This window comes from Lepisma saccharinum, chromosome 11 (assembly GCF_977018435.1).
Source record: "Lepisma saccharinum chromosome 11, izLepSacc3.1, whole genome shotgun sequence".
NCBI classification, from domain to species: Eukaryota; Metazoa; Arthropoda; class Insecta; order Zygentoma; family Lepismatidae; genus Lepisma; species Lepisma saccharinum.
In genome coordinates, this window is record NC_139239.1 from 67,852,470 (window position 1) to 67,996,648 (window position 144,179).

The window sequence follows — 144,179 nt, forward strand, 5'->3', positions numbered from 1 at the left end:
TTTGCTGAGTTCTTGTTCATAGAATCTGCCTTTGAGAATTTCTCCTCGATGATCTTTTATTATATATGTGTTAAGGGTCCCGGGTTTAACTTGAACTACTGTAAATAATTCTGTGCTCCAGTTTCTTGTAAAGCCTCTTTTGAATAAGTGCTTATATTTGCTGATTCTTACTTGATCACCCACCCTGTATTTGGCCCTTCTAGTTGTTGGCTGGTATCTAGGATAATAAACAGTCCTGATCAATTTTTGCTCATCAGATGAAGTTACTTCAGAGGGTTTCATGTTGATTGTGGAATGGACCGAGTTGTTATATTTATGTAGAAGTTCTGGAAGAATATTAATCCATTTATAATTACCTTGAAGTGTAAATTGTTTATACATAAGATTTTTTAAGGTTCTGTTGAATCTCTCTACAATTGAGGCCTTGAGATCACTGTAACTCGAGTAATGTTTTATTGCCTGGCTTTTAATAAATTGTTGAAACACTGAATTATAAAATTCTTTGCCATTATCTGTTTGCAAATAGCGCGGTGATCTTCCTGAATGATTGATGATTGTCCTGATGGCTTCTGTAACACATTTTCCAGTCTTGGATTTGAGTGGCACAGCCCAGGCAAATTTTGAAAATGTGTCTATTACAGTGAGTAGATACTTGTAGCCCTTGTTGATTTTGTCTAAGTTTTTCAACTTTCCACTTGACAACTCAATCAAGTCGCTCTGCCATAAATCATCTATGCCCTTTGTGACTACTGGGAGTCTCTTAAAATTATGTCGGGCTTGTCTGTGTAATTCATCAACAATAATTTCTCTAGACATAATATGCAAACAAGAATATTGCAACTATGGGGTGTTCAGCAGCTGATACTGCAGGATTTTCTAAATACAGTTTGTCTCCTATTTGTATATTAAATTCCAGAGATCCATCATCTTCAGTATAGGCTGTTTCTAATGTATTGGGGTCTGTAAAATCCTCTAACTCTACACTGGTGATTTTCACTTTGTTCTCAGCATTTGTTATTGATAAGGTAGGGTAGTGGTGTGCCTGTGGCTGATGCCAATATTTGATCTTGATTGGTCTAAGTGTGCCCCCAACAAAAAATTGGTAATAAAATTGTGCAGGGGACAGCATATATATTTTGCCACCTGGTGTAAATGGAGAATCATATTCTTTGTTGGGGATGCTGTACAATTCAAGAATTACTGTATGTTTTGGATTCTCGATTATGCCTGTTATTTCCTTTTCTGCTGTGAGCAATCTGCTTGTTACAGATTCAAGGTGCTCATTGATGGTCCTAACAACATCATCATAGCCTGGCTTGATTTTTATGTCCACAATAAGTTTCTTGTATTGTTGCACAATCTCTTGAAGCTGGGTGGCAAAAACAGACAGGGCATTTGCTTGATTGGATTCCATGGTCCCTAGCTGTTGCTTGATATTAGCTACAATTTGTTGCAAATTTTCAACAACTGCCAATTTTGAATTTTGAGCAGTAAGATCATGGACCTGTCTTCTGATATCCTCAAACAGGGCATGCAATTCATTAATATGTTGATTGGTTGGTAGAGTGGCCACTGTCTGAGTGAGATGTTTGATCTCTGCTTGGATATTCTTGATATCTTCTGATTTCAATATCCTATTCACTGCCCTCTTAATATTTTTAAGTTCCTGTGATGTGGGAAGATTTGATACTGTATTTTGCAAAGATTCAAGTGCCAATTTTACATTATTTAATTCAGAAGCATCAGCCACATTTTGCATAGCATTTTGGAGCAGGGCTATATCTGCCTGAGAGGGTGTGGATTGTTGTAAAATTTCAAGTTTTGTTTGAATATCATCGATCAAATGATGAAAATGAGATAGTTCAGATTCAGTGTTGAGATTTTCAAGCTTTGTGATCTGTTGCTGGACACTAACAAGGGTATCTACAATCCCAGGCAGGCGGGATTCTTGTACATTTGCCAAATCACTTTGCACTGCTGCTATTGTACCTTCAAGATGGGTTATGGTACTTTGAATTTTTCCAAAATCTTCATATGTTTCAAGTTGCAGCTTAATATTTGCTACACTCCGAGTTATTGCACTCAAAGCATCAGAAGATGGCAAGTTGTTCATAAAATTTTCAAGTGTCTCAATTTTTTCTTTAACCTCGGCTATGGCATTGTGCAGAGGATCCAGATTAGGTATCTGGAGTGATTGAATCTGTTCTTTTAGAGTGGAAATGACTAGATCAAAATCTTCTTGTGATTTTATGCTTTTGACAATTGTTTGGAGCTGTGCCTGGACATTATTTATCTGCTCTTCCAATTGTTGTTTCAATTGCTCGGAGTTGGTGGCCTGGGTCTTAAATTTGGCTTGAAGAGCTGCTACAGCTTCTTCCAAACTTTGAAAATTATCTAATGTTGCCAGATCAGTATATTTCTGAAGCAGCAGTTTGAGTTCGGAATCAATTTTAAGAAGAGGGTCCATGCATTGTGATTGTAAATTTGTAATTTCTAATTGAAGACTGGCATTGAGTGTGGTTTGTAAAGCTTGTAAATCACTTCTTAATTTCTTGACTCTGACATCAAGCATAAGAATCTCATCACTGTGATCTTCATGTCTTGTATGGCCAAATATATCATTAGGCATTTTGTTTTAGTGGTTATTTATTATAGAGTATCTGATTCTTAATTCTATAAAAAAGGGTATAAGCTTGTCATAGGATCCAGGGACCTCAATATATAAGCAGTCACCAGCAGAAACAGTATAAACAGTGCCAGAAACCATGTTTGAGTGCTTAATTCTATAAATATTTCTCCCTACTGAAATCTTGACATCACCCTCAGGGGTTGTAATAAATTGCAATTGCCCACCTACAGGTAATTGGTAGTGATTTAAATTATTGTTAAATATGTACAATGTTTTGCCTGTTTCATCATCAACATCTGTAAGTATGCTGTTCAGATGAATAATTAACAAGCCACTCAGTTTAGATATCATATCAGGAGAGGGTTGTGGTGTCGGCAGCTCCATAATAGCCTGTTTTTTGAACCCAAATAAGTTCATAGGCATGTTTATTTATTTCAAATCATGCTCTGTAATTGGGCATTGTTTGCCACTTCTCAAATCACAATGACCCCATGGTAAAGTATGTATGCCACATGATAAAATGCATCTCTTATCATCATGTGGGTCCAGAGCCACTTTTCTTACAATATTGCTGGTCAACAAGTGATCCTCACTCTGAATTCTATTTTCTGATGTTTTGATTGAATTCTGGGATTTGATGCAATTTTTATAATCTTCAAATTCAAGATCTTTGTCAACAGTTACTTTGCCAACGCCCTTAGCCTTTTTGGCAGCAACACCACTACATGTTTTAAAAGTATACACCTTGGCACTTAACCCAGCAAATTCCACAATAACATCACCAAGTGTCTCATCTTTTAACTTGCCAGGCACCTTTTTGTTGTGGGGTTGAATTCTTGTATGTTCACTGGTATCAAAGTATTGAAACAATTCAGACTGTGCAATATCTTGATAAACATCTTCTGTTTGAATATCAAGAATAAAACTATCCGTATCCATGTACATCAGTTTTACACGATCACCATAAAAAGGTTTCAACACATCATAATACAATGTTAACATATGTAATTTGGACAATTCCAATATCACAGCCCCTACATAAATAGGTTTATCAAACTTGATCTTTGTTTTCTTCATGTTGAAAAGTGCCATGTGCTCATCATAAATTCTTCTGTAATTGAAATTAGGCTTTGCAACCAATTTTTTGCTCCGGCTGGGGTCAGTAATTATTTTAACATCGGTATGTTTTCTGACATTTTCTATAGTTTTGCCATAAACAGAATTCACCATCAATTTAAACAAGGTCTTATCAAATTGGCTCATTGCAGATGTTCGAAGCTCTGTGTTTGTATCAATGTATGGTTTCAACCATTCTGAGTGCCTGAACCTCAAAACTTTGCCAACTTTGGTTACTTGGACACCATGTTTCATCAGGAACTGGAGTTTTTTGTAATATGTGACATAGCCTTGTTTCGGCTCCAGAGTCATCATGAGCTTCTTCTGTTTAGAGCCAGGTGAGCACTGAACCTCGGGAATTGGGGGCAGATCAGAAAATTTGTTGTGTACATTATCAGGAAATATCAGATCAACCTCTAAGAAGAGGCCATGTTCACGGTCATCAAAATTCTGAAGATCTTCAATGTTGAAATCTTCAACCCATTCAAGCCCTGCATATGGCAGTTTTTGCATCATGGCATGACCATAGAGGCTGTTTGCATCCACATACAGTATATAATTTGATGGCCGTGCTGGATCATAATCAGGCAGCATAATATGCTTGTTATTTGCTCTGGCATATCTCTGGGAACATTGCACCATCCCTCCTCTTATACATTGCTCCATAAACAGATACATATCTTGATCGTGGATCAGATCCAATTGCTTTTTGGTGTTGAAAAACATTGCAGACCATGCTAGACCCGGGGCACTGTAAAAATATACTGGGTCCAGTCTATAATTTTGCATGGAAGATTTTCTGAATGCCTGCAGTATATCAGCTAAGAGGGTGACATCAAGTTTCAAATATGCCATGTGATAATCACCAAATGTCTTGCATTTTAAATTGTTCCACATCAACTGAGCATGGTAATAATCATCATCAGTGATTCCAGATCCTCTGATTTTGCTGTAAAACTCTTCTTGTGGTGGCAGGGAACACTCATCAAATTTAGAAAAATCTGTAACATAGTCATATGGATATACACCCTTCCGCCTAATTAATTTCAGGTCCTGATTTGGAAACATAGCACGTGTGATTTTGAATTGATCATCAGATAATTGAGTGGCCAGTGTAGCCAGGCTAGCAGATAAAAATCTGTAAGAATCAAGAAATCTTATGTGAATAGGAACACCATCAACTTTAATTATCTTGCTAATAGATATATATTTCTCATCATTTTCAGCTAAAATATTTAAATTCTGCTTGTCAAACCCCTCGTACCTGATCAGATGATGGAAATCATAATTGGATGCTCCATGGCAAAATATGGGGACAAATCTTGGTCTCTTGATCTGAATATTGCAGCTATTACACAGGGCCATTAAGAATTTACCATCTGTATGAGAATGGTGTTTCACCTTGATATTTGTATCTGAAAATTCAGAATCACATACCGGGCATTTTTCTGCATTGTTGAAATCTTCAATCTCTTCCTCTGTTAAAGGCAACATGGGCTTTGATTTTAATAAGATGTTAGATGCTATGTCACGGCACTCATTTTCTATTCTAAGTGCAAATTCTTTGATGGCATCTGGTCCCATGTATAAGCACGGCTCACTAGCTACACCATCCCGTATAACTGTATAACAAAAACTGGAAGGTTCATGTTGTTGGTATGGTGTACTTGAAGATTCTTCAGGATCTGGATTGCAGAATTCAAGAGGTTTGACGTTCGATTCGAAATCACAGACAATATATACTGGGTGTTCCAACGAGGCTTCATACTTTTTGAATTTGCAATTTTCACTTGGATTGGGCATCACCATATGAACAGGTTTATGGTTGCCACAGTATTTCAGATGCTCAATTAACTTGTTTTTAGCAATTTCTGCATTCACTTCCCGAACCCCATTTATTATTTTTTTACCATCAAATTCAGTTAAACATCTTCTGCACAACTTGAATATTGTATTGGATTTGCCTTGTTGTTTTCTCACTAAAGCTTCAAGACTGTGTATCAGAGTATAATGATATGTGCTATCCCCTTCAATTAAGAGCAGATCAATCGGAACAGCAGATTCATCATCAAGTGTACTGATTCTGAGAGGTGCTATCAAGCAATTGCCAGTGGAACAAATAAATACATTAATAGATAATTGCTTGCCATTGATGTGCCTGGCCCTTTTTTCAAATTTATCAATATTCTGAATAGACATTGGATATTCTAAACCCTCCATTGCATCGTCAAAATCGTGCTCATGCTGTTTGTAATAACTTATTCTCTGAGGATCCCTTGAAACTGGATACAGAGCAGCTAATATACACCACAAAAAGCATTTCTGGTCGGTATTTTCTATATTGACCACGGCTCTTTTGTTTTTGATATTAGCAGGTAATGGCAGATATGTAGAACCTTTTAATGGGCTGAATTCAGAAATATTAATATATAACTTGTGTGATGAACCGCATAGGCTCCATCCGGACTCTTTTGCCGCAAATTCAGAGTGTTTGATTTTCAATTGATCCATCAAACTGCTTATTATTTTGTCCGAATTTGCATTTGAATATACCGGTACAGTTTCTGTTATGTGGGGCTGTATAAATTTTGTGCCATTTGCCTTCTTATATTGTACAAACAATTTAAGGGAGAGCTTATAAGAGCCATTTTGTGCATTAAGAATTGCCTGCACATCAGGATTTACACTGTTCAAAAAATTATTAATTCCACATCTTGGCTCTGATACAAACCGATAATCTCTTAATTGGGCATTAAAACTGCTACGGATAGGTTCATAGCGTGGCTGCTTTGCTGCTCTGGCATTAAGAGGTGCTTCGTGCCTTCTTTTCAGACCAGAAGTAGATGGTTGTGTTGATGATTGTGCAGAGCAAGTATCTTTATGTTTATATGTGAAATATTCCATGTTATATTCTCTATGGCATTTGTGGCAAGTTATTGTGGGAGTTCTGTATTTATCTGGGTTACAAATCTTTTGGTGCTTGGCCCAATTGGAGCTGGATATATTTTTATTGCACTGATTACAATGTTTTTGATTCGGCATTTTTGTTGTTGTTTATTATATACAATTTCCTGGGTTTCAATTCAAAACTTTATACTGAATAAAAAATATCAGTTGGGTTCAGCTGTGTGCTTTGTATGTGTGTATATGTGTGTAGGTATGTATACACTTAATATTTTTGGCTTTGGTATTTATATACAATTTCTTGGGGTTCAAATCAAAACTCTATGCTTAATCAGTTGGGTTCAGTACTGTGCTTTGTGTGTGTGTGTGTGTATGTGTATTAATATTTTTGGCTTTGGTATTTATATACAATTTCTTGGGGTTCAAATCAAAACTCTATCCTGGATCAGTTGAGTTCAGTGCAGACAAAAAAACTGCATAGCTCTATGTCAATTAGTTCTTGAGTTTTGTATTTAGGAACCACTTTGGCCCCCCTGCCAAAAATTGGCTTTTATTGTATCAGTGTATATTGTCTCTATGACCTTACTTGGGTTATTCCGCCAAATTATATGCTTCAAGTCTCCTATACTTTGGTGGAGCCTGTTCAGGTTCTGCCCCCCACTTGTGGGTTCCACTGCTGATCCAGCAATGGTGAAGAATCTGCACTGTGCCCTGGCTTATATAGATTTACAGAGCCAATAGAAACACTGCTTATTTAAACCAATCAGAATATAACACATAATCACATTATGTCATAACCATTTAATCAATTAATGCAATAGAAGTGGACCGGGAAGTAAATATGTATGGATGTGGGTGGGTAGGTGTGTTGGGGTGGGTTGGGGGTGCATTCAGAAACATGAGCTATTCTCTAACATTTTTGCCGAAGTACTTTCTTCTGAATGCACATCCCGTTTTTCTGCTGAGCGTACATGCAATCCATACCGCAGCGCCATGCCTCAGCGCCGGGGAAGCGGAATTGTCTGGAACTAATCGATCAGAATAAAACTGCCGGAGCTCTAATAAGACTCAATGCAGGCAAATAGGACTGTGCACCGTGCAATAGAACTGTGCACCGTGCGGAAAGTATCGATCCCACCGCTTTGGGGCCGTCATGCGCATATATTGTTCAAGTATTGATCTTATACCCTCTCGGTGCTTGATTTTATATATGAACAGATTACAACAAATAAACTGAATGTAACAAATGCAAAATATCCCAGTTTCAATTCAATCCATTTATCTGAATCGAAGAAACCAACAATTCACATATCCCCATATCATTGTATGCTTGTCCTATTATTTCACTAATAGGCAATGTTCTTGAAGAGTCCTAATAGGCAATGTTCTTGAAGAGGCCTAATAGAACAAGATACAGCGGTATGAGAAATATGTGAATTAAAGATATTTTAGTAATATACGACGTCTTAAGAAAGGAATATTCAGCTCCAAAGTACTTTGTCTAATGCTTGCTACCATTTCCCTATTACTGGCAAAAGAAGTTAAAAATATTGACATAATGAAAAAAATTGACTTGTTCCCAAGTGTTCACCGAGTTCAGGCATTTGCACATAGATGGCTCTGTTGTTGTTGCTTATTTTTTTGGAATATCTCTAAAACAGGCAAATTTTGTTTACTGTTTTCTACAATTGGCAGTACTGACATGTATTAGACACCATTTGTAGTGTCATTCTCATAGGAGAAAAATCATATGTTTATGATGTAAGAAATGAGAGAGTTACGGAGCAATTCTAGAAGAATTACATTGTTTTAATATTAGTGAAGCTGGTATCCAATTAAACTTAAACCAGAAGTAAATATGTGTGTGTATGTGTGTGTGTAGGTAGGTGTGTAGCCTAGTTTTAAGTGTAGCCCCAAGAGGGGCATATTTTTGACAAGTTTATGGACAACAATCTCTCAGAAGTGCCTTTTGTAAGTATATGCACTTCAATCTGAGGGGGTTCGTACTTTCTCATGGAATCCATGAGGGCATTTTTACAAAAATCTTGAATTAGACAAGATTCCACACTTGAGCAAAAAGCTCATATGGGCATGTTGAGCAAGTTTTAAGTGTAGCAAATCTGCTTGAGGGGGGCTCGTACTTTCTCGCGTTTATAATACCACAAATACTACTACTATTTTAGGAGCGGGATGGAAGAAAGTTCATTGTTTACTTAATTTTTGTTAAAGCTGGCTTCCGTGACGTAGTGGTTGGCACTCGTGCTACAGGGATCCCGAGTTCGAATGCCGGTCGACCCATGAGTGTTTGTGAGTGTCCCTTCATCAATTTCATCGTATCACCGTAGAATTCTATGCAGTGGCGTAGCGTTATAGTACGCCCGTACGCCCGGCGTTCACAGATTTAATTTTAAAAATGCGTAAATGCTGTAAATATAAAGTAAAACTTGACTAATTTCATATATGTTTGACCTTCATGGCATTAAAATAGCTATTTCTCGCGATCCGCTTGCAACGCTCCACTAACAACACTCGTTCTAGCATTCTTTCCAATGCCTTTCCTGGCCGGACGCCGGGCAGGTTCGGCGTAAAGGACTCTATATTCCTTGATGTCTATCTGGAGGGAAAGCTTGGATCTCTACAGCACGGGCGCAAATGCTCTCTCGTACGCCAACGTACGGAGCAGAGGGCTACGGTGATTGGTTCATGTGACCTTTCCTGCCTTCTGAAGCAGACGACAGCGGTAGAATTCCTACCCGGTTCTTCGCGCTCATGCCACTCGTGCTATGTAATGCTACAATACGCAATATTGACTGACGTAACTTTACTAAACTCAAATATACCACTTCATAATGGCCAGCACTGCATTGTATAATTTATCGCACGAACAACGATGTACATTAAAAAATAAAGATCAACACAGTTTTTGTCAAATAAGTTGGTGAAGTCCTCGTGGTAGAAGTTCAGCCTGTGGCTGCTCTACCACTTAACAACGCAAAACTATTCTTTATTATTATTATTATTTCGTTAGTATCTGTCAATGGAAATGTTTAGCATTCATTTGAAAACTCTTAACATCGAATGATCTCGGGACAAAATTATTTTAAAATGTTTATCAACATTATCAAGATGTAATAAACAGTGGTCTGAATTACTAATCGGCACTGTTATGTCAGTTGAGTGTACTATAGTTGGTTGAATCATCCACCCACCTCCGTGTCAGAGTGTTTTGCACAGCGCGCCAAGATGACAGAGGCCCCTGATTCGAATCCCGGGGTGAGCACGGGTGTTCTTTGTGAGTGTCCCTTCATCAACTTCATAAATATCATCTCTCACATTCATATTCGCGATTAACCAAACGTGGTAGAAAAGCGAAGTAAAATAAACCAAATCAATCAGTAGTTGGAGCATCCACAGCAATGACGTCTACTGTTGTGCAGAGGCGCTTGTGATTCAGGTAGGTAGGTTAAGGACAGTGGCGTGGCGTGGATTTTTAAGTGTTACCGGTTATCAGTAGGACATTTAAGGGAGACTTGGGCGCCTCCCCACCTCACCCCCCCCCCCCCCCAATGTCTTCCAAGTAGTTCATATAATATTAATCTGGTACGTATACAATTCAATACTAGATTTTGGTAAAGTTATTAATCAGGAAAAAAAAATGTTGACATAAGGACTAAAGTGAAATCGCAAACATTGGTTGTTGACACAATAATACGTAATTTGATACTTACAGAAACATCGAAGGCTACTTATAGAGCAGATCAATCCGACTTTGAAAATAGTTATATGATGCTGGGATCCCGGGTTCGAAACCTAGCTTGGGCATGGGCGTTTGTGATGTCTATTCATCAATTTAATCATATCATCACTCATCCCCATCTTCGCAAATTAGCCAAAAGTGGCACAAGCGGAGCAAAATCAATCAAATCAAATCAAAAAACTTCTATGATGCTGTCATAAAGAGAAGTTTTTCATTTGAATTTGAATTTTTGGGTGCGTCATGGTCATGGTCCATGTTATCCACATCTGAATTCGACACGTTTTTTTTTTTTCACCCGAAAATAGAGTATATGGCCAACAAAAGAGATTCGACAACTGCACACATCCACATAACCACGGATAGTCGTTATACCACGAAACATTGAAATGTCGGTCATATCCAGCAGACGACTTGGTTTTTAAATCGTTCAAAATAGGCTTTGGCCTCCCTTTCGCCACAATTTCGATTTTTTTGCAAAATAACGAACCGAAAGATTGCTTCAAAATATCTTCTATCGCACGATTACACACACTGTTCAGATAGGATGAACCCGCCACCTCGGAACTCGGAGCAAGCTCCATTAATTAATTGACAATGCCCGAAAACAACATAAAGACGAAAGACACCACTCACAAAACTCCCACTGCACAGTCCCTCCCACAAACCGTTGTTTACTTTTGTAACACGTCAAGCACCCGCCTTGCCCCCTCCAAGGGCGCCGACTTTCCAAAATTTCTGTGGGTGCATATCAATGGCGGTTAGATCTGTAATTATCAAGTATTGTATACTTTAAACAACTTACATGCACAATGATTGCAAGAGGCAATGATATTATCAACACGTTACTAAAAGAAAATACCACATTCATACAAATTAAAATGAAAAAAACTGCATAAATGCAAATAATTTTAATTGTATTGCAGATAGAACTATGCAAGGATTTTTTTGTGAACAGAAACTACAAAATGACTAACTTTATGTACGAAATAATAATAATAATAATAATCATGTCATGTTAACTTTCAATATAAAACACATTCCTTCTTACGTCATTTGCACTTCTGAATATGTTTGCAATTTTGGTAATGTCAATATTTTTAGTAATTTCTTTATGAACATGCAAAATTGTCAAATCATTCAATATTTTTTGGGTCATTGTTGACCGCAAAATCGTTTTCAATCGTCTAAGTGCTGAAAATGACCGCTCAGAGGTACAAGAAGTAACAGGTATAGTTAAAATCACCCGTACAAACTTCACAAATTCTGTGAGCATTTCACGCATGGGACCACTGTTTTCTCTACTTAAAATATTTGTAATGTCTGACAAGTTGGCCACTTTTTCTTTGTTCGTTCTGCACATATCTAGAAACATGTCCCTGTGCAATGTTAGCTTGTCTTTACCAAAGTCTGTCCCATCTCAATGTTTTAATTGCTTATTATTTTTTGATAATGGCAAGTGAGAAATATTTATTTTATTTTGTTTTTATCAAACCAAAAATCTTGTGGGTGCGGAGCACCCACAAGATTATTTATGTGGGTGCTCGAGCCCCGCAGCACCCACGTAGTCGGCGCCCATGGCCCCCTCCCCTCTCAGCATCGGCCCTTCCCCAATATTTCCTTCGGAACCTGCAAGAAGTCTAGTTCTACTACTGTTGCCATCTTAGTTCTTTTGAAACCAGATTTGCCCAAATCGCGAAACTTTTCGTTTCAAATAAGACGTATGTAGAGTAGATGTAGTCTTCATCTGTTTCCTAACTACTCCCACTCCCATGTTTCGCTAAATCCACAGACATCTCATTTCTGACACCACTATTATTTCGTATATTTTACATCCCTTGCTACCTTTAAGGCTTTCGCTTTATAATCGTGACGATGAGGATGCATGGTGAATTATTGAAATAAAATTATTATTTCTTTGTGTATTTAATTATTATTTTTTATAATTATGTAAGTAAAATAATAACAACGAACATTGAAATAACCATTTCTTGCTGAGGATTCGAACCTGCGACACCTGACACTTCAGAGCGTGCTAAGATAACAATCGGGAAATTATGCTTGTAAGTATTGTTTTCACCCAAAAACAGTTCTACCACCTCAAAAACATTGCTTCAATCCGAAATTATTGCATTCCTGCGACAACGTATGTCAATCTCAATCAGTTATTATCAACAATTAGCACAAATTCCTGTAACCGAAATAATATTATATGTGTGAAATATAGAATTTTAGGTTGACATGTTTAGAAGGACAGCGGACCCCTTGACTATACCCATCCCTCTCCTCTCCTTCTCGCCCATGACGTCGAAGAAGGACAAAGAGGACTTTCATAATCGCTGATATTTAGTGTAAATACAAAATATCACTTGGTAGTTTGCTTTTGCCCCAGTGTGATTTGATTTTTTAAAATTTTGATTTGGCGATTTAAGTCCACTTCATGAACAGTAATGATAATCGGGACAGTTTAAAGTTGGATCCGAACCACTTGTGCCTCCACCGGGTATCGAACCCGGAATCCCTTGATTATAAGGCGGCGACGCTACCACTGCGCCATCGTTCCCCAGTGTGACTGGACACCTTCAGAGTAAGATCGACCCGATTAGGCGACTTAGCTCTTTTCTGTCAATTGAATATGGCAACACTGGTATGTTTCCGGTAAGGATCACCGGCAACTGCGCCGGCTAAACACGCATGCCAAAAACCCGCCTCCTTCTCCCGTGGTCAGTCTTTGCCGCAAGGCGAAGTCTTCCTTGCGTGGGCACAGGGCCTTTTCCTCATGTTGCCTGTGGAGGGTACCGGATCAGTCCTCCTCTTCGCTTTTGCCGGTGTCAGAAAAAATGTCAGTCTGCAATGTTTACTTTACGATAATATTACCAGTTTATGTACGTAATAATATTTTAAGACGGGTTCTTCAATTCTTTATATTTTGGTGTTACCTGCGGTAACAGCGGCTACATGCACGCCACGCCTCTTGTTAAGGACTTGCGTCATGCAGAAAGGTATAACAAAAAGGTATGAAACACCAGAGTTCAAAACATTTGTGGCATAGTGAGGCATCTAATTTTCTAGCCAAAACATGCATAGATGATGTTTTATTGAAAACCCAGCTGACTTCAGGCAAATAATACCTGTGGCGATTAATACCATAAGTAAATTATTAAGCAAGAAAGGGCCGACCCTTCCTTCGGACTTGGCGTTCCCACCCGAAATGCCCATGCTACGCCACTGGTTCAATGATATCACGAGAGAGAGAGAGAGAGAGAGAGAGAGAGAGAGAGAGAGAGAGAGAGCAGGAGCTCATTACGCGCCGTTGCAGCGCCTAGAATAACGTAGTGTGGAAAACGGCATGCTTCTGCGCTCTCAGGCTGGTTCCACTCGAAAATGATCCGTTAGAGGCGCTGGTGTTGACCCCGGTGCTTGGTGTTCGACTGCTTATAATGGAAGTAAATGGAGTTTTCGCTGCAACGTCTGATTCTTTTACATGAAGCATTTCTATGAATGTGATAATTGCTATGATATTTGGTACAGTGGTCGCGAAGATATTAACGAACATTCTAGACAGTCGACCACGTCCTGTTATCGTCATACTTTCGTTAATAATACGGGAGAAAAAATACGCGTGGAATGCTCTTGGCAACTAAATTTTTGTGTATGAATTAGGTTCATTATTATTATCATCATCATCATTTCTTTTAAAGATATACACACTGAAGCATTTGTATTTTGGATATTTACTGTCTCTTTTCTTCCGCTTTAAACTAATCGCGGCGATGATGATAATGATGATTGCATGAAACTACAAGGGGAACCCCACAAAACTTTCTTAGTGCCATCGACATGAGTGTAAGGAAACTTTCAAACCAATGGGACAAGCGACACGGGATGTTCACACTGTCACACTAGTGACACACACTTCCAGACTGTAAAATAGCATTCATTGCACATGAGCGTCCAAACAGCAAACGACACGTTCATACGGCGTGTTCGCGTGCTACTTGTTACTTCGGTCGGAAAGCTCCTTAAAGGAAGGGTGCTGAGACCGAAGCGACGCGCTACAGGGGGAGTTCCCAACTAAGTGACAAGCGACATGGTGCCTTCAGTCTATTAACAAGCGTTGCTTGCGAACAACAGATAGGCGACACGATAAACCACACATTACAACAACAGATCTAGGCGACACGATAAGCCACACGTGTCGCTTTGTCGCTTCTGCGTCGCTCAAGCTGGGCCATTTCCTCAATAGCTTGCAACATGTTGCCGTGGTTTGTTGTTCGTGCATATGCGATGCAATGAGTGTCTTGCTTTAGTGAGATTGCGCACCAAAGCGACAAGCTGCACGCGACACTTATCGCTTGAGGATTTCACCAACCGAACGCTGGCCTGTGCTTCCCGTCATGCTGCTACGATGTGAAATGTTGCTCTTGATTGGCTCCTTTCCAAGAAACATGTGTCACTTCGGTATGAAAGTTGCCTTGGACCGAATGACCCGTGTCGCTTTGGTGTGAAATCCTCGTATCGTTTGTCGCGTGTCGCTTTGGTGTAAAATCTCCTTGAGGAAACGGTGCAGTCAGAGCTTTTGTCCCTACGGTTCGAAATGCTGCATTGATTTCCGGCTGCTCGCTTTCAAGCGACATTTGTGGTTTGTCGCCTCGGTATGAAATATCTCTCAGGATACTATTTATATTCTAATAACATAGAAAAATAAATTCTAATACACAGTCCAAGACCTGACGTCCGGAATGACATTGCGATGTTTCTTCTTGCGTTACGCATGCTATTTATTAATTAATTTTATTTTACTTTTCTTTCCAAATTAATGCCATTTCGTGACTGCAAATCACTCCACAAATATAACTGTTTCCATCAATTCACTTACCGCCTTTCTAGAGAAACAAATCTACACAATATATTCCAAAAACTAACTAAGCCACATTACTTTCATAACAAAATTAGCACCTGGGTCGATCGCACTGCCATCTACTTGTCATCGTCTCGGGGAACCAGTTTCTTGGATCGTTTTCCGGCGCTGTAGCGCCGTCGACCCTAGTTTCGCCATCTTGAATCACGTGCTCTTTCGTTGAGTCTTGTACACGCCCACATTTTGTTCCGCATCTTATGATTGGCCTGACCTCTTCTTCTTCTTTTGAGATTTTAGCAGAAAAAGAACGTGACAGCAGACATGCAGACATTGGGAATTTCAATTGAATGATAGAAGTGACACATAGCGATCTATCTTTATTGTGTGCTATACTTCATAGAAGTTTGAACGAAAGTTTTATGTTACATTACAAAAAATTATGAAGGCTGTTATTTTATTTCTTATAATTGTTTGTGTTAACTGTATTTCAAAGTACCCTGTTGTCATAATAGTATCGTTCGATGGATTTCGTTTTGATTACTTGAAAAGCGTTCCTATACCGAACTTACAAAGCCTTATGAAGAATGGAACCCACAGTCCGTACATGAAAAACGTGTTTATTACAAAAACATTTCCGAATCATCATTCAATTGCAACGGGATTATATCCTGAAGTTCATGGTGTCGTCGACAATGTTGTGTATGATCCAAACACTAACCGCACTTTGAACAATAGTCAGGAGCTCTGGAACTTCAGTGACAGCGTAACACCAATTTGGGTAAGCAAATTTCGGTAACAGTTTCATACATCGGAGACACATTTCTTCAATTTTACACAAGACCATGCGAAACACAAAATATCCGATTTTTATGTGTCTCCGATCTATGAAACTGTTACCCAAATTTCAGTAACCGCCAAATGTCTGAAATTCCTTTATTTTCTTCTTTTTCACATTGGTACTTACGTATTCTGCATTGCTAAGGATTCTTGAAGGTGGCATTTCGTTTTTTCACAACAATAATTTCAATTTTCAACATATCGAGTAATTATTGTTCGTTCATTTTTGGGTTGCTTTACACACAATATGGCGGGCAAATCTTGACTAGCGTTGTCTATGATCAGTGGCTGTGCAGTGTTTCCAACCTTCTTAACTGAAAAATACATGATTTTGTGTTTTTTCCGGGTTTGAATACACCACGAACCATGCATGGCAAGGTTAGGTTAGGTTAGGCAAACATAGTTAAAATTCTTATTTAACATTAGAAAAATTCAAGATAATTCATTTCACAGTTGCAAAACTGCATGGTTGGAAACACTGACCAGTTGTTACATCATCAAACACAGGCAACATTTGGTTCACATAGTAGGACATCAAGGGAACAGCTTTCGTACACTGGAGAGACACTAATGTTGAAAAATACATGATTTACCGGCAAAATAAATTAAGCAAGCGGAAAAAACACTTCCGAGACCTTCGTTTGGTTTGGTTTGAGTTGGTGTTTTAAGTCCACTTTATGCACAGTAAGGCTAATCGGGACTGGACCTACAGTTTAAAGTGGGATCCGAACCACTTGTGCCTCCATCGGGTATCGAACCCGGGACCCCTTGATTACAAGGCAATGACGCTACCACTGCGCCATGGGGGAGGCCCCCGAGACCTTCGTAAAGTATACAGAAACTCATTTCGGTAAGTACTTTCTCCTGTAAAATTGAAGAAATACGTTTGACGGTTATGAAAATTTTACCTCGCCTTTTGTGCCACTTTTGGCTAATTTGCGAAGATGGGGATGAGTGATGAAATTGATGAATGGACACACACGAACATCCAGGCCAGGATACGAACCCGGGACCCCTGGTGCAAGGGCGGAGTTTTAGCTTTTGCTTTTGGAGGGCCAGACTCTGGGAGAAGCATATGATGTACCTGAGGGTTGTTGAATATGCCTAGCTTATAAGAAGTCCGGAGACCTTCCCCCGGAAATTAAAAAACAACAACTTAAAAACACTGAGTTCTAGGCCTTTTAGATTTGAAAATGTTAAATTTCCTCGCTTAAGTAAACAAATATTAATTAGTATATTGGTTGTCATTTTGAAAAGAAGCAAAACAGTACGATTATTGCATTTCATTATTTTTTTAGCGGTACAATACTCGTATTACTTTAAAAAAGTAACGGTACAATAGTAAGCTTAAGAAATTTTAGAAAAATTAAGTTGAAAAGTTCCTTTGATGCCTCAGCAGTAACTGTTGACTCAACACAAAGTCATTTTTCTTTCTTCAAACTGTACACATCAATCAAATCGTCTAAGACCCGCTATTGCGGTGCAATTACCACACATGCCATCATGCCAAATGTCAAGATTTGCGGTATGGCTTCATAAAAATGTAGTAACTGAACTTATTCATGTGTTATTTTTTTTTAGTTTTTTTTAAGTTGGGGGGGGGGGCTGGTCCCTTCAGAACTCCGCCTATATCCTGGCATTGTAGCCCGATGTGCTAACCACTCCTCCACGGAGGCCAGCCAACAAATGAGAATGAACATGTGAATTGGGCTATAATGCTATTGAGTTTTCGTAATATTTACAAACTTTATGGGGCGATTTTACAATACCGGACACTTCCCCAATTTCTTTCATATTTCGCATACTCAATAATTTAGGGCTCGTAATCATGAATCCCCAGTTAAAATTTGGCACCCATGTGTAGAACTTGCAAAATAAGCTGGTTCGTGATCGCAACCGACACCCTCGATTTCTTAAGAAAACCAATGTTTATCGCAAGATTTTGTGTTTCGAATACTTAAAGAACGAAATATATATACGTGATATTACTACGAACCTGAAATTTTAACTATGTTAGCCTAACCTAACCTAACCGTACATGGTTCGTGGGGCGTAAGACAGACACGTATCTAGAAATATGTTTCGGTGGGGGGGGGGGATGGTCCAAACCAAGTGTGTCAGAAATAATAATTATATAATAATAATAAAATATGATAATGTTTATATTAAAGAAATTGTATTAAATCAAATTAATACTAATTACAATACATAAATTAAAATTATATTATCACATGATTAGGTCAAAAGACTGTATAAGAATAGAGATATAACCGTGCATATTCATTACGTAGCTTACCTGTACTTAAGATCGGAATAACTTACATAAAAACAAGTGCCCTGGCAATGAAATTAATGTCAAATAGATGAATAATTGAATATTTTTCGAATAACAAAAATAATGTTACATGTAGTTGGAGAAAAGTACGTTTCTGATTTAAATTTTATGCATATTGAGTAATAGTGTACATAAATCATCTATGTAATGTCATTCAAAGCCGTATGGTCCTAGGTTCGATACCCGGTGGAGGCACATAGTGGTTCGGATCCCACTTTAAACTGTAGGTCCAGTCCCGATTAGCCTTACTGTGCATAAAGTGGACTAAAAACACCAAATCAATCAAATCAAAGCCGTATGATCCCAATATAATCCTTGCCTTCTAAAAAGTTCAGAGGAAATTAATAACCATCGATTATGCAACAAATGCTAATATTTTCATTATTTAATTTTAGTACTTGTTAAGTCTTTCGGGGAGTCCGGACCCCTGGACCCCCCCCCCCCTAAGTATATGTCTTTCCTGTCCTTCAAAACCGTATGATCCCAATATAATCCTTGTTTTCCAATAAATTCAAAGGAAATTATACAACAAATGTTAAATGAGTATATTTTCATTATTTAATTTTCGTACTTAATAAGTCTTTCGGGTGTTTGTGTGTGTTTGTTTGGGGGGGGGGGTCCGGACCCCCCAAATACATCCTTCGTGTCCTTCAAAACCCAATATAATTCTTGTCTTCCAATAAGTGGAAATTATACAGCAAATGCTAAACGAGTATATTTTCATTATTTAATTTCCGTGCTTAATAAATCTACCATATGATCCCAATATAATCCTTGTCTTACAAAAAGTTCAGAGGAATTTATGTAACAATGGCTAAACGAATACATTTTTCATTATATAATTTTAGTACTTGATAAATCTTTTTTTTGAGGGGGGGTCCAAGGGGTCTAAATACGTCCTTGGTGTAAGGTTAATTGCGACCACAGACCGTCAAAAAAATTCAGTTTCGTAGCACTTGAGCGACAAACTTTGCGATAAACATTGGTTTTCTTGAGAAATCGAGGGTGTCGGTTGCGATCACGGACCCGCTTATTTTGCAAGTTCTACACTTAAGCGCTAAATTTTAACTGCAGATTCATGATTACGAGGCCTAGATTATTGAGTATGCGGAATATGAAAGAAATTGGGGAAGTGCCCGGTATTGTAAAATCATACCACACTTTATAATCAAGTGCAAGGGGCTCTGATCTTGGTGAGTAAAGTGAAATTTAATACCACTTCACTTGTCCTGACCAATTCTGTAACAGCCCCCAGTTCCCATTGTATAATGCTGTAATATGCAGGGTAGATTAGGAGGATGTGGTTGCTATTTATTCACACTTGATAGGAAATTTATAAATGTTTGATCTATATAATCTCCCAATGCTTCAAAAGTAGGTATTGGAATTTCACCCCTCCCCTTCTTTTACTGGAGTGAGTAGGTTGGGCAGGTCAGGTTTAGTGCTGTTAGCAATGTAATTGAACTCAAACATAGGGTGAGTCGGGGCAATTTTCACCACTTTTTTTAAAAAAACATATACCTTTGAGACCGATAGCTAATAGTAACATTTCTCAGTTCTATTTATACATTGGAATGTCAGAGAGTACATTCTGACTTTTTTATTGAAAAGTCCCATAGTAAATGTTCTGTACACTGTTTTTCCCTGCCCCAAATTACCCCAGGGTTGGGGGAATATGAGGCACTTCTCATTTTTTGTACTTTTCACCTGTAGTTCAGTCCCTGCACAAAATTACCCCATCTTGAGTGTATTGTGGGCAAAAGACAGTAAAAGACATGAATTCATATTATTCGATATAATTTATGTGCTTACGGTGAGACAATAAAAAGTATTTACGTAACAAGGGTTGCTTCCATGAGTTTTTTATGACAAAGAAATGAAATTATTGAGAAGTGTCTAATAACCTAATCTATGAAATAGTAATTTCAGCCTTTTAACAACATTGTGGTGTAAATAGCTTACAAACTAGACATCAAACATATTTCTAAATGCTAGGAAAGGACGTTGCCTACTAGCAATTCATGAACTGATAAACATGTAGGTACTAAGCCTATATGAAAAAGGAATGTCGCACGTTTTATAGCTCTATTTGTTAATTAAACTTCAAATTTAAGTACAAAAAAACAATCAAATTTACACTTCTAAATTTAGAAAACCAAATTAAGCACAAGAGTTCATGTTTTTTCCAAGCAGTTTCCACTTTACAATGCCCCAAATTAACCCAGTTTTTAACTTTTCTTCACTGCACAATATGTAATGGGCCTAGCACAGGGAAAGAAACACTATCTTGAAGGTTAACCCTCAAATGTAAAAAGTGTGCAAGTTAAACTGTTCTGGGTGTTGTGTTGTCTGTATGGTTGTGAGCACAGTTAAACATTGACCCTTGAAACTGCACTGTCCAGTTTTACCTGAAAAACATTTTTTTTTGGGGGGGTTCGATGGGTTAGCCTAGAAAATAGTTTACAAGTAAGGGTCTTCAAAATATTAGAACCAACAAACTGTAAAAATGTTGGCATGAGTTTACAATACCGGACCACTCTCCAATTTCTATAAAATTTTGCCTAATTACTAATTTCGGTGTCCTGATGACGTATCTGTAGTTCATATTTGGCGGTCACTTGTTAAAATTGTACATTTACGTGTAGAACTTGTAAAATAACCTTGCGGTTTACCACGTTGATTGTCCATACACAGCAATTCGGAACCATCTTTCTTTTGCAATTCGTTAATGGTCTTCCTTTACGCACAACAATCTTGCAACCTTGAATATTGACGTCAGACAAGGAATGCCTACGAGGTTAGGTTAGGTTCCATTAGCATAAATACAAAGAAAAATTAATATTTTGGCTAAGAGAACTATACCTTGCCTTGCCTAACATCAAAAAGCTCTCTCCCGTGACGTCAGAACACAATGGCTGCGTTCGGAGGACTGAGCCGATGCGGAGCGGCTCACTTGTGAGCGATCACCGGAAAACTGGAATTTCTTCGAACGCTTCAGCTCAGTGATCGCATTCCAAGGCCGATTTTCGTCTGCTGCAGACAAATGAGCAACATTGCCGTCGTCCTGGACAGCAAGCTTGGCTGCGCTGTTGTCAAAAGTTTGCAATGTATGACCATATATTTAGGACCCTTTTATAGTTTTTTTTAACAGGTTTTAGATATGTTTTAAGCCCCCTTTATGCACAAAGCTAATCGGTACTGGAATTACAGTTTTAAAGTGGAATCCGCCTCTATCGCGTAATGGTACCAGTGCTTAAAGTGATGCGGAAGCACCAAAACTGCGTTCTGTCAAATCAGTTTGGTACCGGATTTCAGTTCCTGCCACAACATTGGAAGTCCATTTTATTTATATAATTTCTTGTTACATTAATTCTTGCAAATAAGAGATGAAGAGGAAAAGGGAAAGTTCTTGTACTAAAATTATCTCCCATTGGCGGGCAGTCAGTAGGTGCCAGACACTTCACGGTGACAAGACAGGTTTCGTTTATCGCATTTTTCTCTTGGTAGATGATAATCGCAAAGCTTCAGAAGAGCGATGGATTTCCCAGAAGCGGAATATAAGCTTCTAGGAGGAGAATTATTTCTTATTGCTGTCACTTATGTGCTATGAAATGCCTCTTTTTCTGTAGTTGGTTCATCTGCGGCCTTATAATTTTCCCCTTTGTGTAATATACCAGAGTCCGATAATTTTCTTTTCTTTGTTAAAATAGCAGATTAAAATGAAAAGGAACATTCTGCGATAATTCAGTTCTCTTACAAAGGAACACAACTGTACTGTATTGTGAACGAAACTGAAGAAGACGAGAGCAACAGAAGTGACACATCTTGTGTTTATATATTTACTTTGGATGCAATAATAATAAGAAGAACAACAACAATAATAACAACAATTGGTCGAATTGGTTTATAAAGCGAAGTAAAATGAATGAAATCAAACTATTGTTATTTTAATATTTATTATTAGTAGTAGTAGTAGTGGTAGTCGTGTGCATTCTGTTGTGACATTAGTGCTATTAAATGAAACAACTTTAAGCACTGCCCGAGACCCAGGCCCGTACCCAGGGAAGGGGCCATCCCATCCTCGAACTATGAAATATTTAAATGTTAAGATTTCTCCGACTGCGGGATGGCATGGGTTCGAGTCTGCCTGGGTTTTCTGCCTGTGGAACCGGTGGTAATCCACCACCGTAAGGAAATTGGGGAGCTACGAATGAGTAGCGTAACCTGGTCATATAAATCTCCTATAACGGGGGGGGGGTTAGACATTGTGACCCCACGTCACCCCATTACTGGTTGAAGATCTCCACACCTCTAGGTAGGATTGTGGGAGGGAGACTGGCAGTCGGGATATAGGCCAGGGCTGTCGAGCCACGGTTTATTACTATTGTTATTTTATAACCTATAAAAAAAATATGAAAATAACATTGAAAAATTATGTAACACATGCCTAAATACATATAATATTTCAAAATAAAACCATAAATTGGAGGGTAGAAAGTTGGGAGGGGGTGGCAGGGTGGAAAGTAAAGGGCGCAAGAAATCAACCTTGCCAGAGTAAAAATTTTATCTTGAGCCATGCCCGATAATCATTGCTAACATTCCTCAGAGGAAGAACTAAACTAAAATGATGAAATATACTACACACAGAAAGATTACATACACATAGCAGGGTCACTAGCCACACAACAACAAATCAAGTTGACAGTCCTTATCAGGAAGATTTCTCCAAAGGAATTAAACATATCACCTCCTGACAGTTTTTGACTAATGGATCTACTACACTGACAGGTGATTGACAGGTCAAGATTAGCAAGAGTCTAGAACCACCTGCCTTCTTTTTCATCTCAATATCCAAGAAATTTAACCTTCCTTCCTGTGGCTACATGGTATCAAAAGAAGTGTTCAGCAGGAGTGTTTTGCCACAAAAGAAGTGATGTGGGTGATGGAACTAAACGTAATTTTATAAGAAACATGAAAGACGGAATAAAGAAGATATGCACAGAGAAAGGGGAAGAAGAAACCAAGATTAATAGCCTGTGGGAACAACTAGAAGAGAATGGCTATGGAAAGAAAGACAGACACAACATCGGCAGAAGAAGGAAAGAGAGAGGACTGGAAGAGAAGGAAGAAAAGGAAAAAGAGAGATGGTTTGGTATAAGAAGTATGGGCGATGCCACAGAGAAGATATGCAAAGTGCTGAGGAAAGTGGGTATAAGAACTTACAGGAAGGGAGGATGCACTATTTTAAGTATAGCCAGCAAGAAGAAGGAAGAGAATAGAGAGGAAGAAGAGGAAGGGGTTATCTACGAGCTGAAGTGCAGAGGATGTGAAAGTGTATATATAGGGGAAACGAAGAAGAGACTTAAAGACAGGTTAAAGCAACACATGGATGATGTGAGATTGAAGAGAGACAGGAATGCCATATTCAAACACACTAGAGAAACAGGACATGAAGTTGAATGGGATTCGGCTAGGCGAATAGGAAAAGAGAAGAGAGAACTAGTGAGAAAATGGAAGGAGGCCAAAGAAATAGAAAAGAAAGGAGAAGACATCATGAATTGGAATGGAGGACTCAAGATAAAAAAGGAATGGAAGAGTGTGTTAGAGAAAGTTGAAAGGATGAAGAAAAGGAATGAGGGAAAAAGAAGTAAGAACCTGGAAGAAAGAAGAAGACCAGAGGAGGAGGTATTCATCCATAACCAAAAAGGCAGGAGGGGTGGGGGAGTGGTAAGCAGGTGGTTCTAGACTCTTGCTAATCTTGACCTGTCAATCACCTGTCAGTGTAGTAGACCCATTAGTCAAAAACTGTCAGGAGGTGATATGTTTAATTCCTTTGGAGAAATCTTCCTGATAAGGACTGTCAGTTGTTGTGTGGCTAGTGACCCTGCTATGTGTATGTAATCTTTCTGTGTGTAGTATATTTCATCATTTTAGTTTAGTTCTTCCTCTGAGGAAGACCCTGATACAGGGTTGAAACGTTACCTGTTAAGTGTTTTTTATCTTAATAAACTGCCTTGGTCAGCAACTTCCGTGTTTTTAATATGGAAACAAGGCTTAATTATATTACAAGATGTTACTAGCTACATAACGTCGGTCCAATGACATAACGACGTATCTCATTTTTTTGCGAAATTGAGTTATTAACATCGTTGTGATCATACCGGTGCCCTGCACCACCTGGCAAATCGGCGTAACTCAAATCCAATTAATAAGGAAGTTATGAATATTTTTTTATTTTGCGTATCTCAATTTGTTAAAAAATTTGGTATGACATAGCGGCGTATCTTGACTTCCGTCGTTATGTCAGATAAAGTAAATCCTAAACTGTTTCGCAAGTTGGCGTATCTCTTTTTGCTTACAGCAGAAAAATGCAACAATCGGGGCCAATACACTCACAAAAAGGAAAAAAAGCAATGCAGAAATGTATATTTCAGTATTTACAAATCAGCGGTCACAATCTTAACAATAGCGAAATGGTCTAACAGAGGATAGCTCAACTACAGGGAAGGTTGTTAGGAAAAGAAGATTGCTGAAACCCCCCTGCACAGGCTGCACCCACAAAGGAAGAAAATGTTATGTACTGAAGAACAATGAGAAATCACGAATAGTTATTTTAAATTGATTTTTCGATCTTGGAAACTTCCAACGTCAAAGGGAGTACGTAGCACGACACGTTGATGTAGAAGATACGAGACAAAAAACCACAAAACAAGCATCGAGACGTACAAAAACACAATTTTACTATCTTTCCCTGGATGGAAGAAGGCTGAAGGTTTGCAAGAAGATGTTTTTCAATACTCTTGGAATTAGCGAACTATTTATACGTACGACAGTGAACAACATTCAATAAACAGACATATTACTAACTGATAAACGAGGTGGAAGATACAAATATTTGAAAGAAAATAACGAGAGGAAACTGAGTATAGTAGAAGATCACATAAATCGCTTTCCACGAATGGAGTCTCACTATTGTAGAAAATATTCAACAAAGGAGTATCTGCATTCTGATTTAACTGTAAAGAAGATATATGAGATGTAGAAGGAAGAGATCGACACAACATGTCAAGCATCTTTGCAAACATACACAAATGTTTTCAAGGGTATGAATCTTGCATTTCATCAACCCAAAAATCATCAGTGTGGATTATGCATTACGTACAATGCGGGATCTGATGAAGATAAAATGAAGCTAGAAGACAAATTTAAGCAGCACGTTGCAGAGAAAAGTAAAGTGAGAGAATTGAAAGCAATAAGTAAGACTACGGCAACCTGTTCTGCTGTTTTTGATCTGCAACTAGTTATTCACTTGCCTATGTCGAACCACTCATCGTGTTCTACAACAGACGTCTGGCTAACTACAACTTCACTGTCTATGAACTGAACACGAACAATTGTCATTGTTTCTTGTGGCATGAAGGAATCCGCAAGCGTGGATCATGTGAAATAGCAACATGTCTTTACCAGTATCTAATGAAAGTGGACCGAGAAAAGAAGAATACAGTTCACTTATATGCTGACAGTTGTGTTGGCCAAAACAAGAATAGGATTGTGGTGGCTGCGCTTATGCATGTAATACTAAAAACAGAGAATATAAAAGAAATTGTGCTCAGATTTTTTGAGCCTCATTATGGGCAAATCGAGGGAGACTCTGCGCACAGTGCAATCTCCAGATCGTTACGGAAAGTTGGAGAGATATTTGTCCCCTCTCAGCTTGTACCCATCATAAAACTAGCATGAAGAAACCATCCTTACATCGTGCACACAATGCAGATGGAAGATTTTCTGAATTATAAGGCAATTGCTGAAGACCTGAGGCTTTTTCAGCTTAAGAAGACCGATGATGGTATTAAGTTCAGTTAGAAAGATGTTCGTGAACTACGATTGCAGAGCCAGATACTATCTACATAAAAACAAGTTTACTGCAAGAGAATCCCGAAACAATCGTAGTAAAGAGATGTAATTCTAAAGATATAGCTACGAGAATGTCACCTCCATTGAACAAAGAATCTGTGAAAATAGCGCTAGAGAAATATGCAGATTTACTGTCAATGTGTGAAGTTCCTTTTCCCGTTGTTCTAGACAGTGACCGCAAAAACTTTTATGCAAATTTGAATCACTGAATCTGTTCTCCACTCTATTCCACAAAAAAATTTTATTGATGTGTATGTAATGTAGCCAAATTATAGCTACATATACGCATGTATAGCTTTTTCATTGTACTTGTAGTGAAGAGTTTTGTAATTTGTACACGTACTTAAAGCATGTAAATCTAAAGAACTTCAAAATAAAAATAACCATTCACTTTGAAAAAAAAGCGTCATGAACAATAAAATCATAAATATTATATAGTTTTGCTCACATTTTGACTAAAAAAGAAGATTTCTCAAATCATGAAGCTGTAACTTGATACTAATTTGCATGGCGTATCTCAAAGATATTTCTGTGTGTGTAATTATTTTGATCTGACATACCGACGTATGTCAAGAAATTATGAAATTTCAAGCACGTAACTCAACACATGTAACATTCAACCACACTATGTTACAGCAGAAACATAATACAATTTAATGACAAAACAAAATTTGTTATGGCGTAAATAGGTTTCTCACAAACATCTACGAAAGTGTGTGCGAAAACGTTTTTTGCTTCTCCTGAAAAGTTGGAAAAAATGAGATAGGTCGTTATGTCATTGGACCGACGATAAGTTTTGAGTGGGTTAGGATTGTCAGATTTAATTACTTTATTATTTCCATGAGAAAATCTAACACTCGACAGTTGAGCATCCTACATTTTATGACCTATTTTTTCAAAATAATTGTTTTCTGCCACTTTAATAAAAGGTACAAATTAGTTCCTCCACATGTAGGTGAATTCTCCTCCACCATTTTCTTCCAATCTGTTTTCCACAATATGATGATTATGAATTGAAATAAAAACTTCAATAAGCAGTGGACAACATCTGATTCACATGAACAGAATTTCATTCTTTAAAACAACACAAGGTGCAGAATAGAAAAAGCATTGGACAATTTGCCTACTATTATCTTTGCACTTGGCTGTACATGTATATCCATTGTGACTAATGTATTCATAAAATGTTATTTTTAAACTAGCCATTAATACAATTGCATATAGGGCTAATTTCAGTTGTAATTTTTTGTCATTTAAAATTATGCCTTTTGGTTTTCTTAGAACATATACTTCTGTGCACAGTCTTAGGTCCATTAAGGTGTTCTTCACCTCAGCTTTAATCAAATAAAGGGTTGAGAAGAATATCTCCGAGTGGTGATAGAAAGAGTTACAGAAGTCCATAAACATGTGGCCAAAAAGTTATTTAAGTTGTTTGTTGCACTGAACAAGATTTTGCATCATATTACTTGGTTACTTCCATTATGGTGTTTTGGCAGTTGTTGTTTCCTTTCATGTGAAAAATGTTATGATCATACACATTTAAGTGCAAATATCAACCATTGCAATGGTCAATACTTCTAGATAACTTTACAAGATTTCGGGAGATGCCCGTGCCCAGTGAGCCATTGTCTGGCTTTGCCTGTGGGTGATGAAGAAATAACTTTAGAAGAAGGAGCAATCTGACTAGCTTGGTAACGGCAGGGGTTTGAGTCCCTGTATTTACCGCTAGAGAACATAACTCTCATGGCTGGGGAATGAGCTGTAAGAGAATACACTTCGTTATTTAGGTAGAGCCTTAACCCATTAATTGTGGTGGAGCTTTATATAGACTCTCTAAAACTGGGCATTTTTTTGTGAAGAGTCTGTATATAGATGGTATTTCAAAATTAATGGTTCTTGTATTGCGGCAAGTCATATTTATAGACACCACTTTTCCATGCTATTATTAGTGTATGTGGGCTATTGGCCATCAAACAATACATTGTTGATTTGATTTGGTGTTTTAAGTCTACTTTATGCACAGTGAGGCTAATCGGGACTTGACCTACAGTTTAAACCACTTGTGCCACCACCGGGTATCGAACATGGGACCTCTTGATTACAAGGAGATGACTACGATTGTTGATACTTTGTCAGTTCCTGATAAATAATTTTTTTTTTTTTTTTTTTTTTTTTTTTTTTTTTTTTTTTTTTTTTTTTTTTTTTTTTTTGCAATATGGAATTAGTTGGTAGGGTGTCTGGCTGCCATGCGGGAGACCCGGGCTTGATTCCTGGGGTGGGTGTTCTAAGGTTGGAATGTTATCGGCCTAGTCCCTGCATAAAGTGGCTTTGGGGCTCACCCAGCCTCAAATCAATCTGTGCCCGGGGGCAACCCTGGAGGCAGTCAGATTGTGGTTCTGATCTCATCACCTCCAAAATGGCTGAGATCGAGAATATTTAGTGGGGTCCTACCCCCACATCCCCTAAATGCACCTTCAAGACATGGTTCTGTATGCCAGGGTAACCTTACCTTTGAAGTTGCCTAATATCTAATATGGAATGTTTATTTGCAGCAGAGTGTGTATCTAGATTATTTTCCTTATCTTCATTTTGCGGCAGGTCTTTTTATAGTTAGTTTTTGGCATTATTTACGATGATACAAATTTGCGGTTGCATTTTCTTTTTGGTCGTACTTCCCTTCAACGTTACCTCAGGGAAGGGGTTAATGCTAAGTGGGAAGACCTGTAGGGTGCAGACACAATTAAGCACATAGATAAAAATAACAATGTTTATTATAAGAGAGTAGTTGCTGTTGATATATAAAGATCTCAACTTAAGAGAGTTAGGGGCAATTGAGCTGCTTGAAAGGAAGGTAGAATAGTGATACTTAGGGACTAGGGGGGATCGAAAAAAGCAAATTTTTTATGATGCTTTTGGGGTAGAGCGGAAAAGTTGCCTCTATACATAAGTAACTTCTGTTCAAAATTTCACCACCCTAGGATAATGTCTTCTGTTCTGGCAAGGGACGTGAAATTTCAAAAAATTAGTAAAATCGGCAATTTTTTTTTTTATTTTTGAATTTTTTTTCAAATTTCACAGCACTTTGCGGTAGTGTACAAAAGTTGCACCTATGTATGGTTAATTACAGTGCAAAATTTGGCGCCCCACGGACAATATGTTCTGTTCTGGCAAGGAGCCTGAAATTACCCAAAAATCGACAAATACACTGTTTTTTCATTATTTAACTAACATTTATTAAACATAAACCAGAATTGTCATACACTCGCATACTATTAGATATAAGAATTAAGAAATAAGTATTCAAAATTAAAAGTACGAAAATGTGTGTTTTGTAGGTAATAATAATGTAAAATATGTGTCTTTAGGTTTTGTACTGTCTCTTGCACCTAAATTCAGGCATGGCCTTTCTCGATTTCAGAGTGAGAGTTCGGACATTGACAATGATCATTTAACAGGTCTTTACTTCGATGGCCGACGTGACAAAACATTGTCAACAGAAAAGGAGGATGATAAATACTACCAAAGAACAATTGTAGAGGAACACTATTCCTTGGTGAAACAACCAGGATCTAGCTACGTTGGTCATGTTACACCAGCTTCAGGATCAAGTCTGGCCATTGCTGAAAGTATTTACGACTATATCACAGCAGAAGTGCCCGGAGGTTTAAACCATATTCTTGTTCTAGGGTGTGATGGAACGGTCGTAAATACTGGAGTTCACAATGGGGTACTGCGTCGTCTTGAACTGAAGATCGGGATAGCTGTGCAATGGGCTGTTTGTCAACTCCATTTCAACGAATTGCCTCTCCGCCACTTGTTCGAGTCCCTCGATGGTCCCACCTCCGGACACCATTCCTACACTGGTTGCATTGGAAAATCTTTGAAGGCGTGTGAGCTGCTTCCAGTGGTAACATTTGAGCCAGTTAACTGCACCTTGCCATCAGATGATATATCCACTTTGAGTAAGGACCAGAAGTATCTGAGGGATATTGCTCTCGCCGTTAGCTCAGGCATGTGTCCTCCAGGTCTTGCTAAGCGCGATCCAGGTCCCCTAAACATGTCCCGTGGTTGACAACAGCCAACAGGATATTAAGACTGTATGTTTCCACCACGGAACCATCAGACAACTTACGTACCATAGTAAAGTTCGTTATCAGGGTGTATGTGCCATCTTGGTTCCGCATCAAAATCCATCATTCAATTAAGGATGGAGCTCGGCATCTTTACCATTTCATTCAGTCATCCAGATACTTGGATCAAGTTAACCGCAACGTCATCGACCCAGTGATTTCTCGGAATGCTTACTTCGCATCTCCAGAAAACATTCTGTTCGCGATGCTGACTGATAAGAGAACACATATCAGAGCCCTTGGCATTCGAAGAGTCATAAAAGCACGAGAATCATGTGAGACGGTTGGACACGTTGGGATTAGAAAGTTCGATATTCCAAAAATAAACTTCGAAGCAAACGACTATATCGAACTAATTGACTGGTCATCCAGCGAAGTAACTCCACCACCAATACTCGATAATGTGACTACAGAAGATTTGAAAAGTATGCTGAAAGAACCAATACCAATTGACTGGACTTTTACAAAGTTCCCATGCCACACACAAGCTGTGGAAAGAACAATAAAATTGGTTACGGAGGCCTCAAAGAAAGTGTGTGGTCATAAAAAACGGGATGAATTTATTCGCTGCACTCTGAAATCGAGAATCTGAATTTAGGTGCAAGAGACAGTACAAAACCTAAAGACACATATTTTACATTATTATTACCTACAAAACACACTTTTTCGTACTTTTAATTTTGAATACTTATTTCTTAATTCTTATATCTAATAGTATGCGAGTGTATGACAATTCTGGTTTATGTTTAATAAATGTTAGTTAAATAATGAAAAAACAGTGTATTTGTCGATTTTTGGGTAATTTCAGGCCCCTTGCCAGAACAGAACATATTGTCCGTGGGGCGCCAAATTTTGCACTGTAATTAACCATACATAGGTGCAACTTTTGCACACTACCGCAAAGTGCTGTAAAATTTGAAAAAAAAATCAAAAATAAAAAAAAAATTGCCGATTTTACTAAATTTTTGAAATTTCACGTCCCTTGCCAGAACAGAAGACATTATCCTAGTGTGGTGAAATTTTGAACAGAAGTTACTTATGTATAGAGGCAACTTTTCAGCTCTACCGCAAAAGCATCATAAAAAATTTGCTTTTTTCGATACCCCCTATTAGGGACCTGCTGATGATGATGACTATCCATCTTCTAAGTGCCTGGAGACAGCCTGGACTTGGCTGAAGGATAGCCATCTTGGGTCAGAGACTGGACAGTGCTTCCGGCCACACATCAGATCTGCTGGTCTACTTCCACACCTCTGTTTCTGTGACTAGGGTTTATATACTTAGGGTGTGGCCATAGCAACCACAGATAGGGTTATTTATGTTGCCTCGTCTTGTTCTCAGGAAGTCTAGAAGGCCAGGGATATGTGGACTGAAATTTGATTGTATCTGGTGTTTTCGTTATAGAGTCATCAGGGTCATTTGCATGTGGTGTCCTTACATGTAGGGTAGCTCTAATGTGAGGTAAGCTGATTGCAACAGTTTTCCTATTGTTTTTGACCTTACTTCTCTGAAGGATAGAAAGGGCGCATGGGCAGTGATGACTGACGAAGATAAAATTCACAGCACCTTGAGTGCATTCTGTTGTGAACCACACCCAAAACAAAGTGTGTGGAAAAAGTTATAAACGTGCGAAAACTTGCACATTAGAGCTTGTTCCTAGGTCAGATTCGGGGGGGGGGGGGGGTGCAACCACAACATCTGAGAGGAGACATTTGACTCAGGGTAACTAGTCTATAAAATAAAATAATTACCACAATTTTTTTTCTTGGGTCTTCGTGATGGGCATATAGGTAATGCAGTCACCTTGTCATCAAAGGGTCCGATGCATTTCCTCATTTAGTATGGACTCTAGCCAACAGACAGTGCAGATACTCTTTCTGTTTCTTGGCAGGCCATGTGTTTTGATGTGAACAGATGATTGTGTATTGTATTCTCACTGTAGTGCTAGTAGGAAAATTGCAGAGAGAAGGCATGTAAGTAAATTTTAAACCAAAATAAACATTAATTATTTTATGTAACCTAAAATAGATAATAAAATCATCAGGTGAGTTCATATTTGTGTTTTCGTCTTAAAACTGTATTCAGACTCTGTACCAAGTACAAATGTAACCAGGTACACAACAGGATGATATATATATATATATAAAATCAAATAAGGTAAAAGGAAACACTCACCGGACAGTAGAAAAATTCAAAATTTTCGCTAATTTATAGCATCATCTGTGTGAGAAGAAGACGTCTTCTGTTTCTTCTCACACCGATGATGCTATAAATTAGCGAAAATTTTGAATTTTTCTACTGTCTGGTGAGTGTATCCTTTTACCTTATTTGATTTTTACTTAGCCCTTTTGGCCCTCCTTGCTTTTATCCATATATATATATATATATATATATATATATATATATACACACACACACACATACATACATACATACAAAAATACTCCCCTCCAGACTATTAGAAAGTAGTTCTGGAACAATATAGCAGGTGGCTTTCCCTTGTCAACTGTACTTTCACCTGAAAGAGAATGTCGCTGGACTCTTTATCTCATGCTCTATTTCCTTCATTCTTCTTCCTTCTCTCCTCTTTCTCTCTTGTCCTTTCCACTCTTTCTAACACCTTCTTTCATTCTTTCTTTAACTTCAGTCACCCATTCCTGTTCATTGTGTCTTCTTCACCTTTCTTCTCTATTTCCTTGGACTCCTTCCATTTTCTCACTAGTATTCTCTTCTCCCTTCCTATCTGCTTAGCCTCATCCCACTGTATGTCATGTCCTGTTTCTCTCATGTGTTTAAATATCGCATTTCTCTCTCTCTCTTAAGTCGTACATCATCCCTATGTTGTTTCAACCTGTCTTGCAGCCTCTTTTTCGTTTCTCCTATGTACACACACTGACATTCTTTACATTTCACTTCATAGATAATCCCTTCCTCTTCCTCTTCTCGGTTTTCCTTTTTCTTGTTTGCATTATTCGCTATTCTTAAGATGCTTCTTCCTCCCTTCCTGTAAGTTTTAATGCCCGCTTTCCTAAGCACTTTGCATATCTTTTCTGTGGTCTTCCCCATACTCCTAATTCCAAACCTCCTTTTTTTTCTCTCTCTCTTCCAGTTCTCCCCTGCCACTTTTCTTCCTTCTTCTGTTTATGTCCAGTCTATCCTCCTTCTCATAACGATTCTTTTCCAGCTGTTTCCATAAGCTATTTATTTTGCTTTCTTTTTCACATTCTTTTGTACATATTTTCTTGATTCTGTCCTTCATATTCTTTATAAAATTTCTTTTTGTCACCTCACTTACATCACTTCTTTTGTGGCAGAATTCCAATGCTGCACACTTTTTCTGATGCCAAGCGGTTTCAATTTCATGTCCTCTATTGTTCCAGAACTACTTTCTAATAGTCTGGAGGGGAGTATTTTTGTGTATATATATATATCGTCCTGTTGTGTACCTGGTTACATTTGTACTTGGTGCAGAGTTTGAAGAAGACCTTGCTAGAAGGTTGAAACGTTACGTTTAGTTTATGTTTTATAATAAAATAAATTTCTGCCTTGGTCAGCATATTGAGTTTTTATATCATGGAAGCAAGGCTTAAAGGTTAATTACATGTAATCCACCAACCTCTAAAATAAATAAGAGCTGGGGAGTATTACTGATGGCAGAAAAATTGCATAGAAAGGGTTAAACTCTTGGTCTGTTGCCAATTAGCCTATGACTTTGACCAAAATTGTTCTTTCTTTCAGATTTTAAATGAAGACTGTGCTTCAGATAGATATAGCGGAGTAATGATGTGGCCAGGGGGTGAATTCAAGTATCATAATAGGCAGCCATCATATTACGTACCATGGAATGAGACAGTACAGTGGGAAAACAGAATTGATGAAGTTATAAAGTGGATCGAGGATCCTTTAAAACCTGCAAATTTGATCATGCTCTACTTTGAGGAACCAGATGAAGTTGGCCATGCTTTTGGACCACAGTCTCCTCAGATTTCGGACATGATTAAAAGAGTTGACAATGCTACTGGCTACTTGCGGAAGCAGCTGGTTGATCACCATTTAGCAGATTCAGTTAATGTGTTTCTCGTAAGTGATCACGGGATGGAAAGTGTAACAGTGAACTCGGTCATTAATATTACCGACATGATTAGTGATAAGAAGATTGTGTATGCAGGATCTTCGCCTGTGTTGAATTTGTGGACTGAGGAAGGTAAGCTAATGTTAACACAGTACTAATAATTCAGTTATTATTTGTATATGTAATCATTGAAACCACGGTGATCTAGTTGGTAGGTCAGCTTCTGCCACAGGGGGAGACTTGTTCGATACCTGGGGTGACAGTTATAAGGTCGAAATTTTTCCGGACTCGTCCCTGCATAATACGACTCCTGAGCTCATCCAGCCTCAAGTCAATGGGTACCTGTGGGGTAAAGGTGGCTGGAGCATGGTGCTGATCACATCACCTCCAAAAATTGCTGAGATCGAGAATGTGCGGGGCCTTACCCCACGTCCCCTAAATGTGCCTCCATGGCACAATGCTGTATGCACAGGCAACTTTACATTTACCTTACAACTGTACATTAAAACAGGTCCCTTTGTGGTAGGCTTTGGTTATTTATTCATCATTTCAAGTTACTATATAACGAAATTTTCCTCAGGACTCATATGTGTTACTTAAACATATAGCATAAATAGTAGGCTTACCTATTTTTACCCATTTTCGTCTCAGCTTTGATAGTGAAGATGAAAAATCCTTGAAACATTGAATATTTAGTGTGTTTGCCTTGTCTGCTGTTTTTAATATCCTCACAGAATGTCCTCTGTTGGCTCAGTGTGGTTCTATTTTACTTCCTGTTTCGTAGTACCTTACAGTGGGATGACATTGGCCCACTAGAAATTTTAATAGAACTATCTGCTTCAGACTCTTTTTATTTAAAAATAAATATGGAAACAGATTAAGAATAGGTGGACCATTTCACATAATTGTCATATTCTGATTTTCAATTTTGTTCCAATGTAAATATTATAGGTGCCAAAGACATCCATTCAAAACTTAGTGAAACAAATGCTTAAGCCAAGCTGGTGTCAATGTCAGTCTATCAGGAAATTTGGCCAGACAGTATTCATGATAAATTTTCAGTATGGAGTGACTTGACTTCTCGTCAAGGCAAACTAATGCAATTTTCCCTCAAACCTGGACAAAATTGCTTCAGAAGTTTTTTGAAGAGTTTCTAACTCTGAAATCATTGCTGAATAACATATACCAAATCGGACAAGGAGAAAATCTCCCCAAAGGGATTTCAAAATGGCAGACTGGCTATTGTGAATTTACCAACATTTTATGTTATTTTGTGTACTATTATAATTTGTGTTTTCTTGGGGTGTTGAATTATATATTGTCTTTTAAGAATGAAAATCTCTAAATTGTGCTATATTTGTGAGAAAAATTTGACAACGGACAAGCGGTAGTTAAAATATGATCACCACGAATGTTCAGCATTGCATGTAACTTGATAAATTCTGATAGAACTGACTCGTCGACGATTTGCAGTTGCGAGCTGTGCCAAAGATTCTCTCCATCATTGCAGCAGCCAAACATCACAATTACCTGAGGCCTCTGTACTGTACTTGCAGAAAACTTTGTTTGTCATCTGAAAATCCTACCATGCAGAAAATGTTCCTGGGAGGTAAATTTGTGACAAGATGAAATGACTGATTATGGACCGGACTCAGGTTGAGTTTTAAGCTTTTGTTTTAAGTCCATTTTATGCACAGAAAGGTTAATTGGAGCTGGACCTATAGTTTAAAGTTGGATCCGAACGACTGTGTTTATCCACTGGGTATCGAATACGGGACCCCTGGGTCGAACTCTGATAAGATCTCTTAATAGAACAAGTATTAATGCATTCCCTGCAAAGCAGGGGAGAATTGACACAAGGAAAGGGTTTTTACAGAAATCCAGAAGGCAACATGGCTGTTTTCCATACACCTGGGTTTCACATACAACTTAGCAATGTAAGAATATCCCAAGGGGTCCCGGGTTCGATACCTGGTGGAGGCACAAGTGGTTCGGATCCCACTTTAACCTGTAGGTCCAGTCCCGATTAGCCTTACTGTGCATAAAGTGGACTTAAAACAACATATCAATCAATCAATCAATAAGAATATCCCACAGTTTTGTTGAAGAATAGTGAACAACACAATGAAATGCGAGAAAGTAGACAAACTGGGGGACCTTAATGATATTAAAAAAAAGCAATCTAATGACTGAAATCCTAATTCCCATTCTATTTTGACTCAAGTCTGTCAAGTTTTCTAGCTGCAGAAACATGGTCACTAAGTAGATGACTTCTCTTGCTTTGCCCATGCTCCTCCTAAATCGTGCATTAGGTTTCGATAATTTTATTGTGAATTTAGAGTGCAAGTAATGTCATAATGCTTCTCAAAGTTTTATGCACAAGCTCGAAGTTGTAGTCTCTAAAAAGGTTTGAAAATGTCAAAAATGGCCAAAATATGAAAGTATACGTATGTATTGTATTTACTTGGGTACCCCACACACACTATATTTAAGATAAAATGAAATTGTGGTAGATTATAAGAGTGCTCGACTTCTTGGGCATAGAGCTCCTAACCACAAATAACATTTATCCTACATGGGCAAGCAACCCATTACGTTCAATCAATGCACTGAACTGGAGGAAGGGCAGGGCCACTGTCTCACTGGAAGGCATTGGAAAGATAACAGAACATTTGCACACATATTACATTTGGAGAAATGAAATGAATCATTTGAAAAGTGTTTGGTTTAATTATACCAGAATTAACTTTATTCTACTTTCACAACATTTCAATAATATGTACTCAATTCTTCTTTGTAATGTTTTATTCATGGAAAAAAAATTATTGTCAAAGTTGATTGTCACAGGTGAAACTATGTGGCTTGCGTACATACGGAAGTGACTGATATCTAAAGTGCTACCACATTTCAAAATTAAAACATTGAACGAACAAAGCTTATATCTAAATATTTCAGACCTTTTGATTTTTTTTGTTTCTTGGATGCAAGTTTGTATTATTTCTGTGAAAAGTCCATTTCTAGCATGATTTGAGAAAAATATCCTGAAAAAAACCAGTGACTTGTTCTATATTATTTATTTTGAGTATTATAAGCTTGGCTAAGCTTTTATTTTACAAGCTTTCTCAAAATGTTGACAATTCTAGAACCTTACAATTATTTAAAGCAATAATTTACAACATTTTCTGAAAAAAAACAACACATTTTTAGTGGGTTTTTGATGGTTTTTTCAAGGTGGGTTTTTCTGTGAGGAAAACTGGGCTGGGCCAACCCTGGTGCACTACAATGCAAGGGATCCCAGGTTCAAATCCATTTCTGGGCATAGATGTTCTTTGTCCCTTCATCATATGATCACTCATCCTCATCTTTGAAATTAGCTAAAAGTGGCAGAAATGCAAAGTAAAATAAACCAAATCATTCAAATTTCACTGTTATTCTATGAACTGCGATAAATTCTGGAAATTTGTAATATCAAAGTGGATCGGATCAGACTTTACACTGTAGGTCCAGTCTCGATTAGCCTATTGATAAAGTGGACTTAATTAAAACAACAATTTTATAATTCAAATTATCATTAGCAGATGCCTTCTGAAATAAAATCTAAAAACCAAACGCTGAGTTTGAATTTTGGTTTTAAGTCAACTTTATGCACAGGAAGGCTAATTGGGACTGGGCCTACAGTTTAAAGTAGGATCTTGTAGGATAAGGCAAAATACCAGTAGAAATTACCAACATACCATTTTCCACTGGCTTAAACACTGGATTCATTGTCCAAAGATATCACAGCTATGACTGATGTATTTTTCTGGTAAAACTTGTGAACATGCAAACATAATTAAAGACAACAATATTTTGCCTTTGTGTTTGATCCCTAGTAGAAATTTCAGTGTTGTCCCAGCATCATGAGGATGAATTCGAAGCTATTTGAAAGCAATAGAAGTGTACTCAAGTCTCTAAAGCAAGAAACAGCAGCAATAGGACTTGATACACTGACCGCTGGTAGAGCTTGGCCCTTAAAGGGCTGTTGTACCACAGGGTTTAGTTTTTTTGTATACCGGTACTGACTGGAAATATCCATATATTGATAGTCTCTTGGCAGTGGCGTATACTGAGTCCAAGATATGGGCTATGTCACGTGGTCCTAGGAGGCTATGAATAGAAATAAGTTTGCCAACTCATAGGAAATCAGGTTGCCAACTCCAGAATCACCATCATCTCCTCACTGATAAGAATAATTTTATTTACAATTTCTGATCGATTTTCCTCCTGTATTTTATTCTCTAGACTTCAGGCTTCGCATATAGGCTAGTTAGCCTGGAATATATGCTCCTGGTCTCTTGTATCTCTAATATACTTTTGAATTTTGTTGCAGTAAATGAGAGGGACGTCTATGAGATCCTAAAAAATGGTTCTAGTCATAGGAATTATTCTGTGTACTATAAAAAGGATATTCTGGACAGATGGCACTATAAGAATAACAGAAGAGTGGCTCCTATTCTTGTTGTGGCTGACGAAGGATATGCATTTGATGACATATATAAAAAAATGGACTATTTTAATAAAAAGTTTAATATTACACGTAAGTAAATGCTCTTGTTTAATTTTAAAATACAAGATAGTATTGACTATTCGTAGTAGTGGAAATGCAGTATAAAGCAAAGTCATATTTGAATTTCAGCTTTAATGTATTTTCTTGTATATAATTTGAATTGGAATTATTTTACAATTAGGTTGTGGGTAATTTGTAAAGCATTGTGGGTGATTTCAGGTGGAAATTTTGACAGCAATGCCCCTGCATGGAGTGGCTCTGAGGTTCACTCAGTCTCTAATAAATGGTGCTTATCACATCACCTCCATACCTTCACAGCATGGGTTAATATGCCTGTAGCTTTACCTTTTACACCTTGGAAATTAAGTAAATTTTCTCTGGAATTTGCACTTGTTGTGTAGTCATTGCAACAAAATTAAAGTAGTATTTAAGAAATTATCATATTTGAACTTTTGATCATTCAATTAACAAGAAGTAATGTGTATTAATATTGGTTAACTCGCATATTTAGTAAGAATTTTTAAATTCAAAATGAGCAACAAAAATTGGGTAATTTATCACCAAGTGATAAAAGGAGTCGGTTGGAATATTTAAGATAAAACAGGTCAAAAGTTGGAAAGAAAAAGAGAAAATGCAATAAAGATGTACTACAATAGCACCGTTACAACCAGGGATTTATCCAGAAAGTTGCAACTGGTGGATGTAAGTGCAAATTTAGAGCAAAAATGACCATAAATTGGCCTGTGTAAAGAAATATTAGGGGGGGGTGTTTGAGCAGAAGCGTGCGGTAAGGAAAGGGGGGGCAAGCGCCGCTTGCGTTGTTTTTTATTAAAACACTTTTGATATCTTAAGTACGTGTTTTTCAATGCCTTTATACACCTTAGAATGGAATTTATTTACTATAAGATATTTACATTATAGAATTTTCATTTTCCCTATTTCCTGTTCTATTGGCTTGAAACATAAACCGGCTGCACCCTTGACGACGCTGGGCGATGCGGCAAGATTGACCGCGTTAGAGGAAGAGGACTGCTCGCCTTTCTGCCCGCTTTTCGAGTGACTTATGCAGTTCTTGCATCGTCACTGTCGATCCCCGTTCATGAAGAAAAAAGACCGAGGGCAAGCAACCCCAAGACCGCATCTGTCTTTGACAAGGGTGTTGGAAAGAATTCATCCACACTGGCCACAAGGTTGCTAACTTCCAGAATTTTCTGTTCGTCCGTGGCACCACCTCACGCGGTACGATTTTCATATTTGAAACTCTATAGTAATTAACAAATTACATTATGAAGTTAACCAGTGATCACCAGTCGTATGCTATTTATAAGAAATGAAATCACAGCCGGTACTTGAACATAACCGTCATGTAGTCAGTTACTCGGAAATATGGAGGGTATGTAACACTGCAACTGCAGGTAGGGTGAAACGGAAGAAGCGTGGGTGCTGTGGATGCGTGTTGTTTTTTACTGTGATATTGTGCTGTGTTTTTCTGTTCTTTGTGTAATGTTTTTGTACCTGATGTAAAAGTATGATTCTACATTGAAAATTTCGCCATGGTTGACATACCAGACGAGCCATCGATTTGCAGTGTTGCAGGTAAGGACTTGATTATTAGGGGCCTTCTTTCAAAACCATTCAGTTCGAGAACATAACATGAAAGGTTGGAGCTTGTGAACCATGAGCGACCGTGTCCTGAATTGTTCATAACCAAACCAACTAAGAACGATGGGAAAGTTTTCATTAGGCAGTTTAAAACATCTCGGTACAACAATATTATGTGGTTATGTGGCAGCAATGATCTTAATAAATTATTTTGTTGGCCATGCATTTTATTCAATACAAATTTAGGACCATGGAACTCAGTGGCGTGCCCAAGGGGGGGTTGATGTGGGTTATAACCCCCCTTTCGCCAAGTATTCCTAAAAAAGAACGTCAAAGGTAGGAAAATATGACAAAATGAGGGCTGACTCAAGAAAAAGTATACATAACCCCTCCCTTTCGAAAATCCTGAGCACGCCACTGATGGAACTATACAGGCTACGGTGAGTGACTTGAGCAATTTTTATAATGCAGTGCAAAGACATGAACGTTCACAGAATCACATCTGCGCTTGCATCCAACTGAAGGCAAGTCATGATTCATAATTCTAGCCAAGTAAGAAACCGAAACCCGTCCGTTTATTTAAGATCGAAACTTTATGCTAATAGGGTGTTTCTTATTTTCAGGGTTAAAGAAGAACGTAATTTAATTTACAGTTGCCCTCAAATATCAGGTAAATCATAATTTCATTCATGGTTGGAATTGAAAAGTTATTTCGAAAGGCTGTTTTCCTTCTTTAAAAACCGTGCAGCGAAGATTTGATTTTACACACTCACACACTCAAGCCCGATACGTCACCATTATGCACATTATTGTAAGTAGGGATGTGTGTAGGCCTATATTATATTTGAAATTGTTATAATTAACCGAAACGAAAAATTCACTCATCGCTTGCCTATCACGAAAGGTCACGGCACGCCCCTGTGTTTGAGGAAATTTGAAGGAGGGTTTGTGGGGGGTGTGTGTGAATAAATTGACGGATGCATCTTTTTGAGAATCATCATCCTAAAGGCATAAACTAATGTTCATGTTATTTTATATTATTGCTCAATAATCCATATCTGGCATGCATAGAGTTGTAAAAAAGCCAGCTTTTTTGAATGGATGTTTTTTTTATTTTGATAAAAAGCTGGTTTTTTTTTTAAACTGAAGTTTTGGCTTTTTTTACCAATTGAGGGGCTTAGTGAAAAAATGGCATATCCCACATTAGCATGTTTTCAAGAAAAAGAAGGTTTTGCATTTCAAGGCACCAACACTTTAATATGCAAGAGGGTTACACACTTTCGTCAATTTCTTTGTGAGGAAGTGCATATGATTGTATCACTCTATGTCACTGCCGTCAATATCTTCGATGACACCACATACTTGACTTGCTTCTCTTGTGTTCCACTTCAGAGTTGTGTAAAACTGGTGGTAAATGGATGGAATGTACTGCAACATTGTCATGATATCATATTTATCCTTCTGGATAGCCCTTCCTTCCGGATACTTGCATTTCAACACCACTTGCCCTAAGGATGGCAGCTGTCCTCTTCCTCGTTGGAAATCACATTACTCCACGGCTCACATTCGTGTATCGCACTTGGATGATGTGGTTGCCTTTGAAACACATGCACATTGCTTGAAGATTTGTCCATCTTCTGTTCTTTTTCGTACTAGCTGATGCCTGGCATTTTATGGGTATTTATTTATCCCAATCTTCTATTAGACAGGAATATAATGAATTCTAACTATAGTGTAAAATGAACGGGGTTGGGAGTGTCACTATTCATGTTAGCAACCCGATAACACTAATATCTCTCGTTTTACATGTCACCCCCTTCCCACCCCCACACCTAGGTGTGTCTTGGAGTTGAACGGCATTGGGAGTGTCACTATTCGTTTTAGGGACCCCAACAACTATGGATTCCACACTAATATCGGTTGTTTTCGATTATTTTTACATGTCACCCCCTTCCCACCCCCACCCCTAGGGGTGCCAGGGGTGTCTTACCCCCACAATATTTCTTTTCAGATTGTAAGTCGTATGTGTACCAAGTTTGGTCATCGTGAATGTCACCAATTAGCTTAGAGACTCCGAAAACTATGGATTCGACACTAATGTAGGTCATTTTTTACATTTTATTTTTCACCCCCTCTCACCCTTCATCCCGATAGGTGATGAACTTTGAGTTGAACGGCATTGGGAGTGTCACTATTCATCTTAGCGACCCCAAAAACTATAAATTCCATACTGATATCAGTCGTTTTTATTATTTTTACATGTCACCCCTTCCCACCTCCACCCCTAGGGGTGCCATGGGTGTCTTACCCCCACACTATTTCTTTCGAGATTGCAAGTGATACGTGTACCAAGTTTGGTTGAAATCGCCGGAACAAACACACATACACATACGCATACATCCAATTTTATATAGATAGATTGTCAGAAATGACCGTAAGTTTGACATTGCCTTCATGCTCATTTCCATTACTGTAAAGGGATTCTTTTTCCTTGCTGTCCTTATAACGTTATCCATTTCGAGGGTGTATAAACAGACTGTGTTTTCCTCTTCGACCTCTCAATGATGCCGAAATTTGCTGCAATTTGCTGCACATGGTAGGAAAGTGTGGCCTGGGACCAAAAACCTTTGCTCTATTGTTTTGAGAACGGTAATGTCCAGCAAGTACATCCACAGGGCCATTATTACTGAGTTCTTGTTTTGTCCAACGCAAGAATCACTATATACTATTACATTACACCTGCTGAAATATCTTCCGGTAGGTTTGTTATCATTCGGAGGATACAGCTTCCAATTTCTTCACTACTACGAGATGCGACAGATTCTGGCCAGATGCACATAACCCCAGAATCGTTATGACAGAAATGGATTCCAAAGCAGTATGTCCACAACTGCCGCAGGTAGAACACAGTCTTCAAGCTGATCATGGGTGTATGTTGGAAATGCTTGTTCGAGATCCATGGCGATAACTATTGTGTTGCTGTCAACGTCTTGGCACTTCTTTTTTGCATTCCTCAAAGACTGATATGCAGCTTCAGCTTTACGAAGATGCAACTTGTATTCGGGTGGCTTAAGTTCTACATGCTGCATCGAATCACATGTTTTGCATGTATCAATGCATGGCATTTTAAATGCAATGTTGAACTCATGGTTGATTACATGTTGATATGTGTGTGTAACTTCACTGGAGTAATAGCCTTTTGTTTGCACTCTTCCACATACAAATAATACATATGCTGCAGGGACTGCACTGCAACTACATTCGAGTGTTCTGGGTTTGAAGCCCTACTGTAGTGCGAACGGTATCTTGGGAAAGACATGATGTGTTTCCTGACAATACTCAATTCTTCCTGTGCAGTAGCATGTGGCCTGTTGTAATGTCTACCTCTACCATCTTCTGGTGGTGAATGCAATTTGTTTCCAGACGAATCTTTCTTCTTTGCTTCTGTTTCGCCACGAGTGGTATGCAATCTACGCACAATGCAAAATGCTCATTTACATACATTGACTTCCTTTCCTCAGGGCAGATGCAGAACGTTATGGAAAGTATTAGCAGGTCGGGAAACATTTGGAATTTTCCTGTCTGTCCGGTAAACGCATTCACATGCTGACCTGCGGATCAGACCAAAAAGATAGACATTTTGTTTATTAAAGTTGCCCATGTTATAAAAGGAAAGGAAAATGTGATCTTTTGACTCAGAGTCTATGTCCATGTACCGGCACCATTCACTTTTGCAACACACCACATCACTACGTGCTTTGGTTGGTACCTCTTTGCCTGTACGTCTAACGTATGTTTTACCTGTGTTCCTCTTTCCAATTTTCTTCGTTTCTCTGTCGTTTCCGTGGTTTTACAGGTGAGCACACGAGACTGGAACAACTTGCACCTTCTCGCACAGCTGCCATGTTTACTTTCAACAGTAAAATACAAGAGTGACCACGATTGGATGATTACCTGGCTAGTAGCCAATGGCAGACCGCAACACATTTTACATGCTTCATTGTGATAATAAGCAAAGGGGATAGGTCATTTTTCCACTCAACTTGTCGGAAAAACAATTGTGTTGTTTCATTAATGTGGGTGTACAGTCACTGACACTGCTGGGTTGTAAACATTCCACTCAAAGTCAATGTATTCATTACAACCCGGCAGTGTCCGTGACTGTACAACCCATGTGGCATGCAAATGAACTGTGAAAGTTTGTCAGGAGATGGATTAATGGTGCACAAATCCAAATTTGTTGTTATCTTGATTTTGAAAATTTTGCAGAATACGCTGTTTTCCCACTAAGCCCCTCAATTACAGCTGCTAACCTATTTCACTTGAAGTTACTGTTATGAGTTTACAGGTTTGTAATGACATATTTTACAACTAGCTGAAAAACATTTACATGATGTTGCAACCAAGAGACAGATATTGGCCAATTCCAGTGGACACATATTGCATAAGGCCTCTCCGAGGGCGTCGTAGCAAGGGGTCCCGGGTTCGATATCCGGTGAAGGCACATAGTGGTTCGGTTTCCACTTTAATCTGTAGGTCCAGTCCCAATTAGCCTTACTGTGCACAAAGTGGAGTTAAAACCTCAACTCAAACCAAACCAAACATATTGCATAATGATGGTTCAGATACAGTTTTAACCCTACCTTATCGAAAGGGGGCTTGCAGGCCCAACACCTCTATTTTTTTAGATTTTTCAAGTGTTTGAAAATAAATTGCATTGTTCCGTAGGATGTTCCCAATATTTCTGTATTACTTTTGTTCATAAAAACATAAATGTAATGTAATTAAGAGGTAAAATGCACTTGATGAGCATATAAGGCACTATCTTTGAATGCATCTCATTCGAGACACTCATGCCAGTGACAGTGTACAGTTGGTTGGTAATGATAGTAATTATTGTAATTATTATACAGTATTTAATAAACAACTGCACTTCTACAAACAAAAAGCATTAATAAAAATTTATTATGGATTTTGTTTGTTTTAGTGAATGATAAAATATATGAGACTCACTCATGCAATAATTCGTTTTTATTTTTTATCAATGATAATAATTTTTGTAATTATTATAATTAATAAATAAATAACTGCACTGATCAGCAAAGGAAGCAGTGATTCAATAATAAAATGGTTTCTATAATTTTAGTAATAAAAAGAAGTGTGTGCCTCTGAGCTGCCCCCCAGTATGTAAGTTTCTTGTGTGGCACGGGTAAGCTAGGGTTAAAAACTAAATGTGTAGTCCTGATGAGCACATCTGACCATGAAATGGTCTTGAAACAAGCTTTTACATGTTTGTGTATCAATTTAAATGTTGATGTCATAAAATATGAAACAAATGTCAATGTCAAAATATTCAATGTTTTGGGACAATTAAAAATGTTTACTATTCACAATACATGTGCAGATGTATTCGTATTACATGAATGTGTGTATACATCATTTTTTAATGAAGCTTTCAGACGGTAGCGACACGTTGCTCTTGGAAACCAACCCTTAGAAATAAATGCAACCTTTCAAACAGAAGCAACATAAGCTACAAGTGTTGCTTGTCACTGGGCCTATACCGTTTTCTCAAGGAACTTTCAGACTGAAGCAACAAATGACATGTGTCACTTGGAAACATACCTTTTGAACCGAAGTGGGACAACGAGCTAAACATGTCACTTGCATGTTGCTCAGACTAGACTGTTTTCTCAATGGCATGCATCTTGCCACTTTGGTCTGTTGTTCTTGCATGCACAGTGAATGTTTTGCTTTACACTGTGTCGCTTGTCATCTGTGACTTCAGTCTGAAATCTCCTTCAATAGTGCTTATCATGTCGCCTCAGTCTTGTTTGTGCATGCATTGTGAATGCTTGCTTATTGACTGAAGGGGCCTATGTCCAGTGGCGTGGCGTGACTTTTTCAAAAGTGTTACCGGTCATCAGAAGTTATCGTCTCCACCCTGACCTCCCCCACTAAAAAAAACATGCCTTTGATCTGGATATTTGTTCATTTCTTTACATTTTTCTGTTACCTGTGGTAACACCGGTTACATGCACGCCACCGCCACGCCTCTGCCTATGTCACTTCAACATGACACCCCCCACTGCCATGTGTTGCATCGGTCTGAATGTTCTCTATACTCAACAAGATTGTTAGCTACTTCATCAGAGATTAAGATTTTATTTAGCCTGTAAATCACAGAGAACAAATTGCAAGTAATTCTGTTGGAAAAAGGCCAGCTTTTTTATAATCATGAATGGGCCTCTGAAGTGGCATAAAGTAATGCTGTTTCCTTGTAATAAGAAGGTGTCTGAGATTCAAACCCCAGTGGAGGCAGAGTGCTTTGGATCTAATTTCCAACTGTAGGTCCAGTCCAGATTTCTTTAATGGCTTTTCTTTTGCCATTTGCAACCAGTCTTATTTGCTTCTGCTTCACTTCTAGTGCCAGCATTTCTCAACCTCCGGACCACAAAAGGTCCGTTGCACCCAGGGGTTGACAACTAATTTAAATCTTAATTTTGGGCCTCCCTGATTGCGCAGTTGTAGCGTCGCCGCCTTGTAATCAAGGGGTCCCGGGTTCGATACCCGGTGGAGGCACAAGTGGTTCGGATCCCACTTTAAACTGTAGGTCCAGTCCTGATTAGCCTTACTGTGCATAAAGTGGACTTAAAACACCAACTCAAGATAAATCTTAATTTTTTATTTGACAGCAAGTCTATACATAATTGAACTATGATTGTGCCATAATTGATATATTAATATTAATCAATGATTGATTGATTTGCTTTATTTTACTTCGCTTCTTGTGCCACTTTTGGCTAATTTGCAAAGATGGGGATGAGTGATGATGTAATTGATGAATGGACACAAACAAACATCCATGTCCAGGCCAGGATTCGAACCCGGGATCCCTGACATCGTATCGTGATGTGCTAACCACTCTGCCACAGGGGCTGGCTAGTATTAATTAAGGGTGCATATTAATTTTCATATAAACTTTAAAGATCAGAAATTTATTTATGAATGAAGTTGTTGGATTCAGTGTGTCGACTTGTAAGAAATAAATTTACTGGGCTGTGGTCTCTCAAAGGTTGATAACCACTGCAACAAGCAGCCAAAATACATCACAAGTTGTTCCGTGAACAGGCTTAGTGGCCTTTTATCCAACTTATACATAATGTACTGGAGAGTCAGAATACAAATATATTTTACTGAACACAAAATTTAATGTAAAGAGATTTGATACTAGATTTTCGAATGGTAGAGCAGTATTTTCTTTTTTGCTTCATGTACGAGTTCGTATAACAAATTTAAACATTAAAAATCATATCATATACTATTAAGTTCCATTAAAATCACTTACAAAACTACTCTAGTTATGGGAATATGGCCTACTAAAATATGAAGATAACATCCAGAAAGAACCACCCATACAAAAAAAACAGCTTTTTTGAAAACACTGTTTATGTCTAGCTACGAATTTCATATACTACATTGTATTTTATATTTAGAAATGAGTGTAGGGAGATAATCGAAAACCATGGAACAGGAAAAATACTGCCAACTCATGTATTTTCATTGATTTGAGACACTTTTGTGTAAAAAGCCAAGAAAAAAACTATTTTTTTCAAAAAAAAAAGCCATTTTTTTCACGACCACTTCCAACTCTAGGCATGCAACATAACTTTGTTTTATCTTTCAAACACAATGATACGTTTATTCCTTAACAAGGGTCATACCTTATGGGCTAAGAAGTTCTATCTACTTGGATAAAAATTAACTTTGAGAATCTTTCGTTTATGTGCTCTGAGACATGAACTGTAGAAAATATATGACCTATTTAATCGTGAATCTGCCATTAGACAAAATCGTGCATCATTGTGTGATTGTCAGAAAGAAATGTATTTATCCCTGTTTTCTCTCCACTTTCCAGCATCACCTTCCAATGTTTATGGAGTCCATGGATACGACAATGAACAAACAAACATGCACCCTTTCTTTATTGCTGTGGGACCACAGATTAAGAAAGATTATGCGGTTGAACCATTCGACACGGTGGATTTATATCCACTCTTTTGCAAAGTTTTGGGCTTGAAAGTTCCACCTGTCAACGGATCATTGGACAAGGTTAAAAGCATGCTGAAGCAATCTGGAAGCTATAATCCATTCGTAGTCATAGGTGAGTTCCTTTCCTTCTTTCCATATTCACCATTAACTGTTAACTTAATTCATGTTCAGCTGGAACTTGTGTTTTGGTTATATTTGTTACAAACAGGGTGTCCCAAAATATACTTAGTGTGATGAAATCTTTATTGCCAGGAATTTACGTGACAGCATGATAAATAGCAATGCCCTCTACCAGGTGGCACTGCACAACCACATGTCGAGACTGAAGAAGTGCAGTAGTAGACAGATATAGGTTGTTCGGATTCAGAAAAATGTCAGTTCTGTTTGTTCACTAAGACAATGGTATCAGCTTGGTGGCCAAACTCTTTGGGTACTGGACCCACGATCTCACCACCAAAGATTTTTTTTTTTTTTTTTAAATTTTAAAGGACCTGTTCATCTTTGTATCCTTATCGAACATTGCTAGTGCCAAAAGTGGCAGAAAAGCGACACTCAATAAGAAGAAATACAAATACAGAAAACGAAAGAGGTGGAAAGAAGATTCTTACCCTAAAAACATTAAGACCTGGATTGAAGTTATGTGTGTCAGTTATAATAGCCCGTGAGGACCAGTGCCTACCTACCAACTGCCAGCCTCACTCCCAGCCAACCAGTTACGGGGTGACATGTAATCAGGACAAACTCCCAGTGGAGTAGTTTTTTTTTTACCACCACCACCACCACCACCACCACCACCACCACCACCAGGTTGCACTACTCATTCGTACCTCCCCAATTTCCTCACGATGGTGGGTGGCCACCGGTTCCAAACACAGGCTGAAATCTCAGGAAAAGTTGTTAGGCTTCCACCAGGAGACTCGAACATGGGTGTGTCCTGTAACCAGAGCCCAAAGCGTGGACCTTAGACCGCACAGCCACGGTGCGGGAATCATGTGTCAGCTATGGTGTTCATTATCTCCACATTAAAATTTTGTTAGATTCTGTGCACTCATGGCATTAAACTTTGTGCATATATTTTGGGGCACCGTCTGCATTACAGCATCCAAAGATATTTCCCTAGGCAGCTGTTCCCGAGTTATCTCTTGCACCTGAACCAAATCTGTCTGTTCAGAATTCAGAGCATTTTTCATATGTTCAGATTTCAGAGCATTTTTCATACTGTATACAGTTGGAGTTTATTTTCTTGTGCTGTTATGTTTTTACTGTATAGCAGGGGGACAGATTAATCTTTCATTATTTTTGTTATCTGCCGATAACAGTTTTGAAAATGTCAAAATAAGACAAAACCAGTTACCTGCTGACATACATTAAGTAAATAGGTTAGTGAACCATTCATGAAACATTTGCAGCTTTATATCAGATGGTGTCGGCAAATTTTATATTATGTTATGTACCCAATAGGACCAAGTATTGTAAATAGTTTGCCAAAGAGGAATAGAGATGGCAGCACCAGGCGTGCAAGATTAAGAATTGGCATAATATATGTGAATAACTTTATAAATAAGAACAAAGCAAATTGGAAAGATGAAAAACAATAGAATATATTATAAGAAGACAAAGAATAAATATAAAAGAAATAAATCAATATATATATATATATATATATATATTCGATAAATCAAATCAGTGATCATATGTAAGTTAATATGAAAATTAAATAAGTCAAAGCACTGATACGAGTTTGTGTCTTTGATTCTGTGAACAGATATTGCATCTGTCTGATTGATTTACCATTTCCATAGTGGAAATTTTGTTTACATCAGTAGCGGCACGTTCCAATCGACGCCCCACAGCACTTTTGGTTGCGCATTTCAACTGTAGCACCTACTTGGATGTGCGTGTCAATCATTTGCACCAAGTATACACTCTGTTGTACCCAGTTCGTGTTGGCATGTTCCAATCGCAGTTGCAAGGGAGGATATTAGTATATTTCCCAAAGCTTAAGGGAAAAATTTGGAAAAAGGATATATGAATTCATAAATCGTCTAAAAGCTAAAATAGAAGGAAGTCCAGATCCAGATCTGTCCATTAAGAAGGAAGTCCAGATCCAGACCGTCCATTAAGAAGGAAGTCTAGATCTGTCCATTAAGAAGGAAGCTCACGTAGGAAATCCAGAAGGAAGTCCAGACCGTCCATTAAGAAGGAAGTCCAGATCTGTCCATTTAGAAGCAACAGTGACGTGCACTGAGGAGTAGCTAGTCTAGCAGAGATAGATCAATCAATCTCACGTCTATAATTATTTTCAAATCACAATATTTATTGTCTTGAAGCCTCAGTTCTTGTCCCTCGATGTGATCAGCTGGCAAGGCTCAATACCCTAGCTGGCTCTTTCTCCGCCTTACCAGATCCAGGTATAGACAATGCCCGAAGGGAAAGGGAAGATTTCTGCTTGTACCTCCCTTGCCCCCTCGCCCCCTGCTCCAATGGTTGAAAGCCCGTGGTTTCAGGTCCTCCAGTCTATCTCGTATAGGACAGATAGGGGATTGGTTTCCCTTCGATTCCTTTGTAAATCCTCTAAAGAACTCCGGGGAAAATTTTCTGCAATACTTTTGTTCTCTGTATTTACACAACCTTTTAAAAGTTGAACAATATGTATGTATAATATGGGATGTAGTTTTATTTGTATATGAATGGAAACTTACTTGTGTCATGTGCAGACAAAAATTTTATGGTTTCTTTTCTCTTTTTTTCAAATATGGGATATATAATGATTAAATAACAAATATTTGCTCACGCTCTCTCTCACTCTCGTTTTAGTAGTGTTTTATTTAAATATACTAATAATTTGGCCTCCAATAAGAATATGGGTAAGCTAAACAGTCATAAATACGGATGTATTAATTTGGGCAAGATAACGCGCGTTCCAATTGTTGTTGTTGGTTTGGTTTATTTTACTTCACTTTTCTGCCACATTTGGTTATTGCGAAAATGAGGATGAGTGATGATATAACGAAATTGATGAGGGGACCTCACAATGAACAATTCAGGCCGGGATTCGAACCCATGACGAGCGTGCATTCTTGTTCCTGTCTTGTACTCTGCAGTGAATAATGAAATAATTTGGAATGAAAAATGTATCCCAGAACTCAAAAAGCCAAATGAATATCATTCAAGAAAGTAGAAAAAAGTTACCTGTTTATCTCCTCTAATATATTGAATTATTGCCACCTCCCATCGCTTTTTCTTGCTGTATAGATTTAATCGCGATAAGTAGCTAATGAGCTTATGGAAGTCACGAGGGACAATCATAAACAGAGAACTCTGGACTCCTGATTTCACAGTGCCCTGCAGATGCACTGGGAGGATATTATTTCTATTTTTTCCTCCTTTCTTTAGCGTTGCTTTTCCATCACTTTACCTAAATTCTGCCATGACGATGAACGTTGATTAAATTAAACGGATGAAGAGTGGTTACAAAGGAACACTCATGAACAGGCCAGGGCTCAAGCCCGGATCCTTCAGTAACGAGATCGTGAGATGGGGAAATTAGGGAAATCAAGCAATGCAAATTTTTTGAAAAAACGTTAATCATACATAAAAATGGTATTTCAAAAATTCAATTGAAAATTACTACTCAGGAAAAATGCAGTTTGCTTTACCGATACCCACGTATCTAAATAGTTAGAGCTTTCCACTCATCTTTGTTGTCGGCTGACCTCCGTAGATGAGTGCAAGTGGCCCTGGATCGGTACCCAGTGAAGGCACATAGTGGTTCAGATCCCACTTTAAACTGTAGGTCCAGTCCCGATTAGCTTTTATGTACATAAAGTGGACTTAAACACCAAATCAACCAACTGCGGGGGAGTGGTTATCACTGACCCTATGACACCAAGAGTTCTGGGTTCGAACCCCAACCTCAGCATGGGTATTATTTGTGTTTGTCTCTTCATTAATTGTATTGTATCATCTTTGCGATTAACCAAATGTGTCAGCGACGCTAAGTAGCATAAATCAAATCATTGATTGATTGTCTGATTTGGTTTGTTTTACTTCGTTTTCCCTCCAATTTTGGCTAATCGTCAAGATGATACGATAAAATTGATGAAGGGACAAACACAAATAACACCTATGCCCAGGTCGGGGTTCGAACCCGGGATCTCTGGCTTAAAAGTCAAATCAACATGTTTTGGATTTTCGAAAGTGGGTGGGATTTCAGTAGTCCTTCCTCATTTTGCAACCCTTTCCTTTCTTTGACGTTCTATTTTTAGGAATACTGGGCCCTAAAGGGGGGAGGGGGGATTATGACCCACACCAACCTCCCTTGGGCACGCCACTCTTTGCTACCCCTAGTGTCGACATCACCGCACGTCACTGAGAAGGAAGCTCACGTAGGAAATCCAGAAGGAAGTCCAGACCTGTCCATTAAGAAGGAAGTCCAGATAGAAGAATATACAAATTGAAGAAAAGACATAATAAAAAAAAAACATATTGAGATAAAACTTGACTGTAGATGAAAATTATAGAGAAAAGTAGCTCATCATGTAAATATTCTATTTCCATGTATCCTTGTTTATATAATATATTCGTTTAAACATCTCCATTGGAAGGTATCCTGTCTCATTTCGTTGTCTACAAAGAACCCTACCCTGTAGATATTCTAGCTGAGGTTTAAGATTAAGATCCATGCACCTTGCACCAAATAGAGGTAGCAATTAGTACGTTATGTATACCAGTTGTATATTTATTATATATCTGTCCATGCTGTTAAGTGTGGAAATATGCTTGAATTGTATTACATCATAATTGATTATCAACATTCATTTGTTTGTAAAGCTGTTTATACATGAAAAATGAAGTTCATCATCTTTTAAGTACAGATGCAAGTTATGTATTGAATCTTGGTTGCTGTGAATTCTTGCAATGATATTTGTTCCAAGAAGAACCTGTGTGTGCCTAAATTAACTCCTGTTTACATACACAACACATCCTTAATGCAGAGACTTTCAGTTAGACAGATGAAGTTGTCACTTTATTTGTGTTTTGACATGTTTTATCACACAACATTTGCCAGCATTGATCTTTTCATATAGGACTTCTCTGTGTGTTGTGTATTACACCAGTGCTGACATACTGATATGCACATAGTATTGAATCAGTAAATCTTAAATGTTTCTTTGATTCTAGAAATGAGGTGGTAATGTTATTGTTTCTGCATCAATCACTCCTATGGTTATATTCAAATTTAGTCACCAAAACTGGCTGATGTTCTAACTTTTCTTGGAAACTATTTTCTATCCTGTTTGTATGTAACTGTTCACAGATTCACTGATAATTATAATTTCCATAAAAAAGCTGCAATTTTTTAGTATGTTACGTACGCTCTGTAACCAATAGAGAAAAAAGTTGGGATAGGGGTGGTGCCCTCTAGGATATAATACCTCTGGGCAAGACATGAAATAGGATATTCTGCAGATGTATGGATGGTGATGCATGATTTAAGGGTAAGGGGTTCAACCCTTACAACTTCTTTGCTGGTATGATAATGTTTGACAGAAAAAATAAATGACAGTAATAACCATAATCTCTGCCATGTCTGCATACATACAGGGGGAAAAAATGCTGATTTCCAATTGCTTGTTACTTTGAAACGAGGCATCAATGAACAAAACGTTGCTAAGAAAATTTGTTTGCCTTGATGATGTCCTCTCCATTCTGTGAAAGTTTGTTGATATTGTAAAACAACACCCCGTACATCATGCTGAAAATAGCTGAAGCCTAAGTTCAAATATGTATGTGCAAATTACCAGCAGATATCATTCTTTATTAACCCCTTAAGTGGGTGTTTCGATTTTATAAATTGAGTTACAAGCAGGTTACCTGAGCTGTGTTCGGGGTTGCAATGTGTAACGTTAAGCAGGTTGCCCGAGCTAGGTTCGGGCAGGAAAGTTTGTTCCAATTTCAGATCGGGTAATGTGAATTGTTCTCGGGTATTGTTGTACACTATGCGGAATCCGATGCACAGTTGTTTTTGTAGATGGCAGCACGGTATTATTAACTGAGCGGGAATAGCTTGCGTTTGTTTCATGTGAGAGAATGGCTGAGCAAATGCAAAGCGCGGACCAAATTCGAATTGTTCATGAGCATTCCAGTTGTGATGAAAGTTCGGAATTTGAAATTAGTGATTCCGAAGGAGATATGAACTATGATATTTCATCAGAGGAGAGTGGAAGTGAAGAAGTTGAAGGTGAACAACAAGAAGAAGAATATGAAGCTTGGACCATTGTGCCTCAGTGTCAAAGATTGGAGATTCCTTTCACAGGTGACTCTGGAATAAAGGTAAACTTTACAAATCCTTCTGATCCATTGAATTTTTTCGCATTTTTTGTAAATGATGAACTGCTGTCTATAATAGAATGAGACACAAATAGATATGCAGAACAGTTCATTGCAGTGAATAAAGAAAAGTTGAAAAAATGCTCTCGTGTGAACATGTGGAAACCAACAAACAAAGACGAACTCATGGTTTTGTTTGGATTGTTGTATGCTCAGGGGTTGGTAGTGAAGCCAGATCAGAAAATGTATTGTGCAAGACATGACATAGTAGATACACAGTTTTTCTATAAGACAATGAGTGAATATAGATTTTCTTTGCTGTTAAAATTTTTACACTTTACCGACAACACTCAATACAGTGCAGATAGTGGTAGCGAAACTGTACAAACTGAAACCAGTGTTTGATCACTTTCTTACAGTTTCAAGAGGCTTATATTACAGAGACATTTCAGTTGATGAGTCTCTTCTTTTGTGAAAGGGAAGGCTTTCAACCAAACAGTACATTCCAAGTAAGAAATCGTGTTTTGGAATAAAGTATTACTTGTTCTGTGAATCTGGTACTGGTTATCTTTATAACACCATTGTGTACACTGGAAAGGACACTGAGCTAGATCCTGAATTTGCACACATGACGCGTCCATCACACATTGTGCTTACATTGGTTAAGCAATTCCTACACAAAGGCTACGTAGTGCATACAGACAATTATTACAGTAGCCCTGAATTATTTCGGTTTCTGGTAGCACATAACACAGATTGCTTGGGGACAGTGAGGAAAAACAGAAAAGGACTCCCCACAGAAATAAAACTGGTAAAGGGGGAAATGAAAGTATATTTTAGTGGCAAGTTAATGGCCGTTAAGTGGAAGGATAAGAGGGATGTGTACATGACAATGTGTTTGTGGAAACAGGTTCCAGACCTAAGAAAAAGCTAAAACCATTAATAGTGGCTAATTATAACGAGAAAATGGGTGGTGTGGACTTGTGCGATCAACAGTTGGTTAACTATACTATGTCCAGGCAACGATGAAAAAATATTACATTAAACAGTTCAGACATTTGATGGACATTGTTGTTTTGAATTCTTACATGCTGTACAGGAAATTAGGTGGTACTATGAACAGGTTGCAGTTTCAACTACGACTCGTGGAAAGATTGATGCAGGAATATTCACCAAAGATTGAACATCCATATGTCAGAAGTGGAAGACCAGCCTTGACGTCAAAACCATCTCGTCTAACTGGAAGACATTTTCAAAAATACCTTCCTCCAACAACAAAAAAAGCTGCCCCAACAAGACAGTGTAAAATATGTTTTATGGAAAGAGATGAGAGAGGCAAGAAAGTCAGAAGGGAGACCAGGATTTACTGCAAGGAGTGTGATGTTGGCTTGAGTGCCGTGCCTTGTTCTCAGAAGTTTCATACTGAAACTGTTTTAGATACTAATACTTAAAAGATAACAAGTGTGTTCTTTCTAGAAACTGACTACTAAATGCTGATATATATATATATGGATAAAAGCAAGGAGGGCCAAAAGGGCTAAGTAAAAATCAAAGAAGGTAAAAGGAAACACTCACCGGACAGTAGAAAAATTCAAAATTTTCGCTAACTTCGTAGCATCATCAGTGTGAGGAGAAAGAGACTGAACCGGAACTTTTCTACTGTCCGGTGAGTGTTTCCTTTTACCTTCTTTGATTTTATATATATATATATACAGTAAAAAAAAAGTAAAGTGTTCCCCTGTGCATAGCACCACGCCATGAAGGCGTATAGGGGGTGTGGGGGTAACGCCCCACACTTTCTTGATCCGGTCGTGAGTGGGGGTGATGTGATCAGCATCACGCCCCTGACCACCTTTACCCCCCAGGGTTTCCCCCAGGTACCCATGTTATTCGACGCTGGGTGTGCGCCGGGGCCGCTTCCACCGTTAGAAAAGTTCCCGGTTTTATATACATGTGTGTATATATATATATTCTTGAAAATTCTGAAATTATTAAGTTCACAATAACAATTTTTAATTAAAATATTAAGTTAAAGGAATAAATTCTTCTTCTTATGGCGCTACAGTCCACTGATGAACCTTGGCCTCCTCTGTGATTTGTCTCCATCTATCTCTACCTTTTGCCACAACTTTCCAATTTCTATGCTGGAGCTTCCGAACATCCTCATCCACTCCATCCACCCATCTTAATTTAGGCCTTCCTCGCTTCCTTTGTCCACCTGGGCTATCCAACATCACTCTCTTTGCAGGGTCACTATCACTCATGCGTATCACATGACCTGCCCATCTTAATCTAGCAGCCTTTATTACACCAATAACTGTTGGTTCTTGATATAAGTCGTAGAGCTCCTTATTAAATCGCTTTCTCCATTTTCCATTCTCACATACTGGTCCCAATATTCTTCGTAATATCTTTCTTTCAAAGGTCTCTACCAGCTGTTCATCTTTCCTTGAACTGGTCCAAGTTTCCGCAGCATAGATCAATACAGGTCTTATCAGTGTCTTGTAAAGTGTTAACTTAGTTCTTCTGGACAATATGGTGCTCTTAAAATGTCTCTGTAGTCCATAATAGGCCCTATTCGCTGCTATAAGTCGTGCCTTTACTTCCTCCTGTGAATCATTTTCATGTGTCACAACAGAACCCAGGTAGATAAAGGCATCCACTCTATCAAAGGTATAATTAGCCATTGTTATGGTCGGTGATGGATTATATCCGTGTGCTTTGCCTGCTGCCATGTACTTAGTCTTCCCTTCATTCACCACCAATCCCATCTTCTTTCCTTCCCTTTCTATGGCCAGAAATGCTTCTTGTACTGCATGTAGAGATCTTCCTACTATGTCCACATCATCTGCATATGCAAGTATCTGGATTGACTTATAATATATGGTACCCCTAATTTGCACCCGAGCTTCCCGTATAACCTTCTCTAAGGCAATGTTAAACAACAAACAGGACAGCACATCGCCTTGTCTTAGTCCATTTTCTATTTCAACAGGTTCTGAGAGTTGTCCTCCTACTCTTATCTTACTATTGGAGCCCTCCATAGTTATCCTCACCATTCTTATTAATCCTATTGGAATTCCAAGATCTTTCATTGCCAGATATAGTTGGGTCCTGTTTATACTATCGTATGCAGATTTAAAATCAAGAAATAGATGGTGCGTTCCTATCCCAAACTCCAGAGTTTTCTCCAGTATTTGCCTTAAGGTGAATATCTGGTTAATTGTAGATTTTCCTGGCCTGAACCCACATTGATATGGTCCAATGCACTTTTCTACATATGGTAGTAGTCTTTTATATATAATTCTTGCAAATACTTTATATGCAACGTTCAACAATGTAATTCCACGATAGTTTGCACACTCCATCATGTCCCCTTTCTTGTGGATAGGTACTATGATACCAGTCCTCCATTCACTTGGCATCTGTCCCTTTTTCCAGATTATGTTTATTATTTCCTTCAAGCCTCTAATGACACTCTCGCCTCCATGCTTAAGCAGCTCTGCTTGCAAGTTATCTATACCAGGTGCTTTACTATTTTTCAATATCTTGACTGCCTCCCATACTTCATCTAACTTTGGACTTTCTATGCCCTCTTCTCCTTCCTCTTCTTCATTTAACCCTTCTTCGAGCATATCTGCACTGCCATTCAATACATCATTAAAATGCCTTCTCCATCTTTCTAAAATTTCACTACTGTCACTAATTATATCGCCTGTTTCATTTCTACAGACTGTTGTCCTTGGTTTAAAAACATCTTTTGTATTATTTACCAGCTTATACATCTGTCTTACATTCTTCTGCTCATGCAGGCTTTCCAACTGCTTCATCTCTTGCTTCATCCATTCCCTTTTTTTTTTCCTATGGACTTTCTTCTCAATCCTTCTTTTCTCTTCATATTCATCCCTAGCTCTCCTTGTTGCACTTCTTTGCTGCATCCTCTTATATACATCATTATTTTCTTTGGTTACATTTTGACATTCCTCATCAAACCACGTTTCTTTCTTTACTGGCTTTTGTGTTTCAAGTATTTCCTTTGCTACATTACTGATCCTCAGCTTATATCTATCCCACCTCTCATCTACATTTTCCACTTCTGCCGGTTTCATCCCGAGGAATCCCTCTTGTAGTTTACTTCTGTACCTCTCAACCACCGTTGGATTTCTTAACTGCGTGACATTAAATTTAATCAGGCTAGTCGCCTTCATTTTTCGGCTATTAGATATTCTTGCTCTAATCCTTCCCATAATCAAATAATGGTCGGAATCGATATTAGCCCCTCTAAAAGATCTAACATCAATGATATCTGATCTATGTCTACAATCTATCAGCATGTGGTCAATTTGATTGTAAGTTTTTCCATCCGGGGCTCTCCAAGTTATTTTATGAATATCCTTGTGCTGGAACAGAGTTGTTGTTATTACTTGATTCCGAGATGCTGCAAACATTATTAGCCTCATACCGTTGTTATTTGTTACTTTATGCATACTTTGTTTACCAATTGTTGGTTGATACACATCTTCAATGCCTATCTGGGCATTAAAGTCTCCAATTACTATTTTTATGTCATTTTTTGGGCAATCATCATATGCTTTCTCTAACGCATCATAGAAATCTTGTTTTACATCATCTGTGGCTACTTCCGTGGGTGCATGTGCATTGATTATACTGTAATTAAAGAACTCTCCTTTAACTCTTAATGTCGATAATCTTGAACTTATAGCTTTAAATCCTATCACTAGATGTTTTAGTTGTTTATGTATTATAAACCCAGTTCCTAGCATATGCAGCCTTTCATCACAGCTATAGAAAACAGTTGCTTCTCTCTTTTCCAAAACTCCTTTTCCGATTCAACGTACTTCTTGCAATGCCACTATCGCAGGCTTATAATTATTTAGTTGATCCAGCAACATCCTCAATGCACCTGCCCTATACAAAGATAGCACATTCCAGCTCCCTACATATAGATCCCTTCCCTTTCCATAATTCGCTTGTCCATTGTTCACGCCAGTTCGTCGTTGGTAGATCTGTCCGGCTACATTTCTTTGAGGTCTCGTAACGTGGTTCCTTTTGTGGGATGGGGTTGTCGGCCCCACGCCCAACCCCCATCCTTGGAGGACCAGGATTTGTTTAGGGTTTACTCCCGTAGGGCAGCTGGCTTCACTATGCCTTACGAGTCTGCCCTACCCTTGGTTTTCTGTCAGGGTATCCTTCCCTTAGCCTTTGGGGATCCCTCCCCTCCCTGCAAGGCAGCAGGGGCTGAGCTTAGTTAGTGGCGGCTCTCCTCGCCACATCGCAGGATTTTCATCGGAGCCTTGCAGTATTTACCGAGATGAAGTTGCCACTCCACATCTCACTGCCTCCTCCAATCCTGCTGCTGCTTGTCCGCGACTGTTTCCAGCTAGCCAACATATCTGCTGGCCGTTCCCCTATCCGCAACCTGGGGACGTGCCTGGTGGCATACAGCTCTGCCTCTGGGAAGATAACCCAGCCCAGGTAAAGGAATAAATATATACATAAATTCCAAGATGAGATTGCATTATCCAATGCTACTATTCAAAATGTTGAATAATATTTGACGATATTTCTGTTTTGTCAATTTGCAAAATAATTAGTAAAAGGAATATATATGTACATAAATTCCAAAAATTCTGTCTTGTGTCAATTTGTAAAATAATAACTCAAAGGAATAAATATATACATATATTCCAATATGTAATGTGAAAACTTTGAACAATATTCAATGGAAGTTCTGTTATGTCAATTTGTCAAATAATAAGTTAAAAGAATAAATATATACATATATTCCTAAATGAAAATGTCTTTTCCATGGTATTATCAAAACGTTGAACAATATTTGAAGTTTTTTTCTGTTTTGTGTGTCCGCTAATTTCTCTGACTCACTACATTGTCAAGGGGGGAGAGAGGGAGGGGGATATATATATATATATTGTGTGTGTGTAACTTAAACCTAAATGGGAATTGAAACTACTGCACACATAATTTAAAGTTAATCGTATGTTCTTAGATTCTAGTTCAGCGAGCCCCCAGTCCGCCCCTGTCCCAGAGGGCACATGGCTCTGGATAACATTATAACATTACATGTCTTGTAAATGAGAGAAAGGTGAATGAACACACCAACATTCAAGCAAACTGTACAAAACGAAATGTATCTATGTATGTACTACTGTATATCCATTTAAAGAAAATTATTCCTCGCTACGGGAACATTGACTGGATCTGAAATGCACAAAAAGCTGCCAAATTCAAATGCCCGAGCACAACTCGGGCTCCCTGCTTAAGGGGTTAATTTTGTTTTGACATTTGTAAATATTAAGAAAGTGCCTCATAAACCTATACATGTTGAAAAAAATTGTATTTTTTTCTTCAATTTTCCAGCATGTGCCTCAATTGTTTCGCTTGGAATCCTGGGTATAACTGGAATTTTGTTTGTCAACTTCTGTAGAAAGCAACAAGAAGAGGAGCCAAAGATTTCCAGGTAATTCTAAACTTCATGTGTCTCGAGTTTCCATAATGAAAAATCTGGAGAACATGCAAGGGACAGTCAAACAGTTAGTTGCACTCACACAGATTTTTTTTTAAAACTTTGATGAAAGTTTTTGGTTATACTTCTGTGTCACAGTAAGAGTAATGTTTATGGACTTGAAGGAACAGTCCATCCATTGTTAGTCCTCAATACACACAGAGAGAGAGATTTTTTTTTCATGTTGAAAGTATGCACAGTGGCTCATTTTTTGTGACTGCATTGAAATTCATTGCTAGTCGTGTGAAGTAAAAAAAACATTTCGCACCATTTGATTACAAAATCATGCACATTCAACGATACGCTAATAGGCCAACTTTGATGATAAATGACAACATTGAATGCATTCATGGATTAATCATAGCTTAGCTTAGCGTTAATATGTTGTTGTTTTTTCTTACGTTTAGTGAATGATAAAATACGTGTGTGACACTCATGCAATAATTGGTCCTTACTTTTTTATTAATGATGATATTTGTTTGTAATTATTATGTAACTGCACCTAGATAAATGACAAAGGAAGCAGTGATTAAATAAAGAATGGTTTCTTGAATAATTTTAGTGATAGAAAAAGTTTGGGTCTCTAAGCTGCCCTCCCCCTCCCAGGTAAGTTAGATTCTTGTACTGCACAGGTAAGCTAGGGTGCAAATAAGCAAATCACAAGAGACAAGTTTGTGGATGAATTTTGAATTATGCATTTTTTGCACAGTGAATTCATGCCCAAGAGCACATTCGATGGGAATTATTCGAAGGCATAGCCAAACTTGTGCCATGGTACAACAAGTGTTGAACTTTATAATTATATAGAAACGGCGCTCTTGCCTGCTGCTCTCAAATAATAATGAGATTAGCCCCAAATGTTCCATATGCTGTTTGTTTCATGCTACTGTAGTAACTAACTTGTTTGACCGTAACTTGTATCCCTAGGTTTGTGCATAGTTGTGAATTTGGTTTTGCTATAACTATCTCTTAGAAATTTCTTTGCTTCGTTGCAAGTCCTTATACCTCTCCTTCTTTTCTCCCATTTCATGTGATCATTTTGGAGTATGATCTCTTATTCTATACAGGAGTTCCTCTTTTTTGTTGTTTTGTTTTTGTAAGTTATTTTCAGCATATATCCTTCCATTACATTGTTCTGTACTTAGATTTTATTATAATTGACCATTTAGCAATCCAACCAATATTTGTGAAAACATAATTTGATTCAAAAGCCTTCCAATGGCATGTTAAGTGGTCAACTTTTGTTCTGGACACCAAAGTTTTCGGGTTTAAATCCCAGCCTGGGCATGCATGCTCTTTGTTAGTGTCCCTTCATTAATTTCATTAATTTTTCCAGTCACTTCTGCACAGCTCTGAGGTTCAGCCAGCCTCATAAATGGGTACCCAGGGAGCAACCCTGGGGGTAAGGGTGGTTGGGCATGATGCTGATCACATCATCCCAACTATGGCTTAGTTCAATAATATGTGGAGCTCTACTTTCACATCACCCCATATGCACATGCACAGGGTACCTTTAAAAAGGTAAAGTGCTCCCCTGTGCTTAGCACCACGCCATGAAGGCGTATAGGGGGTGTGGGGGTAACGCCCCACACTTTCTTGATCCGGTCGTAAGTGGGGGTGATGTGATCAGCATCACGCCCCTGACTGCCTTTACCCCCCAGGGTTTCCCCCAGGTACCCATGTTATTCGACGCTGGGTGGGCGCCGGGGCCGCTTCCATCGTTAGAAAAGTTCCCGGATTTGAACCCAGGGTACCTTTACCTTTTACCTTATCACTCATCTTCAACGTCACAATTAATGAAAAGTGGCAGAAAAGTAATGCTAACAAAAATACAAGTATAAATGCAGTTCCAAAAGCCAAGTCTCTTTTTTTTACCCAGCAGAGGCACATTGCACAGCGGTTCAGATCTCACTTTAACCTGTAGTCCCGATTACCCTATCTGTGCATAAAGTAGACTTTACAACAATTCAGATCCCAAAGCCTTCAGAATCCCTTCCCTTATAAGGCAGGAATACATATCAAAATTGCTGTAGACCATGGTATTGGTTAGAAGTAAAGTCTACAAATACATGATCTTAGCTGTGGATAGAAGTAGTCTGTTTTGTGTCATGTTCGAAGATGACGATGGTGGGAGGACGAGGCTTCGGCCTATGTTTCCAGCATTGTTACATATTTTTCCCACGGTGCCATAACTGTTGTGAAAATTTGTGCAGAATCAATGGAATAAGTCACTGCCTGACTCCGTGGAACTCCCTCCTTACAAGAATCGGCAACAAATTGTGGACACATGCCACTTCATGTTCGAGATTGAGTTTTTGTTTTGAGTCCACTTTATGCACAGATTTGCTAATCTAGACTGGAGGTACAGTTTGAAGTGGGCTCTGAATCACCATGTGCCTCCACCGGTATTGATGTTACCACCAGGGAGGGCGCCACTTCACCTTTATACAAGATTAGGAGGAAGAGAAAGATTGAGTTTCTTTCTAGATGTCTAGAACTGTAGAGGAGGACTGTGAAAAGAAGGGGTGGGCGAAAGATAGCGAAACGAGAAAAGGAGTGGGGAAATGTGAACTCAGAAGAATGGTGTGGAGAGATTGAAAAATTGACGAACTCACGTAGATGGATATATCTAGATGATGAAAATGGTGTGTGTTGTCGATTTCAAATCCATGATAGTCATTCGTTAGAATGTAAAGTACAAGATAATCATTTGTTACGAATGTAAGGTATATATAAACACTTTCCGGTGAAGGTTTCACAGGTGAATGATAAAGTATGACAAATATATACTAAAATATGAACCAACCCCTGAAATTTTCATGTACAAAGGAACATAAATTCTGAGTAATTTTCTTATAATATTTTGTTGGAACAAAGGAAAATATAAAATTAAATGTTTGCCAAAGTGCTTGAAATACACTGAAATTGATATAGCTTATTAAAGCACACAATTTTTTACTTTTATTACAAAATTCTGCATCCAGTTGATACTTTAATGAAAAGTTAAAGTGAACCTCACAAGTGAATTTTCATTTCTAAATAAATCTGCATGTTGAAACAAAAATTGTGATAGGTACTTGATCTTGGTCGATATTTTGAACTGATCTAAGGTATTAAGTAATTGTTACGCAAAGATTGTAGGCAATGCACGTTTTCCATTTCAATCCAGTAATTGTGATGGTCACTGTGAATAATGCTTGTGTTGGTATTTTGGTTTCTTCCAGGAAGTCAAAACGGAGAGAGGAAAACACTAGTCGTAAAGAAATGGAAGAAGAGCAGCACTTGCTTGTACCATACAGCACAGAAGATGTTTAATGCTATATAAGCATTGGCTTAAGTTAAAATATCTTTTTCTTCTTGCCTACTACGTAAGGTACATTAAGAAATGTGATAACAAATGTCTAAAGAAATAATTATTTATGTATTGACACATTTATCTGCTCTTAAGCATTTGATGTTAAAATAAATTTATACATGCTTGCCTTTGCTTGTCACCAATCAAGTAAGTTCATTGAAATTGTATATTTATAGGATAGGAACAAGCTTTGGAAGTAGTCTTATTATTTTAAGTTTAGTAACTAACATGGTTACTTTTTTTTTGGCAGTAACTTAACAATTAAGTTACGTTACTATTCTTTTTTATCATATATGTGGTTTAATTTGCACAAATCTTCCAAAGAAAGAACAATCTTTTTAAAATTTTATCCAATTACGTCATCTCTAGAGTTTCTTTGATACTCATGAAGAAAATAATATTGCATTGTTACTTTATATCAGGCTAGAGCCGCTTGTGTTGTGAGTGATAATACTGCAAGGGGGAGGGGGGAGGTACCCTTCTGGTCACAGAACCAACACCACCTGTTTCTCCTGCCATTATTAAAATGTCACACTGCACTATTACTCACCAATCAGATAGAGAGACTAAACGAATGAAGCCTTCTGATCCTCTTACAGTGCTACACACATGAGTGCTCTTTCACATATATGGCAAGTTAACTAGGCTTTCGCTTTCATTATATTCATCACAGGTATAATTTAGGTAAAGAAAAGGAACCTCAGTGTTGTTTATTCTTGGGAATTGAATCTACTTGGTTCAAGATCAAATATACTTACTTGCTTGCCAAAAAAGTATAAAATTTGTACTGTGTTATGCAAATGCGGTTGCTTATGATTCAATGTGAATTGAGCTTTATTTTGAAATGCATCTAGAATACGGAACACTCACAGGTCAATATTCAGACGCAAGTGTAAACAATGGTACATCCGGGACTTCATAAGGTAGAGTAACCAAACATTGCTATACTTTACTACCTTTTCATATGTCTAATTTTCAAAGGAAAACTGACACTGGTTGTGACTACCATTACCCCCTTTTCTGTTCCATGCTCCCCAAGCTTATGAATAAGCAATTTGTATTAGTACTTTTTCTCGCATAAAATAACTGTACAGTAACTACAAAAGTACTAATAAACACTGCTTATGGTGACTAATCCTTTTACTTCACTTCACTTATCCCGTAGACAATTTGGTATTTTTGCTAATGCCAAAATGGTACAACTAGGACAATTTTGTATATGTGACTTTGGGACCACACTATGGCTCAGTAATCATGTGCTTTAACATGTCTCATGACTGGTGTAGCAAAATGACATAATGGAGGTTGTAGGAGCCCTCTCACTTTCAAAAGTGCAGTTTTTTAAATAGTTTTTAACTCCATTGCAGTGCTTCCTTGCTGAAAAGAAAACTGCAAATTAATTAGTTTCCAAGATAAAAAAATATTTAGCTTAGTGCGTAATTTCCAGTGCCTCAGCATCGAGGCTAATGTAGCTGAAAACAGCCTGATGCCTAAGATTTAAACATTTTGACGCAATTAATGAAAATAGATTGTAACCGACATTACACATAATTTTTGCTATAGCACTTTAGAAAGATGCATGTGAATTGTTGAAAGAAATGAATAAACAGTTCAGAGTAGAATTTTAATTGCTACTTCTACTATGAATAATATGCATATTTAAGTAACTCCAGTTACTCTGGAAGTGACAATAATAGTGACTGTTACTTTTCAGAAGTAATCTTCTGAAGACTTCTTGTTGCATACACCAATATTCTAGTTGTCTTTATTTTTACTTCACAGAAGCAAAATATAACCTTATTTGTATAGCATCATCCACACTTGAGAATATTGCACCTACTTCACCTGGGTCAAGCTTAGGCTAGTCTTTATATTAATTTATATGTAAAATGTTATGTGTTGTCAGCTAGGCATGTAATAGATGTGGAAGTTTCACAGTGTAACCTGTAGTTAGTATTGTTTAGTACAGACATTAGGATAATTTATCAGTTATTGCTAGGGCTTGGAAGTTGATGACAAATTGTCGTTTTTTTCTGAGTCTTGAAAGCAATGTTAAACCTAATATCAGTTAGTTCCCCACAAGTTAGAACCAGAATACATTGTTTTTCTTTTTCTTTTTTTTTGCATTTTACGGCCTTTTTTGGCTTTTAGGTCATTTTTCAGTATCCTTTGCTTTCTTTATTGCATTATTCTTCATTTTAAAGGTTTATTTTTCTACTCCCCTGTTGTTTCGTGAATTTTAAATGCATTTGCTAGCATAATTTATGATTTAAATTTCCTGACATGATCTTTTTACGAAGCTCGCCATTAATCGAAAATACGATCGTTGGAAATGCACAATATTATTTTTAACTTAAAGTTTGGCAATGTATTAAATAATTATGTGCGTTACATTTATTTTTCCTCCAGCACTTAAAATACTTTGTCTGAAGCCTACTTTGAGGTTCTCTTGTTGTCCACTATAATCGCTTAATTAGTCACAATGTAAAAAATAATATAATCTGATGCACGTGAAACACAACTGTATTTTCAGATGCTGACTGATTAATGTGTCATGTAAGGCTCATTCTGAAAGGAGGTGAATAACTTACACAGAAAAGCCTTGAAGTAAAAAATAAAGAAAACAGTAGAAATTTATTGCCTACCCCCCCTTTTGCTTCAGTAGTTTAAAACACCAAACAATGGGTTGTGTCTAATTATTCAACTACTCTGTTGTAATTTATGAAAAAAAATCAAGCTTTCATTTTAAGATCGAAAATTATTTTTAGGTCATCAACTTCCAAGCCTTAGTTATTGCAGATTTAGTATTGCAAAGCTACAAGGAGTAAAATCCAAAGTTGTGTTCTGAATTCTGATGCAAATAGAAATGCACTGAACTTCAAGGTTGTAAAAATAAGAAAAAAATATAAGATTTCTAATTTTGTAATTTATGCTTTGTTGCATTTACACTTCATGCAGTTGATTTCTCTCTCTCTCTCTCACTCTCTCTCTCTCCCTCTCTCTCTGTGTGTGTGTGTGCGTGTGCGTGCGTGCGTGCGTGCGTGCACATGTGTACCCGTGCTTATGAATGTATACAAACTTCAGATGTAAACTTTTCTTGGCATTACTGTTAAATGTCTGTATTTATGTATATGTATATACGTGAAAGAAAATCCCAAGGACTGCTAAATATATAGAAAGGAAATAAAATAAGATCATATGTATGTATTTAAAGGCACTTCATCTTTTCAGGAATAGAATTAAAGATGTCCATATTCGGTATAGTCAGATTTATATTTACAGTGGAACCTCGATTTTTTGTTTTTCAGGGGACAAAGGTGAAAAGACTCAAAATGAGAAACTTTTGTAGCATTTTGCTTTATTGGCAACATGAAGCTTGAATGTTCATGCAGGAAATAGGGATGGGCCGACATGGAATTTTGGCTGATGCTGATAAAGTACCAATGTAAAATTTACCGATACCGGTAACCAATGTTCTACTGATCCGATATAAAATTCCAAATGGTCCTTGAAGAACCTGTATGTACGGTAATATACATTTATTAAGGATGCCAATGAACCTTTCAGGTTATATCGGATCATATGACTGCAATGCAAAAGAAGGTGCATATTTAGACATTTACTATTAAAAATACTAAGGCACGAGATTATATGAAGTAAGTCTTGAAGCTTTCCTGGCGACAAATGAATAGATTCTCTCAGGCTAGAAGGGTAGAAGACAGACTCGCACCCTTAAGATGAGAGTGACGTTAGCTCTCGAAAGCTTGAAATCTTTTTCCACAACTCAACTGGTCGATAGTCCAAGAGGACCTTTTCATGAGATTATATGTTTCGTATCCATAAAAATTATAACAAAATGGCAGAATATTGCTCTAAATTATAAGGTACGTATAGATTATCGGATTGGTAAAATTATCTAATTTTACCGATACACCGATATGGCTATATCGGCTGATACTGATTGAGTACCGATTAATCTGTCCCATTCCTAAGGAAAACATAAAATCTGAAAATACAAAAAACAGGGTTCCACTGTACTAACCAATTTGGATTTTCTTCCTCCTTCAAGTTTATATTTATTACAGTTTGCTATAAAAATATTACTATAGCCGTGAACTTTCAAAATTGTGCTATGTATTCCTAACTTACCTTCGTAACTCTTTCCAGCATAGTACATTTTGTGTACCGCCTCTTTTTTATTTTCTGCCATTGCTGCTAGTGGTACAATAGTTTACCATTTCAGTAGGTATTTTTTTTTTAAGTTGACTTATGCACAGATTTTTTGTTAGAATCCCCTAGATCACAAAAACTCATCATCAATTTTTGTTCATTTCATTTATCCCATGCAACAATAAAAATTCCCAGTGCTGAAAAAAGTTAGGAAGTTGTCTTATTTTAACTTTCCATCATGTTCTTTGGAGAAATTCTTTCAATTTGTGATTTGATGTGCAATTGTGTTCTGTTCTATTACTTTTTTGTATTTGTGTAAAAATGTCATCAGTAAGACAAAGCTTCATTGTGCAAAAAGTTTGGGTATATGATACATAAAAGATACATCAGTGTTGTATTAAGACAAAATGGTTGTTGTTGTTTTTTTATGTATTTGTGATATTGTGTGTCAGTAGTGGCATCGTAAACATAGTTTTATTCTTTCTCTGTCTTTATGAACATTTATTGTGTTAACTGTTTATAGGCACTTCCAGTGCATTGTGCCAGATTTCACAGAGGTTAAATGGGGTCGAATCTACACTTGTATGTAATCCAAATCACAGAAGTCTCATGTGGAATCTAGCCCAGGACCCTAGTTGTAAGGCAAGTGTGCAAAACATGATTTCAGACTTTGTTTGAATCTTGTAGAAGATAATATAAAATGGTGAGATGTGATGTGATTACCAAAATGCAATTTTTAATACAATATAATTATCCTTTTCTTGTCCAGAAAAAATTACAACTTGCTTTCCTAGAGAAATGATCTGATTCCTACCTGTTCAGGGCAAGGAATTTTAAAAACATGTAGCAAAAATATATCATATGCTTAAATAACTTCTCCTTGTCACATTTTGCTAATTATTAAGGTACTTAGATGTCTGAAAAATTTCAGAAAACCAGAGAAGTTAAAATAGTGAGGGTGAAGATGTATTTTTTTGCTTTTGTTATTATGTTCACTATTAAGCGAAGATGCTTTTGAGGGAAAAAGTTCTAGTATTCCCATTGTAAGATTGTGTATGTGTGTGAAAATATAGTTAGAACCACCAATCTGTAGTGTTTACCATGTGGGAGAGACGGGCTAGATTTGCAGCGTAGGTGGTTTAAGCCTGTATGTAATGGGTACTTAAGGGGGAGGGGTAGAAGAGCTGGAGCATGATGCTGATAACCTCCACATCTCCACAAATGGCCGAGTGTGAATACGCAAGGCCCTACCTTCACATAACTCCCCCATATGACATCATCGCATGTTGCAATGTGCAGGGGGTAGCTTTACTTACGTTTCATCTTTTTAATTTGAAACTACAGTGTGGTTCAAAAGTCACACAACTAGAGTTGAGCTGATACCGATGCCGATGTATCTGTATCGGAAAGTATTGGTTGGAAATTATTTACCGATACTGGCCGATACTTTTCCGACATCTTGGGTCTTTCACGAGCTTCACAAAAATGCTGCCGTGACATTTTTTCGGAGTCTAATTATTTTGGAAAATATTCAGAATTTGAAGTGTCTTTTTATATTGCACCAGTTTTGTGTGAAAAACTTAATTTTGTGATTACGTAACATGCAATTTAATATTCTGATGTAACTTGAATATTTTAAAGCAAAAAGTTTGGTAAATTGATGCATATAACTAGAGAGAAATACATACATACACTAATAGTAATCAATATTTTGAACAACTTTTAATTATTAAAATTTTCAATCATCGGTATTGGCTGAAAGTGATATCAGCTCAACCCTACATACAACCCAAATCGGATGATAAGTGGCTATTGTTGATCCAGTCATATATGCAGGTGACTCCCCTCCACCCTCCCTACGATTTTAGAACACACTGTAAAAGTAATCTTGCGATTTTACTAAAGTAGGATTGATTGATTGGTAACATAAAAATTGTAATATATATTTACACTGTGTTTTCTGCATTACAATGCCTCATCCAATTCGATATTTTTCAATGTTTAATATTATCATTTTCTTTCATACAGGAAATGCTATACATTAATGAATGGCGGAAGTCTGCATTCATTTTTTGGGTGAGAAACATGTGTAAGAAGTTATCGAAATGTCGTAATTAGATGTCTGATTACTGATGCCATGTTCATCTGTCATTTGCGATCAGTGTAGGTCATGTGCAGCATTTCATGAGTTTGGTACTGGCAATTATATGGGTTAAGTGTAAAAGTGCCATTTTAGGGACACATCGCCTCAGCTGGCAACAATAGCCCGTCGAAAATTTGTAAACTGGCAACACCAAAGGTATTTTAATTATCTGTGGACGAAGCTTCTTAATGCAGAAAAATCTGGTGTGAATCTCTTCCCAGTTTTCATGTTGTAAGCAATCAAATTAGGGTTGTGCAACTGTTGAAACACTTTTCTTCTAAAATTTGGAAAGTTGCAAAAATGATTAACTAAACTAGCTGCATGAATAACCAAGAAATAAAGCTATCCCCTGCATATGCCATCGATCTTGGTGGATTATATTTTGATATGCTTTATCACCATTTTTCATTTTGTAGTATGGTGTATACAAGTTCGATGTTGTTGTTTTTTTAATTAATTAATTTTACTCTTCTTGCAATGGAAAATAGTGGATGTGAATGATTTTGTCACATTTTATATAAATAGTGATCTATGTATTTTTTGTGTTAAATATTCAAAAAGCATGACTAAGTGTGCCATATTGTGACTTGTAATATCAGAACATGGTTACATGTTCATCTGTGTATTCACGCTTTCGTGTGCATGTATTTGCACAGATTGAAGGAAAATAATTATTCGTGTTATAACTGTGATACATAAATTAATCTAATGAAGTTTATGATTGTAAAGTGAAAACTGTTGTATGTTTCCTAAAAAGAGTTTAACTTTTTTTGCTGCAAAATATAAAGACTACTAGGTGTATAGTTCATATTTATAGCTTGTATATGTCGTACAGATCGCAAAGATAAATATTTTTGTAATATTGATTGGCAAGAGAGGTTGCTATTTTACAAAAGTTTAGTTAAATGTTGATATATATATATATATATATATATATATATATATATATATGTTATAGTTTTCTTAATAAACCTTGAAAGTGTTAGAATGGAAAAGTGTAGTCCATGACTTCCAATGTGAAAACTTGTAGAATAGTATTTTAGGAATTGTTACTGATGCTGTGAACACACTTAGCATGGCAAAGAATTTAATTTGGAAACTTTACAGATTCTATCAACACTGTAATAGCAACAGATTTCGTTTAGAAGCACAAAGAATTAGTTTTGATTCCAGGGTGGCTACTCACCAGGAATTCTGCATAAATTATTGGCTCCTGGCATCATGCATGAATTTTCCTCTGTAGACGTGAAAAATTCCAAATTTTATTAATCCAAATCCCATTGAAGTTATACATATTTATAAATGCCCTGAGGCAATTTTTTTTACAGTTTAGGTTTTATTTTTATCAAGGAAAAGAAAATTGCTTGGGAAGTCAAACAGAATTCTCTGAATGCCTTTACTGTGTTTGTGCCTTTGCAGAACAATCTAACAGATGCAAGTTTATTGCATTTACCTGCTTAGGTAAATTTGAGTTTGAAATTCTTATGCAATTAACAATTTTTCATAGATTAGTAGGCTATAACCTGAAACATTTGTTGCTTGTGTTTGTAGGTGTATTTCAAGTCTGAGTATGTGAAATGGCAAATGTAAACTGCACACCTTAAATTAATACATAATTGGGAAAAGAGAGATGCGGTAGTATATAAATATGGAGAAACTAATACTCACTTTTATCCGCGATGCTGTTTTCTTCTTCTTTTTCGATTAATTTCAGTGGCCACTGCCACCATCCTCGTTGGAACTTGCTGTACTGTTGCTTGGCGTGCATCTTTTGTTCGTAGTTCTCTGGCTGCCGCTAGGTGCGCTGTTGTTAACTGTGCGTCTAAGTTTGTGTCGTCTGCTATTTCAACAGGTATCGCCCGGAAATAGCAGACGACACAAACCCAGATGCACAGTTAACAACAGCGCACCTAGTGGCAGCCAGAGAACTACGAACAAAAGATGCACGCCAAGCAACAGTACAGCAAGTTCCAACGAGGATGGTGGCAGTGGCCACTGAAATTAATCGAAAAAGAAAAAACTGCTTCACGGATAAAAGTGAGTACTAGTTTCTCTGTATTTAAATTAATTATTTAAAAATATATATATATATCTTAGTGTAGCTTGAGAAAGTTCTGGGAAACCAGAACAAAACATCACAAATAAAATCAATAAAAACCACTAAAAATATCTGTGTTAGATTATTTTGCATCTATAAAAAGTGGTTATGCGAACCTTCAAGAAGAACAAAATATATACCGTTCAATTAGATTGTTTGGATACATTGGAATCAAGCATATTAATATATTTGTGTGCGTACGTGTGTGGGTGGTGAGAGGCAGTAATAAATAAGTAAGGTTGAAATAGAGAAAACATGTGCGTGTACCCTTAAATTTTTGGGAAGTGTACTTGAAAACTGGGAATTATACTTGAATTTTATGATGGTCGCAGAGTGGCCACCCTGGGTTCACAGTTTAACTTGTATAAGTAGTTATAGCTTCTTTTTGTGTTGTCAAAAGCCTGTCTTTGGATTGATAGGTATCATAAAGCATCAGTTAGAATTGATTTATCCATTGGGATGATACTTCTTGCAGTTTGGGTATTTCTCAGCATCTATAAATATCATGCAAAACTTAGGGAGTCCAAATTTCCTGGAAATTATACATAGTATTGTCTGAAATAAAAAGAGTACTTTGGTACATGTCAGCTATTGTATTTTTTGATTCTCATTATGAATACAAGTGTCATTTGAAAAGTTCTCGAATGAAGTACAAAATATGGGCTTGCCTGTTGGAAATCGTTCTTATTTGTTAACATACCCCCCCTTGAGAATGATGTTCTAAAGCCTTTATGCCATCACAGAAGTTGGATTCCTTTAGCAATTTCAGACAGTTCAGAATGTTTATACAGAAGATGGCAAATTTTGACAATTTGAATTACTATTGCCATCTGACAGTCATTCCTCAGAACTTTTCAAATCACACTTACATTTAAAAATAAATTTATGGCAGATTGATATGATACAGTTCCAATGGTATTCTTATATGCAGGGAACGGATTTATATGTAAATACATATCTTCATATGGCGATAAAATCAATGTCATTTTGTGTTACCTTTGCGAATTGTGTTATTTAAACTTTAAAATTGGTATTTTTATTTTCCATATATTATATTTTAGCCCATATTTTAATTATTTTTACATATAATTTCCATATTTTCAAAGATTTTCCGATATGTTTACATAATATTCATGCTATTTCTACATTTTCCCTTGTGTTAAATACAAAAGGTTTTTCTGTTCATCTGTTATTCTAACATTCTTGAGAACAATAGAGAATGCAAGCTCAAGCATTTGTGGTAAAATCTATTGCGTATTTTAAATATACTTCCATTACTTGATGGGATATTGAACACAGTTTGTCACTACATATCGTATTTAGGGAGATTCATTTTCAGTAGTTCAAAAGAAAGTTTGGCAATCCTTTGCTTTGGTAGTAAAAAAATAAAGCACATTTTGTGTTACAATTAATGTAATGTAATGATGTAAGAAGCCTAATGCATTTTATTTAGCTATGTGAGCCTCTTGTGAAAATTTCACATAGTTATAGTATTTTAATCAAAATATGGAATTAACATTTTTTCAGTTTTCAGTACATATAAATCAGTTCCCTGCTTATGTTTGTTTTATAAATATTCTGAACTATTTCATATTGTTACAATGTTCATGTACCAATATCATTAAGAGTAACGGCATCATTCTTTCATAATTCTGCCACTGTTTTTATCTACGCGATTTTAAATGCACTTCTCAGTACTTAGTTTCATTTTAAGGCAAAACCCTAATTGGTTTGATATGGTTATTATGAAATTGATTTATCTCAATTTATTAACTAATGTTTAGCAGTTTATATCTAATCATTATGCTGTTGAGAACTGTAATATTGTCATATGTATCCCTTATATAATCTTTTCATGGGAATGCATTTCTTGTATTAAGAATAGAGCCTTGAACGATCCAGGCTGATGTGATAATTCCTATACCAACAAATGTGCTTAGAATATCTGTAATCTCATCAAGTTTTTATTTATATATGTCTTGTCCTGAAATTCAGCATGAAATTCCAAACAAACATTATTTTATTATTGTTGACTAGCAAAGCTCCATATAGAGCTCAAATGTTCTTTGCTGTTTAGAATAAATGTCAACTTACAAAGGTTTGTGTTAAACTTTTGGTATTGAACTTGATTTGTTATATTTATTACATTATACTGCATAATAAAAAAAAATACCAGCTGTTTATTTTAATCTACTTGTGTTTGATGCTACATTGCAAAGGTAAAAATCAACTGCCCTTGTGCAACAAAGAGGTAGGTGCACTGGTACTCCATATACATTAATGATTTTTAGGGGGGGGGGGGTTGAAGGTAGGTGTGTGTGTTTTGCAGGGAATACTTAACTTAACCTTCAATATCACAAGAGTTAAGTCAACAAAAAATATTTTGAAAAACTGAGGAATAAGGGAGGGAGGGGGGGAGGGTAAAAGCCATGTTTCGTTCATTGTGATTACAGATTCCAAGTCGGGTTCATTTTCAATGTGTTGTAACATGCCCGCACACAATTCTTGATGGCACTCTTTTTGTTCCACTTTCAAACTAGCCATTTTCCGCCACAGCATGGTTACACGTATTCACTGAATGATGCCTCACTCGGAACTGCTAAGGTTGGGCAGTTCATGCAGACTGGAGGGAGGTATAGTGCTTCAACACAACACTAAACAATTTACTGCAACTGCTTCCATTTATGAAATATAAATTCAGTACGGTTTTCTTGTGTCAGACCTCATATGTAAAGCATCTCTGGACAAACTTTTCAAATTTGCAACGATATACAAAATAGACTTTAGCTAAAGAACAAATTGTTCTAGAGGTAAGATTTTGTTTTCCCAGAATGACTGAGCTTTTAACAGAGGTGAAATTTACGCATTGTACCTCCCAATAATGCCAGTTAAAGGAAGAAGAAAATCGAAATTTAACAAAAAATGATATTCAGCAAAACATTGAAAAGCAGAAAATCTCGTGAGCCAGGTCCGACTCAGCAGCTCAGTTGGTAAATTTCCAAAATTTTATCTGCTGTACAATTCTCACTGCATGCTTCAAAATTAATAAGGACCAATTAAATAATATAAAATCTTAAGACAAGCCTTGTTTTTCACACCAAATTATAATTTATGCCATAACAATAACAAACATAAAAGGTTCAAAAGAAAGAAAAATAACAATGTTTTGTTACAGGTAAATGAACACAACACAATCCCAAAATGTTCACATAGCATCTTACAAAAGTTAGTTTTATTTCAGATTCATCTGCCTAGACAAAATAATAAATGAAAGAAAAACTGCACATTTTAAAACTGAAATCACTAATTACATCAATCCCAAATAACTATGGTAAAATATTAGTTATATCAAAAACAAAAGAACATTGGCAGTCTTCAACAGCAATGAAAGGAGTAATACAAAGTATCTAAATAGCAAATAAATTTATTTCACACTTCCTTTTAGTCAGTCAGTCATTTACAATAAACCCATCTTACGCTATATATTATGTTACTGCACACTTCATATTTAAACAGAAAATACAATAATTACCAAAACCAGTTCAAAAACACTAATACATTTTATGTATAGGCTGAGAATGTTTTAAAATGTCAACCTATGAGCTTTATGTTCTTCAGGGAAACATTTTCCACATATTTATTAACAAACTAAAAACATTCCCAATAATAAATACTCCAAAGGAAAGCAATGAAACATCAGCACAATGACTAACTCACAAAATCAGTTCAAAAGCTAATCTTTATGGTAGACATAAAGAAGTCGTTTTGAGTTTTGTACACGGTTGCCCAAACATGGCTTTTTATATGGCTCTCCTTGGTAGTTATAGCTTTTTAACAAACTTTATTTAGGCATTATCTTTAATTGGCCTTGCATAAAATAAATTTTGGACACTCATGGTTATGTATTATGTAAAAAGTTTTCACTTTGGCAAGTGAAATGCACAAGGGACTTGCTTACTTACAAATCATGTACAATCACTTACAATCATAACTATGTATTCCAATACCTACACCTCATGCGTGGGATGTAAAAAAAGTAAAGTGCTCCCCTGCACTTTGCACCATGCCATGAAGACACACAGGGGGTGTGGAGTTAGGACCCTGGGGGTGATGTAATCAGCACCACACCCCTGGCTGCCTTTATTCCAGTTTCCTCCAGGTACCCACTTTATATGATGCTGGGTGGGTGCTGGAGCTGTTTGAACATGTGGGGAAAAAAGCCTGGGATGATCTATTAGTTTTTATTCATTATGTCTTGTAATTAATGGGTCTTGGATTCAACCTTCTTTGGAAGCACACTGTACAGTAGCCAAGTCCAAATTAGTCTATATGAGTATAAAGTGGGCTTAAACCTTTTCACATACCAAGCTGAAATTGAAAAGCACTGAACTGATATTTCACTGTCGAATCTAAACTAAAATGAACACACATCTTTGGGATGAACTAGAATCCCAAATGAAAATAAAATACCAAAATTAAACTAGAAACTAGTTAAAGCTCAACAATAAGAAAAACATTTTGTTTTAATTGTACTACATTGTACACAGTCACAGCAAACAGTTTCCAATTACAAGTATAAACCACACACCACATCGGAAGCATTTTTACAAAGCTTACGTACCAACTGTTTAGAAAATACAACTTTATAAGCTGAAAACCTCACGGAACCTTTATAATTTCAGCCTTCTTGGTTCTTAAGCACATTACTGGTTTCAGTAAAGTACAAGTATCATTTAAATTCTAATGTAAGTTGGAACTACATGATAAATTCCAATTTTCTATTAAAACTATTTATGAACATGAAATCTTATCAACTATGCTTAGTAGTTATTATTGCAGTTATGGGAAATAGCAAATATTTCATAATTTGTGTTAAACTAGAAAATGACATAACCTATGAGGATTATTATAACACCTACATGCACCATAACATATGAATTGGTTGCATGTGAGTTTTGAGAAAACTAGTTACTCTACTAATGCTCTCTATTGTTACATTCACTTTTTTCCTCGTATACCTACTGTTAATAAATGATAATGTACAGAATTGTCATATGTGTATGCTAAGTATACGTGAACAAGAAGAAACACAAAAACTTTTTTTTTTCAAAGGTCCTTGTTAAACAAAACACACAAACAGCATGATACGAGACACTTTAAAAGTTTTTCCAAGCTTTCCATTCCATCTCGGAGTCGTCATCAGGGCTAGTCAAGAGATGGTGAAGAAGATGCGGTCAAGGTTCAGATGACACTACTTCTGGCACACACAGAAAGTAGCGTCATCCGAAAATCAACCTCCTCATCTTTGCCATCTCTCGACCAGCCCTGATGATAACTCTGAGATGGAGTTGAAAGCTTGGAGAAACTTTTAAAGTGTCTCAAATCATGCTGTTTGTGTGTTTTGTTTAACAAGAACGTTGCCAGCACGTGAAGTAAGACATTTTTTAACATCATATTTTCCAAAGGTCTTAGTTGGGTGCCCCATTTTCAGAATCATATCTATCATATGTGCCAATAATGCTTCCAACAATATGCTAGCAATTTATCTTTAGGTCTAGAAAGTCTTCTCTAATCGGTCTCGCATATAAAATAATGATTCTTATCCATTGCACAAGGTGTAATAAATAATGATTTATGCACATGAGCTGATATCAAGGCATACTTATGGGCTACTTTCACTAAGTGTCATGTCCAGGTAGTATTGGCCAAATGGGAATCTACCTAGAAAAGTGATAAAATATTGCAATGAAAATGCTCCCCTCCACTTTTCCCCTTTGTAAATTCCTGTGCAAGCATTTTTAAAAATTAATCTCTATTGAATAGCATTGTTTCAAATTTATTTTCAGTTACTGAGACCAGAAATTGTGCAGAGTACACAGAATCCCAAACTACTCTATACTGAGTTTTAACTATGAAGTATTCAGAATTCTACCTGTACATGTGGATATTTTTTAAAGACAAACTTTAGAGATTGATATACTGAAGACTTGCAATGCAATACTTGTATTCGAGCTATTCTGAATAGTTTTAAATAGCTGTCAAATCAAAGCTGTATGTCTTGGTCCTAATACACAATGAATAATTGAATTTCAAATGTAGTAAACAATTTGAACAAAAACTTCAAAAACTGACAATGATGTTCATTTTGACATAATTTGAAAATGATCTATGAAGAAATAATATAAAAAACAATAAATGAGTGAGTGACAATGAAGGACTCGCATCCTCAGGCTTTCCAAAATAAAAAATTGAAAAACACTAATAGTACAGACAATATATAAATAATGTTAATAACATAAGTAATGCTTTAAACATAGTTGCATTACAGAAATGTTAGTTGGGGGAGCACTAGAACCTTGGGCCTCCTACAAATAACTGCTATGACCATGAAAATTAGTAATGAACAGTAACTGTAAATATATATATTATGCAAATTCTTCATTATTTGGTGTAATAATTACTCAAACAAGGCAAAATGAGGAAATACATTATGTATATCTGTGTATTCACTCAAACATCCCTACATACATTAAACTTACACCTACAAATGTCAGTCATGATACACATTACTTTCAAGAAAAGGTGGATGAAGTACTTCAGAGAAATATACAGTAAGAGCACTGCCAGGAACGGCATGTGCACAGAGTAATGAAGTTTAATACTAAAGGATGTCAAAATATTATCTATTGTAAAATTCCACTTGGGCATTCTGCATTAAACATTGTGACTAATACACACATGTAGAACAATACTTTATTTAATGATTATATTGGCACTTCCCTACCAATCCCTGGCACACGTGAACTGCCTTGTTCATATATTGTTCACTTCCATACAGCGTCCTCTTCCATTTGTATATTTCGAATTTTTGTACCGGTCCTGCATTCTCGCAAACAAAATAGTTGCCATGAACTATGCCCCACCCCTCATAAAATGTAACTTTACACAGGAATAAACTTTATACTCTGCTAACTACATAAATGTGCTATTAAAAGGAAAATGTTTATTTTGTGAAATAACTATGTTTTTAAATTAAATTTAGTATCGTTCACCATTTTAACACTGAAATGCCATTTTATATACAACTTTTGATCCAAAAATGTGCCGATTTTTTTTCCAAAATCTTAATCATTTATTCACCACAAATATGTGGTCTAGCTATCACCAATACCAATTGGTACTTTTCCCGTATGGGTGTCCCACGGAGTCCACCAAAATACCAGGAGATACTTTGGCGGATTCTAAATATTCTAGAAATTTACGCAAAATGCTTATTTTTTAAATTATTTTTTCCGCGACATTGTGAGGAGAAATGGATTTTATGATTATGTCAAGTGAAATTGTGAATGTAACATTGCTGTGGTATAGTGTGGCTCCTGTAGCCAAATGGTTAACGCAGCAAGCAGTCCTAGGTTTGATTCCTGGTGGAGCTAAAAAAAATGTCGATGTTGACCCACCATTGTGGCAACAACTGGGTAACTATCTGAAAAGATAAAGTAGTGGGCTCTGGTCTCGAAAGCCATTAAACAACGGCAATGGAAGTCATGTGCTGACCACGCATCACCCAACAAAAAGTTGCTTGGGAGGCTTTGGCTCTCAAAGGGTTGTGCCGAAGAGTTTAGTTGCAATGGTATAGCTCCTATGGAAAACTTATACATTAAAGTTTATAAATATTCTACACTACTTTTGAAGTGTTACTGATAATTATTGAAAAGTGTATCAGTGGGAATCCATAAAAATATCTGCATTGGTTTAAGGTGGTATTAGTTCAGCCCTAAAGAAAACGATGTCCAGTTCTGTTACAAAACTTCAAAAAAATCAAACAAACTACGAAAAACATTTGTCCCTCAAATATCCTGATTCGTTTATCACTCTGAGAGAGGCAAACCATATTTGGTAAATTGTCTCCTTGAACATGATCTGCAAGAGGATTTATGAGCATAGAGCAGTCCATTTAGTTTGAATACATAAATTGCTTTCATTTTAGTTGCAATGATAATCAAAATAATCCAAAAATTTTGGGCATAATCCAAACTACATCACACAAACCTCAATACAATTTCAAAAGAACTAATTTCTGAATTATTATTCTTTGTTTCATTCTTCCACAGTAATTACCTCTCACCATAAAACTAGGTATATTTTGACCACCAAACCTATACGAGCACCTTCATGCTCATCACAGCTCAATGGAAATGACACACCCAAATACCCAAGTCTTTACATTAATGTTATGAATATATTTCACTGTCCTTCAAGCCTATGATTATATTAGTCATGGACAGATTACACAGTTTCAAAGGGAAGTGCAAAAGCAATGCTATTTGTAGGGGGGGTCTAAAAATAGCTGGATGATAGCAAATGTAGAATGAAAAATTTAATTCAATGCAAAGAAGTGAAGATGTAAAAACAGGTTTTAGAATAGCTGTAAAGCCTGATGGGCAAGAGACAAGATACAGAGCCCGAAATAGCAAAGAGAGAGATTAGATTCAAACTTGATCAACAAAAATGTAAGAAGTACTGTATAGTATGTATCATGCAGCCCCAATTACATACTGTTCACAAATATGGACAGAAGGTGTAGACAGCAGAGTAGAGTAGGAAAGGTAAGACAAGTTATGTAATGAGGATATCAGGAAAACAGTGGTAGCTGAGAAAACTATATGACCGAATAGGAAGGACCAAGAATGAGATAATACGAGCATATTGCAAGGATAAAGAGGGAGAGAGACTACCAGTGAATATGTCTGAAACAAGACTGAAAAGGAATATGGCTCACAAGACTGTGAATAGACGACAAAAACATAAGGGGGGGAAGGGGGGTAAACATCTTGTTTTGAGGTTGCATGAAGCACATTATACTTTTCATGACACTGTCATCTCATGGAAGCCGTAAAAATAGACTACAACAATGTGTTGAGCATAAATATTACAGACCTATCACACTTCTTTTCTTATTCACTGTTTAACACAGTACACATATATGATACTTGTCTCAGAACTAAAATAAACAAAGGGGTGGAATCTACATCTCATGAAACAAGAGTAATGTAATTATACAGGGTGGTACAAACGGCAAGAGTGAAAAGTACACACTATGAGAACTTCTAGGAGTTTGGTTCTTTCCTTAAAACACACAACATTACTAAGAGGTAGCAGATTATATGTTTAATAAACACAATTCTGAGCAAGGTGTACATTTTATTTTTGTTATTTTGTTCCGCACTAGTATCACTACTGCTACACCTAGTGGACAATTGTGTAAAGAGAATAGCATGGTTATCCACTAAGACGTCAGTGACAGAACATTAACTATTTTCTCACAATGAGTTCATTTGTGGACCCATATTGACTGAAACTCTTTTGCTTCTCCTAGTACATATTTCACCTTTACAGTTTGTATTTTATTATTATTAATGAAAAAGAAGTATTTTCCAAAGCAAGACTTTAGACAGTCAGTATCTTGTGTTACATAACGTGCATATCTTTCCTGCATTTCAAATCCCTCACCTTTCCATACTAAATTAAGTAACAATTCCTCCTCATTGCACAATATAAAAAGAAATAATTCTGTATTCAGGATAGAATCAAAATTTAAAACATTTAACGAATAATAAAACATCTCTTTGCTTTACAATACCAGCAGAACAAGCAAATTAATACTTTTATGCAACATCTACATATATAAATTGTAGTTGCTACTTGTATTATGGGATTTTTTTTTTCTTACAATCTCCTGTACCTTCCCTTACAATGATGTGAGCTTCTTCAAAAATTATGGTCTCGGTACATAAGTACAATTGTGGGAATATAACCAAATGTATTTTTGACTATTCCGGATGTCTATGCAAGGCTCGCAAACTATAATATTGATAAACCTTTAATCTAGAACACAAAAGTATTCACCAAAAATAAATTCTAGTAGCATTAGTGAACATGCTACCAACACCTATATGTACAGAAATATGTGATAATAAATTAAAGTTTCGAGGTAAATAAAATTACAAAAAAAGGAGCCTTAGTTCTGATCTTGTCCTCTTGCCTGTCTTCTTGCACTCCTAGCCCGGCTCATGCCCCCTGTGGTTGAAAAATAATACACTTTAAATAGAAGGAAGTCAATGGGAGAAGCCTGGTGAGAATTTTAAAAATGATGTGATCTGATTCCAGAAATCTTTCGTTTCAGCATTATGCATACCAGTGAACAAATAGATATATTTCATTTTTTTAAATGAGTCAAAAATGTTGAGTATTAAAACGTTTGGTCACTACAAATACAAACTATAGGGTGTCTACCAATCTAGAAGACCTGGAAAAGTCGGGGAAATTTAATCTTTTCCTGAAAAAATCGTTTTTGTAGTAGTGCAGTAAGAGAATGTTTTTGAACTAAAAGAATATTACTAGAAATTTTAAAACATCTCGACAAGCTATACTTCAGTAAATGTCTATTACTGATAGTTCCCATAGAAATTGTATATTAAATACTATAGGAAAAGGGGTCATGTTTTGAACATTTTACAATATGTGACTATTTGGATTTACCATTTTTTTTTCTGGAATTTTTTGAGAGTATTTGGTTACTTAGAGTAATATATTACAAAATTTAAGTATATTTCATTGTAGAAAAATAATTCTAGAGTTAATCATTAGTAAATACATTTAAAGTATTACATAGAAACTCAACCCTGATACTTATATGCCCCTTCCCCATCCTCTACCCAACAGTCAATTACTGTTCAATTTCCCTTCACATCATTACCCTTCCATGTGAAATTAATATTCTAAAACTTGGTTAAGTGGTATTTTGGGTATGGGTGTTCAACTAAAATATAGTAAACTTCTTCCAGACATGTTCTTGTACACTAATTGCCCTAATGATTTGGTCTGAGAAATTTTGTTTCTTGGTCTGAAAAACCTGGAATTTTGTTTTTTATGAAATTCTTTTCATTAGTTTAACTAGTTATATAAAACAGCTCACAGCAGATGGTCGATACACGAGGCTATGAAAAATTACTAAGATAGATGTAAACTAGATTGATATACTGATAATGTGCGAATTACTCACAATTAAATATAAACTTTAGGCTAAAAGATTAAAAATCAGCAACTTACGTGTGTGAGTATGAGATTTTTCGTACTACGTTTCGGAGGTTACACTACCTCCTTCTTCAGGTTGAAACGATGTTATTCAGACACCTGACATGGTGCCTCGTCGTGAAAGTGAAGGTTAAGGATTTAGGTTAAAAAGTTGCATGAAGGACACTTTCTAAAAAAGAATATAAATTACACATCTAAAACCGCGCAATACTATAAAAAACAAAAGAACGTTCAAGGCTGAAGTCGGCGAACTGCCGACCAGTGCTCGGGGTAGGCGAATGCACGGTGTCAGCCCGTACCTGGGGAAAGAAAACTTCCCCTCCTCAATCCTTCCAAACTGGGGCTCGGGAGTCACCAATCCAAGGAGAAGTCGACTTCCACCTCGGCGGCTTTCCTAACCTCAGGAGTAACACGGAAGCCTATCTCGTCCCTATTCACTGCGGCTTTATCCCATTTTTTAAAGAAATTAACCCAGCCGTCTTCTAAATTCCCATCGTCCCTATTAAGTTTGTTCCAATTTTTCGCGCATATATAGGCAGCTTCATATACGTTTCTGTCCAATTTATTGTTGACCTCCCTAATAACCTCCCTTTTAGCAATCTTATGTCGGTTGACCAATATGTGTTCAGATAATCCTGTTTTGGGTATGCCCTCCTTTACGTCCTTATCATGCTCTCCCCACCTAACTTGCATACTTCTCCCGGTCTGTCCCACATATTCCTTTCCGCATTCACACACTATCCTGTACACTCCCTTCCGCTCTTCAGGGTTATTGCGCCTATCCCCCCTCCCTTTCTTATAGGACGTAAAGTGCTTTTCAATACTCCGGGGCGCTCTTACCCCACATTTTATTCCGTAACCCCTCACGGACTTTTCAATTTTCTCTGAGACCCCCTTAAAATACGGGATCCCGACAAAATATGTGTTCTTTTCACCGTTTCCTATCTCAGTTTTTTCCTCCTCTTTGTCATTTTGCGATGTTTCTTGTCTAACAATCCTTTTGGCTTTCCTAGCTACTTTTTCCAGGTCGCGGATAGTATACCCATTCTTTACCCCCACCTTCCTTATCCATTCCCCTTCTTTCTCTTTCTCTTTTTCGTCATTGCACAGTCTTTCGGCGCGAATGAAAAAGTTAAGAAAAACATTTAATTTAGTCCTATTCGAATGTTGGGATCTCTTATGGAGGTACAGCTCTCCAGCTAACGGTTTATGGAAGACCCCGGTTACGATCCGTTGTCCGGTTTTAGTAAGGCACAAGTCAAGAAAGTGGATCTTTCCGTTGGCCATATCTTCCCTAGTAAACCCAATTCTGGGGTCCTGCTTCCCCAATTGGTCGAAAATGCTGTCAAGTTTGATTTCATTCCCTATGATGAGGATGTCATCTACGTATCTCCCATAATATTTTACCTCCCCCCTCCCCCCTACATGCTCCATAGCGGCTTTTTCGACGTAGTGCATGAAGATGTTGGCCACAAGGCCAGAGATGGGATTGCCCATGGCCAACCCTTCTTTTTGTCGAAAGATTTTATCGTTAACGTAGAAGTAATTGTACCCCGTAATGAGAAAAAACCACCGGACATACTCCCAGGCGACCAAGATTTCAACGTTTTGGTCAATCAACCATCTATACAAACAATCTCCAGCTTTGTCCCGGGGGACACTGGGGTACAGATTAATAACGTCGAAACTACAGATTACGTCCCGTTCTCCTATGGTGAGTTTCTCAATAGTTTCTTTGACCATAAGAGAGTTTTTGACGCTATACGGAGTGTCCATATTCATTTTTCCCATCCTCTTAATCATTTCTTTAGCTAAACCGTATCCTGGATGTGCATACATGGGGATGATGGGTCTGAGGGGTATCCCCTCCTTATGGGTCTTAGGTATCCCAAAGGCCGTAGGAATATTCCCTTCCTTAACCCCCTTAAGTAATTTCTTTTTTTCCGCGCTTCCCAAGGTAAAACTGGTTTCAATGCCTTTTCTGATTTCTCGTTTGATTTTATTAATGGGGTTAACTTTGATTTCTTCGTAGTCATTACTTCTAAAGCTATCTTCCAACTTACTATGGTATTCCTCTTTCCCGATAATAACCATCTTGTTTTCCTTATCCGATCTAACCAAATACACGTCACTTTGTTTAACCCAGTTTTACCTTGGGAAGCGCGGAAAAAAAGAAATTACTTAAGGGGGTTAAGGAAGGGAATATTCCTACGGCCTTTGGGATACCTAAGACCCATAAGGAGGGGATACCCCTCAGACCCATCATCCCCATGTATGCACATCCAGGATACGGTTTAGCTAAAGAAATGATTAAGAGGATGGGAAAAATGAATATGGACACTCCGTATAGCGTCAAAAACTCTCTTATGGTCAAAGAAACTATTGAGAAACTCACCATAGGAGAACGGGACGTAATCTGTAGTTTCGACGTTATTAATCTGTACCCCAGTGTCCCCCGGGACAAAGCTGGAGATTGTTTGTATAGATGGTTGATTGACCAAAACGTTGAAATCTTGGTCGCCTGGGAGTATGTCCGGTGGTTTTTTCTCATTACGGGGTACAATTACTTCTACGTTAACGATAAAATCTTTCGACAAAAAGAAGGGTTGGCCATGGGGCAATCCCATCTCTGGCCTTGTGGCCAACATCTTCATGCACTACGTCGAAAAAAGCCGCTATGGAGCATGTAGGGGGGAGGGGGGAGGTAAAATATTATGGGAGATACGTAGATGACATCCTCATCATAGGGAATGAAATCAAACTTGACAGCATTTTCGACCAATTGGGGAAGCAGGACCCCAGAATTGGGTTTACTAGGGAAGATATGGCCAACGGAAAGATCCACTTTCTTGACTTGTGCCTTACTAAAACCGGACAACGGATCGTAACCGGGGTCTTCCATAAACCGTTAGCTGGAGAGCTGTACCTCCATAAGAGATCCCAACATTCGAATAGGACTAAATTAAATGTTTTTTCTTAACTTTTTCATTCGCGCCGAAAGACTGTGCAATGACGAAAAAGAGAAAGAGAAAGAAGGGGAATGGATAAGGAAGGTGGGGGTAAAGAATGGGTATACTATCCGCGACCTGGAAAAAGTAGCTAGGAAAGCCAAAAGGATTGTTAGACAAGAAACATCGCAAAATGACAAAGAGGAGGAAAAAACTGAGATAGGAAACGGTGAAAAGAACACATATTTTGTCGGGATCCCGTATTTTAAGGGGGTCTCAGAGAAAATTGAAAAGTCCGTGAGGGGTTACGGAATAAAATGTGGGGTAAGAGCGCCCCGGAGTATTGAAAAGCACTTTACGTCCTATAAGAAAGGGAGGGGGGATAGGCGCAATAACCCTGAAGAGCGGAAGGGAGTGTACAGGATAGTGTGTGAATGCGGAAAGGAATATGTGGGACAGACCGGGAGAAGTATGCAAGTTAGGTGGGGAGAGCATGATAAGGACGTAAAGGAGGGCATACCCAAAACAGGATTATCTGAACACATATTGGTCAACCGACATAAGATTGCTAAAAGGGAGGTTATTAGGGAGGTCAACAATAAATTGGACAGAAACGTATATGAAGCTGCCTATATATGCGCGAAAAATTGGAACAAACTTAATAGGGACGATGGGAATTTAGAAGACGGCTGGGTTAATTTCTTTAAAAAATGGGATAAAGCCGCAGTGAATAGGGACGAGATAGGCTTCCGTGTTACTCCTGAGGTTAGGAAAGCCGCCGAGGTGGAAGTCGACTTCTCCTTGGATTGGTGACTCCCGAGCCCCAGTTTGGAAGGATTGAGGAGGGGAAGTTTTCTTTCCCCAGGTACGGGCTGACACCGTGCATTCGCCTACCCCGAGCACTGGTCGGCAGTTCGCCGACTTCAGCCTTGAACGTTCTTTTGTTTTTTATAGTATTGCGCGGTTTTTAGAATGTGTAATTTATATTCTTTTTTAGAAAGTGTCCTTCATGCAACTTTTTAACCTAAATCCTTAACCTTCACTTTCACGACGAGGCACCATGTCAGGTGTCTGAATAACATCGTTTCAACCTGAAGAAGGAGGTAGTGTAACCTCCGAAACGTAGTACGAAAAATCTCATACTCACACACGTAAGTTGCTGATTTTTAATCTTTTAGCCTAAAGTTTATAAACTAGATTGAGTTGGTGTTTTAACTCCACTTTATGCAGAGTAAGGCTAATCAGGACTGCACCTACAGTTTAAAGTGGGATCTGAACCACTACGTGCCTCCATTGGGTATGAAACCTGGGACCCGTTGATTACAAAGCAACGACACTACCACTGCACCATCGGCGAGGCACCAATGTAAACTAGAAAATCACTTAATATTAGATTTACAGATCACATTTTTTCTCAAGATAATTTTTCCCAATATTGATGCATTTATTCTGTCGCTTTTCCAGTGCACCAATATCTGCAACAACACAGCCTCTGGTTGTCTCTCAAATTTGCACCTCTCCTTAACCTAATCAGCATCTTAGCCTAGTGTGAACACATTTTTCAAAAATTCAAATGATCACACATTATCCTGCAGGCCAAATCATGAGAACATCCTATTGCACTGGATATCAAATCATCCGCTTCACTCCTTGTACATTTGCTTCAGTTGAAAACACTACTTATCTCCATAGGAATCCCTTCTATCTGAATATCCTTCACAGAAAGCCCTTTTGCCACAAGAATGCACGAAAATATGTGTTGTAAATAGTTTGTTGCCTTGCTATATCAATTGTAACAGTATATAAGAATACTGGCTCAAATTTAACCAAGGACACTAAGTAATAGCATTGCATCAATGCTGAACCCTATTCATTTTGTGACCAAAAATGTATTTATGAGGATTGTGATAAGCAAATTAATCTGGCACAAAACATTATGATGTAATATTTGCATTCTAACAGTTTCAAAATTCAGATAATTGTAATAATTATTAACCCCTTAAGTGGATGTAATGGATATATAATTCAGTGATACAAGTGATTCTGTGAATCTTAGCCCCGTATCCATAGCTGTAAGCCGACATCTGTGGCAGAGTGGTTAGCGCAGCATGTTACAAAGCCAAAGGACCTGGGTTTGAATCCCAGACTGGGCATTGGTGTTCTTTGTGAATGTCCCTTCATTAATTTCATCATCCTTGTGATTAGTCAAAAGTGGCAGAAAAGCATGGCTAAATAACAAAAATCAAATCAAATCAAAAATCAAATACCTGTAACATTGAAAGGCAAAAAACCTGTCAAATTTTCAGGTTTATTAAAATTTACAAATTATGGGTATTTTTGTTAACCTCCTGAAGGCTAGGGTTCATGTACATGGCTATAAATGCATTAATAAATAAATAACAGTCCTTTGCATGCCTTTTCTAAGCGATGCGTAACATTCTCAAAAATACTTAAAATGTTTCTTCAATTTACCTCTTCGAATCTGATTCAGGCAGGCAAGCATCCTAATCATGAACGATGCAGGAACGGTAATAGTATCCCTCGTTTCCTCAAGCATCACCTCATTCCGCTTCGTAAGCTGAAAGAGAAGTTTCATAGTTACTTGTCAAACTATTTCTATTTTGATTTTTCAGAATAATGGAACACATTTGGACATGTAGAGAGGATTTATTTCTCAATGTAATTCCCTTCTACGCTAAAGTACTTACCCCAGTGTTTTACTAGAGCTTGGATGCCAGCAGCGTAGAAATATTTCTCAATATGCTCGAGTCATGTTCAGACTAGGGATGGCCAAACGGATCCGGATCTGAAAAATCTGGATCCATTTGGATCCAGATCCGGATCCAAAAGTAACGGATCTGGATCCGAAAATTCCGAATCCAGGTCCGAAAGTTTCGGATCTGGATCCGAATCCGGATCAGAGAGTTTCGTATCTCAATCCCATTATAATATTACCACACCTTAAAACGTATTATGATCTTCGATTACAAAGAAATTTTTCATTAGTTAGTCCTACAAGAATTTTTTTGAAGTGTTGTTCCTAAAATACTTTGCTACGCATCGGCTAACACACTCGTGCAGAAAAATAATCTTACTTATTTAACATAAAATGTCAGAGGTGATTTTGTAAATGCCATTGAAACGAATATGTATTCATTCGAATGTATTGGAAATGAAAACACACATAAATGTGAGACATTCCATTCCAGGATGAAACCTTTAACACATATAACAAGATAGAAATGTTATACAAAAATTATACAATTGTTCTACAGTTACAGTTTTACAAATTAAAATAAAACATTATAATATATGCAATGTTATATAATTACAAAGTGTAAGACTAACAAGGGAGGTTATCTAAGTGTCCCCCTCCAATTTCCATGAAACTTGGCAGGCGTATAGTGGGGCCCAAAGGAAGAAATACGTGTTTTTTTGTTTCAGCTAAAAAACGGTTCTAGGGGGCAACACCCCCTCAAATGTCAAGATGAGGACAAATTGAAGTGACGATCTGACCACTGTGTCCCCCTCCGATTTCCATCAAACTTGGCAAGTGTATAGTGGGGTCCAATGGAAGAAATACGTGTTTTTTTTTGTTTCAGCTAAAAAACGGTTTTACAGGCAAAACCCACTCAACTGTCAAGATGAGGACAACTAGAAGTGGGGATCTGACCCCTGTGTCCCCCTCCGATTTCCATCAAACTTGGCAGGTGTGTGTATAAACGGGCCCAAATGAAGAAATACGTGTTTTTTCTTGTTTCGGCTAAAAAACTGTTTTAATGGGCAGCCCCCCCTCAAATGTCAATATGAGGACAAATTTAAGTGTGAATTTGACCTATGTGTCCCCCTCCGATTTCCATGAAACTTGGCAAGTGTATAGTGGGGCCCAATGGAAGAAATACGTGTTTTTTTTTTTGTTTCAGCTAAAAAACGGTTTTACAGGGCAAAACCCACTCAATTGTCAAGATGAGGACAAATTGAAGTGGGGATCTGACCCCTGTGTCCCCCCTCCGATTTCCATCAAACTTTTCAGGTGTGTGTATAAACGGGCCCAAAGGAAGAAATATGTGTTTTTTTTGTTTCAGCTAAAAACTGTTTTAGGGGGCAAAATCCCCTCAAATGTCAAGATGAGGACAAATTGAAGTAAGGATCTGACCCCTGTGGCCCCCTCCGATTTTCATGCAACTTCGCAGGTGTATAGAGGGGCTCAAAGGAAGTAATACATGTTTTTTGTTTCGGCTAAAAAACTGTTTTAGGGGGCAAAACCCACCTCAAATTTCAAGATGAGGACAAATTGACGAGGGGACCATCTGACCCCTGTGTCCCCCTCCGATTCCCATGAAATTTGATAGGTGTATAGAGAGGTCCTACGCCCCCTGTTTCTTCCTATGCCATATTTACGTGGTTTCGGGGTCAGATCCCCACTTCAATTTCTCCTCATCTTGACATTTGAGGGGGGCTCTATACACCTGCCAAGTTTCATGGAAATCGGAGGGGGAGACTTAGACCTCCCTTGTGAGTGTATTAATTAATTACATACACGCGCACACACACACTATATATATATATATATATATATATATATATATATATATATATATATATATATATATATATATATATATATATATATATGTATATATGTATATATATATATATGTATATTAGCAGGTAACAATATGTTTGTTATAAGCACATTCTTACTTTCCAAAGAAGCGCATGTGGGATGGCAAAACGGATCCGGATCTGAAAATTCTGGATCCGGATCCGAAAGTTCTGGATCCGAATCTGAAAATTCCGGATCCACGGATCCAGATCCGAAAAATTTTAGGATCCGGAACCAACCGGATCCGGATTTCAGATCCGCCAGGATTCGGATCTGGCCATCCCTAGTTCAGACCGCTTGCTTCAACTCATCATCACTCCTAAAATGCTGGCCTCTGAGGAACTCCCTTAAGGGTTGAAACAGGTGAAAATCACTTGGAAAGAGGTCTAGGCTGTAAGGGAAGGGGGTTAGTAACTCTCAGCCAAGTTTCTGTAGTATGCAAATCATGTGGTGGGCAGTATGTGGATGTGCAATGTCTTGCAGAAACCGAACGTCTTTAGTGATCAAACCAGGCTGTTTTTTCATGAGTGTGTTTACATCTTTAAGAACGTGACAGTAGTAAATACTGTTGATGGTTACACCCCATGGGTGATGGAACTATTATCCCAGAAAATACTGGTTGTGATGAAATTGCACAAAACTTTGTGGGAGGTGGCGAGTCCACATGCTTCCACTGCTTTGATGCACAGAAAGATGCATCTGTTCCACAAGTTGGTGGTATGTTATCTCTCAATTTTGAGGGTCCAATGTTCCACTTGCTAAACGTTTATGAGAACGACTGCTCCAGCCACCTTCAGGGTTGGATTATGAAATTCCCTTACATTTCCAGGTTTTCCAGTCCAAAAATGTTTTTTTTTTTCCAGACATGTTTATCATCATGATTTTTGCCTTTGAATCCTGTGTTTTTCAATTAAATATATAATACGTTAATGATTAAGAATATTCACTTTCACAACTTCATTTTAGCAAATTTCATTCTACACACAAGAACACCTTAAAATTCGAAGAGTAAAATGTAAGATTACAATCAGCATCAATTGTATTGGGTGCTACAATTATGTGCATCTAGCCTTCAGGCTAAGGCAACAGAGGTACATTATTTCACCATAACAGATCTCCACAATATGAAAACAACAGGAAAAGTTCATAAACCATACACAATTTTTCCTTTTCTGGAGGATTTATAGTGTCCTAGAAAATGCTGCTTTTTTTTTGGCTTACATTTATTATAAGTACACAGCATCTGGAGAAATTGTTGTTGCATATTGGAATTCTATAGGAAATACCAACAAGAATAAGATCTACAAAATAATAGATGATAACCTCATCTTCACCAACCTTTCCGATAATTATGATCATATTGTCAACATACTTTGGTTATCAATCAGATATCTGGACTGCAAGTTTTACTTTGATATTCTTTCTAATATCTAGTAAACTTATTACAGAAATTCGAAGGAACCATAATTTTACACAATACTGAGAATCATAAGAACGAAAGAAACAAGTTTCTCAACTGAATCTTTTTTGGCAGTGGAATCACAAGAACCGAATCCAGAAGTGGAAGTGAACTGCTTGTTCATTTTGCAACTTTTTCTCTTGCAGACTCCAAAATGCACGTAAATTCCAGACGATCTGCAAAATTCCCTTGACAGGCCAAATTTTCTGACATTACCCTGTTTTCCAGGTTTTCCAGACATGTAGCAACCCTGCACCTTGGCCAGGTCCATCTTGCACTAATGCACACTTCCACCATTCAAATGTTTCACTGTCTCATCACCCTGTTCTGCTTGCACATTTCTGTGAATTTCACTTGATTTTACACCATCATTCATATTTTTAATGAACTACAATAGGTTTTGCCTTTGTAAAAACAGAACTATACGTTTAGAAAGTTACTTTACAAAAATATACCTTTATACCCATTAAGAATTAGTAATGGCTGAATTTTGTCATTAGGCCTATCTAGTTCACAGCACTTTTTGGCTATCTTTGCACTCTCGCATCTAGTTGGTTACAAAGAGCAACACCAAGCCATCTACTTTGACGATTTGGTGGCATGTAGTGTATTTGGTGTCTGCACCATTTGCTGGAGCAGTGTACAGTGTGGTGTATGGTCACATGATGCATGCCAACCAATGAAATGTACATTTAAAGCAGCAGACAGGCATTTGTTAAATCTACACTGCTATACTTGTATACAGAGTCTAATTGGTTGAATGCAAATTCCTTGCACCGGCCTGACACTGGGATTCACCTGCACTACACCTGGTATAAAAAAGTGTAGTGAACTAAGCTGCGCATCGAGTTAACTTTGCAGCAGGTTTTCCCATATGTAGATCCAAACGTGCACGCAGAATATAGTTCCACTGAGACAGGTTCTATTCCGATACAATGGCATAGTTGCAAGAAAAAGTTATTTAATTTGTAATATACAGACAAAATAATACATCCATTAGCAGGTATGGACTTGATCGGTTGCAATCACTGAGCAGACGAAGTTGGATCTGCAGATTCGCCAACTGGGATGTCTATTGCACAGAAGAAACACTCAAGCTAAAGAGCAAGTCAAGCAAGACTGAATACGTTGCAGAACACGAGGAATCAGTGACACCAGTGATGTGCATCCCACTCCTTTATTTATCGTGATTCATTGCTAATCGCTATACAGCAGCAACAATGGCTGAATCAAAGTCTCCTGTTCAGCACGTGGTTTTGCATGAGTGTTATTCTGGGCATCATCCAAAGGCAAAAGCTCTTCAATGTCAAGCAAGTTGTTTCAAAATGCATATTCCTCCTTACCACAACAGGACAAAATAAAACAGGGCATGAGGTGATTTGCCGTCAATATGCATATGAACTGTGTCTCAGATGTTGAATGATTTGCGGTTTGAGTTTAGGAGGAGGAAACGATTGGTTGTTGTTTGACGACAAAAGAATCTCTGTGGTATTAACAGATATTGCCGTGAGATGAAACATGTTTATTATTTGGACGAGACATGCGTCAACGTACATTGATTCAAGCGTGAGAGGATAACATCCTGCAAAACCACTACCAGGGCTGAAGCAACCCACGGGAAAGAGGGAGGCTAATTGTTTCACCCACTGGCGGCAATGAAGGCTTTGTTGAAGATGTATGTTTACTGTTCTGTGCAAAGAAAAGGGTGATTATCACCAAGAAATGGACAGACGAAGATTTGAATCCTGTTTTACTGGTGATTCATAAATTGAAACCAAACAGAGTAATAACAGAGTAATAGTACCAGACAATGCACTCCATTGTATATATTACAATAACAAATCATGTCGCGGATTGATACCAGGTGGAGGTACATGGTGGTTCGGATTCCACTTTAAACTGTAGGTCCAGTCCCGATAAGCCTTACTGTGCATAAAGTAGACTTAAAACACCAATTCAACCCACCAACCAACCAACGCAAGACTGGAAAGTAAGATTCTGAGCTCAGTTCTCACGTGGATTGATACATACAACCTGCTGCAAAGTTAGCTTGACGTGCAGCTTAGACAGGGCTACTTACATGCTATTTAGGACCATCAGATTGATACATTACAGGCAATTTTAAGGATACACTGATATGCCTATATCAGCCAATACAGAGCATGGTCAAATTTGTCCAATCTCTACAACACAGTGTAATGTATAAGGATAGCTGCAATAAAAAGAGCACTTGCATACTTACAACTTCCGCCATGCTCCTGTCGAAACTTGGCTCATCACTGAGAGGAGCCCATAGTTTGACATCATAATCGATTCCAGATGTAGCAAGGATGGGCAGGACCGGGTGTGGCTGCAAACAGTTCACAACATGGTGGTCAGCCTCTAGGAGCATCACCAACTCTGCACTATAGCGGTCCCACAGGAACACGTGGCCACAATCCGAACCGGACATCACATAGCCATCACCCCAGAACGTGGCCTCCTTGATCATTGTCCTGTGATATAAATTAATAAACTGTCGGTCTTTGCCTATTTGCCTTTTTTATTGCTTTATACTAAATGTTAATGTTTTAACTTTTGCTAGATGACTGGTCCATACATGGACCACTGCTTCAATGCTTCTTCACACTGCTGGTCCATATATATATACATACCAGCACAATGTGATGGAAATTAACATGTTATTTCTCCAAAACTACATACGATATATCAGTTCTGTATTTTTGTTCAATTACATATGTAACGTCCACAACTCAACCACACACATGTTACACTAGGTGCTACATGATTTAATTAGGAGTGCAGCAAAACTTTAACTACGGTGATAACTTTACCAGTCATAGAACAGACTCATGAGTGTGACACATCCTAAAAGAGAGAATAAAATCATCTCCCAAAATGCTTCACAACTTTGTTACTCTCTTACGACTCATACGCAGTATGCGTCAGACATTTGTTGACATAGTTTTAGGAAGCCCTGATAGAGATCCTCGTGGTCGCTTCTTGCTCCGGCTGCTATCTTTCGATTCTGCACGATCACAGTACGGCAGAAGCAAGCAGCCTGATTGCTCTTACTCACAACACCGCAGCACGGAGTCACGCTTGGGGGGAATATTAGACGTCAAACGAATCTTGGCTTTTAGTGATATTACGAACGAAATGGAACTCTACTAGTTATTTCCACAACGAAGCATTGTGCATGAATTGGTGAAAGAATAAGTGTCTTGTTAACCAGGTACTGTTTTGTCGAAAGTTGCGTTTATTACTATTTTGAGAGAAATACAAAGATTCAAGTTTGGTATCTTTTCGTCACTTGATAGTAAACTTTGTTAGCAAAACGAATAGACAGTGTTTGGTGCATTTTGAACTGTTGTTACTGCTAGACCGTATTTTGACGCAGTCACCAATAATTAAGCAATTGGGAATAAGTGCCAGTTTTTGACCGTTTGTCGAATTGGATACACCGTAGGTGATACAAACTTTTGACTGTGTTCTATCAGCCAAATTGGGCATCGTCGAATTGGAGTGAAGCCAGTAGATGACATAGTCTTCGAGTCAAGAAATGTAACCATATGGGAAGAGGTTACTGAAAGCAGATGACCGATTCTTCGTGTCAAGAAAACGTAACCATAACGGAAGAGGTTACCGAAAATAGACGACTAATTCTTCGAGTCAAGAAACGTAACCATAAGAGAACAGGTTACGCCGAATAGATGAGCAACCCATGAAGTCGTTCAATTAGATGGAGCCACTTATTCCAGGAGAGGAAGATTATACAATAAGTTTGCTGCTGTGATCGAGAATGCATGGAACCAAGGTTTAGAAAAAAGGACCACGCCCATTGTATGGTGAAGCGAGTTCGTCGAACGTTAATTGAGGTATGTACTGTGATTGTATTCTAATCTGCTCCGACTGTATTGAATTGAGGGCAAACGATTAAATATGTTTTGTAATTCACAATGTGAGATTAGATTAGATTTTTGAACATGCTAATTTTTCATCACAACGCGTAATTCAGTGAAGTGTTGCGTGAGTTTTGGATAGTGAATAATCCCTTACGAGTATCACTTAATGCAGAAACCTTTTCTCAAGTAAATTATGAAATGACTGAATTGTTAATTTCCACGTAAATCAAGAGAACAATCACTATCATGTAAAGGTTGTCGAGAGCATCAGATAACTCATTATTAAACTAGTTGTACGACTAGTAATTGATAATTAAATACTAAGCTTTAAATTCGTTGGATATCTCTACGACAGGTTGCAACACTTTTGTAGATTTTTATAACTGATAGTTATTGCAATAATTGTTGATTGAAATAACGATCTTTAATGATTGCATTGTAATATAGGATTTAAATGAAAATGCCATCTTAATAATGCTGGACATTAAAAATGATGTTTGTTTATGAATGTATTGTTGTTAGCTGATACTCATTATTCAGAATAAAAGTAAGATTAACAATTAAACTTTTGAGTTGTGTCTTTCGTAAGCCCTGTGAAAATTACCCCTTGCGGTCGCGCGTACACAACAAACTGATGTTAAACTGTTTTCTTTAACGTATGTTATTGACAGCCTTCTTAATTGTATACTTTGGTGTCCATTTAAATGTGTGTGTGATTCTTGAGGGTGATTTGCAGCATTGGGAGTTTGCTACAGCACAATTTTGGAGAACGTGTGTTAAATATCACATTAATCGCACTATTGTTGTCCTTAAAAATAGGCTTTTGATAAGATCGCATGTATTTGCTGGATCGTTGGTTCTCTTAAGAAACTGGGGAGATACGAACAACGTATCAAGTGTCCCAAAGACTGTATATGACTTAGTGACAGGTAGGCTAGTGGCGTATCAATTACGATTCTTTCGCCCTGGGTCACCTTCCATTTGGTATTTGTAATTGCCCACCTACTACGTTACATGAGTTAACTCTTTGCAGCTCAGGAGTTGGATAAATTTCCCGACCCTTCCGGCGTGGAGAAGGTTCGAAATTTTTTTTTTACATTAACACTTTAATATCTTTTATTTTGACATAAGAATACATATTTTCATAATATTTCTTAAATTCTATTGTAATTGTAATTTTAATTTGAAAAAAACTGGTGGTTATCAGCACTAACCAACATGCAAATGTAACATGTTTTTTTATACAACATATGTGAATGAAAATTGTGAAATACAAAGGTTTTCTTTACCTAAATTCAACTTCAATTTCGGTGAAAGGTTTGGAAACAGTCTTTATCCTTCCGCAAACAAAGGGGCACATTACAAACACTGCACATCCATATTGTGCGGACTGGATTGCTCTTCGTGCTACACTTAGCACATCTTCTTGATGTGGACCTCTTAGGTTGATGGCTTGCACTCTGGTTCCTAATACTCGGCATGACACTAGGTTTGTGGCGCTTTATTTCTACACTTCTGTTTGGGGGAGTGTGTGGAGTTGCTATTCTTTTGGAGAGCAAACCTATACAGGGTGACTGGTAATTAGATGTATTCCCTGAAAGGGGTTAAAGTAGAGACAATTTGCAATAAATTTGACCATATGATACCCCGTCCGAAAATTAGTAGTTTTCGAGATAATCGAGTTTCTATTGTTTTTCTAAAAATGACAATTTTCCACATAAAAAGATGAATTGAGAAAAAACTGATAATTGTAGGGAACTTATTTAAGCGTTTTCTGATAGCTAACAAACAAGTGGTTCGTTTTAAAAAAAAGTTTTTTCCAAATAACAATCACATGTAAGTACCAGGTGGGTCTAAACTTACAAGTGATGATAAAAAAATGCACTCTTAGTTTACTTGGCAACGTATTAATAACAAAAATGGTATGACACGAACCGTACAAATTACTTAAATTACTTCCTTGAGTCATCAGCTATCCAACAAGGTACAAATGTTGCTAACATTTACATTTGTGTACAAGAAATAATACTTCATTCATCTTCATGTGTATGGAATCAATGAACAATACAATTAAAGAACATTACACGTCTTGCTCAAAGTGGGCACCTCCGTTACGAATGCAGGCACGTAAGTTTTTACGGACATTTGTTCTCTTAACTCGTGATGTGATGGTGTCCTTGATGTGTTGACCAGCTGTTAAGATCCTCTCCCTGAGCTCTTCTTGCGAGTTTACCGGTACCTTGTCATGTGGCTCCAAATGTAAAAGTCGCAAGACGTCAAATCGGGGGATCGAGCCGGCCAGGGAATCGGTCCACCTCGGCCAATCCATTTCTTTGGGTACTTTTCATCCAGCCACTGTCGCACGCCCAGGCAGAAGTATGGATGGGCGTAATCAACAATCATTTCATCGAGCCATTTTTCCTGCCCCAAATCTTAAATGGCATCACTTATGAACATTTTTTGCGGAACGGGATGGCAATATTGTTGGAGGATGTGCCTCTAGCTACAAGACGTGACATGATTTATCAGCATGATGACTGCCCAGCTCGATCCCCCGATCGATTTGACACCTTGCGACTTTTACATTTGGAGCCACATGACAAGGCACCGGTAAACTCGCAAGAAGAGCTCAGGGAGAGGATCTTAACAGCTGGTCAACACATCAAGGACACCATCACATCACGAGTTAAGAGAACAAATGTCCGTAAAAACTTACGTGCCTGCATTCGTAACGGAGGTGCCCACTTTGAGCAAGACGTGTAATGTTCTTTAATTGTATTGTTCATTGATTCCATACACATGAAGATGAATGAAGTATTATTTCTTGTACACAAATGTAAATGTTAGCAACATTTGTACCTTGTTGGATAGCTGATGACTCAAGGAAGTAATTTAAGTAATTTGTACGCTTCATGTCATACCATTTTTGTTATAAATACGTTGCCAAGTATACTAAGAGTGCATTTTTTTATCATCACTTGTAAGTTTAGACCCACCCGGTACTTACATGTGATTGTTATTTGGAAAAAACTTTTTTTTTAAACGAACCACTTGTTTGTTAGCTATCAGAAAACGCTTAAATAAGTTCCCTACAATTATCAGTTTTTTCTCAATTCATCTTTTTATGTGGAAAATTGTCATTTTTAGAAAAAAAACAATAGAAACTCGATTATCTCGAAAACTACTAATTTTCGGACGGGGTATCATATGGTCAAATTTATTGCAAATTGTCTCTACTTTAACCCCTTTCAGGGAATACATCTAATTACCAATCACCCTGTATATACATCCCTCCTAAATTCCAAGTTAGTGAACTTCTCACCTTCAATTTGATTGTGAATAATAAAAGCATTTGTTAGAGCTGCATCAAGAAAGTGAAAAAAATAATCTCAAGTACCATTTCTTACTTTTGCGGTCAATCTGGTAATCATTCTTCAGTCGATCAAAATTATCGACAAAATTCATATTTTCATTGTACTCCTTCACAATCTTTGGGCAGGGTACATCTGAAATAGTACCATCTCTTGCCTTCCTACTGATGGTTATTGTATCATTGGGATTGTGGAAATTAGACAAAAAGTTCACTGCTCGTTTATCCTTCCATCTTATCATTGTTATGTCATCATCGGACTGTTGCCAATCATATTCTCCTCTCTTTAGTTCCTTCTCCCCTTTGAGACTAGGTAGGAACTTCCGTGCAGGATTCACTGTCCCACATGCAAAAATATTTTTGGCTTTTAGAGTTAGCAGGAGCTCATAGCTATTGAAGTAGTTGTCTACAAATAGAACATGGTTTTTATCAATAAAATCATGACAGAGACTGAGAACAACTCGGGAAGCCAACCCTTTCTCACCTTGCTCGCTTGTTTTCCCAGTATAGATTTCGAACCTGTGGTTATATTCAGACGAGTCACAGAGCATCCATATCTTGAAACCTCTTTTGATTGGCTTATCCCTCATGAATTGTTTCATACTAGATCTTCCTTTGAATTTTACCATCGATTCATCGACGACAAGTTTCTGATAAGCTTTGTAGTTTTGCGCGAAAGAGTGTGCCAGATTGTTCAGAAATGGTCGGAGTTTATATAATCTATCAAATTGTGGATCACGACGCTCTGGTTGAACAGCATTGTTGTTGAAATGTATGTGACCCAACAGCCAACCAAACCTTTTTACACTCATTAGTTTTGAAATATAATAGTCATGCCAGTCTGGTTTTGATGACCAATAATCTCTGTAACTTGACATTCGTTTGAGACCCATAAAAATGTTCATTCCTATAAATACTCGAATTTCATCCATGTCTGTCGGTTGAAAGGGCTTACCTTGTTGTGTAGCATATAGTTCGTGTGAAACACAATATGATTGAGCAGCTCATCATTGAAAAAGAGTGAAAAAATTGCAAGAGGGCTCTTATCTTGCAGTTCCTTCACAGTATCAGTCGGTCCCGCCCTACTTGAGAAATGTGGCACTGGAGTTGTTTGATGAGATGTCTGATCCCAGATTGGTGACCTTGTTACATGAACCGATGGCACAATTGGAGTACTCACTGTGACCTCATTGGAACCATCCTGTTGTCTGACGCTCATTGATGCACTAACACAACCTGTGGCACTTTGTGTTGATGTCGAAGGTCCTTCGTTAGTAGGAATATTGCACCCAAGAAATTCATCTTCAGAGGACGTTTCTGCAATGCACATTCCTTCTGCACTTATTTCTGGGTGAAAAGTGGGATCTGCATCTGAATCATCACTACTGAAGTCCAAATCGGAGCCTGAGGGTATGTCCTCAGCATTAAAAAAGTCTCGAATATCCTGATCAGTCAGCCTCTCCATGATTCTAGGAAATATGTAAACTTTACACAGAGTTCCGAAAGCAACCAAATCTGCGCGGTGGTCAGCAACACTAACCACCTACATATGAAGAGTTCCTTTGTGAACGACCACACAAAAACCTCCACTTCTTGGCACAGACGTAGCCACGGTAATGGGGAAATATAAAAGCACAGTGGATTCGGCAGAAAACGAAAAAGAACTACCATTACAACAATTAGTCATTAACAATCACTGTTTACAACAACATTCAACAAAAGCGGCACCATAAAGGAGACTGGAGTAAACATAAGAAACAACAATCCCCAAAATTTCATTTCAGACAAAAGGCGATACACCTCAAAGCGAAACATTCGAGTTAAAATACCACACAAAACGAAAATTTGCATTTCAAGTGGTGGTCAGTGACACTAACCACCGAGCCGAAAAGGACAATCTTGAGGTGGTTACCATTGGTAACCACTGCACCGCAAAGAGTTAAGACAAGTTGGACACAAAAGTTTATTTACATAACATACAAAAAGCCATTAGCACACTTAAACCTTTTTACACTTACACATATGCTACATTAAAAGTATAATATAAAATATATACATATATAAATAAAATACTTACCGTTTTGTGAGTATGTTTTACGAAAGAACGACGTTTCGGGATCCAACTTTTCCCTTCTTCAGGTTCTCATTCTAGGCAAGTATGATCACTACATAGCCACGTCAATTAAGACAAGGAGAGGGGAAATACGTAAAACTGGATAAAAAGTTCGTTCCATACCGACTGGCCCCATACACGTAAAACTTCATGATCTATTCCTTTCCTTAAAAACTCCAACTACTAAAAAAAGTTCATAAAAAACATTCACACACTAAACACGTTAAAAAACCTTCACAATGCCATGCTTGCCCTCACGACATATTCAGAGTTGATATGGCTTCTTGCGGAATGCCGGAAATTGCTTGGCTTTAGTCCCCACCCACTTCCCCCTATTCCCTCCTATCCTTACAAATGAAAGCCGCTTCATATACATTCCTACCCATTGGTTTATTTTCGATCCTCACTATCTCTCTTTTCTTAATTTCATGCCCTTCATCAATTACATGCTCGGACAACCCGGTTCTTGGCTTCCCTTCCCCGATGTCCTTATCGTGTTCTGCCCATCTTATTCTCATGCTCCTCCCAGTTTGTCCAATATACTCTTTATTACAGTCACAATTAATTTTGTATACCCCTTTTTCATTTTCCCCTTCTTTCAGTCTTTCTTGTATTCTGTAAAGTGTTTCTCCATCGTTCGTGGTGCCCTCATCCCACATTTAATTCTGTACTCCTTAGCTGTTCTTTCAATTTTCTCGGACACTCCCTTGAAAAACGGAATGCCCGTGTACTTATACTTCTTTCCTTCTCTGTCCATTCCCTTGTCTCTTTCCCCCCTCACACCATCTTTATCCTTTTCGCATATTTTGTGAGCTTCCCTACGCAACCTATTCAAATCTGTCTCTTTATATCAATTCTTTTTTCCCCACGTTAATAATCCATTCCTCATTTCATCCCTTTGGTTACATAGTCTTATGGCCCTAATAAAAAAGTTGAGGAACACGTTGTTTTAGGTTCGTCTAGCATGCTCAGATTTATTGTGAACGTACAGGTCCCCTGCTAGGGTTTTATGGTTCACCCCGGTCCTAATTTTTGTTCCAGTTTTAATAATCCTCAGATCTAAAAAGTTAATTTCACCCCCTTTAATTTCCTCCTTGGTAAATTTAATCCTGTCCTCCTGTTTCCCCAACAACTCGAACATCATGTTAAGACCCTCCTCGTCTCCAATAACCAAGATGTCATCTACGTACCTCCCAAAATATTTAATGATCTCTACCGTTTGTTCCGAGGCCGCCTTCTCAATATAGTGCATAAAGATCCCTGAGGCAATTCCAGAAATGGGATTACCCATTGCTAGACCCTCCTTCTGCTTGTATATCTCTTCATAAAAACTAAAATAATTATACCTTGTACACAGATTAAAGCATCTTAGGTATTCCCATGCCACGATAATATCAACACCTTTTTTCCTTAACCATCTTATTATACAATCAGCGGCCTTGTCCCTGGGGACACTAGGGTATAGGTTGACAACGTCAAAGCTTATTATCTTATCCTCTTCAGTGATCTCGATTTTTTCCATCTCTTTTTTCACTTCACACGAATTCCTGATGCTAAATTTGTTGCTTTCTCAGACTTCTTTGATTTTAGACACCAGGGTTTTGGCTAAATTATACCCTGGGTGGGAATACATGGGGATAATGGGTCTTAATGGAGTACCCTCCTTAAGGGTTTTTGGAATCCCAAAGGCAATTGGTATACCCCCTTTTTTACACCCCTCGATTAATCTCGATTCTAGCTAATGTAATGCTGGTCTCAATCCCTTTCTTAACTTCTCTCTTAATTTTATTTATAGGATTTTGATCCACCACCTCGAAGATGTCACCCCAAAAACATTCCTTAATCTTCCTTTTGTATTCATTCCAGTCAATAACGACCATTTTATTTTCCTTATCCGATCTAATCAAAAAACGTTATTTTCTTTAACTCATTTTTTAACATTACCTAGTTTCCTTTTATACTCTTTGTGCATAATTTCAAGCTTTTTTCCTCCCTTATTGTTTCCTTTTTCCTTATCCATTTCCTTCCTGATCTGTTTTTTGATAATATCGTATATTTTGTGTCTTATTTCATTCTTATCATCTTTGTCATCTATCATTGCCCCGATTCCTTCGGCTGCTACTATAAAATCTTCCTTTATAATCTTTCCGTCTCCTATGGCAAAATTTTGCCCTTTCCCCGTGATTTCCTTTAATTCTTTAGGAAGAACCAAATTCGTTAAGTTAAGCACGTCATCATCACTCCCCCATTATCTTCCCTGCTCTCACTGCATTTTCTGCTCCCCCTCCCTTCCCTTCCTATCCTATGTTTCGTAAAACAGATACTCACAAAACGTAAGTATTTTATGATATATTTAATATTATACTTTTAATATACTTAGCATGTGTAAGTCGCACATGCCTTGAAAATGAGACATATGCTACAATCAGCAGTGGTTATTACATGACTGCATTCCAAGTCTCAATGAAAGGAGGGCAAGAACCATCCAATTTTGTCCTTGCAGTGGGGAGCTGAAGGGAGTAAAGCTCGAGTTTGTATTAAAGTTCACGTTAAGCACAGATAGGACTGGATCTACCTATTAAAGTGGGATCGGAACCACTATGTGCCTCCACCAGGTGTCGAACCCAGGACCCCTTGATCGCAAGGCGACGATGCTGCCACTGTTCAATTGGAGAGACCTCCATGTTTAATTTATTTTGGACCAAAGGAGAACAGTGTTGCCATCTTACAGAAACAAAATTCCAGAAAATCATTTCTAGCATTAGCCCAACGGATGCTGGATGGACCAAATTTGGAGGGAAGCATGACAAAAGACCAGTCTTTGAGGACATGTAATGCCCATCTCCTAATTTAGAAAACAAAAGATGAAATTTTAAAAAACTTTAATTTTCGGGAAATTTTGAAAACTGGATGTGTCCTACTATTGCGAACAAGTTATTTTGTTTTCATTATTACAATAAAAATAAAATATATAAAAAAAGCGGTGGTTGAAGAGTAATAGCCCATTTATAATTTCTATCCCATAATGATATTAGTGGAAAAATCAACATTTTCAAACTACATTTGTTAATAATACGAGGGTAAGTCAAGAATTATCTACACTTTTCACCATAACTTTCTTTAGGTTGGCCACACTGTCCACAGCTCTCGCATGCTGATAAGTGGTACTCTTGTGGATACGTGGCCGAGGTTTCATATTAATCCCTCCAGTTTTCTTTCTTTTATAACAGAGTAAACATGGGTGTGCTGCTGTCAGTGTGCACCAACGCAGAACAAAGAACAATGATCCATTCCTCTGCAAATTTGTCATCAGTGGCATGCCTGAGGGGTTAGTTAGGGTTATAACTCCTCCCATTTGGCTCACTATTCTTAAACAAAACGAAAGTCATCAGCATGTGAGAGCTGTGGACAGTGTGGCCAACCTACAAAAAGTTATGGTGAAAAGTGTACATAATTTCTGATTTGATTTGATTTTAAAATTTTGGGTGTGTCAGCACTAAGGCTATTTTGCACCTGACACGTTATACGGGGTCCAGCCCCTTATCGTTACACATAACAACTCTAACGTTGCATAACTAAAATCATAAAATATTAAAATCTTCTGACTTTCATTAAAAGCTGAGGCTGTAAAGAAGCACTCAGCAAAAATAAGGACAAAACACAGAACAACACAAACAAAATTATACTGGCCATGGGACCAGTCGCCAGAGCCTCGTTAGTCTGCAGTCCAGGGTGAACTATGTGGAAGTGAGGTTGAGTAATGGGTGCACTACGTGGAAGGAGCACCCCTTACACCCCAGATAATTTTTGACTCACCGTAGTAGTAACAATAAATATATTGTTTTGTGATTTGAGTTTGCCATACGCCATACCTTCATATACAAATGAATGTAAAAGACAGAAATGAAATATCTAGTGTAGTTTTGAAGAAATGATGCACTTCCGGCTGCCACGTGGAGGTGGTAAACATGTTTACCACTTGTCCTTTGCCGAATACAAGTGCTGGTAAGCATATACTTACCACTCGTCAGCTACAGGTTAATAAAATATCAAAGCTAATGTTTATACACAAATGCTCATACCTTAACAAATAAGGTTACAATTTCTATGCTTGGCACATATGACACTTTAATTTACTAATTACGAAATTCCATACCTTGCATTTCGGTGTCCCATGTATTTCTGTTTGACTGTTGCTTGGAGAATATGCTGTTCATCAAACACAACTTCACGGTCCTGTCTTGATGCAGCAATGGCCTCGTTCATATGCTCTTCAAGAGGATGGATAAACCTGAAAGATTTCACACACATAAAAGTAAATACCTAAAGTATCAAAAATTCACAACTTACGTGAGTAAGTATAAATTTACCCAAACTACGTTTCGGAGGTCAATACTTCCTCCTTCTTCAGGTCCACATGAATATCTAGACTTCGGCGGTGACATAAAAACCCAACTCAGCGTAATTATTACCGGCTTTATCCCACTTTTTAAGAAAATGGATCCACCCCTCCTCTAAATTGTCGTCGTCTCTATTAAGTTTATCATCATTTCCGGTGCATACATATGGAACCTCATATACATTCCGGTCCAATTTATTACTACTTTTTTTAATAACTTCCCTTTTTACGATTCTATGTTTACTTTCAATTATGTATTCAGAGAGACCGGTTTTAGGAATCCCTTCCCTAATATCTTTATCATGCTCCCCCATCAGATTCGCATGCTCCTTCCGGTTTGTCCAACATATTCCCTCCTGCACTTTTCTGCCCTTCAAGGTCTCCTTTGCCCCCCCCCTCCCCCTTTCTTATATTCCGTAAAATGCTTTCAATATTACGGGGGGATTTCGCTCCACATTTAACACCGTACCCTTTCATGGCTTTTTCCATCTTTTTTTTCCGAAAATCCTTTACGAAAGGGAATACCGACAATGCAAACTCCATTGTTCCATCCCTCCACCTTTTCAATTTCCCTGTCGGCAATACTGGTTACTTCCTTCCTTACAATTCTCCCAGCTTTCCTAGCGATTCTATTCATCTCCAAGATTGAATATCCGTTCTTCAAGCCCACTCCCCTTATCCAAGCTATTTCGTTCTCTTTCTCACTTTTGTTGCTACACAATCTTTCGGCTCTAATGAAGAAATTGAGATAATCGTTAGATTTGACTGTACATGAATGTTCAGATCTCCTGTTTATGTATAAATCACCTGCAAGGGCTTATGAAATACACCCGTCATTATTCCACAATCAGTTTTTGTTATACTTAAGTCAAGAAAATTAATCTTCTTGTTGACTAGGTCTTCCCTTGTAAATTTTATCCTTTCCTCCTGTTTTCCCATTTCAGTGAAAACAAGGTCTAGGTCCCTTTCCTTCCCAATAATGAGGATGTCATCGACATACCTACCTTAGAATTTTAAACTTCCCCCTACTTGGTCTAAGGCAGCTTTTTCAATGTAATGCATGAAGATATTAGCCATGAGGCCATAGATCGGGTTGCCCATTGCCAACCCCTCTTTCTGTTTAAAGATCTTTTTGTTAACGTAAAACTTCATATGAGGAACAACCATCTAACGTATTCCCATGCCCCTAAAATTTATACTCCTTCCTCCCAACAACCACCTCTGAAGGCAGTTCCCCGCTTTGTCTCTTGGTAGACTGGGATACAAATTTACTATGTCAAAACTACTGATATTATTGTCGTCCCCAATTTCCAACTCTTCAATGGACTTTTTGACTTCAACCGAATTCTTAACACTAAATTGGGTACTCCCACTAATTTTCCTCATTCTTTTAATCAGTTCCTTAGCCAGTCCATAACCCTGGTGTTCGTAAGTAGGAATGATGGGTCTAAGAGGGATACCATTTTTATGGGTCTTTGGAATACCGAATGCGGTAGGAATGTTCCCTTCTTTAACCTTTCTTAGGAGTGTCTTTTTCTCCCCACTTCCCAGGGGTGATAATAGTTTCTATGCCTTTCTTAATTTCTCTTTTTATCTTACTAATTGGATTCCCCGAGACTTGCTCATAATCGTCATTTCTAAAACTTTCCTCCAGCTTATCATGGTATTCCTCCCTTCCCATGATCACCATTTTATTCTCTTTGTCAGATCTAATCAAAAATACATTGTTCCTCTTGACCCATTTTTTCGCCTTCTGTAAATTTTCCCTAAATTCTTCTTCCCTCCCCCATTTTTTACCCCCTTTCTGGGTTTGATGATTAAGGTTCGTGTACATTTGTTCATCCAATATATCACGCATCATTCGCTTGACCTTACTTCGGTCCTCATTTCCATCCAACTATCTAACAATTTTCTCAGTGGCGATAATACACTCCTCTTTCTCAAAGTATTCCCCTTTAACGACAAATTTATGCCCTTTACTCATTACTGCCATTAAGGCCTTTGGGGGTTCATGTTTAGTCAAATTCAAAACGTTCTCGCATGCCTTCCCCCCAATTTCGTGTTTTCCCATTTTTCCCGTAATCTTTTTAATTATTCCTAATTTTGCAAGCATTTTGCCAATGGTATTACAGAAGGCGAAAAAATGGGCCAAGAGGAACGATGTATTTTTTATTAGAATACCCATGGCCAAGCAGAGATTCGAAGCCAGGATCTCTGGCTTAGTAGTCAAATCAAAGAGTTTTTTATATTCGAATGTGGGTGGGGTTACGTGTACTCTTTTTTAGTACTCATTCATCATTTTGCAATCTTTTTCTGTTATTTATTGACATTCTTTTTTTTAGGAATACTGGGCCCTAAAGGGGGCACTGACTGCTACCCCAAGTGTCGACATCACTGCACGTCACTGTTTAATTCTTCTCTTCACATCATAAACAATGCAATGAACAATACAAACAAACATACTGATTACTTAACAAAAAAAAAAAAAAAGATTACATAAATGTGCATTTCATCCAAATACTGCACAAAATAAGAAAGATTACCTTTATACTTTCTCCTCTCGATAATTATTATGTAGCAGTACACACAATAAGAAATAAGTCAGCCTCCGTTGCGGGAATGGTAAGCACAGCACGGTATGACACCGGCGGTCCCGGGTTTGAATCCCAGCCTGGGTAGGTGTGTTTGTGAGTGTCCCTTCATCAATTTCATCGTTTCACCACTCATCCTCATTTTCGCAATTAGCCAAAAGTAGCCCGAAATGCAAAGTAAAACAAACCAAATCAATAAGAAATAAAACACAGAAAGGAGATGCCAAAATAATATTCATTAGTTTTATTACCTCCTCCTTTCAGGCATTCCCAGCACTTCCTGACTGCCTTCATCATCATCACTGTCATGGTCATCATCTTGAAATTCATAAACTGGCCCTGAAACTAAACCACTTGAGTTAGAAGAATCATACTTATTACATGAAGTTACAAACGCACAATGGCAGAGTGGTACTACAGCACACAAGTTTCACGGGGAAATTTGCAAATTTTGATTTGTACAGAAAACTTACTTCACAATAGAGGTGAGAGATACTACTATGGCAAGTTGACTCGTCAACATTAAACTATTTACGCACTGCAGATATTAATACAAGCATCTCCTACAATAATTAACACCACTCCTCTTAGATTACACCTAACACCGCTGCTATTTTCACAATCTTGATTGCCATAGAAACATCCTCATACTGCAGAGCAACAGTTCTTTGAGGGCCAATGCTTGCAAAAGGCTTTTTCTTTTTGTTGGATTTCACATCTAAACACCAATTATTCATATTTTGGGAAATGAAAGACAAGGTAGTAAATAATTACAGAGAAACTCAGTACTCATGTTTTCCGTGAAGATGTTTTAGTTGTCCTATTAAATTTGGTGGCCACTTCCAGCATCCTTGTTGGAACTTTTTGCGTTGTTGCTTGGCACCTAGCGGCAATCGAGGAACAAAAAAACAACAGAAACATGCCAAGCAACAAGTTCAGTCGCCACAAAAAATAATACAACAAACGTGAGTACCGAGTTTCTCTGCAATTACAACAATTTAACAATGTCTCAATTTTTGAGATGAATGAATGAATTTAAAATTTTGGGTATGCCAGCACTTAGGCTATTTTGCACCCGTTACATTATATGCAGTCCAGCCCTTTACCAGTACTAAATATAACTAATATATAATATCTGTACTGGTGAAGGACTAAAATATTCTTACTTCGGTTAAAAGCTGAGGCTGTAAAAGGGCACTCAGCACAAATGAGAACAAAACACAAGACAACATCCACACAGCTCTACCAGGATTATACTGGCCGTAGATCAAGATGCCAGAGCCTCATTAGTCTGCAGTCCAGGGTGTACTACATGGAAGTGAGGGCCCGACCCTGTGGCCGAGTGGTTAGCACATCGCACTGCGATGCCAAGGGTCCCGGGTTCGAATCCCGGTCGGGCTTGGTTGTTTGTGAATGTCCATTCATCAATTTCATCATTTCATCACTCATCCCCATCTTCGCAAATTAGCCAAGAGGCACAAAATGCGAAGTAAAATAAACTAAATCAAATCAAAAAAAATGGAAGTGAGGTTGACAATTGGGTGTACTACGTGGTAGGGTCACCCCATACACCTCTGACTTTTCCAGATGTTTTGGCATTTTTAGCAGAATTTCTTGACCTTTCTTTCAAAGTGACCATTGTTATTATATTTTATATAATTTTAGGGAACTACAAAAAATTATATGTAAATATTTACATACCTTCAGTACCTTGAGAACCTCCCCAACCCAAAAACCCTAGTTTCCCTCTTGTTTCTCTCTTCCTAACGCCGCTTGGACCAGGCTCGTCACTCTCAGCAGCACGTGTCGAAGTCCCAGTTTGTTTACTTGCTTCTCCCGTGGATTTCATCGGCTCAGCACTTTTAGCCCTCGGAGTTTCTAAATTATCACAGATATCTTCGAAAGTTTCCAATGGAGAACTAGAGTCTGCAATTTCGAAGTCACACTCGCTTGAGGGCACGGCAGATTCACCAGTTGAATCTGTCACCGCCAAACTCTCATTCTCTGCAATGCCGCTGCTGTTTGTGTTGTTAACGTCCGACAAGTTGTTGTACACAGAAGCACTGAGATCTCGACTAACTTCATCTCCAACGCCGATAGAGATTGTCCCACTTGTAGAACTTTTGTCAGAATACATTAAACTAACTGCAGGTTCACTGTTGTGTCTAAAGTAAGAAAACAAAAGTACTAAATATTAGCAACGTACAGGTAAGGTTTTATTACACATACTTGTTGAGTATTAATATAAAATTTAGCAATTCTGATAATTATGGATGTGATTTTCCATTATTTTCATCACAAAATCTATATTTTTGAAATATTAAATTTTATAATTGGTTCGATATTTCATCATGGTCAGAAAAGCTAAAGTTGGGAGAAAGTATGATAAAATCCTAGTCAGTATTGGTCTTATGTCAAGCGTAATACTCAGAGCGTAATTTTAGAGCCCCACTTACTCCACTTCATTCTAACCAGACTAACAAAGTGCATTCAGAATGCTGGTACAAAATTAACTTTTTTCCCACATAATTTCTAGGATATTTAGACACACATGAAAGCAGGCAGCGATCAGGATCACTCAGAGATAACAAGCGCTCGACCAACACTATTCAATCTACAACAAGCATCATCAATTGAATGATATCAAATGTCACCTCCTTCCTTCAAGAGAACCAGGGCACGAAAGGAAATGAAGTTTCTGGCTGCAGGAGTGGTCTTGGAGTGAAAATAAATGACTGTTTATGCTCCGCGAAGGCACAAGAAACACTTAAAACTTTTTTCTTATACTGTTGTAGATATGCTGGTTGGTTGATTTGGTATTTTAAGTCCACTTTATGCACAGTAAGGCTAATCGGGAATGGACCTAGAGTTTAAAGTGGGATCCGAACCACTACGTGTATCCACTGGGTATTGAACTTGGGACCCCTTGATTACAAGGCAACAACACTATCACTATGCCATGGGGGATGCCCTGTTGTGGATATGCATTGCATACTTTGCATACTCAGAATGCACACACCTCACAGTTAGTGCATTTCGCAGCGTTTACGAAATGGCACCCAACACTTTTGTGGAGACTAATTATCCTGGAAATTACGTAATTTTCACTATTTTCATTTACTTTGTACCAGTAATGTGTGAAAAAGTGGAGCTTGTGATTAAATGATGACAGTTAATATATCAGATCATGAATATTTCAAAACAAAAATTGGTAATTTGATGCATATCACTGCAGTGGACTACATGTACTTACATGATAATAGTAATGACAATATTACAAGTTTTAATTCTAGCAATTTCAATCAGTATAAGTATCTATGAGAACAGGTAATAGGCATTGGTAATGGTTCAAAGTATTATCGGCTCAGCCATATAAAATATACTATAACTTGGTGGTTCTGTGAGAGCAAGTTTTGTTCCCTAGTAGAGCTACAATTTTCATTTAATTTTTTGTAATTCATAATACTTCATGTATATACCACAAGTACCACATTTCAATGCATAATCGTTGCAAATTTAATGCCAAATTTTTTGACAAAAAGTGCAACTATTACATAAAGTTGTTTTTTTTTTTAAAAAAAAAAAAAGAAAGTTCCAGTATTTCTGGTACTTAAAAGTCATTTATTACTATGTGAACTGTCTTTGGTGCAAGATTAAGATGACTGTTAGATCTACGTTAAAATTTAATAGTCTATTTCTTCAAGACAGTTTGCAAACATGTTTCCAGTCTGATAAAAATCAATACATTATTTGTTGTTGATTATAATTGAAATATTACACATAAGATTATTTACAAAATGTAATTTTCACTGTCCAAAGATATCACTGGTTTGTTTACCTGATGAGCCGATGCTATGATTATGCGATGAAAGGATATAAACCAATTTTTGGACTGAACAGGGTGTGACGATTACCATATTTATCCATATAAAGTGCAACCTGGTTTTTGATAGGGAAAAGCAACAAACAATTATATCTTGTATGTAATGCGCAGTTCAATTCAGGTTCAAAAAAATTGCTTTTTTTAGTTGTAGGACATAAAACAGTTGCTATACATCATACCAATTCAATGAGTCACCTGCTGCTATGTGGACCAAGGGGAGAATATCATCTTGAGTATACAATGAATGAGTCACCCACCCACACCCTCTCCCCTCTCTCCCTCCACTGTGTTTAGCATCCTAAATCCTTCACTTCTGTAATAATCTTCTTTATTCTGTAGTAGAAGAAAGCGAGATCAAAATTGTGTTCTGGATTTGCAGTGCTCAGGAAGTTATTTTCTATTATTGTGACAGGAGGTGCCGCATGCTCGTATTCTGTCTGAATGGCACAGCACCGCATATCTCAGTGTTGCAAAACGTTCTGTTACAAAGTGAAAAATCATGGGAATGGCCATTTATAGTGTTTCTTTTATATATATTATTACTAAAGAAATCCAACCTGGTAATTTGTATTTGCGCCCGTTTATATACGAGGGTTATTTTTTTTAGTAAGGTCCGATTTTCAATAAAAACGAAGTAAGTAAATGTTTTCTTCAAAAAAAAACATTCATTTTCTGAATTTACATACACTTCTCTATTTTTCTACATAATTTAGTTGCCGGTTTAAACATATATCATAACGAACTATGAGTTTTTGGATACCCTCCTCATAGAACTCTGCCACCTGTGATGATAGCCAGTGCTTTAACATTTTTGACCCTCTACAACGAGGAAGGTGATGAGTTTTGTCATATCGTCACAGGAGATGAGACATGGGTGTCCCACGTGACTCCTGAGTCAAAACAACAATCGATGGAGTGGCGACACACATCATCGCCAGTCAAAGTGAAAGCAAAACAGACCCTTTCAAAGCGCAAGATCATGGCAACTATGTTTTGACACAAGCAACTTCCGTGGGTAACTGGCTATCATCACTGACGGCAGAGTTCTATGAGGAGGGTATCCAAAAACTTGTTGTTCGTTACGATAAATGTTTAAACGAGCAAGGGAATTATGTAGAAAAATAGAAAAGTGTATGTAAATTCAGAAAATACTTCCTTTTTATTGCAAAACGGACCTTACTTAAAAAAATAAGCCTCATATATGTGTTATATGCAGTGACATAGTGAAAACATGCGTGGTTTTAACCTTTTGTGTCCAAAGCATCTCGATCGAGATACCCAAATGTAACCCTCACGGTCCCAAGTGTCTCGATCGAGATGCTGTGTCAAGGTAGTAGTTTTTACGTTATAACTTTTCTATTTTTGGCTAGAATTTCGATTTTTTTTATATATATTGTTCCTAACACATGTATTTAACATAAATGTTTCTTGCACCTTTTTTTTTCTTCATGAAAATGGGGGGGAAAAGGCAGGGAAAGGGACGTCTCTTTTCAAGGTCAAATTTTTGCCAACAAAGGAAGATGGGCTTTGTTGTTCTAAAGCAATGCTTTTCACTCCCGCCTGTTAACTGCATTCCAAGGAAGATTGTTTATCTGTATCCGATGTCAAAATGAAAGTTTTCCGTGAGGGTGCAAGCAGGGGGAAGACTGGTTGTTGAATCTGCGTTGTGAGAATGCAATTTCGAAGCACGCTGAAGGAAATCTTTGTTTTTTAGCACAAGTGTCCACAAGTTTCAACACGGGTTACCCTAAAAATAGAATTTCAAGCAGCTGCAAGAATCGGCGTTCATTTTTCACTGCGTTCTAGCTTTTCGTCTGTGAATGTTGTGCGTATGTGTCCTTTTGTGCCCAAGTGCAAGTACATTTTTTTGGTGGTGACAATTTTTTAAAATCATTTTGGGGGGTTTTCTCCCTTCCCCCTCCATATATACGCCAAATTTGCATAAATTTTGCATTTTGTGCATTTTGAAATTCTTTTTTTCGGGGGGGACACCATTTTTTTAAGAAAAGTATTTCTGAGGGGATTTCCCCCCATTCCCCCTCCATATGTACGCCGAATGTGCATAAATTATATATCTGTGATTCATTCTGCGTACAACGATATATCTTTCATATCTCTAGGGCACTTAGTTTCTGAGCTATAGTCATTTCAATGTAACTCTGCAGTTCGCTCAATTCCGAAGCTTGAGACTGTGGCGTACAAGCCTTTCGTTTCAGGGGTACAACTCGCGTAATCTTGGTCATATGACAAAAATGAAAATACTTTTCTGTTTCTTACATGCCAGCGATAATTTCTATGTGCATTTTGAACTTTTCATATCCTTCTTTTCGGGGGAGGGGGGGAGAAACCCCTTATTTTCTTTAAAAAATATACATTTTTCAGGGGATTTCCCCCCTTTCCCACTCCATATGTATACCGAATGTGCATAAATTATATATCTTCTGTATCTGTGATTCATTCTGCGTACAATGGTAAATCGTTCTTATCTCCAGGGCAAATAGTCTCTGAGCTAAAGCCATTTCAAGGTACCACTGCATTTTGAAGCTTGAATTAGTGGCGTGCCGGCCATTCCTTTTGGGGGTACAACTCACGTTACATTGGTCATATGATAATAATGCAAATATTTATGTGTTCCTTACATGTCAGTGATCATTTCCATGTGCATGTCGACACTGTCATGTATTTTTTTCTTGGGGGGGCATTTTTCCCCCGAAATTTTGGAATCTTGAGAGTTAGCCCCCTCCCCACCACCACATATATGCCGAATTTGCTTAAATTTCATATAGTCTGAATCTCTGGTTCATTCCGCGTACAACGGTATATCACTCATCTCTCTAGGGCAATTAGCCTCCGATCTACACTCATTTACTTGAAACTCTGCATTTTGCTTAAAATCGGCTCGGGACCAAGGGGGTTACATGGGAAAATGGCCTTGGAACTCAAAAGGTTAATGTTCGCTGTCCAAATTATTCCGTTCATAATACACACCACAATTTTGGGGGGCAAAAAATTTTAGAAAAAGTGTGCATTATACAAAAGTAAATACAGTATGTGGTGGCAACCATTATGCAATGAAATACGGTATTTCATAAAGCCAGTTGAGTTGCAATACTCTTAATTAAACCAGGGTTTAAATCTATGACTCGAAAAACTTAACCAGTCCTATAAGGAAACATCATCTCTAGTTTCACCACCATCTCCGAGTATGACAAATGCTCTATAATATCTAATTTACTGAACTATATTACTATGAGACACTTGCCTCTTTGTTAGTGATTTTATAAATTGAAAACCACATGTCAAGGCCCTGAGAAATGCAGCATAAAACAAAAAAGTGGCATTAGAAATCTGTTACATGACTGCATATGCATATAATTAATAATCTAAAAATATAACACATTCCTAAAAACTAACACAGGAGAACAGTCCTCTCATCTCACTTTTCTACATTAGTATCAGAAATACTGCTTTAATTCACTCCACAGAATAAACCAGTTCAAGACTGAAGAAGTCACCACGAAGATGGCAAAACCTATTGCAGTGTTTGTGTTCTGGAGTACAAAAATTACAAGTGCAGAAGTGCTTCTGCTCACACAGAAATAATGAAGAGTTGTTGTTATAATGGAAAAATGAAAAATATTTATATGTGAGAGTGGATTAATGAAAAGTTTTGTGTGCAAGAGTGGAAAACTAAAAAGCGATTGGGTTCTAGTGAAAAATGAAAAATGCTATCCACAATGGAAACATTTTTTATAATCTGAAGTGGAAAAATGAAAAGTGATAATATTCTTCCACACAGTGCTTCCCCACTAGCATAATCACCTTGTAATCAAGGTGTCCCAGGTTCAATGCCCAGTGAAGGCACATTGCACAGTGGCTTGAATCCCATTTTAAACTGTAGGTCCAGTCCCAATTAGCCTATATGTGCATAAAGTGGACATGAAATCAAAATTCAAACTCAAACTCTTCCAAGTAATCACCAAGAAAATCTCATTTCAATATGACAACACCTTTATGGCCAGCTAATTAAGTAAACATTACCTTTCAATAAAGCCTTCTCTCATTGAGGACAGCTGATTCTGAAGACTGCTGATATCCTGAATCTCAGATTCAGAGGGACTGTCGTTAGTTGCAACATTTCCAGTTACTTCAGTCTGGGAATTTCCCTCGGGAGCTACCCCAGAGGTCTCTGGAAGCACACCTTCACTCTGAGATGATGAAGCACCCTGTTTGTCACTTTCTTTAGATACAGACGAATCGGCCAACTCAACTCTAGTCTGATCCGAAACTGATTGATCAACATTATTGCTAGATTGTGACGAATTGGACATCGTTGATAAATCTAGAACACTGTAAGTACTTTCGTTACTAACGGCAGCTGTACTTTGCACTGACGAGTCTGGGAGTTCGTTACTTGATGAAGCCACGTCCTCTAAATTGGGAGAATTTATGGTTAAGGAAGAGAGCTGAGGCACAGATTCCACTGCCTGCGGTCTAGCTGATCCTTCTTCTGTTTGGACAGTGGAAGCTTCGGCACTTGTCGTGTTTCCACCCTCCTGCTGCTGGGATGGCAACGTGGCACTTTCTGCTTCGCTGGAAGCATTCTCCGCCCGTGCCTCGTTTCCTTCTAAAGAATCTTCACCACCTCCACTCAGCGCTGCACGAGTAGCAGGGTCATTCAGCATTCTGGACAAGACGTCTGTCATTCGTTGCATTAGGGTTGCATGTAGAGTGGGTCGTGCTTGAGCAACTTCTAATAAAAAAAAATAAAAAAAGAGCAAAATTTAAATAATTAATTGAATATTGAAAAGAAAATGAGAATTTGAGTGTAGCATCAAAAGTGGGAGCTGTGTACGAAATAGATTCTATACTTGAAAACAATGAAACAGTTATATAAATATTAGGGCTGAGCCGACACCACTTTGAACCGATACTCTTACCGATTCCTGCTGATACCGGTACAGATTCTTGAAAATTGTAACAATTAAAAGTTGATCAAAATATTGATTAATATTAGTGGGTGCGTAGTCCACTCCAATTATAAGTATCAGTTTGTCAGAGCTTTTACTGTTCACATATAAAAAAATACATCAAAATATAAAAAAAATGTTATGTAATTACAAAATACAGTTTGCTCACATAATATTGGCACAAAATCAATTGAAATTCGAATTTTATGCAACTTTCAGGGTAATTAGACTCCGCAAAAGTATCGCGTGGCATTTTTGCGGACCCTCGAACAATCAAAATGCCGGAGAAGTATCGGCTATTATCGGTAAATACCAATACCACTGGTATCGACCGATATATTGACATCGGTAGTATCGGCACAGTCCTAATAAATATGCATTAGTTATGAACAGAAATTCATATTTACCAGTAAAGGTAAAGTTTCCCGTGCATATAGCACCCAGCCATGACTGCTCATATTTACCCAGAATATGGTAAAAAACTAAACTGTCGGGAGCCCAAAAGCTCATTCAGGGTCAAGGTATGCCAAGCAGATTGTCATTGGGTGACACATAGTCAGCATATCACATTCCACCTCAACTGTTTTCTAACAGTGTCCTGCTACTACTTCTTTTCAGATACCTTTCCAATTGTCCTCAACAACAAAATTTAGCTCCTCTCACAGGGGATCAAACCCAGGACTGCCTGCACTACAGGCAGAAGCACTAACTATTTGGCTATGTGGGAGCCTATTTAGATCCACAGAAAAGATGTGATGAAAGACAATGAAGAAGAATGTTCCATGCAGAAACAACGTTTCATCATATAAAATATTTGTACTGTTTACTATGCACTAAATTTTTAAGGTGGCAATGTGCATTTGCCAATATGTAGTGTAAGACATTATGTGATTTAATAAAAGAATTGAAAAAAAAAAACCAGTTTTCATGCATAGAGTCCTTAACTCTCAATCTTGCCATCAATGAGTCACAGCCTAAGCATAAGTTTTGTGTTTGTTCTTTCAACAATTTCACCAAATCATCCTTCAGTCTCTTTAATGAGATAAACCTAAAGAGGTAAGAAGAGTGATTTATCCAAACACCCCTAACACACTAGCACAACCCTAAACTTTTGCCAATACCCCTTAAAATTTTTCACGAAGGCCCAATGGTCATTTTGGGTCTAAATTACCCTTACACCCCTATAAATATGAACTAACCCATCTGACAGATGGAAAATTCTGGATAAACCCCTGTGTACAAAAGTAACATTCAATAACAAATACAAACCGAAAACTAAAGAAAAACACTTTTCTTACCTCCTGTTCGACCACCTTCCCTTTCAGGCCTAGCATCTGGACCGGTATCTGACCAATCTCCCCTCAAACGGAGTCGTTTCACTGGAGGTGGAGATTTTGAAGCAAGCTTCTTTAATTTGCCTTCTAACGTTGAACATCCTGCATGAAAAGCTTTTGGTTGTTTTCTTTCACACTCCTGCACAAAATAATGTAACAGAGATTAGTAATGAAGTTTCAACAGTGTATTTTGACATATCATACAAGACTATGTTTATAGAATGAAATATGCAGCTTACTATGTGGTAATGCCAATGCAGCTATGATGTGATGAACACGTAGAAAAAGACAGTGGATGGTTCCCATCCTGCCTTACAAAGAATGCAACTTTACACAATAACTGATATATACCAGGCACAATCCAAAAGTTCAGGAACTATGTTCATGATGTTCCTTACCACGATCACTTCAAACACTAATGCACAACCACCTTCAAAGTAATCCCCTTGGGCTACAGCGATGGTGAAGCTGTTGGCAGCAGTTCTGGAAGCCATGCAACCTCACGTAATGCCTCCTGCATTGCTGATCAGTTTCAGACGGGAAACAATGCTCCATTATGGTTTTCCATGTGGGGGTAAAAGGTAGAAGTCACATGGGGCTAAGTCCAGGGAATTTACCACTCGAATACTTTTGAGCGTTCCATTATAGAGTACATTGTTCTGAGTATAGTGTAAGTCTCCGATTGCATCTTTCACAAAATGCTGACAACATTTAATGTTTGTATGCTGCTGTTGAAAATTCATGTTTCTGTCTTACTGCTTGTGCTTTCATGAGTGCATGAAATCCCTGAATTTATGGATATTACCACATATATGCACCTACAACATAGATAGTAATGTTTTTAATGTTTTGAGCCGGATACTGCACTTTTTGTTTTGGTTGTAAAAAGAATATAAAACTAGGCATATAGTAATTCAAATGAATCAGTATACTTACTTTGACACTGAACAGATAGAGATAATCTGATGAGTAACTGACCAACAGCTCTTCTCCTTCAGGGCTGAAACTCAAAGAAGTTATTCTGTATGATCGGCCTTCAAAATCAGGCACAGTGAATGAACACAAGGGTTTAAGAGCACCACTGTGTGGGATTCCACCTGAAAAATAAACGTTTCAACTAATACACAGGTGTAACCTTCATTAATAAAAATGTACACTACTTCATGGTAATGCTAATGTAGCAAAACAAATGCATTATTAATATGTTACTTGCTACTTTTCTCTAAATATTTATGTAAAAATTAAACAATTGTAGGAGTTATTTATTGATGCAAATGATATAGCTTATTTGTACCACTACTGCTCCCCTGTGCTTTTGCAACATGCCATGTAGGCATATAGGGGGTGTGGAGTTAGGTCACGGCAGAAGGTGGGGGTGATGTGATGAGCACCATGCCCTGGCCACCTTTACCCCCCCCCCTGTTTCCTCCAGGTACCCACTTTATACGATCCTGGGTGGGTGCCGGTATTCTTGAACAGGTGGAAAAAATAATGGTTATTCCCTGCCGGGTCTCTCACATGGTGGTCAGATGCCATAACAACCGCGCTACCATGGCTCACTTTTATTTCTACCACCAGGTAAACAAAAATGGTAAGGTCAGAAGGAAACTGAAGAAAATGGACTTCATTAAAGCACCATTCTAGCATTCATCTGGAGTCACTGCGGAATATGAAATATATTGGAAAGTTACGTGAAGATTATGACCAAACCAGGAACTGAATCTGGTTCTTTGGCATTCCATACCAATGCTCACCCAGTAATCTAACAAGCCAACCTCTGACCTCTTCATAGTGTCCACAAATAAGACCCCTGTAATGTTATTTTGCCCATTACAAGCATATTACAAATCAATAGTTCCCTGATAGTTTTTTGGCATGGAATGACAAAGACCCATGTTCAATCCCTGCTTCACCCAAGATTTCATTGCAATGCATACTCTGTTTGCCATAATTTAGTTTTTGTGACTAGTTCAATTGAAAAATAAGTGAGCTTCAAATGTAGGTGGGACAACAGTTCTGTTTGGTCTGGTAGGCAAAAAATTAACTTTGGATTGGCAAAGGATATCTTTCAAATGTCTACACCTTTTTGTGTGTGTGTGTGTGTGTGTGTGTGTAGTTTCTTTTAAAGCCCTTCTCTGTTTTCCTGTGTTTCTATTCTCACTTTTGATAAAGGGTAGACAATTCAAGCATGAAAATTTTGCAGATTCTGATACAGAATCTATATCAAATTTACAGATAAAGACAATCTACCAATTCAACGTAAAATTGTAAATGTTCCTTTATTTATGTACGTAACCAGGTGACTGAAATGTGTTTTGCTTTGAAAAAAAAACAGCAATACTGACATTTACTTTACAAAACTTATGAATTATATGTTTATGAAGATAAAAATTAACAAAATGAAAATCTTGCACTAAATTACATGCTCTTTATAGATTATTAAACTGGTAAAAATACTAGTAATTTTACTGACAAATCGATATGTCTACACCAGTAGAGTACTATATGTCTGGAAACTAAATGCTTAGCTGATGACAACGTTTCAAGTACAAAAAATTTTAAGACCAAATAGTATGAATTGCACATGTCATTCACCCTTCAAGTTCTCTGAGTCATATATTGCTTTTCTGGAGGTGATGTCTAAATAATGTGTGCCAGAAAGACTTCCGTAGAAAGTAAAGAGTTATAGTAGTCTCAAATAGAGCCCCCAAAATTTCAGCTTTGAAACAGCACTCTGAAGAATTGGGGAGCTACTTGAAAAAATAAGTAATGGGCTCCAGTCTTGAAAGCCAGAAAACAATGAGGATGATACTTGATGCACTAACCACATGTCACCCAATGAAAAAGCCACTCTGGCAGGCCTTGGCCCTTAGAGGGCTGTGGAGCGTGGAATTTAGTTTTATGCTACTATACCTAGGTAATGTAGAAGCTCTAGGTGAGTGATTTGTGCTACGGATTCACAATCTGAAGGATGTGGGTTCAGGGAAACCACCCCCCCCCTCATACCTTTTTACCCATCCAATCAAAATTCCAGATGAACTTTGTCAAGTTTTGCATTACGTTCACTTTATACATAGATGGGCTAATTGGGACTGAACCTACAGTTTACGGTGGGATCCAAACTACTGCGTGTCTCCACCATGGATCAAACCTGGAACCCCTGGATTACAAGGCTACAGCCTTACCACTATGCCATTGGGGAGGCCCTATAATTCCAGTTGACATTGAACATCTGTGCATACTGAATGAGTCAAGTACTTTGTAATAATCACAGTATAAGTGGCAGCTTACCTGAGGCTTTCGTACCCAGCATGCGTCTGTCAAACATCCTCACTGTACTGTCAGAGCATCCAATAGCCAAGTGGTATGGAATAGTTGGGTTTACTGACAAAGCAGTTACAGCTCTTTGGCAAGATATCATTATATCCTAAGAAGAAAAATGGAATGAATTACTCAGTGAAAAAGAAAAACATTACATTTCATTATCAGGAGTTGAAAACAGTTGGCATCCACATAAAAGAGACTTCCTTCTGCACATTCTTTGAAGGATTGATTAATTTCGAAGATCCAGTGCATGCAGGCATCATGCATGTACACAGTGCGGTTCATAAGTTCCCGTATTGAATTTTTTTGCAGCCTTCCCATTAACACCATCTAGCGGATGACTGTTGTACTACGTAGTTTGAACCCTTTCGAACAGCCATGCTGGGAGGCATCAGTCTAGTAGTAGTTGAAGACTGAAAACATCTTATATTACCTGTTGTTGTGTGTGTGTGTCAGACTCGGGAGATGGACGAGGAGGATGAACAGTGGGTAGCAATTAAATTTTGCTGCAAAGCTGAATTTTCAGTGACAAAGACATTGGAACTGATTCAGAAGGCGTAAGGTGAGTCAGCACTGATTCGGACAACCATTTTTGAGTGGCACAAACGTTTTCGTGAGGGTCGGGAGACAGTGAAGGACGACGATCGCAGTGGTCGGCCAACAACGACTCGGACCAACGAGAACATCGCAGCTGTCACTAACTTGATTAACCTTTTGGATACCAAGCATCTCGATCGAGATACCCAAATGTAAGCCTCACGGTCCCAAGCGTCTCGATCGAGACGCTGTGTCAAGGTCGTAGTTTTTATGTTATAACTTTTCTATTTTTGGCTAGAATTTCGATTTTTTTGTTTATATTGTTCCCAACACATGTATTTAACAGCAATGTTTTTTTTTTGCATTTTTTTTTGTCTTCATGAAAATGTAGGGGGAAAGGCAGGGAAAGGTGGGGAAAGGTGGGGAAAGGCGGGGAAAGGGACTTCTCTTTTGAAGGTCAAATTTTTGCCGACAAAGGAACACCAGCTTTGTTGTTCTAAAGCAATGCTTTTCACTCCCGCCTGTGAACTGCTTTCGAAGGAAGCTTGTTTATCAGTATCCGATGTCAAAATGAAAGTTTTTCGTGAGGGCGCAAGCAGGGGGTGGGGGAGGGGGAAGACTGGTTGCTGATTCTGGGTTGTGAGAATGGAATTTCGAAGCACGCTGAAGGAAACCTTTGTTTTTTTTAGCACAAGTGTCCACAAGTTGCGACAGGGGTTACCCTGCATTGTCTAAAAATAGAATTTCAAGCAGCTGCAAGAATCGGTGCTCATTTTTCACTGCGTTCTAGCTTTTCGTACGTGAATGTTGTGCATAGGTGTCGTTTTGTGCCCAAGTGAGAGGACATTTTTTGGGTGAAGTGACAATTTTTTAAAATAATTTTTGGGGGTTTTCTCCCTTCCCCCTCCATATATATGCCAAACTTGCATAAATTTTTAATTTTGACATTTTTTTCCGGGGGGGGGGAACACCATTTTTTTTAAAGAAAAGTATTTTTGAGGGGATTTCCCCCCCTTTCCCCCTCCATATGTATGCCGAATGTGCATAAATTATATATCGTCTGAATCTGTGATTCATTCTGTGTACAACGGTATATCTTTCATATCTCTAGGGCATTTAGTTTCTGAGCTATAGTCATTTCAAGGTACCGCTGCATTTTGAAGCTTGAATCAGTGGCCATTCCTTTTGGGGGTACAACTCAAGTTACATTGGTCATACGACAATGATGCAAATATTTTTCTGTTTCTTACATGCCAGCGATAATTTCTATGTGCATTTTGAACTTATCATATCCTTTTTTTCAGGGGGGGCGGGCGAAATCCCATTTTTTTAAAGATAAAAAAGTATTTTCAGGGGATTTCCCCCCTTTCCCCCTCCATATATATGCCGAATGTGCATAAATTATATATCGTCTGAATCTGTGATTCATTCTGCGTACAACGGTATATCTTTCATATCTCTAGGGCATTTAGTTTCTGAGCTATAGTCATTTCAAGGTACCGCTGCATTTTGAAGCTTGAATCAGTGGCATGCCGACCATTCCTTTTCGGGGTACAACTCAAGTTACATTGGTCATATGATAATAATGCAAATATTTTTGTGTTCCTTACATGTCAGCGATCATTTCCATGTGCATGTCAACACTGTCCTGTACTTTTTTCTTGGGGGGAGGGTGGGGGAACCAATTTTTTTTCCGAAATTTTGGAATTTTGAGAGTTAGCCCCTCCCCCCGCCACATATACACCGAATTTGCATAAATTTCATATAGTCTGAATCTCTGGTTCATTCCGCGTACAATGGTATATCACTCATCTCTCTAGGGCAATTAGTCTCCGATCTACACTCATTTAATTGAAACTCTGCATTTTGCTCAAAATCGGCTCGGGACCAAGAGGCTTACTTGTGAAAATGGCCTTGGGACTCAAAAGGTTAAAGAGGATCGGAAAGTGACGTCTCAGATGATAGGAGAAACACTAAACATCCCCAAAAAAGTGGTTTTGCGGATCTTGCATGAAGATTTGAACAAGCAGAAGCAGTGTTCAAGATTTGTTCCACATGCTCTGACAAGGGAGCAAATGGACGATCGAGTTGAGTCTTGTCAAGACATGTTATCCATGATTGACCGTGACGAGAACTTTTTAGACAAGATTATTACTGGTGACGAGACTTGGTGTTTTGCCTACGATCCTGAAACAAAACATCCGAGTTCCGAATGGGTCGGTAAAACATCCCCAAGACCGAAAAAACTGCACTTCCAAAAACCAAGGGTGAAGACTATGTTCATCGTGTTTTTCGATAGCAGTGGCGTCGTTCACAAAGAATTTGTGCATCCAGGTAGATCAGTAAATAAGGAATTCTATCAGGAAGTGTTAAAAAGCTTGCTAGCTCGAATCCAACGAGTTCGCCCAGACCTCTTCACCTCTCGTGATTTTTTCCTGCTGCACGACAATGCCCTGGCTCATTCAGCAGCAATAAATCGCCAGTTCCTCGCTGAAAAGTAAGCCTCCACATTACACCATCCACCTTATTCACCAAATTTGTCACCTCCAGACTATTTCCTCTTCGCAAAACTGAAAATGCACCTGAAGGGTTCAAGATTCGACTCGATTGAGAAGATCCAGAAGGCTGTGACCAACAACTTGAAGATACTTCCGAAAGAAGACTTTTCTGAGGCTATGAAGAGATTGAAAACTCGTGCTGAGCAATGTATCGCATCAAATGATCCTATTTTGAGTAAATAGTCAAAACACATACGCCTATGACTTTGTTATTGCCTTGGTCTGGGAACTTATGGACCACACTGTGTATGTAGATAATGCCAAGTGTCAACCTTAGGACGTTAACCTCAATAAAGCTGACTGTGCACAATTCAACATTGTGTTCAACACCTAACAAAATCAAAAACTGACAGCCACTAAAAAATGTTCTTATTGGAATATCGAAGAAAAATTTGAAGAATTCACAATTTATATAAAGATGGCAGTGCAGGTGGCACAACAGATATATATGTAGTTTTTCATTTTGTTAATTGAAAATGAAAAACAAGGAATATTTTATCTTAAGGCTGGTTCTTGAAATTATCATCACATCACTGCTTTAATTTGTATTCATGTCCAGATATTATTAGAATAATTAAATCAAGAAGACTTAGGTGGGCAGGCCATGTGGCACGAATGGGAGAGGAAAGAGGAGTTTACAGGATTCTTGTTGGGAAACCAGATGGTAAGAGACCTGTAGGAAGGCCAAGACGAAGATGGAGGGACAACGTTGAGATGGACCTAAAGGAAATCGGTAGGGATGGAAAAGAGTATATAGATCTTGCTCAAGATAGGGACAGATGGAAGGCCTGTGTTACTGCAGCCATGAACCTTCGGGTTTAAGAAGGCTAGAGAGTTAGTTAGTTATTCTTTGCTGTATAATTGCAATTAAATAAATACGAACAACAATGTTCCACCACTCATCCATTCCTTTCTCACAAGTCCCAATCTCACGTATAAATATTAAGCTTTTTCTTCCCTCTTCACCACAGAATAAAAATAACATTCTGTGCTTTGACACTTTCTTGTTGATAATCAATTTCCCTGCTCTGATTGGTCAATATTTTTAAAAGGCTATATTTAGAACCAAATAAATAAGAATTCTTGAATATTGGTCTTGAACACAAGGAGAGAAAAAAATGTGCTTGGATGTCACTTCCCTCAGAAATACAATTCAACGTGTTGTTCGAAGATCATTTCATCATTCACTGACGGCTTATCACAATACAAGCCTTGCTTCAAACGTGAGATGGCTTGTGCAGGACAGTTCAGTCTTATCTGTATTAAAATTAGGACCCTCACAAAATGCCACATAGCATGAAATAAAAGGGCCCAAAGTTTTAGTGAATGTTTACCACTTATTCTTATGATGATGATTAATCAAAGCAAAGTTGATAGCCGTTTCTGGCATTTTATTTTTGTGCTACATTGTGTTTTGTATTAATATTCGTATATAGTAAAAGGTAAGAAACCCAACTCAGGATAAATCAACAACAAAGTTGACATCTATCTTGCAATCAACTACCTAGCCCTCTAGCAAGTGTACAGGAATGGTGAAGACACCGCAGGTTTGAAGAATGAGGTTGAATCCTATAGGTGAGCAATCACCACCCAGAAGGCATGTCACTTCTGTTGGGGAAACATCTTAATAGTCTGGTATATTTTGATTAAAAGTTATTTTCTTTTCAGAACATCCAATAAACTCTAATTATGCTCAATATCAGTAACACTCTCGGTAACTCATAAATAGATTGAGGATCCATGTGCAAATACACATTTTTATTGAAAGGGCATACTTCAAAACTAATTGTGTTCTTATACGTTGTGACAAAGTCCATACAGCTTTCCTAGTGAATGCATATTTTAGTAATTTTTGCCACAAATGCATATTTTGTTTTATTTTTCATGTAAAGTGCACATTTTCAACATTTTGTCTAGATTGTTACCTCTTCGTAGCCAATTAAAAGATTCTTCAAGTTGGAAAGTAGTTTGTATAACTATTCAAAAATGTATCTCCTCAATTAATCAAAGCAACCAACCACCATGTGGATGAAATCAAGGTCAATAAGTCACCAGACAGTGACATGTATACAGATGGAAAAGTCATATTTTGTACTGACTGTTAAAAAGTGATGAGAATACATATTTATCTCATTTTTTGGCTGAAATAAAGGGACAGTATATAATGCTCCCAATATGAAATTCACTCCTGTTACATCATGCAAACAAGTGCATACAGATAAATGACTGTTGTAAGTTTTGAAAGGGTTCCTGCGTAGCCAAGTGGTTAACACACTCACCTTTGGTGCGAACGGTCCTGAGTTTGATTACCGATGGGAGCCCCAAAAATTTCAGCATGGGAAGCTACTTGAAAAGAAGTAGCAGCAGGCTCCGGTCTCAAAATCCAGAAAAAAACAGCGGCGATGGGACCCGATGTGATGATTACGCATCACCCAATGAAAAGCCACTCTGGCAGGCCTTGGCCCTTCGAGGGGCTGTTGCGCCACGGAGTTTAGTTTTTAGTAAGTTTTGAAAAAAACTTAGTTGAATACTGCAACATGAATTATTGCAGGTATTCCAGATGTGAGACCCTGAAATTTTGTATGTTGACCCAGCTACTTGAAAAGAAAAAGTAGCAGGTTCCAGTTTCGAACCCCAGAAAACAGTGGCAATAGGACTCAATCCATTGACCATGTGTCATCCAATGAAAAAAACTATGGGAGGTCCTGGCCCTCAGATTTCAGATGGAGTCTGGCTTAGTTTTATTCATGGTCTAGCATAGCAAACGCAGTTAATGTATTGCACAGGTAAACAAAACTTTACCTACACAATTATTGTAAGTAGTTTTAATAAAATGTTTCTGGTACAAGTGGATAGTTTACACATAGAGTCTTGTGTGTAGCAGTCCTATTTTTTCTTCATTATTCTATAGGATAATGTAGAATTGTTCTCATAATTGCTGTCCATGTTCATTTTCATTTTGCAAAATTATGAAGCTTTCATAGCATATTTGCATGCAAATTTGGCTAGTTTATATTCTCAGTCTACTCATGATTAACAACTGTGCATTCCTCTATATTCATAACAATAATAAAAATAGCAATAAAAATAAAGTACAAATTTAATTTTCATTCATTAGAGCACAAAAATAATTTTAATTGTAACCTTCTAACAAGTATGCTGGAGTCTTAAAAATTAAACAAACTGCATCTAAACTTTACTAAATCACACTCAAACAACAAAAGAAGTTACCTCCTTACATTCTTGCTTGTTGCACTTATTTTTTACTCGTAAATCAAACCATCGAACAGTGCCATCCTCACCACAACTAAGGAAGGTGTTAGGATCATCAGGAACAGTCATCACTTCATACGTGGTTCCTGAATGGCAATTGAACTGGTTGTAAAATGTTTCTTCCTTTTTACTCAGGTCTGAAAAGTACAATTTTATGCTATTAAACAAACTATATGCAAATTTCCATTATTTTATTGCAGCTTCATCAATTTCAAGCTACATGATGTAGTGATGTCATAAAGTGCATCCTTTTTAAATTATATTATTGCGATCGTGATTTTGGTTATCGTTATATTGTCTACCTCTTTTGTTTCATTGTGAGGATTGGAATGAATGGTGAGCACAAGAAAGATTACACATACAGGAATGCTCATGTCGTAGACAATACTTCAAACTCAAGGACCAGTTACAATTAGCCTATCCATGCATAAAGTGGATTTAAAACAAACTGACTTTGACAAATAAACCTACATGATGATTACATGCATATTTCACATGAGAACTTCAAACATTTGTTTACAGCACACATAAAACTGAATGGTGTAAACAAGTAATATTCTACAATGTCCACAGTTACCAATGGAAACTAGAATAAAAGAGCTATATATCAGTTTCACCCAGAGCAAGTTTTTATTATTAAACTTCATATCCTACTTATTTGCCATTGTGAGAACAAAATTAATACTAAGCACTAAAATACATTGTTGTAGCTACAAGTAATGTTTAAATTGTAATACAACTCTAAAATCATATTCTCAGTATCTTACCTGTATACAAAATGATGCCATCACCAGAGCATGAGATGATCCTATAATCTCCACTGTTTGGCAGAAATTTAGCACTAAATATATTCGCTCTGTGGCTTGTTTTATGGTCAGTTAAAACCTGCAAGACAAATAGAAAGACTTTTTAACTGTAGAAAATAATAGGAAGGTGCAAGTAAGTGATAAATACTCACTGATAATTGAATTTAGATGGCTGGCACATTTGTAATAGTTTCATTATGAACCTACAAAGTGTAATTAGCAAAAATCCAAGAGAACTTTATCATGTTGCTTTATTGGGACGAGAAAGGTAAAGTTTATAGGGGCTGTTGACCCACTGTACCCTCTCAAGAATTGCATTGAATTCTTGTATTAACCAAAATATTTCGATGTTTACATAATATAAAATTGATTCCAGAATGCGGAAAACACAACTAACAGAGATAATTGATCTCAAATTATGGCCTTCATAAGTAAAAGCCTACCGTTTCGGAGTACTTTCATTGGTTTTTATTAGTAAAAACCATTTGTATGCACACTTAAATAGCAAAAGAACATGCCAAAAATTGCTATGACTCCCAAACCTAACACTGTAAAATGATAGCTGCTGGTTGTGGAATGCTACATTCACTTGCACGAAGTCTTCAGGCTTTTCTGCTTCACGTTAAGGTAACAAATGTACTTTACTTCACAATAAAACAGATTTCTGTGAGCTAAAAACAATGGAAAACATTCGTAAACAACATAATCTTCGAAAAGCATGCAAAATATTTCACTTTCTCAAGGGGGTACAGAGGGTCAAGGGTACCAGTTTATAATCCAGGAAATTGTGAAATTCGAGTTTAAAATCCGGGATCACAGTATGATCAAGTGGGACATTCTCCCTCTGTATTCTTTTTCTGACTATTGAATTATGGAAATATCTGACATGTGTTTATGTTATCTGACACACTACATTTGGAAAGCATGGTAATTCTGTTTTAATGCACAGTTTTCTGAAGTTACAAGTGGTATTTATAACTGGTTAGAAATTTCACCATGGTTCATAAAAACAAAGGTTAGGAGGATAAATGAATAAAATTCTAATCAACCTTGTTAATAAGCCACATGCTTAACACACCTCACCCTATACAGTTTAAGAATGAAAAAACTATTAGATAATAAATAAATAAAAAACTTGAGTAGAATACACAAGTAAAAATACCTAGTCGACCCTAATGTGCCTTGATCAACAATTACCAACTACTAAATCATGCTTTTGGTAATAAATGTGTAGAAGATTGTCCAATCATGTCAAACTGACATTATTTTAGTGCCATGCATGCATTTCTACATGCACACTTACTTTGTAAGAGTACCCATTTGTCACAACCAGATGCTGGTCATCCGATCCAGACAATATGTATTCTCCAGTCGAATTCCAACATATTGTGTTCACACAGCCATTGTGTACGGGAAGTCTCTGCATTAGACGTAATCTCTGGATAAGGTCTAAGCTTCCTACGAAAGAAACACATGTAAATGGAAGTATCGTCCATGTTATAATGACAAAAAATGTTTGTACATGAACTGCAATCAAAGAATATGTAAACTGTATTTAGAAAAAAATATACAAGGGTTGTTCAAAAAGAAACTGAACTTTACAAAATGGAGAAAATGGTAATATACACAAGCTATTTGCATCTGTATCCTTCAAAGAACTCCCCTCCACTGTTCACACACCACTCCCAGCATTTCTTCCAGTCCTAGAATCCCTGCTGGAACTCAAGTTTTGGAATGACCTACAGGTTTCATAGCAAATTCTGCTTGATCCCTATTGTCTGGAAACTGTGATCTTTGATGGTTGATTTAACTTGGGGAATAGGGAGAAGTCTGCTGGTGCCAAATCAGGGGAGTAGACCTGTTGTGGTACAATGGGCATCTGGTTTTTTGCCAAAAACTGCTGGACAACGGATGAGCACATGCATTATTGTGATGAACCATCCAGGATTTGTTCTGCCACATCTCTGGCCTATCGTGCCACATCCTTTCTCGTAATAGTTGCATGACGTGAACGTAGAATGTTGCATTCACTGTGGAACCATGCAGCCAAATGGACAATCCCCTGATGGTTGAAGAACATGATCAACATTACTTTAACATGGGATCTACTCGTTCTCGATGGAGGTTCGACCCGATCTGAAACGTCTGTACCATTTGTAACACTGTTCGACTTAAACATTCCTCGTAACAGGCTTCATGTAACAATCGTACATCTCTTGAAAGTTTTCTGCAATTTCACACATACTCCTGCTCTTCCAGTTCCTTCATGGCAGGGAACTGAATATCACCCCAGGCACTCAACGCGATCCACTGTGTTATTGCAGTTAGCAACAGCTTTGAAACTGGGCCAAGGTAATAACTAAGGACAATGCTAGGCACCACCACTGTTGGTCCTCTTCAATCAATTTATGGTAACAGTTCGTTATATCGGAGACACTTTTCTTCAAATCTACAGGAGAAACTACTTACGGAAATCAGTTTCTGTAGCATTGTCGAAGTTCTTTGAGGTATTTTCTTTCATCTTGAAATCTATTTCAGCCGGAAATCAATTCCCGTTGCTTCAATTTAAGCGAAAACGTAACCACGCCATTTTTTAACTATGTTTGCCTAACCTAACCTACCGTGAATAGTCCGTGGAGCTATCCGGGAATGGTTTTTGGGGCAATTCGTGGATGGATGGTTATACGATCCCAAATGGTTTTTGGGGTTTTGCGTGAATGGTTTGTGCCCACTCCTTCTTGCCCGTTTACGTCTTTCTTGCGCACTCCTTCTTGCCTGTTTAAAAAAACCGTGCTAGCAGACAGCCGGCGCTCCAGCATCCGTAGGATAAGTAAGTTTTTCTTTTTACACTTTCTGTCACTAACCATTCACGGGAATGAGGTATGTCTACGAGGTAAGGTTAGGCCTGTTAGGTTAGGTTCCATTAGCACTCATTTCACCCCTAAATATGTGCTTCATCATCGAAAAATGTCCTCAGTACATTCAATTACGCATATCCGGACAACATCGGTTTTTCTCGATTTACTCCTCCAGGAAATTTTTCCTCGCTTTGGGATTTACGTTGTTGAATTCCTTATAAAATAAGCTTTCCAACGATATATGACACATATTCCTTAGGAAAAGGACGTAAACTAGTCTTACCAAACTATACAAAATGAGTTTGGTTTCTTTTTGAACAGGCCTTGTATAAAGTTGACAACCCAAGTCATCTCTCTCTAATGATACTATTGTTCCATAAATAGTTTCTGAATACTTAATACTCTCTCAAACAGTATCAATTACTTAACCACCATGAAAAGACTAGTAAACACTAATCTCTTTCATCATACAATTTATGAATTTGTGTGCACATGTGCCTGTGGCAAGCGTACTGGTTATTTTTTTTTTTCAATTTGTATTTTTTATTAAAAAGTGTATGTTTAAAATTTCCCCCCAATTTATTGCTTCCTTTTATGTGGCAAACAAGAATATATTATCAACAAATATTGGTCGGAAATTAGTTTCCTACAATTCCCTTACCAAGAAAAATTTTCATGATTTTGTTGGGTTGCATTAATTAGAAGTTTGGAAAATCTACAGAAAGTTGAGTGGCATGAGAATAATCTGCCGGAACAGATCAAAATAAAGCAATCTATAAATACAGTCTAGGTAAAGAAAGTACCCTGCACCATGCTTACTTACTTTTGCTTCTATTATATAATTTAACACGCGTAGTGTCATTGTATGGTTGTTGATAAATGTCACGAAATAAACTATATTTGCGTTTCATATTCTCCATGGATTTTCTTCTACTGCTACACTATTAGACGACTTCCTACGTTATATGTTGCACCGCTCCTCGACAGTTATCGAATTGGCACTTCCATTTGCATAGTTTCCGAATAAAACAAGAGGTCACCTTCTTCCTACTTTTAACACAAGCTATTCATTGCTACAAATTTCTGAAGAATCCAAGCACGTACGCACATTCACACATCTGCAATTATCGTTCACTTCGACTTCTTTTTTTATCCATGTTTGACAGGACCTCTTTCCAACAACTAAACAAAACTCCTGTTTGTGTTTACATCTCATTACAAATGCAAACCCGCAGTATTACAAACATTACACGTGCATCCTTCTGAAGATCAGAAAAAAAATCATATTTGCAAGAAAACATGCATTATCCGCATTGAAGATTTCGTTCAATTTTAATCTTCAGCCTTTTAAATGGTGCATTCGAAGAATTCACTGACAGATGGACAGGGCAGAAAATAAAATAAGACCAACAAAAACAAAAATGTACCTAATTTATACAGCACGATCAGGCGAATTAAAAAAATATTGACAAAATTTATTGGAATTTAATATATTCATAGCATACGTGTAAATAGAGAAAAAGTGTATCTTTTAGGGTAAAATTGAAAGAAAACATTATATGTAGGGAAAATATGATTTTCATCACGGTTACCAGTGGCAACGCCAGGGTGGAGAGGGGCGGACATCTTGCATTCGACTGATCCCGTCCAATTTGCAAAAAAGTAAAAAAAAGAAAAAGCAGACAAATATTCTTTTGTCCCTTTGTGTGGTAATTTGGGTCACACAGGTAGTCTATAACTCTAGAATTATTTCTTTCTTTGTTTTCTTCTATGCTGTGCAAGGCAGTTTTTGGGGGGTGAAACGTGAATTGAAATTTGTACCAAACTCAACATAAATTGGGCCTTCATGAAAATTTTGGAGGAAGGTATTGGTGGCGTGTGGCTACATCACTAAAACAAGAATTTTACACAAAACTCCAATTGCAAATAAATTCATTGTACATTAATTCCCTGTAAATTCGTCACAGAAGTCAAGAAAGGGATACATTGATCAATGGATATATTGAAAGCCTTTAGGTTGTTGTCTAGAATGTTCAGTCTCGAAAGCCCATATTAAGCACAAGCTTAGATAAATTCAGTCTTGGAAAAGCACTACATTTTAGATCAGTCTGTGGCATTCATAAACACCAAAGGTTTCAACACAGAATTCGAATCTAAAGTGAACCTGTTCTTCAACTTGCATGTCCCAAATCAGCAATCGAAGTTCTCACTGGAGGAGGAACATTGTTGTTCTCAGACTCATCTTCCTCTCACTTCTATCATTTACTTTAGTTTAGTTTAGTTTATTTGCGTCCAAGGACTACCGGTGTGTACAAATTACAGTACATGGCAATATAGGACATGTCAATACTTACATTACAATACAATACTACTGTACCAACGAGTGCTTGAAGTGTAGGGGTAATGCCATTCGACAAAAAAAATTCTTACAATAACTCCCAACTAGGATAATCTGCATAAGCATTCCCCAAACTGCTCCCTCCCCAACTAGTTAGGAATTGCTAATTCTAAAACTAACATAATGCTAATCTATTCTGTACCAAACTCTGTTGGATTTACCTCACCAGTGAATACTGATATGTGAATATCAGATTTAAGTAAATATTATGTAAATATAGGTTAATTAAGAGCCCTTATGAATTATCCTTGGTGAAAGGAACTTCGTGTAGTCCATATTTAATTTTCAAATATATTACATTACTATCTATTTGAAGATCCGAACCATATTGAAAATGCTGATGAGTTCTTGTAATTTGGTTATTACACATTGCTTTTATGCTATGATGAAAGTGGAGTGATAATGAACTGAAAGTGATGGACACTTACATTACAAAAGAATGCCTACACCGAAGTTGGGACTCAAACCTGGTAATTTCTGAAGGCAATACTGAAAATTTACTGCTTAATGAACTTAATGACTACAAATCAGGCTATTAATTAAGAAACATATCGATCGCCAGCTTAATACATTTCTCGCATGTCCATCTGCACTGACTTTGCAGCAGAACTGATTAAAGTTCGGTATATGTGGATTTAGAACACATTACAAAAATTTGCACGTACATTTTATTAATGTTCATAATTTACACCACTGGACAGCCAGATAACTTGATTCGGAAATTGACACGTTAATCTGTAAGGAACACAATAACGTCATCAAGTCATCTCCGATGACACATGGAAGTAAAACAAAACAGCATTCAGCTGGCTATATGATGCTGGTGAAGTAAGGTTGTTTCAATCAATAGGAAAATAATGGAATATGTATTTTCTTCTTAAAGGTTCGCATAACCACTTTCTGTAAGTGCAAAATAATATAACTGTTATTTTTAGTAGTTTTTATTTTTTCTGCGACATTTTATCCTGGTTTCCAAGAATTTTTTCAAGCTTACACCAAGATAAATACACACACAATACACAACTTTTCTGTTCAGAAAGCCAGAGTGAATAAATTGTTCAAGTTAGTTTATCTTTCAGCAGATGGGTTTTAAAGTGCAAAAAATTCATACAAACATTTATCTGAGTTGATGTTAGTTTTGCTGTTTCTCATTTTGGCCAGGTTTTGATCAAAAGTGATATGTCAGCATGCATCCTACCAACAAGTGGAGTTAAAGGGTAAAAAGTAAATTCTGGATAAAATTTGTAATTGGGCAAGTGGATACGTCCTCCACAGTGAACCAAAGTGAATAGATAAGTTCTAAGATGAACTTGTAATTGTGCAAGGTGACAATGAAAATTCTAGCATTTGGGCAAGGTGAGATAGGTATCATTGTTTTAAGTCCACTTTTATGCACATAAAGGCTAATCGGGTCTGGACCTACAGGTTAAAGTGGGATCCAAACCACTAGCCTGCCATGTGTCTCCACTGGGTATCGAACCTGGGGCACCTTGTTTACATGGCAACGACAATACCACTATGCCATTGGGGAGGCCCAAGATGAGATAAGTGACAAGTTTAAGTGTCAGAAAATACTATGGCTGAGCCGATACTGATACCAGTGGTATCGGTAAGTATCAGTTCAATTTTCTTCGCCAATACCATCCGATGCCAATTATCTTCAGTGACTAGAAGAGCGGCCAAAAGAAAACTCATTTGTCAAGATTTGTCCTTTTCAAAAGTTCGTTCACCCTTCCCTGTTATTTGGGGGTCCAACATAGGAAGTATCATGTAGATTTCTGAGAAATACTGCACCCTCCTGGGAAGCAGATACCAACAATGCAGTGACTTGTTTTTATTGCAAATGACAGAATAATGGACAGCAGGACATAAACAGAGCCAGGCCAAATTAGTAATATATCTATCTGCATTTGTATGTATAATTTTATGTCGTTTTTCCCCCTTCCAGGTTAATCCCAACAATAAGAATGTTGTTTACATGCAATTGGGGATCATGAAATGAAACAGGGACACTTAAAATAATCCACCGATTTTTAGGTGTAACTGAACACTTAAAAAGGCTTGCAACATTTCAAAAACAACCACTACTTCTTTTTTTTCCATCCTCAGGGAGTAGAAAGAAGTTCACAGAAAATGTCACAAGACATTTGAAAGTGTTATAATGGTACATGAGAATAATTTGGGAGTTACTTATTGTCATTAATAGAATGTGATGGGTTTTATGACTCAGTAACTAGCCTTTGTTATTTTAACCTGGAATTATACAAGTATTGGTACTGGCATCAGTTGGAATTGGTCAGGGTATTGGTAAATGGTGGTATCGCCTCAGCCCTAGAAAATACCACTCCGAGACGTAAAATAGCACTGAGAATTTATTTCTAAATGATTATTTTAACATGATTTTGCATAATTGTATGTGTAGAACACAGACACTTATTAGAACCATTCCTTCAGTGCATAGAGAAGACCAATGACCTTGCTAGAAGTGCAATTTTTCTTCTGTGCTCGACAGAAGGTGCCAATTTTCATCCCTGTCCCTGAAGACAACTAATTTACTCTTTGTGGTAAATAGTTGTCCTATCATTATTTTAAGAACATACCTTAATGTTTTAAAAACATGTGCTTGGAAAACTTTCCATTTAGGATTTTCCAGTGTGAGCCTCAGCAACTGGACAGGTCACAGGTGACAGATAGTGAAATCTCCCTCAGATATGAGGGGAAGCTGTGAATAAGGGGAAACCCAAATAAGCAGTCCTGGACCGAGGCAGCAAGGCTATCAGGGTTTGGAGGGTGTCCAGTGGCATGGACATACTCAGCAAATACCACAAATACCCATCGACAGCCTTGTGTCATGGCAAATAAACACCGCCATAAAAGTGTTTGCCCCAACTGCCTTGTGTGCCTGGATGTATCCAGAGAGGCTAAGGGAGTTGGAACCCTAACAGAAAACAAGGGTGTACTTGGGAACCCACAGGTGACAACCCCACTACCCAGGTGTAGGCTATGACAGGCCCGATAAGCAGACAGCCGAAAACATAAAAAAATTGAGAAAAGAAAGAAGCAAGCTGGACTGAAAATTGGAGATGATGCAGGCTACGAATAGGGACATTGAATATTGGAGCACTGACAGGAAGGACTGAAGAAATTGTAGATCTAATGGAGAGAAGAGAAATCGACATCTTTGGAATGAGCGAAATAAAATGGAAAGGAAGAGGAGAAATGAAATTGAGCAAAGACAATAAAATGTACTGGGCAGGGACTGAAGAGGGCAGGTGAAGAAGGGTTGGATTTGTAGTCAGAAGTGGAATAAGTGAGGAAGTAGAAATGGTAAATGACAGAATAATAAAACTAGAAATGAATGTAAGAGGAAAAGTTATAGAAATAATTCAAGATATGCCCCACAAACAGGATGCACAAGGAAGGGGAAAGAAGACTTGGAAGAACATGTAGGAAAGGAATGGCAAATTGTGATGGGTGATTTTAATGCACAAGTGGGAAGAGACAGGAAAGGGTATATGGAAATACTTGGAGCAGATTGATGGGAACAGAGGAATGAGGAGGGAAGGAGGCTACTGGACTTTTCTAAGAGAAACGGACTGTTAGTAGGTAATAGCTGGTTTAAGAAGAAATATGACAGCCATAAAATCACAAGATACAGTTGGAATAACGAACAAAAGTCTGTAATAGATTACATATTGTTAAACAAGGTAGTAAAGAAGAAAATTAAAAACATTAAAGTAATACCCAGTGAGAACTTAGACAGTGACCACAGGCTACTAGTAGGAGATGTGAGGAGATGGAAAATAAAAGATAGAAGGGATGAATAAGAGTGTGGAAATTGAAGGATAAGATGATAAAAGAGAAATATCAAGAAATATTGCGAACAAAAGTGCAAAGAGATGAACCGGAAGGAGTAGAAACAGAATGGACAAGATTTAAAACAGAATTAGTAGAGGCAGCCGAAAAGGTATGTGGAAGGACAAGCAAGCACAGAAAGAAACGCCATGGTAGAATGAAAGAACTAGAGAGGCAGTGGGGAAAAATGATGCATTTAGAAAATAGTTTAAATGTAAATCACAAAATGCACGAAAAGAGTAAGTGGAAAAGAAGAAAGAGGCAAGAACAGTAGTAAAGGAGGAAAGAAGAAAGTGGATGGAAGAATGAGCCAAAGTGCTAGAAGAAGATATAGATGGGAACAAGAAAGTATTGTATGGATTACTGAGAGCGAGGAGAAGAGAAAGCTGTAAGCTAAGGGATGAAAGGGGGAACATTGTAGAAGAGGATGAAGAAATGAGGAGAAATCATTTCGAGAAATTGCTGAACATGAAAAAAGGAAATGAACATGAAGTGAAGGAAAAAAATGAATCTCAGATAGAAAGAAGTGGAGGTAGCACTGAAGATAATGAAGAGAGGTAGAGCACCTGGAGTAGATGAAGTGGCAGTGGAAATGATACTAGGAGCTGGAGCTGGAGTGATTGGTGTGCAGTGGCTATACAGTGTTGAAAACAGAGTGGCAAGAGAGAGAAGTGCCAAGAGATTGGACAAAGGGATTAATAGTTCCCATATTCAAGAAGGGTGATAGAAAGGAATGTAGAAACTAAAGAGGAATAATGTGCCACTCAGCAAAGGTGTATCAGAAAATATTAGAGAAAAGAATAAAGGAAGTGACAGAGCTGAACATGAGAGAGGAACAGTATGGATTCAGAAGAGGCAGATTAACAGTAGATCTGATATTCACCATAAGGCAAATGCAGGAAAGGCACTACAATTATGGAAATTATTTGATTATGGCATTCCTAGATATAAAAAAGGCATACAATAGCATGGACAGAACAAAGATTTGGAAGACTTTAAGAGAGAAAGTGGTCGAAGAAGAGACAGCGTGTAGAGTGCACAGCACATACAAGGCCAACCAGAGCTGTGTGAAGACACCAGTGGGAAGAAAGGAGTGGTTCAGTATAAGTAATGGACTAAAACAGGGAAGTGCTCTTTCCCCACTGATCTTCATAATTACAATGGATGCAATTAACAAGGAGGAGGGGAAGAAGATAGGAGAGGAAGAGATGAAGGCCCTGTTGTTCACTGATTGCTTAGTAATATGGGGAAACAGGGAAGAGGAAGTAGTGAGACAGCTTGATAGTTGGAATGAGGAAATCAGAAGAGCAGGAATGAAATTCAGTGCAGAAAAGAGTGAGGTGCTAATAACAACAAGAAACAGAGCCAAAAATGAACCAAGAATACAGATGGACACAGAAGAGTTGATGGTAGTGGAGAGCTTCAAATATCTATTGGTGAGCCCAACTTAAGAGTTCAGTATGGGGCTTATGGGGACAGTGTTGCCGCATGGTGCGCAGTGGAAGAAGGCTCCGGCGTGCATCGAACTTCTGCTGTAGTACACGCCGCAACAAAAGTTAGTGATTAACGGAAACGGGTACTGTTCAATACAAGAATACAAATCCTTTCGCCATGATTTGATGGGAAGCTGTTCTTTCATGCGGCTGTGGTACAGAGTAATGACGGTCCATGGAGGGAGATTTGCAAATAACTGTTCCCGAATATACTTCTCATACGTCTTGCTGTCCATTTCATCGTGTACGTTGGCCGTGTTTTTTTCCCTTTAAGTCCACTTTTTGCACAGAAAGGCTAATCGGGACTGGACCTACAGTTTAAACTAGGATCCGAACCACTATATGCCTCCAAAGGGTATCACACCAGGACGTTACCACTGTGCCATCGAAGAGGCCTGTTTCACATTTATCAGCACACTGTCTTGTTTGAGACAAAACCGTGTTCATTACCGGCATGCACCAAAGCAAATCTCTCCCCCCGACCTGTAAGTGCTCGCAAACAACTCGTAAGGCCGCACAGAAAGTCTTGTTGTGTCTTTATTGTTTTGTCCCTCTATTCGTTTTGCACAGCAGCAGCTCGACAGTTATAGGCGGGTCTAGATTATTTTTTTCTGGGACGTGCACAGAATATGCTGTAAGCATTACGTAATATTGGAAATATAATGTGCAGATTTGCAACTTATTCGACACATCAAAGAGTGCCCTTATATCAGTGTTGTGCCCAGTGTTTTCGAAGGGGGAGGGGGGTAGTACGTATACTTTTTAGTAGCTGGTCCTCATATGCCATCTTCTCCTGCTGTTGACCCTCTTCTTTTAGGAATACTTATCCAAGGAGGGTCCTCCTCCGTAGCCGAGCGGGTTAAGGCGTTCACTCGTCTTGAGATCGTTCGCTGCGGGACGGCGTAGGTTCGAATCCGGCTCTGGTCGGAATTTATTCGGAAATTGGGGAGCTCCGAGTGAGTGAGCGTAATCCGGTCACGGAGACCTACTATAACGGCTGGGGATACGTCGGGCTGACCCCCCGACTATTCCAATACTGGTTGAAGATCTCCATGCTTAGAGGTGATGAAGGAAAGCATGGGAAGGAGACCGGCAGTCGGTAGGTATGCCTAGGCCCTTCATGGGCTGTTGCGCGAGGGATTATTATTATTATCCAAGGAGGAGTTATGACCAGCATATATGCCCATTGGACACGTCACGTCATTCACATCAATATAATTGCAAGGGTTCGTTCTAGGTGTAATTTGTGGTCAGATGAACTAATCGGAACTGAGCCTTCAATGTATAAGTCATCCTAGAATGTACCTCCACCAGGAAACTGAACCCAGGGTCCTTCGATTATAAGGGGATAGCATTAGCAGAATTTCCGTCGTCGCATTATAATCAAGTGATCCAGGGTTCGATACCTGCTGGAGGCACATAGTACTTCGTATCTCATATAAAACTGTAGGTCCAGTCCCAACTAACCTATCTGCGCATAAAATTGGACTTAAAACTCAATCAATCAATTATTAGTAGAGGTGTGAAATAAAAGGAGTTCTATTGTATTTTTACTCATATGAAGGATAATTACAGAAAGGAGACTGACATTCTTTTAACTATCTAGGAAAAATGGCTCGATCATTTTTTTATCTTTTAATATAACGCTCTCAATACTTTTCATAATACTTAGTCATCATTTTGGGAGGGGCAAGTGAACCTCCTCCCGAAAAATTCCGGCAATGTATTATATACAATGTGCCTGGGAAGTTTCACCGCACATCGCCTCGTATTAAAGTTATATTCCAAGTCGTTGGATTTGGCCTACCTCTTGAGATGCTTTTTGTGCTCGTTTGGTGTTGCAAGAGGACCTTTAATCGCTTCGCTATTAATTTTGTAAACAGTTTTGAACGAAATTCCAGTCGTTTCAGCATTTTCGCTTGCAGTCCAACTAACACTTTTACCGGGATTTTTCTGCTTGAAGTATATTTATATTTATTACAATTTGTCTCTCTTTACTTGTAAGACTCTGGACACTTTTATGCTTGATAATACCACCCCTTGCCATTTTTCTGTTGTAGAATAATTATAATAATAAATTCCTTCAAGAAATACCCAAAATGAGAAAGCGCGGACTCAAACAACAAACCACTTGACCCCCGGCAGGAGCCGCCTATTCACGAACTTTTGCCTGGCCATTCCCCGCCCCCTTCCCTCTTCCCAACACGTGTTTGCAGCAAGTGGCAACCGTCGGACGGCTGTTAGTTTTAACTCCCCAAATCGCGGTAAACACAAGAAAGGAAAACGTCTTTTTTTGATGGTCCGAATTGCAAAAGAAGGTGTAAACCATCAAAGCCTTACATTTCCTCTGGTTTTTGCTTATTTATTATTTTCTCTTCGAATGATAACGACTTTTGTTTCTGACAGAAACACACTTATTTAGGGGTGGTGATCTCAAAAGTAAAAGCCCATAAGGGCCCATACTGAACTCTTAACTTGGGCTCCACTATAGGAAGCATAATTGAGAGAAGTGGAAGAACAGATGAGGAGGTAAACAGAAGAGGACAAATGGGTGGTGGACTATATCAAACCGTTCGAAGATTAATATGGAACAGGAATGCACCTATGAAATGCATGAAAGTAATATATATATACTATGTGCCAATAATTACACATGGAGCAGAAACTTGGACAACGACAGAGAGAGACAAAAGAAAGATCAGGCAGTGGAAATGAAATTTTTAAGGGGTATATTGGGAAAACTAGAAGGGATAGAATAAGGAATGAGCAGATCCGACAGATAGTGGGTGTGGTGAAGAAGCTTCAGGACAGGATAGATCAGGCACAGAGGAGATGGTTCGGACACATGAAGAGGATGGATGCAGAAAAACTACCAGCAACAGCTTACAGTGCACAAGGACTGGTAATAAAGCCAAGAGGGAGACCAAGATGTCGGTGGAAAGAGCAGATAACGGAGAGTGTTAGGGGAAGAGGACAAGATTGGAATACCGTCGAAAGATAGGAGTGGTGG

The 144,179-nt window shown here is 37.8% G+C and overlaps 2 protein-coding genes across 4 annotated transcripts; one reads left to right on the top strand and one right to left on the bottom strand.

The window, feature by feature from the left end:
- Window positions 1-15,599: 15,599 nt before the first annotated feature.
- On the top strand, window positions 15,600-73,115 carry LOC145994889 (bis(5'-adenosyl)-triphosphatase enpp4-like). Of its 2 annotated transcripts, XM_083131341.1 has the most exons (6): window positions 15,600-16,042; window positions 34,219-34,684; window positions 38,922-39,128; window positions 48,619-48,864; window positions 61,485-61,584; window positions 64,854-73,115. In XM_083131341.1, exons 1-6 carry the CDS (start codon window positions 15,704-15,706, stop codon window positions 64,942-64,944), a joined length of 1,449 nt encoding a protein of 482 aa, XP_082987467.1. In that variant the 5' UTR covers window positions 15,600-15,703; the 3' UTR covers window positions 64,945-73,115. The 2 variants fall into 2 exon arrangements, with proteins under 2 accessions (XP_082987467.1, XP_082987468.1); XM_083131342.1 differs by lacking the exons at window positions 61,485-61,584; window positions 64,854-73,115 and adding an exon at window positions 53,021-53,305.
- Window positions 73,116-82,896: 9,781 nt separating this feature from the next.
- On the bottom strand, window positions 82,897-134,803 carry LOC145994890 (DDB1- and CUL4-associated factor 6-like). Of its 2 annotated transcripts, XM_083131345.1 has the most exons (14): window positions 134,247-134,803; window positions 131,869-132,023; window positions 130,527-130,644; window positions 129,718-129,896; window positions 123,359-123,494; window positions 121,004-121,164; window positions 120,032-120,206; window positions 117,805-118,516; window positions 111,582-112,045; window positions 110,132-110,225; window positions 107,047-107,181; window positions 95,745-95,997; window positions 89,910-90,015; window positions 82,897-83,472 (listed from the first exon to the last, which is right to left on the bottom strand). In XM_083131345.1, exons 1-14 carry the CDS (start codon window positions 134,341-134,343, stop codon window positions 83,414-83,416), a joined length of 2,844 nt encoding a protein of 947 aa, XP_082987471.1. In that variant the 5' UTR covers window positions 134,344-134,803; the 3' UTR covers window positions 82,897-83,413. The 2 variants fall into 2 exon arrangements, with proteins under 2 accessions (XP_082987471.1, XP_082987472.1); XM_083131346.1 differs by lacking the exons at window positions 130,527-130,644; window positions 131,869-132,023; window positions 134,247-134,803 and having other exon boundaries at window positions 129,726-129,810.
- Between the last annotated feature and the right edge of the window lie 9,376 nt (window positions 134,804-144,179).

Coding starts and splice junctions, on each gene's coding strand:
- LOC145994889 (XM_083131341.1), top strand. CDS start 15,704: ATGAAGGCTGTTATTTTATTTCTTATAATTGTTTGTGTTAACTGTATT. Junction 34,685..38,921: donor GAATTTGTGGACTGAGGAAG/GTAAGCTAATGT, acceptor ATTTTGTTGCAG/TAAATGAGAGGGACGTCTAT. Junction 61,585..64,853: donor GAGGAGCCAAAGATTTCCAG/GTAATTCTAAAC, acceptor GGTTTCTTCCAG/GAAGTCAAAACGGAGAGAGG.
- LOC145994890 (XM_083131345.1), bottom strand. CDS start 134,343: ATGGAGAATATGAAACGCAAATATAGTTTATTTCGTGACATTTATCAA. Junction 121,165..123,358: donor GCTGGGTACGAAAGCCTCAG/GTAAGCTGCCAC, acceptor TTTATTTTTCAG/GTGGAATCCCACACAGTGGT. Junction 112,046..117,804: donor AGAGAAGGCTTTATTGAAAG/GTAATGTTTACT, acceptor TTCTTACTTTAG/ACACAACAGTGAACCTGCAG.